Source organism: Pollachius pollachius, assembly GCF_949987615.1.
Source record: "Pollachius pollachius genome assembly, chromosome: 16".
Taxonomy (NCBI): Eukaryota; Metazoa; Chordata; class Actinopteri; order Gadiformes; family Gadidae; genus Pollachius; species Pollachius pollachius.
In genome coordinates this window covers 4,648,328-4,770,880 of record NC_136949.1, presented here as the reverse complement: position 1 = coordinate 4,770,880, position 122,553 = coordinate 4,648,328, and the positions used below count along the sequence as shown (strand labels likewise).

Sequence of the window (122,553 nt, the reverse complement as noted above, 5' to 3'; positions counted from 1 at the left end):
CTGGCGTGCACTAACCAGAGTCTGGGTGTGGGAGCACATGAGCTCACACACACACACACACACACACACACACACACACACACACACACACACACACGCACGCACACACTTCAATACACACACACAGACAAACAAACACACACACATCTAGACGTACGCACACTTCACGTACAGACATTCACAAAGACACCCACACACCTAGACATGCACACACTTCAATACACACGCACAGACACACACACGCAAACATGTACCTATATGAGTACACACACAGACACACTTACGCACAGACAAACACACAAACACAGACATCCAAGGGTCAATATATGTAGACACTACACACACATACACACACACACACACAGACACACACACACACACACACACACACACACACACACTGCCGGGCGCACTCAGCCACGTTACCTTTCGAACCTTGTGATGAAGATGACGAGTTACCCTATCGAGCCCCGGCCATGCGTCCCAGATGCCCCGCAGACTTGCCCTTTATGAGCCTTATTTATGGGGGCCGCGCAGTTGTTAGCTTTAACTGTGACCGCGGGGGCCCCGAACGTGGCTCTCACTGAACATCTCCAACAGGCCTCTTATCATCATGCTACAGTGGAGGATCATCACCAGGATCATATAGATATAGATTTATTAGAGAGGTGAGGTTGATAAGTTATCTACTCCTCCTTCTAGATCTCTCAAGGCTAAGTATTAGTTAGCGTTAGCGTTAGCGTTAGCAGAATGACCGGGCCGTCAAGCGCAAAGACTGGACTGGATTTTGGGGGGAAAAATCTGTAAGCAATAAAACTCGATAAGTATTTTATATTTATGATTGTGCAGCCAGTTGTGGTTTTACTTAGTGGAAACAGAAAGAGGTTAGAGTAAGGAATTGTTTGAGAATAGTTTGGTGCGTCTTGTGCGTGTGTGCGCCCGTGTGTGTGTGTGTGTGTGTGTGTGTGTGTGTGTGTGTGTGTGTGAGCTTGTTGAGGTCACCATGTGTGCGTCGGCTGGTTACAACACAGATGATAAGAAGGGTAAACAGCCACTCACTGTTTGCACCCCTTTGACATGGTCATGTGATCAATAAATAGATGAGAGGGTATACGTGCGCATGTGGGTCTCTGCCTGTCAGTGTGTATGTGTGTGTATGGGTGTGTGTGTGCATGTGTGTGCGTGTGTGTGTGCGTGTGTCTTCACATGTACGCATGTACACATGTTTGTGTGTGCGTCTGCGTGCATGCGTCTGTATGTACATTTCTGTCTTATTTTGTGTGTGCGTGTATGTGTGTGCGCGCCCGTGTGTGTGCGTGGGTTTCGTGTATGTATTTGTGTGTCGTTGTACGTGTGTGTGTCTGTCTGTGTGTGTGTGTCTGCATGCGGTTCGCTTCACCAGTGATTGTGGCCTTTTTTGCGGTGTGCCTTTACAATAACGGCGTATAATGCCGTACTACGTCCTGACAACTAACGTATCCTTCCTCTATACAGGACCTATACAGACCTACAGCTTCTCCATGAGGCACCTCATGTCACCCACAACAGAGCGGCCCTGGGTGACATCTCGGAGCATGAGCTCAGAGAAACTGGGGCCAGATAACCTCTGGTCCCCTACCTGGTGCTGGGGGGTCAGGGGTCATGGGCAGATTGACACCTGGACTGGTGGCAGTGGGCGGTGTCTTCTGGGTGGAGCTGTGTTTCTGTGCGGTTCCCTGGGCATGGTGCTCTGTCATGGCGTCGGGCTCTTCAGCTCCTAGGCCACGGTCCTTTCACTGTCATCATCTGTCTGTCTGTCTATCTGACCGTCTACATGCCTTTTGTCTGCCTGCTTGTCTGTTTATTCACCAGTTGTATGTTTGTGCGTTCTGTTGTCCGCATTGTCTCTTGTCTGTCTGTCTTGTGCATATCATTTGTTGAACGTTGTACAATGGTCAACGGAGCTCTGAGGTTGCTCATGAGAGTGTGTGTGTGTGTGTGTGTGTGTGTGCGTTTGTGTGTGTGAGAGTGTGTGTGTGTGTGTGTGTGTGTGTGTGTGTGTGTGTGCGTGCGTGTGTCATTGTGATCTCTTATATAGTATATAGTATCATTCTGTAGTATCATAACTACAGAAAAGAAACTCAGTCCAATCTGGATCTAAAGACCTTCTTAACACTGAGACAAAAAATCTGTTCATTGAAGTTTGTTTAAATACCCACTGCAGTCTCACAGCGCTTCAAAAGCCCACATAAGATGACAACAGCGTCTACGTTTGTTTCTTCTAAACTAATCCTACAGTATTCCTCGGCCTGTGTTCAGCAGTTATCAATGATGAACACTGTGGTTTGTTCGTCTTGTCCACATATCGCCAACGCAAACCTCTTCAACCCCACGCTGGTTTGTAAGTTGCCGTTGGCATCGTCTTCGTCCATAACACAAATCTTGTCAAAATGGGAAAAAACTGGCAATCAAAATGTCTTATCTGCTGCCTCATTAACAATCCGCCTTCCTAAAAGATTGACTATCCTAATAAATGTATTCAGCAGCGGTTTCTTACTATCCCTCGCGCTCTTGTTAATATAAACATGTAGATTAGATGTATCACTCATCCGGGCTTATGCCAGGAAAATACACAAAATGCTCCACTGATTAACCAGGAAAATTCTGGGCTGTATTAAATCACAGCCCTGAAATCTCCTATCAATTATCATATGTGTGACATATCCTTTTGCAGTGTTTAGGTTCGACCGTTCCTTATTGCCACGGTGTCCTCTCGACTATCAGTGGTGCTAGTCTAAGCTGACTGCGTGTGACGTCCGTACCCAGAGATTGGAGATCTTCTCCAAGGCCTTCCCTGGGTCATCGAAGACCAAAACATACTCTTTAAAAGCACAAGGAAACGGAACAGAAGGTTGTTTTTCGCCCCCCTTGTTTTCTCCGAAGGAAAAAGAAGGCGTCTCGGAAGGGGAAACTGGATTTGTCGGATGAACGGGATTTGGATTGTTTCTTCTCCGCTGTTGGTCCTGTGGTGAAGTGTACACCGGTTGTTGGTCTGTTAGATGGCAACCTTCTAGTGGTTTGATTGCGGCTCAATATCTCTTTAGCGTGGCTCGGCTGTTGTGCAAACAACGTCACAAACACGGTTGATACCGTTCATTGAATTTGTGGTGGATTTTACACGAGCTAGAAGATATTACATGTGACAAACCAAGTCTTGGTTTGTGTTTAATCGGTCAATCTCTCTCTCTCTCTCTCTAGTCTGTCCCTCTTTATAGTCGATCTATCTCTCCCTTTAACCTATCCCTCTCTCTCTCTCTACCCGTCTCTCTCTCTACTCCATCTCTCTCTCTCCCTACCCATCTCTCTCTCTACTCCATCTCTCTCTCTCCCTACCCATCTCTCTCTCTCTCTACTACATCTCTCTCTCTCTCTCTACCCATCTCTCTCTTTCTACTCCATCTCTCTCTCTCTTGACCCTATCTCTCTCACTCTCTCCCGCCCCTATCTCTCCCTCATCTCTCTCGCTCTCAAACTCTATTGCTCTCCCTTCTCTGCTACATACATTCTTCCTCCCTGCCTCAGTATATGGATGCCAGTAATCTCTTTGATCTTTTATTATATTCCCTCTTCCAGCAGTCCGCTGTTATGGTCCCACTCTTAGGAGGAGGCCAGGAACTGAACCACAGAATATACACAAAGTGTTTATTATTACAAGACTATTGTGACCACATATCAGCCAAGTGCCACGAATACCTAACCCTAACCCTAACTCTCAGCTGATCCTGTGAAATCTATAATCTATACTATCATCACGGTATCAACCCTCATTACCTTAATCCCATTGTTTTCCCAACGCTGATAATCCTGACGTGTTTAAACACGTTTCTGAGCCGAACTGTGGACTGTAGGGGTGGTCATGGCTGTTGGGTGGGGTGGACAGTTGGGATGTCCTGGCAATGCATTAAAGGGCGGTTAAGGTTCCCAGTGAGGTTAACTCTTGAAGGGCAAAGATGCTACCCAGAACCGGCCGGCTCCCGGCCAAACTAAACCCGGCTCTGGGGCCGACTGTTGTCCACAGACCAATCTGTTGCCTTCGGCGGGTTGAAAGTCTGAGCAGCTCGAAGGAGGGACAGGCCGGCGCCATGGCGATTCCTAAGACCGCTTATCTCCTTTTTTCGTGATAATACTGTCAAAATAACTGCCAAGACACACAGCCAGTCAGGAACCGGTTAAAGCCATCGCTGACCAATCAGGAGCCGCGGCTGTTTTGGTCTCTGTCTCCTTCCCACCTTCCAGGGAACCAGGGTACACAAATACACACTATCCCTCCAAGTTATCGAATCTGCCAGAAAGCTGTATTCTAAACACACATTTGCTGAGTGTATTGAGTTATTGAAGGTCTTGAGTTATCATTGATCCAAAGTAATAATTTGTAGGCTTTAATGTATTTTTTGAATCTTTTATAAGCTAGTTCTCTCTTTATTACTCACCCTTTATCTTGGGTATAACTTCGTATGTAATCACACAGGCAAAAATACCGTTAGACCATTGTTATATAATCAAATCAATTGTTGCCAAGTTGTACATACACACGCGCGCGCACACGCTCACACACAAACAGACACATACGCGCGCACACATACACGCACACATGGCTGTGACATGTCAGCATCAAGATGCCGAGGAGGCGCCTTCAATGGCCGGTAATTAGTTGAGAAACAGCGCTATCTGGCGCTAGACATGATATTTTTATTTTTGCGATGGCACATGATATTCCTTCTGCATGGAGGACATTATACCGCCATGTGCCATCGCACAAATAAATACCAAGTCTAGTTGAAAGACACAAATTAGAAATTTAATCACCGGCATTGGGCAATGTTTTTTTTCTGAAAAATAATATAATTATTTCCTTATTATTATTATTATTTTGCTTCTTCCGGTTGTTTCGCTCAACTGTTGCTCAAAATGTTTGCCTAGCTTTTGAGTGACGTCGTGTTCGGCATCGTTTTCACACAGATCTTTTTTTAATTCGATTCGTCCATCAAACGCTTTGATTCTGTACATAATAACAGCTACATGCGACACAGTTCATTAATCACCTCAAACGGATAGGACTTGAAGAAAAGGTGTGTTCCCTGACCGGGAATCGAACCCGGGCCGCGGCGGTGAGAGCGCCGAATCCTAACCACTAGACCACCAGGGAAACTGTATGCTCAAAGATAGATAGAAATATTTGAAAACTCAGTCCCACCAGCACATCGCTGTAAATTGAGTTATTTTATTAAAAAGTATATCACGAACTCACAAAAGCACGCAGGAAAAATCCAATTATAAAATAAAATAAATCTTACTATAACCAGTTAAACAGCGATGCGCGTACTGTGCAGGACGTTACGCGAGGGGGCGCAGTCGTGTCTATTTACGTTGGAATGATGAAAACAAGGTATGTCGCCGATATCCTCTACGTTATCACGCAGCGTCGGAGCTTTTACGTTCACTCCACCCAGGCATCAGCCCGAGAGTCACACAACACCGACACACCGGTTAAAACAGAGAGTCACCCTGTAAAACTACGCATCGACCAGTGCTAACTGCCTTGATGTCAGCTCGTTAGCAGGTTCCCATTGTCTAGTAAACAACGCCTCCTTACTGCTAGCCGATGTGGCTAGCTCCCGTTAGCATCAGCTGCGGGTCGTTTGACTGAACCTCGCTGCCGCCGCTGCGCGTGAGTTCGGCCTGTTAGAAGCGTCGCCGTGGATGTGTGCTGCGGACGTAGCGTTCAAGGCGCTTGAAAGCGTCGACGTTCTCCTGACTGACTAACGGGTATGTGTTGGTCATGTTGCTGTTTTTATTGGCCTCTTATCTGGCCGTCTGCATGCAGGTTAGTTATCCGTGATCATGACACTGACACGCCGATAACATGCCGTTTTTTTCTGGACACTTTAATAACACGAATGGTCCAATGCTCTGTGTTTTGATTTCTTGGCTGGACAAGACTCTTGGATCCCGTACAGCGGGTCGTTTGCACCACTGTTCACGTGTTTCTCTCGGGTTCTGGGTTTACAACCAGTGTGGGTTTGCCAATGCGCTTAACGTCACACATATGATGCCCACCTCACACTGTAGGTGAGTTGTGCATAAGGGGCTTTAGCAAGGCGGAGTCTCGCTTCTGTTTGCATCTGACACTGGGGCTTTTCCCTGTGGGTGTGCAGTGATCTCAGCGGGCGGTTACGGAGCCTCCATCGCCCTAAAACAATTTCCATCGATATGTATGGACTCCCATTCTTGTGACGCACCCAGTTATTCCGCTAATCCCACCGTTCTCTGCTCCCCCAACAGGAAAAGCGGAGAGGTTGACGCTAGCGCAGATTGAACAGATCTGTTCCTAAAGAAAGGTGTCTGCTGGTTTGGACACACAGCGTGTGCGTGTTTCTGTAGCTTGTTCGTTTGCATGCTTCGCTGAAGCCTCGCCTGATGGAGAAGCGAGAACGGAAGCCGGGGTACTTTGCAAGGTAAGGGTTAACGTGTGTGCATGATTGTGGGGTTTCTGCACTGCATGTCGTTTATGTTTGGTGTATTTCTGTACGGGTGCCATTCATTTGCTTTTGATTTCAGTTACTGTTTGCAGAAGAGCAAATATTGAATACAAAATTATGTAATGTAACCGGTGTGACAGATTTGTTATTGTAGTCTTTTAGAAGTGCTGTTATTTCATTAGCTAACCTATTTATCATTACTCTTCATTCTGTGCTATGAAAAGTGTCTGAGTGCAGAGATGCTGGTGGAAAGGTGGCATGCATCACTGCTCTTGCATGCACGGCTGCGGTGTACAATTACAAATTCGATCAAAAGTGCCAGACGATACTGTGTGGGAGGGAGGGTTCTCAAAAGATGCTTACTACGTCTACACATTGTATACCAACAACACTCCGAAGAGCATTGGACCTGCTGCAGAGTGACAGACAGCCAGATGGTTTGGGTGTGTCTATGGGGTTTCGGATAAATGTGAGCTACCTGTTTAGCACTGGAGGAAGTCTAGCTGTAACAAGTGGGGGTGTGCATGCGGTACAGATTGTCTAAGGTGTCTACCGTAGCAAAGCTGTCCACGCCTGTATGGACTTGAGAGTACCTGCATGTTGAAGCGGTGGTGGTGGAGGGGGAAATGCCCTTATCTCTAATATAACGCACGCCTACCCCCCAACCCGAACCACATGGCCGCGCACTTCCTATAGTACAGTGCAGCACGGAGCAAAGGTCGACATGGCATTACAAGAGTAGACATACGCAACTGCTAGTGCTCAGTGTCAGAATGTATTCCCTGCCCCCCACACACACACACACACACACACACACACACACACACACACACACACACACACACTTTCCGTTGGCCATTCCACTACGCCAGCCCTAACGCGATAACAAAAAACACACTCCTCTTTCGGCCCCCGGGCAACACCACTTACTGGTCAGTCACACGCAATGCATACGAGATGATGTAATGCGTCCAGATCTCTTTGCCGTATCAGTGTCCGTTTCATGGCACTGCTCACTCATGGCCCGGGTTTCAGTTCCTCCCTTAGACTCTCGTTGTAGTTATTATTATGATGGCTAGGGGCTTCCTTTTAGGCTCATCGATGCACTTTGCAAGATTTACCCAGTGTTTCCTGGCGTTCTCCCGTGGTAATGGAGCCTTAGCAGAGACGTCTTGAAACGCTGTGTCATCACTCCTGCTCTCATCAATGTTTAATCATTCGGAGAAGGAGGAGCGAGAGGGAGAGAGGGGATGACAAGGAAACGTCTGGGAGAAAGTTTTCCTGCTGATGCTATCTCTATTTGAGAGGCAAACTGCAGGATTGTTATGGCGGGTGAGATTATGAGTAATCAAGAACAATCCTGGTGAGTGAATTTGAGATTCGAGCCGTCGATTTACATTTACATTTAGGGCATTTAGCAGACGCTTTACCCAAAGTGACTTACCATAAGTACATTTGTCAGAAGAAAAAACCAATATATCGCTGTAAGTACAGTAAGGATTTTCATAGAACCAAGTGCCAAGCACTGACAATTGCTAGGTCAACCATTCCCGTACACAACAAAGCTAGCTAGGATAAGATGCTCCACAATGCTAAGTACTATTTCTAAGAGTCAAAACATACAATAAGTGCTTACATTAAGTGCCACGGCGTACAGCATACAATAAGTGCTTAAGCGGGATGTTTGGGGGGGGGTAATGGGAGGCTATTGCAGAGTCTAGGTGATTTGTTTTCAAATAGATCATTGTTTTCTCAGTGCTTATTTGGAAATTAACTAACCATGCTAATCAGGAAGGCCAGGGTCTACTTCCCTTCCCTTCTCCTCTTACTGAGGGAACCTAATCAACAAAAAGGTCTCCTTCTCCAGGCTGAAGAAGCGGAGACAGCTCAAGCAGAGCATATCAGAGAAGAATGCCCACGAGCAGAACCCTGCGCACCCGCTGCCCAAGTCGCCGTTGATTTCCTGTCCAGATGCACACAACGGCGCCGAGCCGACGGACAGGGCCGAGAAGGCCGGCGAACCGCAGTCGAGGAAGGCGGCGAAGCCTCCCTCGGACTCAGGTGAGGGCCCCTGTGACTCTGTGAGCCATTCCGTTGCTTTTCCCTACATTCATGTAAGTCTTTCTCACACAGGGTCAGACATGCAGACTTAAACGTAAAAAAAAGAGCGAGCTGCTACTGTTTACTTCCAGTATGACTTGTGCGACGCCCTCAACGAGGACGCGTCCTTGACTTACAACGGTTCCGCTCCAAACTGGTGGGAACGCGGGTCGGTTCGCCACCAAGATTACAAGAATCCTGAAGGGAACCGGTTCAAGAACCCAAGCTAATTTGGTGGGAAAGGGACTGATTGTGGATCAAACCCAGAACCTTTCAGGCTGGGACTCTAAACAAACCCAATCACTGAACTCTCACGCCACTAATAATCACAGCACGCGACATTTGAGTAGCACACCGGTCGATATGTTCTGTAAAGAATCCTGAACAAAGAGGTTTTATTTGTTTTTTAACTGAGCGGTTGCATTAGGTCAACAGCCAGGTGGGGAGTCGTACGCTGAGCTCGGCCCATATTGACGGTGTTGATTGATTGCCATCACCGGCCGGAGATTGGGCGAGCCGTCTGTCTACCGTTTTTTCTTTTTTGTCGCTCAGTAAGAGGACACCTCGGGACCATCTGCGGGTGCATGAAATCCGAAATCAAATCAAACACAAAGCCTAGCCTGGCCAGGGATCAGGGCAATATAACCAACACCTGGTTAAATTTTCCTCTACCCTGTGTACACAATGCCTCCCTGACGGGTGCCTTTTTGAACGGTGGTGCTTTATAAGCGGCAGAGTCCACGTCCACTCAGTCAATGATTCTCCATGTGCATGTTAAACAACACAAAGACTTCCCTGTAGAGCAAACTCCCTGGGGAGGCTGTTCGTTGTGCCCGCTGTCCACAGGAGAGGCAGTCATGATTAGTGGTGTAAGAGTGCAGTTGGGGTTGCACTGAGAACGTGTGTTGTTGGCAACAACAAGGCCAACAACAAGGAAATCACTGCCATATGTGATGTCTTTTTTTTCTCCCCCCTTCTGTTCATGCTTTGATGGTTTGCTGCAGCACGTCTGCCACACACACAGATGCTCGGACCCTTAATATAACCAAATGCTCTAGAGCATTTGGTTATATTTTTGTTGTATCAAGATGCAAATCCACGATTTTGTTGTATCAAGATGCAAATCCACGATGTAAGGTCATCGTGGATTTATGTGGGTTGGAAAAGTGGCCGCTTTCGCAATGTTTACTTATCCATTTTGAAGTCGGCAGGCGAGGGAAAGTCGAGACACTTGTTTATCTTTTTATTGGATAATGATTGTTGATGTTTAAGGTGATCACAAGATTATCTTTTTCAGTGGTGCACTCATCGGACACTCAATTAATCTCCATCCTACTCTTTCGCTGCCTCTCTCTCTTTGCCTGTCTGTCTGTCTGTCTGTCTGTCTGTCTGTGTCTCTCTCTCTCTCTCTCTCTTTGCCCCTCTCTCTCTCTCTCTCTCTTTGCCTCTCTCTCTCTCTCTCTCTCTCTCTCTCTCTCTCTCTCTCTCTCTCTCTCTCTCTCTCTCTCTCTCTCTCTCTCTCTCTCTCTCTCTCTCTCTCTCTCTCTTTGCCTCTCACTCTCTCTCTCTGCCTCTCTCTCTTTGCCTCTCTCTCTCTCTTTGCCTCTCTCTCTCTTTGCCTCTCTCTCTCTCTCTCTCTCTCTCTCTCTTTGCCTCTCACTCTCTTTGCCTCTCTCTCTCTTTGCCTCTCTCTCTCTCTTTGCCTCTCTCTCTCTCTCACTCTCTTTGCCTCTCTCTCTCTTTGCCTCTCACTCCCTCTCTCTTTGCCTCTCAATCTGTCTCTCTGTCTCTTTCCCGTGTACCAGCAGACAGTTTGAATGCCGTCCCCCAGACAAAGAGGGAGAAGAGACGACCCCCTGGGACTGTGGAGTTTACCGTGAGTGTGCCGCGATGCATCTTCCAAAACAACATTCCAGTCTGACACCCACCTCTTTAAAACTCCGGCCCCACCCGCTGGGCCCCATTATCACCTCAGCGCCTGTCCTCCTTACTACCTTTACAGGTAGGGCTTGATGACACGCTCAACAGCATCGCCCTGCGGTTCAACATCACCCCCAACAAGCTGGTGCAGCTCAACAAGCTGTTCGCCCGCAGCGTCTACACCGGCCAGGTGAGAGGTCGCCCGTGCCGTGCCACACCTTGCTTCCTTCTTGTGTGTCGTCTTTGATGGCTGACGAGTGTGTCCGTCGTGATTTGCAGAAGCTATTCGTCCCGGATTTGAGCCAATCAGAGACGGCGCCCCAGCCCGCTGAGAATGGAACGCAAGTAAGTGTTCAACGATGTTCAATCGTGTTTGACCACAAGGGAACACGGAGGAAACCGCTGTAAGCGATAAGAAACCAAGTTGTCGTTTAGAGTACCCTTGAAAGGGCCCCATTTAAGGGATCAACCTACCATCATGCCCAGTGGACTAGACCAACTGGTATACTTATCTATCCACCTTAACAGTAAGGTGGTCAGGATCAGGTTCACGTTGGACGCAATATCAGCGTTATTATTATTCTCCACAGGAGGGCGTCTCCGACAGCAGGCCAGCGAAGCCAATCCAGCGCCACGCGTCTCCCCCCTCGGAGGACGAGAGCCCCACCACGGTCAAGTTTATCAAGATGAGCTGCAAATACTTCACCGACGGAATGGTAAAGCATGGCCGCACCGCTGCCCCTGATACCAGCTGGCATTCACTGTCCAGTGGATCCTATATCCATCCCGGTTGAAGCCATGACCATAACTAGATTATGGTCATGGCTTTTCCAAACGCCCTCCGCCTCCATTTTAAAGATGAAAGGTAGAGGGGTTGTTGAATGTTTGTTGCACCACAGATTTGACTGCAGATGAACATCTCTTTACAAAATTGTTAAAAGGGTCTTCTCTATTCTAGCGGTATCCATAGGGTACTCTATTGTTGTGCTTTGTCGTATTCCGTGTTGACTCATTTAGCATTCATCAGAGAGTGTGGAGTTCACTGAAAACATAGACATGTATACGGTGGCGTATTGGAGAGGCAAAGACAGGCCGGTAAAGAAATACAAGTAGATTTGGAGCTGCATTTTACTTTCTGTGTGAAAAGTAATATATAGCGTGTACATTTCTCAACAGATTTCTGTTCATAGTATTTATTCAGGGGTTTATGTAAAATAAAAGAGCATGTATGTATTTTTTATTATGCAATGTGCATAATATGATTAAGTATTTATTATTTATTTTATTTATTTATTTAAAAAATGATCAAAATCGGTATAGACAATTGTAAACTTTTTAGTGCTTTTATCCAGAAAAGGCACAGCTATCCCGTTTCCTTGTATCTTTTTTTTACATACATTTGCATACGAGGGGAGTGAACACCCCCGGCAACTCCTTCACTGCCCTCTACTGGATTAATCCAAATGAGTCCGATCAGTAGTGCTCATGCACGTGCGCTCTTCCTGCACCTGTCGCTAACCCTGAGGCCGTGTTTACACTGCACACGCCCGTTGACGGATGAAGGAGGGCGTGTCTGACGTATAGAGGAGTAGTCTTTGTAAACCCAGCCAGCAGCCAATCAAATTGCTTCCCGCTAACAAAGCCGGCTTTTTCCCGCTTCTTCCTCCTTGTTATTGCAAAATGGATCCCGTGGTCGCAGGGAGTGTGTTCCTTCGCGTAGCAATAGTTTCTGCTCCATTTTGAAATCCCCGAAATCCCCCAAGTAGCGTCACAGTAGTGTATTTGCGTATATTTACATAACGCGATCTGATCGTGTTATGAGTTTTAACATTTCTCAACTTTTTGAGGCAAGCAACGGAGCCGACAGAATGGACGGACCCACAATGCATTTCGAGAGCGCTCCATGCAAAGTCAATGAGATCCGCCAACGGACGTGTGCAGTGTGAATGTGGCGTGACTCCTGTCATGGGCTAACCGTGTCACCGCTCTCCTCGTGTCCCCCAGGGCGTGGTGGGCGGGGTGCTGATCGTGACCCCCAACAACATCATGTTCGACCCCCACAAGTCGGACCCGCTGGTGATCGAGCACGGCTGCGAGGAGTACGGCCTCATCTGCCCCATGGAGGAGGTGGTGTCGGTAGCGCTGTACGACGACGTGTCGCGCATGAAGCTCAAGGACGCGCCACCCTCGTAAGCCATCGCTCTGGCCTTGCTCGGGCCCCTCTCTGGCCTTGCTCTGGTCCCCTGCTTCGGGCCCCTCTCTGGCCTTGCTCTGGTCCCCTGCTTCGGGCCCCACTCTGGGTCCTCTCTGGGCCCCACTCTGGCCCCTCTCTGGCCCCTCTCTGGCCCCACTCTCGCCCCACTCTGGCCCCTCTCTGGCCCCTCTCTGGCCCCACTCTGGCCCCTCTCTGGCCCCTCTCTGGCCCCACTCTGGCCCCACTCTGGCCCCTCTCTGGCCCCACTCTGGCCCCACTCTGGCCCCACTCTGGCCCCTCTCTGGCCCCTCTCTGGCCCCACTCTGGCCCCTGTCTGGCCCCTCTCTGGCCCCTCTCTGGCCCCTCTCTGGCCCCTCTCTGGCCCCTGTCTGGCCCCTCTCTGGCCCCTCTCTGGCCCCACTCTGGCCCCTCTCTGGCCCCTCTCTGGCCCCACTCTGGCCCCTCTCTAGCTAGTTAGTATTCACTATCTAGTCTGCTCCAATTCAATTGGTACTTTTGTTTAAACTACCATCCCACTCTATTTCTCTATTTTGAAGCGAAATCAATACCGTATTTCCCGCACTATAACGCGCACCGGATTATAAGGCGCACCTTCAATGAATGACCTATTTTAGAACTTTTTTCATAAATAGGGCGCACCGGATTATAAGGCGCATAGCATAGAAGATACTGCAGTCAAACGTTTGACTGGGGATGCGTTATGCATCCACTAGATGGAGCTGTGCTAATTGTATAGCTCGTCACGCGCAACGCAACTGTGAGGACGAGTTGCTGCATTTAGCAGATATAAAACTGGAACCTTTATGACAAAAAGTAAAACACAATTACGCAGTTCCAAACCTTAGATTTTTTAAATATCTTGCAAACGTGAATGATACAAAGTAGAGCATCGCACCCTCGAATCTTGTAGTGTGGCCAGTCTTCCGCCCGATTTCCTGGCTCTGTGATCGTATAGTGTGACCTTCCGTGAGTAAGCGCAGTAAAATGCTGTGTGCACTGACTACGATAGCCGTAATGCTGCAAGCGGTTTGGCTTTATCGTAGTCGTAGTGAAACATTTTATTATTATTATTAAATTGTTTTTATTGGTTTTTCATACTGAAACATTTTGACAGAGCGCCGTTTACAACCAGTATGGATCAACCAATTAACCAATTGATCCATATATAAGGCGCTCCGGATTATAAGGCGCACTGTCGCTTTTTGAGAAAATTACCGGCTTTTAAGTGCGCCTTATAGTGCGGAAAATACGGTATATTATCAGTTTCCTCCTACGCTCTTTCCCTGTTTCCTTCTAAGTTTGACTTCCATTTGGTTTTCCTTTAGTATCCCATTTCCCATGTCAATATGTTTTTATTCTGTTATTACCATTATTTAAGTTGGTTTTGTAAATTCACCTTGTTTAGTTCAGTTCAACCCTTGTTTTCAGTTCCATCTCATTTTTCTTCCCCCCCCCCGCCCCACTTCTCCATTTCACTTTTCTTTTGCCGCCTGGTATGTGTGGTGCCACATGAACGACCGCCACCCCTCCCTCCCGCAGCGAGCTACCCCAGGATCTGTGTCCTGTCTACAGGCCCGGCGAGTGGGAGCAGTTGCCCTCGGTGCAGGACCTCAACCCCTTCAGCCGCTACCAGGCGCTGGAAGCCAAGGGGCCCATATTCCTGGACGACATCAGCTCCAACTTCTCAGACTCTGGTAGGCTGTTGATCATAAGTCCCGATCCGTCTCCGTGTCCACGAGTTCTTTTCTCGATTTGGAGACGGAAACGCGTCTTTCAAAGAAAGATCTTGCTGGTGTTATTTAGAAATTCAGCACGTTGACCATTGCAGTAGGTTTGAGGGTACGTGTCATTAAATCAAGGGAAGCCTAACTTTATTTGTCGATCGCTTTTTTTTACTAGAAACAGCAATACAAAGGGCTCTGAAAGGGAAATGACACAACAGGAACAGACAAATGAACACAATTAGAACACGCGACAGAACCACATAGGAGAGCCGATTGAGGTTAGCTATAACATGTGAGGCTGCCCTCTGAATGCGAGTGAGTCCAACACCCAGACCACTACACTATCCTGCCCCCCTGGTCCACAATCTGCGTGCCAAGACCCAAAGGTGTCCACGCTCCAGTGTAACTACTAAGGTGCCCTTCCATTTGTCCCGAACCACAGCGAGGGAGCTGGTGGACAAGACCCCATCGGACGAGGGCTTCACAGAGCTGGAGCCCACCCTGAACGGGAGTGGAGACGACCCAGACCCAACGCCCCCCGGACCCCCGAACGGGGGTCAGCAGGCGCCCGCGGGACCCCTGACCCTCGACCCGGAGGAAGACCCCACGGAGTGCTCCGCTTGTCGAACGGAGGGAAAGCCGACTGCGGAGGAGGAAGAGGAGGAGGAGGAGGAGGACGAGGGCGTGGCCCCGAACAGCTCGCTGGAAGACGGCGAATCCCTGCAGTCGTCCGCCGAGACGCAGAAACGGAGGGGGGCGATCGATGCCAAAGACGGGAACGCGGCCACGTCTCCCGGGAGCCAGGCGCTTGTGAGCTGTGGCACGAAGGGACGGCACGACCCGATGCTGAGTCGGTCGAACTCGGGTTCAGGTGTGGAGGCTGATGGGGAGGGCGGCCGCGAGGGTCTGGCCCCCCAGGAGAAACCCCAAGGAGAGGCCAGTGGACTGAGCGAGGAGGAGAGGCGCAAGAAGACCTACAAGGCGGAGATGAAGTCCTGGCTGCTGGAGAGGATGCAGGCTCCCATACAGGGTAAGGGGAGGTTTTTTTTCCAGGGTTCTTGTGAAATGTTCAGGGGGAAAAACCCACAACCTCCCTCCCACCGATGCAATGATTTGTTGATTGCGTCAGAGGCGGAAACATGTTTTGCGTCTTCTTCTCCGTTTCCCAACAGACATGCTCCACTCCTCGGAGGAGAAGAGCAAGAAGCCGCCCATGTTCCTGTGCTTCAAGTTGGGAAAGCCCATGAGGAAGTCGTTCGCCGTGGCCATGAACTCTAGCCCCGCCCACTCGTACGGCGGCCGGGGGAAGCAGCCAGAGTACTGGTTTGCTGTGCCTCAGGAAAGGTGAACCCAAAACACACTGAACGTCATTCATGACCTTCAGTGTGTTTTTCACTGAACGTCAGTCATGACCTTCAGTGTGTTTTTCACTGGACTTCATTCATGACTCAAAATGTGTCACCAAAAACAAGCGCAAGCCAGCGTTCGTCTATTGTGCTCATATATATTGACAGTGTCATTTTTATGGGTGGCAAGTGACTTTTTTTTTTATCACTTTTCTACTGAAGCTATTTAAACCATTTGAAAACGTCCGACATAGAGTTCCTCAAGAATAAAACGCACACATCCACCATGTCATCCCGTCCAGGGAATATTTCCCTCTATATTGTCCTATTCTGGTAAACATTCAATAGACACGCACCAATGTCATAAAGGACTAGAAATGATAAACTATGATATTTAAACCACCTCTCATCCTCATATTGGGGCTCCTACAGCAGGTCTAAGCGGGTTTAGGTTTTTCAGGCCGGTCCATGATGCCTTGTGTCTGGGCGCCCCCAGGGTGGATCACCTGTACGGCTTCTTCGTCCAGTGGTCCCCCGACGTGTACGGGAAGGAGGCCCGGGAGCAGGGCTTCGTGCTGGTGGACGAGATGGACATGGTCGACAACTTCTTCAGCGACCCCGCCTCCTGCAGCTGGGAGGTAGACGCCGCAGCGTGAACTCCCTTTTTTGGCCGCTCCTGAATCCACTGTCGAGCTGTCACGCAAAAACGTTCTTCTTGTAGATGTAGGCAACTTAATATAGCACTAGAGCCTGTACATGTATGGCTCTAGGTCCAGGTATGGCTGCAGGTATAAATATATACCTAGAACCATTAACCCAGTCCTGTGGTGTACGTCATATCAGGATATCTCTCCTTTGAGGCAGAGCTCGACCGATGTATCGTTCGGTCGTTTTTATCGGCCGACATTGGCCATCGGTATCGGCGTATTTATTGGCTGATATGGAAACTTATAAATGGTGTTGATTTATTAACTTGATCACCTCTTTATAAAACCTACAACCATAGAATACAGGACGATATCTCTATATTTTGAATTTTTTACGCCGTCATACCGGTGTCGGCGTCGACCCCTTAAACACAACATCTGTCGGGGAACGTCGACTGTTGGGGGCGCGGCTTGTGACCCGTGCGTTGAGCGCGCCTTCAGTCCTGCGTGAATCTAACTTGGAGAGGGCTTGGTTCTTCCCCAGATCATCACCGTCGACGAGGCCAAGCGCCGGCAGAGCTTCAGCAGCTTCGAGGCGGACCTGTCGCTGGACGCGCTGCCCGTGCTGGGGGAGAGCAGCGCCCTGCTTCAGGACACCCACGTGGAGAAGGTGAGCCCACAGCCGCCCCTCCCAGGCCCTAAGGGGGACCTATCATACCACCAGGGGTGAGCGTCGTTAGCCGTTACAAGCCGGTTCTGACATCCGGTGGGCGTGTCCACCTAGATGTGCAAAAAGGCTTGTATCGGCTAACCACGCTCACACCATGATATAGGTATGATACGTCAGCTTTTAATGGCGGCCGTTTGTTTTGTTTGATTTTGGGGGCGTAATAATTTGTGTTTTCAAAAAGCATTTAAATAGTATTGTGTAGGGTCTTATCCTTATCCTTCCGTCTTTGTTGTATATGGGAAATGTGTGCACGTAACAATTGTGAGGGCTTGGCACCTGGTTCTATGAACATCTTAACTGTACCGACAGCGATATATTGTTATTTCTCTTTCTTCTGACAAATGTACTTATGGTAAGCCACTTTGGATAAAAGTGTCTGCTTAATGATGTAAAATGTTAAAGGAATTTCCCTTTTTATTATACTTGGTACCTCATTTCCGTTGTACTAACAAAGCCCATCTTTTTTGCATTGATAAAAACATAAAAACACAACCCCAAGCTCATTCGCGTTGCGCAGACCTGTAAGGTTACACCCATCGTAAGGCAGGCTGTGTTCCCTGCGTCCATCGGGTGTCACCTGACCCTGTACCCCCCCTCGGCCTTCTCAGCTGGCATGTCGCCTGCCGGCCCGGCTGCAGGGTTACCTCTGGAGGCTGGCCTACAGCTCCCAGAACCACGGCACCAGCCTCAAGACGCTCTACAGAAACCTGCTGCAGCTGGACAGCCCGGTCCTGCTGGTACTGAAAGACATGGACGACCAGGTGAGAGGGAGAGAGATACCTGTCGACTGTTTTTTGCAAGGAGAATAACGGAACATGTTCGAGTTATTGTAAGATCAGCATCGCTCTACTTCGAGCTGTTACACCATTGTTTGTTTCATGGGGTGAACCTTTGACTTCTTCTTCCCCATCAATACGTAGATAGAGAAGGCGCTTTGTGTAAGGCACGTACTTTGGCTGATCAGGAGTTTGAAATATGACCTGATATCTTGGAACTCCATCCCGTTTACACGCACGAGCGTGCGCGCGACACAGTGAAGGGACTAGCTCAGGAAACAAAGCCGGCATACTCTCTAATACAAACTGCATGCAAACTCTGCATCCCGATGACTTGTTCTCTCTGTACCAGATCTTTGGGGCCTTCTCCAGTGATCCCTTCAGAGTGAGCGAACACTACTACGGCACTGGAGAGACGTTCCTCTATAGCTTCTGCCCTGAGATCAAGGTTGGCCCCCCCCATACATCGTTTCCAGGCACACAAAAGATCTGTTTTAAATGTTTAAATCCGAAAATTTGTGTTGCAAAAAGGTTGAGATTATTGTTTTTGTATTCCTCTTTTTAGGTGTATCGCTGGACGGGGGAGAACTCTTACTTTGTGAAAGGCAATATTGACTCTCTGCAGTTTGGTGGTGGCGGGTGAGTCTGATTAGAGGATCAGGTTCTGTTGGGCCAGGTTAGCTCTGTGCATTTAGCCCTTGTCCTGTTTTGTATCAATCCCATCTCTGCAAGCAACCCTCACACGTTTTGTTGTTGCTTGAGTTACCAAGGCAATTGTTTTTATATTGTTTTGTTTTCTTCTGCCAAATGTACTTATTGTAAGTTGCTTTGGATAAAAGAGTCTGCTAAATGCCCTAAATGTAAATATAATGGTTCTCAACCATGTTCCAAACTGTACTTAGGATTTTGTCTTTTTACCTGCCTGAGTGGATAAAAAAAAATGCCGGCCAAGCAACTGTTTTTTAATAAGAAACCCTGAAACCCTGAAACCTTTGAAATGGTGAACCCCATCCACTATTGGCTGGTCGATTTCATGTTGGTTTCAACACTGTTCTCAACCTTTTTATCTTTGCCAAAGACCCCATGTTTAAAGGCCCCCCTCGCACCTGATTCCCCACACATCGTTTCACCACGCTCATCCATATCTACAAACGGCATTGAATATCCATAGCATGTAAAACCCTAATCTGGCTGGAGCCCCGTCCGTATCTCCGGTGACCTCTGGGGGTTGAGAAACACTGTGTGGGCCTATCCTTCCACAAGCTATCTATTGCCTTTCATCTGTCTCCCTTTCCCCCCCCCCCGCTCCAGCGGTCAGCTGGGGCTGTGGCTGGATGCCGAACTGTATCGGGGCACCACCAGCAGCTGCGCCACCTTCGACAACCAGGCCCTCTCCGCCCAGCGGGATTTCAACATCCACAGCGTGGAGGTCTGGACCTTCGAGTAACACCGGCCAGTTTGCGTTTCAAATCCTAGAACCGCAACCCCATCAGCTATATCTTACCACTTGCCTAGTCTATTTACACCACTAGGTGGCAGCACCCAGCTTCCCAGATTACCACTACACTTGTTTTGACACAAGAACAAGGGCAAGCAGGGTATGAGGCAGACTTTGAGCGGGTTCTCTGCTCATTGGTTAATGATGAATATATATATATTCGAGCTGGAATGATGTCATTCGAGTAGGGTCTTGTGTTGTCTTATCTCATTGGCTGTGTCGGACCAATCACAACGCCTCTAGTTATCCAAGCATGCAGACTGCCTTGACACCATATGCTCCTGAGAGAAAAGGGAATGCTTACGGATGCTCTTCAGCTTATGGCTTTCAGGGCCAGAGTTGCCATAATGCAAGAGCAAATGCACCTGTATTTAACGAAGAGTGAAAACAGCAATGGTGCAAAAAACCTATCCATGTTATACAGTTATGTGCTAATAACAAAGGGAATGTTTGGTGAGGTATATTCTGCTCGTCCCAAAGGCAAACCAAACAAGACACTCTCCCTTGAAAAGAAAAAGGCAGGAAACCGAGTGGTTGTTTACAATGAGAACAATGAGAAGGTTCTCGTATATTTCTCGTACGTGGTTGACTCAAATTAGAATGCCAGTACATCTCCACCATTACTGTATATAGTTTGCATTCCACAACCCCAAACGACTGGCTAGCCAGAAGGGTGGCCTTTGGAAAGAAAGTTTTTTGCTACGACCAATGATGTATATATTTAGTTTTATCACTATTCCTTTTTCAGTTTTTTGCGCGTTTGTCCTTTTTTATACACATTTTTTTACATTTTATTTTAAATTTACTTTTACAAAGAACGTTTAATGTTTTTAATTGGTTTTATTCTTTTATTTTATACACAGGGAAAGTGATTTTACGCTGCCTATCGGTTTCGTTGGTTTTACCAGTACAAGGCTTTCTGCAAGCACTATCCAGAGGCTAAAGTAACTGGGGTCAGTATTTATAACATGTGGACATCATCGCTGGAGGGCCTGTGACCAGTATTCATTTACAGGATGCCACTTTGCACTACAGAACGCCGCCCGACAAACCCTCCTATTCTGTTGCTGTACGACCAGTACCCCCCATCCTAAACATTGAGTTTGTTCCGTAAGTGATACTTCAACTAATTCCAACAATTCCTTTTGTTTTGTCTTCGCTTTAGATAAGGGAAGCAGTTTGTCCGAGAAGCTAGATCTATCTTGACGGTTTTCTGTGCACTTAGATTCAATTTGACTAACCAAGACCCCGATATTAACACAAGATTAACGTATGGTTGTAGCCTGTGATTTCCACCCTGACCGTAACATGGGTTTTGTAGTGTGTATGCAAACGTTGAATTGTGGGCCACTGTTCCTGTTGTACGCGCCATACTACTCACATGGGCACTGGCTTTGTGTGAATATCAAGCGCTGGTCTGTTAATCTATTGCGGTGTTTGTAACTGTGAATATGCCATAAGTATTAATTCCTGTGAATTCAAAACTGCCCTATTCTATAATAACATTGAGGATCTATCTATTTATTGTGTCATTTATTGCTACCAAAACTCACACTTAAATAAATGTTTAATGTATTCAACCTTAAAATGACTACTGTGGTGAAGTGTGTGTGTGTGTGTGTGTGTGTGTGTGTGTAATATATTTCTGTTGGATTGTTTTATTAGGCCTACTGCCTTACTTATACTTCAAGTAACTAAAATCCTATATATTCAAAGACAGGCTAGTCACTATTAATATAGTTATATAGTTAATAGTTAAACATTAACACAAATGTGGAACCCGTGCGCAACAGAGAAGGTATACTTGTATGTTGAGGTCTGGGAGGACTCACCTTCTATATCCGGTCTGATCGTTCCGTGTAAAGGAGGAATTGAATTGTGACGTCGATGGAAGTTTTGAGGTTCGGTTGACCGCGCCACGGTGTAGCTTTGGGGTTTGTGGTCTTAACTCGACCTAGTTCAGGGTTTATTCAGACTTCTCGTTGTGATGGAACAAATAATGCCTTTTAGCCGATGCTGTGGAACAACAGAAGAGGAGCAGTCTAGTAGAAGTAGAAGTAGTAGTAGTAGTAGTAGTAATAGTATGGCCGATTGTATTTTTTGTTTGATAAGTAATGGCGAAGACGAATTTACGGAACTGATTCGAGAGGTATTGTTAAGATAAATTATGAATATAGACTGTTATATCGGCTATCCTTTTTTAATGCACACGAACCTCCCAAAATGGCGCAATTTGATTGGTTCGCGATCACGGGATATATATCCCATGATTGAGATCTCAATCCTGGGATATTGCGTGCCGGTCGTCTCGTCAAGCTAATGAAAACAAATAAATCCCGGCAAAAAGTTAGATCTTGTTTATTTTTGGAGTGTTCACGTGTAGTATTTACCTCAGGCTCCGTGAATAGTGGGCAATAGCTATTCACTTCGCCTTCGGCGAATAATTGTTCATTATTATTTTACTATCAAGAAGACTTGTAGCATGCTTCAATTAGTTGAGATGACAACTGTTGACCTATGTACTGGTATTGCGTTAGAGGTTATATATTCATGAAGGCTATATACTCTTTAAACAGAATGATGACATGGTCTGCTTCAGGGATATATACCCTGCCGCCCCTCACCACTTTCTGGTCATCCCAAGACAGCACATCAAGAGCTGCTCATCACTCACCAAGAAACACGCTCTTCTGGGTGAGTTGTCGCGTGCCCTGCCTCTGTCGAGTTAATTGAACCATGGTTGTTTTTTTATTATCCAATTAACTGGATCAATTAACCCGATATTTATGGGACAGTTCAACAAATGGCGGATATGGGCAGAGCTGCACTACAAGATCAAGGCATTACTGATATGCAGGACATAAGGTGAGGGTGCTTGCAAATGCATGCGAAGACCTGTGCATGCACAAATCTTTGCTGAACCTATGATTGTAAATTGTAGTTGTTTTTCTTGTTTTCATTGGGATCATGACCCACTATCGACAGGCGGGTAACCCTGCAAGTTAATCATGTGGTATATTGTGCCTCACTTGGCGAGATATGAATGTTTTCGATGTTAAAATACAACTTTCTTTTTTGTCTACTTTCTTGTTTGACTTGGTTGAGTCATCGATTGATTCATATTCCTATGGCTTGATCTTCAGGCTTGGGTTCCACCAACCTCCTTACATCTCAGTCGATCACCTCCACCTCCACGTTCTTGCCCCTGCCAGCAGGATCAATACCAACATGCTTTATAAATTCATCCGTCGAACCAACAGATTCATTAGTGTAAGTGTTGTTCTGGCTGCCATACAAAGGGATAAAAAAAAAATTCTTGTTAAGTTTTAAGTGTCTGCTGTTTACTTTAGAATTACGTTTAAGGCCGAATGAAACCGTCTTTGTTCCCTCTGCAGGAAGAAAATCTACTGATGGTATTAAATTCGGGAACTTCAACACAAGGAAAATCAAATAAATAGATGTTGTACTTTGGACCGGCCTACTGTTTTTTCATTTCATCCCAGCTACATTGTTTTGGTACGTGATGGGCGGGTCCATTGTGCTTCGTCATTCTTCGCTCCTCCGACTCTATAGAGTCCATTCGACATTGGATTCAATACAATACCCTAGTAATAGGTGACACTGTGCCATAACCGTGTTATAACATATACAACACCATGGCCTCATCTCATATACCGGATGGGGACTGCCTGTTCTGCTGCATCGCCACCAAAGAGAAGGAAACCGAGATTATTTTGACCGTAAGAAGGCTGTGCGGTTTTGTTTCAAAACGTGTTTAAAATACTACTGTGTAAGTCGATAGGTTCAAGACTGTTCCTCTGCCGAGTTTACAGGATGATGAACTCGTGTGTTTTCGTGACTCGAAGCCCGGAGCCCGATACCACTTCCTGGTGGTTCCTAGATCTCACTTGGGGAACTGCTCGTCGCTTCAAAGGGAGCACATACCACTTGGTAAAGATTTCTCAGTGGAGTTTCAGAGGGAGTGTCTCTGTTTATTAGCATGCCAGGGCCAGACATATGAACACGTGACCAAGACGTGTTTAGGCAATAGGCTCTTTATTTTTTTATGTTAATAATAAATGCATAAATTCCACATTTTCTTTTTTTAACAGTAGAGCAGATGAAAGAGATGGGAAGAAAAGTTTTGGAAAACAACAAAATAAGTGACCTTCAGGATGTCAGGTAATTTATCTTCTGATTATTCTTCCTTTGCATGTGGTTAATTATGTTATTATACATGATTACAGAAAGGTTCACTGTGGACAATGACCAGATGGCACCAAACCGACGGAGATGAGTTAATCAGTGACAGGAAATTGTCTATGAGTGGGCTCAGATTCAATTAACAGTTAGTCGAGGTTGCTATTAGCTCCCTAGTTCCCCTGCTACTAGATATAGAAAATACAATGACTACAGCAAGAAAAACAGGCCTGCGTAATAAGAGTCCCATCTATGAGCTGTTTTTCTAAAGCATGATCTATCAATTAGTGAAAACAAGATTGCGTAAAAACCGACTTCACCTTTGGATATTGGGTCTTCGCAGGATGGGCTTCCATTTGCCTCCCTTCTCCTCTGTGCCACACCTCCACCTCCATGTTCTGGCCCCTGCCAGTGAGATGAACAGCAGGTCCCTGAGTCGCTATGGGCACCAGTCCTACTGGTTCATCACGGTAGGGGGAGTCAACTGGTTACAACCTAGAATCATGCACTGCATTGAACCGTTGAACCCGGCACACTGAGTTCATGAAATCTGTTTATTGTTTTCCGTATGCTGTTATTTGTTACAATATCTGTCTTTTGAAATCAAATGTTTCTCTCTTGCAGGTGGACAACGTACTTCATCAACTGAACACTCACGGAAAAGTCAAATGAAGATATGGAACACACTTGAGTTATTAATCACTATGTCTGTGTGTTAAAACAGGGGATATTTATTGATATGTCAAGTTGGAAATGTATGTTACTATGTATGTGTAACTTTGTTAAATTAAACTACTCTTCTAAATGGCTTACCGTCATAGTGTTATGGTCACTTCCCACCAACTTCTGAATAGGTGTTACTTCCAGCCCCAACATATTTGCAAGACTAAACAAACTGGAAAGACAAAAAGATCTGAAATATTAACTTTTATTAAATATTCATATGTTATTCGTAGCTATCTTTTAGATCAGCCTGTTTAAGTTTGTGTTTTTATTTAAATACTGTTTCTGTGTCATGGCTCTTCCGGCTAACTTCTTTGCACACGCCTTGAGATTCTTACACAGCTTCACCACTTGGTGTCGCTAACTGCCTACATTTAATTAGTTCTATAAAGAAGAATTACAAATTCTTTATATATATCTAAAAATATTTTTCAGTAAAAATTAAAACAAGGAATCAGAGGGGTGGGGGCCAGCAGCCTAGTGTAATGGATAACATGCATGCAAAATTAAAACAAAGAATGTAAATGTAATTCATAATCTTAAATTGATATCCCAGCAGCTGCCTAAAAGTTAATTAACGGTGTTCTCCAACCCACCATATCATGTATAAATATTTTAATATCATTTTATTTTTTCCATATGCTGACCATGATTTGAAACTATGTCTAAACCTGATGGATGGGTAACACAATCTCCACTTTCATTCACTCACGATGATTCACCCCACGTTATCAGTCACCTCATAGTGCTATACACGTGTACAGCACTAAAAATACCAAGAGAAAAAACATGAATTAATATTTAATTACAGACCACATTGAACATCGACATTCCAACGAGGGCGTGGCTTTCACAGCGCTCCCACTAGGCCCCGCCCACATCCCCCCGTCGTCAACAACTGGATCCGAGCTGTTTTCGACACCTAGCTTTGCTAGCGTATTAGCCTTCGATCACCTACTGCACTCCACCGATCCATCGATCCGGGAATTTAAACACCGCCTACAACCCATCTCGAATCAACCCCGTCTCCGTTTTGTCACGCATTGAGGTCCACCAAATGTCGACTTAAAGCCAAAGGCAACTTAATACTCATCTTGGATTCCGTAGCACACCTCGGCTAACGACGTAGTCGGGGTTAGCTGACTGACAGCTGGCTAGCTCCCGACTCCCTGCTCGATGTGGCCGCAGAGGAAAACCAATTCGATTACGGTTGCTAAAAAAAATGATTCTGTTTCGACCTTGGTGAGTAAAGTCTATATGTGATCCGGTGTTAACCGGTTTATCTCAACACAATTGGCCGTTCACGTTGAACGAGGGAGCTAGTAGTGGTGGGGGACTAGCCCCGCAACCAGCGGCTTGTTGATGGCCGAGGAATCCCATTTCTAGGCCAGGGTGAACTCCATAACCAGCAGCGGTGTGGGGAGTTTAACACACTCCTTTCAGACGTGGATCCACGACTTGTTAGAGCCATGGCCCTGTGTATTATTATCAGCAGCTAGGAAACGGGTGTATTATTAGGCTGGGCTATTTTACTCCACAGAGCCAAACAGAGCACGTTTGGGTGTCCTGAGACCGCGGTCTTTACTCGGCAAGGAGGCACCTGGCCGACCGTACCCCATCACATTACTGGGAGCTGCACCCTCAACGCTAATCAACCGATGTCCCCACGTCTTGACCTTACCACGCTGCCGATATGATGCCAGTAAGTAGTTTATGACATTCTGAATGAACTAGCTGATGACATGCCGATGCGAGGTGCTGAGCTGTTGGGGGGTCAAGCTCACGCTGGTGATGTGCAACCACCCCATCCCCACACTACAACGTGTTTAACCTTGGAGGTGCTGATCTACACGTGTTACTGTTCCTCCAAATTAAAACGTCAGAAGGCAAATCTGTCACCGTGTAGTCTTCCAAAAGGTTCTCGGTTGAACAGGGCGTACCATGCTCATTTAAAATCAACAGTTGTCCTGCAGTAGGGATAAAGCGTCCTCATATGGGAGATTAACAATCATGTCAGTACCAGAGTTGTAAATCCTCTTAAAATGGTAACATTGAAAGTATTAGCGTATTTATAATGCTTGTAAATTGTTTTTGTGCTGTGGGCCTAATGTGGTCAGATAACACTGATGGAATGTACTATCATTCTTCACGTTGAAAGTTTCTCGGATTTGATGTTTCACGAGGTTATGAGGCGGTCAGAATCAAAATGACATGTTTTGTCTATCTATCCATCAACCCATCACATCAAAGAGCTTGATGGGGGGTGGAAATTGGCCTTTTATCTATTATTACTGAACTGAGGTTCAATCTTTGAGCCCTTGTCCGTTTCTCTTTCTCGATCACAAATATTGAGTGATTTGTCAAGCACCATACAATTCTACCCAGTCAGTAGGGTGGAGTCTTTTTTGCTTTAATGATTACCATACGGGCCTCCATTACTCTCTCTAAAACACCATATTGAGTCATTTATGATCAACTCCATAAGGGCTTGTTCATGCTTCATTACGCTTCTAGTTAAATTTACCACAACAAACCATTTGATGGGGAAGGTTAGTTTGACGTGACAATGACATGACACTTAAATGATACGTCCAAGGAATAACATTATTAAAAAAAAAAATCAGAATAGTTTCTTAAATCATTACTTTGTTGAATCAAATACATTACAGTATTTGTTGTCAGGGATTTTAACATATGATATTTCAACAGCCATTATGTTCCGGTGGCTTTTTCATAGCTCTTGTTCCTTGGTTGTACCACTTCTGATAGTGAACTACCAACTGGATGGAATTTAAACAGATTAGGAAAACTTTCCATGGAACAACTGTCAAAACTCTGTGTATGGATATAAACAGACTTCAAAAATGCATTTAGGAATGGAACATTTTCAAGATTGCTCAGTAGTGGGGAAGCATGTCGAGTTTATCGGCGATGGATGACTGCTAAGGCGTTCGGGGGGCAGATGTTTGCTGCCCGTCAGCCTACCCACCAGGCATTGAGCGGCTGTCAGCCAGCCAGCCCCGGCTGCGAGATGCCCTGTCCTTTTGTTCTAACATGGCTGGCCAGCAGCCAGCGGGGCCCTTGGCCGTCCTGGGGCCTGTATGGCCACATCAGCTAATACTCCATTGTCAAGGAAAACTTTCTGGAGCTGAGTTGATTGTCTAAGCGGCATCAATCTCACACAGTGGAGCAGGGCAGACTGGTACACCTGTCTGCCCTGCTCCTGTCCCGCAGCCACAAGCCTCTGGGCTGGGGGTGGAGGTTCTGCTGGGGGTGTTTTTTTTTCCAAGCTTGGCTCACTGGCTTTCTCCTTGACTTGCCTTGGGTGCCTAATGGATAGGGCTGTGGTGGAAGCCCTCTCTTAAAGATACCCTTAGCAGATATCCAGAGTCAGCTGTTTATGTATTTAACGGCGTCCGACACCTGTTCACATACTCTGTTCTCATTGGTTGAGGCGTGATGCATTATGAAGCTGGCTTTCCTAATCACTGGCACGGAACCTGGACACTAAGTTGTTGTGCGTCAAGCAGCAGACAGCGTTTATTCCTCTTATTCTGATCAGATTTCATTTTATTTTAGTGTTAACAGGATAAGCTTGTCTCAAGCAATTATAGAGGTGGGGCGATATGGTAACAGCTCGCTTCATGACCAAGTAACAAACGCCAAGTGTTTGGCTGTAACCTTACTCTTTGTCTTATCAAATGAAGCATGTGTTTTTATTCAAACATTCAGATTGGAGGCTCCGCTAGGCGTGTGACACACAAGTTTCCCTCAACCCTCGTTGCCTTTGCAATACAGCAGTCAATCAGCATATTTGCTTTGTGCCTTTAGTTAAGTTATGGTTTGATGTTGGCTTTTTATGGTTTGGTACAAAGTTCAGGCGGAAACGATGATGGGTCTGATCGCTCAACTGGATTAGAAATCTGTTTGATGTGAATTCTTGGGTGATCTGCTTGTGTTTGTCTCTTCCCTGCCTGGTGGTCATGTTTTTTTATTTTTTTTTTAATTCATGGCAATATTTGTATGTAATATATGGGTAGCTCTCCTAGATATTTAAACCGTAGTACATTTTTCCGCATTTTCCTGGGTCGATCATATCGCCTGTCCTGTGCTCGTCAATGACTGGTGCAGCTGCACAGCAAACGAGGACTAGATAATATTACCGTTACTGTACGCCAACCTTTCGGGCTTACTATGTAAGACATGACATCTTGACATGCATGAATAGACCCTCTCAGCCAGCCAGGACTTCGTCCAACGCAGTGGGCATGTTATCTGAACCAGTGCTAAATGACCGGAGGATTATTCTGCCTGGGAACAGACAAGACAAGGTTTCCTTTCGTGCTCGCATGGGAAGAAATCTTCACCTAGATGACCGGAGACTTGGACGTAATACGCTGCTGCCGTTCCCATCCAGTGTCCCTACCAAGAAGCATTAGCAGAGTCATCGCGGTTACCGCCGCTGGCACACCCTAGCCGAGCGAGACCGGTGGAGGGTCTCTCTTCCCCCTCCTCTCCTCCATTCATCGTTCACATTTTCTTTCTCTCTTTCTTTCTCTGACTCTGTCTCCATGTGTGTGCGTGTGTGATTTTGTGTGTGCGTCCCCTTCGGGGAGAGCTGTTTGTATCCATCTCTTTCTCTCTGCCTCCATCTCTTGCTTTACCTCTCTCGCTCCGTCTCTCTCTCTCTCTTCCCCCCTCTCTCTAGCTTGCTCTCCCTCACTAGATTATATATCCGACGAGGCTCTGTCCCTCTCTCTCCCTCCAAAGTCTCTGCTGCAGCCACGTCTGACGCAGGCACTACTCTTTGGCATTTTAAGTGCCGGCTCGGGATGTCGTAATTATCGCTGCTCATGCCTTCCTGAGGGGCGATTGCGGTTGGAAAAATGAAGAGGTTTATGGCCCTGGTGTTGCGCGGGCTGGTCAATATTTCCAAGGAGCACCCTATCTGGGGGAAGGAGCACCAGCGGTCCCCCAAAAAGGCGAAGCGACGAAAGCGGAGGGCGGTCAGACGAGCTAAGACCACCACTACGGGCGGAGGCGGCAACTTCGTGAGGGGGGTTCGTATTGAGCGGCGATGTGTGTGGCTGGAGGGACGGTAGCATGTATGCAGGGACGTCACAGTCAGAGAGAGTTTGTGTGTTTCTGCAGGGAATGGTTAAGAAACAGTCTGTTAACTCATTGGGGTGGGGGGGGTCTCTCCATCATGGCTCTCCTTACCATGGGTTTCAGTCAGTCGTCCCACGACCTAACGTATGTTTGCAGATGTTTTTCTGCAAACCAGGCGTATGGGTGCTTCTTTCCGATGTTTTCCAGAAAGGTTTTGGGGGAGATAGTGCACGTTTTACCTTGGCTTCAAAGTAATGGTGCGCTGTACAGTCGTCCCGGTGTGATGATGGGATTGATTGGGCCATGTGTCCCCGGGTCGCCTTTTTGGCCGATGGCGGCGTTTTCAATGTGACTCTGGGATGAGGGCTGGCTGAATGTGCTGGTGATATCAAGATAATGCGTTGCGTTGCATTCATTATTGGTAGAATATTTATATAAAATGGTCCGCCAGAAAGTTCCATCATTTCCTCTATAATCCAATGAAAATAAAACATTTAAAATATAGAAAAAAATATTTATTTTATTTGTTCAGAAGAATGTCCTCATAAAATCGGTATAGTTACATGATTATCTTATAAAAAAAATGGAATAGGCCTACTTATTATTTAGTTATTTTTTTGTGTATTGATCTATTCCTCACTCAGCAGCCAAAACTGCCTTTCATTGGTTGAACGTTGAAATCTGTCGATGGATAGCCAAACACGTTATTTTTTACATAGCTTTTTCTAGGGTTTTTATGTTTCTCATGAGCAAGGCAGTCACTTTCTAGTTTGACTTAGTTGCTGTATAATTAAGATGCCCCTTGAAGTCCCCCCTTTCCTACATTCATCGTGCTTTCTATTTCATATTCTCTGAAATAGTGTTTGCACTGAATTACATACATGTTGTTTTTATCCATTGCATCCCATTAAGAGGCAAATTGCTGAAAAAAGCTTTTTTGACTCATACAAACCCCTGAACTCTCTCCCCCTCCTCCTGCCTCTCTCTGTCTCTCGCTAGGTAGGTGTGTGTGTGTGTGTGTGTGTGTGTGTGTGTGTGTGTGTGTGTGTGTGTGTGTGTGTGTGTGTCCGTCACCCCTTAGGCTCTGAGATAATCAATACAAGATTCAATAGTCCGAATCAAACACAGGCAAAGGCCATCAAATAGCTTCCTGCATTATTGACAACCCTAAGCCCCAATATATGCTGTGAATTGAATCCATGCATTCGGCCATATAGAAAACCTCGGTATTAACATATAAAAAGGTTTGGTGTACACCTCCTACGTAGAACCTCCATTGTTTCATGGAGGATTAGTGCGTGCGTTTCTAGTCATAACACATCCTGGATTAGGAACGGGAAAATCCCAAGGGAGAAAGATCAACCATGGCACATCAGGCGGCGTTCCCGCTACCTGCGTTTCACTTTTCATGTCAGGATGAAACGATAAGAAGAGCCACAGGTTGGGACTTGTAAGAAGATGGTTCCTTTGTTGTTTGTCTGTCATGTACGACCACAGCAACAGGGCTGGTCGTTGTTGTACATGAATGGTTTTCTCTTGAGTAAGGGAACACTCACATTGATGAAAAAAGTGGTGGTTGTGCATTTTAAAGCTTTAGGCTGTATGGCAAGAACACTAGGAATTAGTATTTCTTCGACTGGGCTCTCTAGGAGGAATATTAGAGCTCCTCTAATATAGGGTCTCTCTCTTCAGGTGTCCAGAGACGCTGGACCGAAACCGTTCATTAAAATGGATGATTAGAGGGAAAGGCTGTCCAAGGTGGACCTGAACCACTTATACCTGACACGCTTTGTGAACCCATGCCGTCGAGCTGGTCGTTGAATGCATTTTATTTCTCTGTGACCGGCATCTATATGTTCAGGTTGTGTGTAGTTCAGAGGCAGTGGGGAACATGTGGGGGCGTGTACATTAAGAGAGGTCTCAACTCGTCTTTGTTCGGTGCTGGAGCAGGCACTACTAATCATAATATTAAACACAGAGGAGACAGCAGCAGGACCGCACCAGCATTACACTTGGCTAGGTTCATGCATGAGATAGCAGACCGCCTTTTCCACCGCAAGGGATTCGCTGTACATCGACGGCCGGTTACTGAAGAGTCGGTTACTGAACAGCTCAGCAAGGGTTCATTCATGGGTGGATGCAAAAAAAGGCATGGGCAACAAGATCTTCCTCAGCATCTCCACTACTGCACTTCTGGTCTCAGGTTCTCACACCGTGTCTCCTCCTCCTCCTCTTCCTCCTCCTACGACACAAGAGGAGGAGAAGAAGGTGATGCAGTAAGAACCTGAGATCTTCCTCATCGTCTCCACCTGGTCTCATTTGAGGTTCTCACACCGTTCCTCCTCCTCCTTTGACTCAAAACAATGAGGGAGAGAACCTGAGAACCTTCCTCATCGTCTCCACGACCACACATCTGGTCTCATCTCAGGTTCTCACACCGTTTCTCCTCCTCCTCCTCCTCCTCCTCTGACTCAAAACAATGAGGAAGAGCGAGGGAGAGAACCTGAGAACCTTCCTCATCGTCTCCACGACCACACATCTGGTCTCATCTCAGGTTCTCACACCGTTTCTCCTCCTCCTCCTCCTCCTCCTCCTCCTCCTCCTCCAGATGATCCTGACGGTGTACCTCAGCGACGGCGAGCAGTCTGTGACTGAGGTCCCCATCACGCCCGAGACCACGTGCCGCGATGTGGTGGAGTTCTGCAAGGAGCCGGGAGAGAGCGGCTGCCACCTGGCCGAGGTCTGGAGAGGCAACGGTGAGACCTTCTGCTTCCTGTTGTTGTTGTTGTTGTTGTTGACTTTTCCTACCGCGACCCTTCGGCTGGATGGAGACGAGCCGCCGAGGTAAATCACATGCACTGGCCGTGCGGTTGCTGCTATACATGCGGGAAGTTAAAATAAGGCGGCACTTGAATGCAGATTTAAGATGCATTTTTTATGAATGTTATCCGTTGTGATTGTTTTACCACTTGGAGGCAGAAATTAATCGTTAAGAATCTTGGAAGGAAACTGAATAATTTGGTGACATAATTTGAGAAAATAATTTGAGCGAAAAAAAGAGGAGCATTTTAGAGCTTATATAAGGTAGAGCAGAATGCCATAGCCTAATGGTGGCTATGGCATCCTGCTTTTTTTTTTAACCAAAAATATTGGTAAAAAAAATATATACACGGCCATCAGATTGTCATTAACAATTGGATGCAATCTAATTGGTCATTCCTTGTAATAAAACTAACAAAAAAGAGTGGCACTTATTGAAGTAATAATGAGAGTAGGTACCTGCGAGAATACCATGGCACAAAAACACATTGTGCCCCCAATGTTGCGCCGCATACATGTGGCTCTGTCGCAGTCCATGTAAAGCACATACAAACAACCTCTACAGCAGGCCAAACGAGGCACGTGTGAGTGTGTGTGTGTACTGGCGGACGTTCAACACCACAATCCCCCCCCCCCCCCCCCCCTCCCTCCTCGAACTGTCCCAACGCTCCGGTTTGTCCAAAGCGTGACCCCGTCATCACCGGGGCTGTGGCTGACACACACCCTCGCACTCAGCGTTTTTCACTGAGAGGGACCTCCGCCCACCCCCCCCCCTGATGGAAAAACACCACCCAGCCAGGGGCTTTGCCCACTGTCGTCATGCAATTGTGTTCCAGGGGGGGCTGACAATGCTACCCTGCACCCCCTTCCCCCTGTTATACAAACCTCCATTAATCCCGGTCGCTGCTCTGTATGCATGGAACGACGTGAGATGAGCGCATGATTTTCACATTACTGCCAACTGTATATTTTGACACGCTTTAGAGGTCACGTGATTCTGACCTTGCAGCCGTCCGACTCGTGCTGGCAGTTCGTCAAATGGGTCACAATCCCAATAACGACATACAACGGCTTACAAATAAAAAAACTTTTTACTGTTTATTAATGATCGGAGCCATTGCTTGTTGCTCGCGTGTGCTCTCCGGTGAAAAGATTCATGTCCCCCGAAACTGGCCAATGACTGTTTGTGTATTCCACGCTTTGTCCCCAGAGCGCGCCATCCCCTTCGAACACATGATGTACGAGCACCTGCAAAAGTGGGGCCCCCGCAAGCAGGAGGTCAAGTTCTTCCTCCGCCACGAAGACTCGCCCGCGGAGAGCAGCGACCCAGGTGAGCGCTCGCTAAACTTTCTGATCCACTTTCGTTTACCGGGCCCCCCTCCGTGTCGCACACTCGGCGCTGGTTTGGTTTGGAGACTAAACGTTACGTTGGTCTACGATTTAATCCCGTCCGGCTCAGGTTTTCGGACCAATCGAGAACAATGTTTGCAATGCCGTCATCTGTGGAGATTTTGGCAAGTTAGAAAGTGGTGTAGTGTGAAAAGGGCCGAAAACTAAGTTTGGCAAAGTGTGCGTCTCTTCGTCTTCGCTGCAGGCACATCGTTTTGTTCCTGCGACCTTGCCCTACTTATTTCCCCCAAGAAATGCTGCCAGCTGAGGCGAATCGGAATAGATCCATTCTGTCATCCTGCCATTAATACTTAATACCGATAGTTTTGTGCGGAGTCAAAGTTTCAACTTTTCATAAGAATAGAATAAAACGTCTATTTTTTTTCTTTAATGGTCTCATCATTCATATCCCGATAAAGAGAAGCGCACACTTGCAGGTGACCTTTTCTCTTGTTGATATTATTGAGCTGTCTGCCTATCGTCACTTTAAACTCCAGTTCTGGGTAGGTCACGCAGTCAGGCTGAGTCGCCTCACTTCTGTAATTCTTTTGAGTTCTCTGTCATACCCAATCAAGTCAGTGGGCCTCCACAACCGTACCGGACAACAGTTGTAACCCTTAAAAAAGAAATATAAAAAAATATATATATATTGTGTTTGTGTATACTTGGTTGTGTGTTGTATGGTAATATGTGTGTGTGTGTGTGTTCTGCAGGGAGTCAGCAGTCTCAGGACCAGAGCGGTCGTAGGAGTGGCAGCAGCAGTGGAGAGAAGCACAACGAGAACGGGGTGAGTACCGTCGCAGTGACGGAAACGGGAAACACGTCAACACACACACGCTCGCAAAAACAAACCGTAATTGGATCTGATGGTGCACGAGGAAAAGCATTACTGGAGCGGGGCCTTGTTGTTGGGGGTACATACTTCCGTCCCGTTAACTGCGGCTCAGCGTTTGTTGAGCGATTTCAAATTCTCATTTGTCCACCAGTCGTTGGTAAATTCCCAAACCTCAAAAGACGCAGTGACTGCATGAGCTAGCTTTCACAATTGAAACATTCCCACCTCACATAATGTTTGGTGGCGGGCCAACATGTCCGCTGGAGAATAGGGCCCGATGTGCAGTGGCAGCGGAAAGAAACATCAGAAATTCCAGTCTTTTCGCAATAAATATAAATGCAGAATGACTCGTGGACACTTCAGGGACTGAGTGGTAAAGAAATTCAGCGCCGTATAAAAGATGGCATCAATTGAACCCGAACAAGGACAAATGTTAGGATTTTAATCACTTAAATCCACTTCACAAAAAACACCAGTTCCTTTCCCAGAATGCTCATTTATTATCACGCTGCCACAGGCCTCGCTGCCATACATCTTGATCCATGCTCCTGGGACATGTCCAACCTACTTCTTCTTATTCTTCAATTCTAAAGCCCATATGTACGTGTCAGACAGAGTTCAAAGGGGCCGTTTACACACGAGACCCAAGGGCCTTCCACAGTCTACTACGCCCTGGTCATGTCAGTATACCGCTCTGAAGCAAGACGTATACAAAGTCTCCCACTGGTGTTCGTCATTGCCGTCAGCTACTTGCACGGTGGACGGCTGTGAATCTTTTCCCTGCTCTGCAGCTAAGGCATGCTGGGATATGTTTTACTCAAGAGCGGCCTATAGCCTAAAATCCTCAATCATCCCTCTCACTTATCCATCCCTGTTACTCTCTCTCGCTTTCACTCTCTCTCTCGCTCTCTCTCTCTCTCTCGCTCTCAGTCTCTCTCTCTCGCTCGGTCTCTCTCTCTCGCTGGTCTTCAGGGGCGCACTCCATCTTCGTGTCTCTTGCTCTTCCCCCATCGCGTCCCTCCCCTCCATCTCTTGCTAGAACCATCTGTCCCAGATTTCATTCCACAGTGTGTCGGGGTCAAGGTATCAGAACTAATTCAACCTCGCGGCCAAGCAGGAATAATCTAGCCCGGGCCGGAGATGGGAAGGATTTCTCCTTCCTCACCTTGCCACGAGACCCCATTGCTGCCAGAAGGGCGCTTGGTTAATACCCAAATTGATTCGAACCCGGGGGACTCTCAGAGTGGGATGCTTTAGATATTGAAACAATCACTACTGACTTAACAAAATCCTACTTCTCTTCCTCCCCAACCACATCAGAAAGGCTAACAAACTCCCTTGATTTAAAACAGGCCCTCAAAACCTTTTTAAGATTGCTTTCACCTCATAACCTTCTTCCCTTCCTCCTTTATCATCTTTTAACTAATATGCATTCTTCTTCAATTATTTTATTTTGTGTTCACTCTCTAAAGCGTGTTCGAGCACTTACAAAAGCACACAATAAATCCAATGTATGATTACTTCCTGGCGGTCAGAAAACGCATTCAGCGTAGCCCTCACACATTAGACATGGGTCCTTCTCTGACACAAACCAGTAACCATGGTTCCATAAGACCAGTGCAATGTCACCCCTCGGCCAAAGCTGCTGCTAATTGTCTCCCGTCTCTCCAGTGCACCCCTAGCTACGACATCGCCCGCAGAAGGGGGCGGGGGGGGGGGAGGAAAAACAAATTCTCCCCCAGCTGAATCGCTGGCGCCCGCTTAACCTTCCACTTATCGAATTTAATGGAGGATTATATTTGCACTGCACTGTCAGATGATATAACCATAATCATAAGAGGATCACGGCTGTGACTTTACCCCGGGCTGCCTCCGAGGGGGGGGCCAAGGCGTGCACTCCCACCCACCACGTCGGGCTGATGATCAGCCCCCCTGGCACAGGACGCTACCTTGCATTATGCTCGCGTGCAAAATCTGCAGCGTTGCCCCATCTCTGCGTGTCCCAAGTATATTGCTTCCCCCCCCCCCCTGTCTCCACCCCAGGGATTAATTATAAAGGTTTTTAAGTACTGCTCTATCCATATCGTGCAAAGTCAGGTGTTGCGGAGAAATGTAAGACATTGATGTAAGACGCTTTCATTTCCAGTGATCAATAGGGGTATTAGTGAGCACGGCATCAGCCGTGTGTGTGTATGGGGGGGGGGTTCATTTTTCAGACATCCCTCATCGCTTGTCACGCCCGTTCTGCAGTTGCAGAATATCAACGCAACCCTCCCCTCCCTCTTCCTCCCGTTCCCGGCTCTGAACACGGGTGTTTCCTCAGAGGTCCTCGCTGTCACTCTGGTTGCGCTGGTAGAACGCGCGTCTCCTCCTCCTCCTCCTCCTCCTCCTCCTCCTCCTCCTCCTCCCCAGAGCGGGCCGCTGAGCGACTCGGCGAGAGCGCTGGAGCGTGGGGCCGCGTGACGCCAGAGGCTCTGCCACAGTCACCGCCTTCTCCTCCACCTCCTCTTCCTCCCCCCCCCCCCCCCCCATCTCCTTAGTCAACCTTTTTTTGTCCCTTTTCGCTCGGCTTCTTCAGATCCTTAATCTCTGCCTCTCTTGTATACATACGCCCGTTTCCTTCGTACAAACATGATTTAGATTTAAAAGGCGCGACTCCCCTTGGAATTTATTCGCGTGACTTCTCTCATTTCCAAGAAGGCACACCTCTCTGCACCGCAGACAGTCCTGCGTCCTTCCTTCGCCTCCGAACCGGCTCCCCTTCCAATACCGTCTGGGTTTTGACTGAACCGCGTCGTTGTGTACGACGGACCAGTGACCTCCTCCCTGAGCGTGTCCTCAGCCGTCCTCTAAGACCGGTTTACTCCTGATTTGTACCATGCTTCTTAATGTCTCCTCATGTCACTGGCAAAGGCCACCATGACATTTCCCCAGCTCACACACACACACACACACACACACACACACACACACACACACACACACACACACACACACACACACACACACACACACACACACACACACACACACACACACACACACACACACACACACACAGTCCCCCCCAAACCTAGCTGCTTCTTCTTCTTATTTTTTAAAAGCATCAGGGTGGCTTATAGAGGCATTTATCGGCCCTTACCTCCTATATGAAGAAGTGAGAGCCTCTTCCGTCTTCATATAGCGCCAGAGTCGTGTTCCCAGCTTATCGTATTTCAACTCGAGGGATACTGCAGTTCACTCTGGAAAATACCCAGGGCCCCTTTTTTTTTTTTTTTTTTACTCACAAAGCGACTTCAGGATGGTTGATATGCGCTGATTTTACACAGCTATGGGTTTTTAACCAAAAAGGACCACATTTGGCTCCGTACCAGAACTAGTTTTGTTTTCTGCTGCAGTCTTACCGGTGTGTTTATATTATAAATAAATCCAAAAAGAAAAAATATATATATATATATATACAGACCATTTCTATCCTGTGGACTCAAAACCGTTAAAGCAACAAGACAATGCATTCTTGCAACTGTCACACCCTTTAAGTCAATGTGTCCAACCCCATCTGTGAGGGCGGTATGTTAGGAATGGGCGTTGGCTGGCTGGCCGGCCTTGTAGCGTGGTTCTGAACAAACAATAACTGATCCGCTACACGTGTGGAGATTTAGAGGATGGCCACTGACGGAAAATATCTAATAGTCTGCCTGTCGGTTTACTTGCTGTTGTTTCCCGCTGTGTTTTGGGTACAGGAACATCTCCTGAAGTCTCTTCTCTCTATTGTTTCATCAAAACCCGTGCCGTGGCTGCAAACACAGACCCAAACACGGTGGCCGTCTCGGCCCCTCCACCCCCCATGTGCACCGAATAACTCATGGTGATTCATGGTGACGAAGACTCATAAGCTCCTCCAACTCAAAAAGCACCCAACTTCTCCCCTATCCGTTAAACCTGTTAGAGTTCTTTCGCAACAAACTTACCTGACTCTGTATATTTCCAAACCCTAAATATTTGGAGGACCAGCTGTCGGTTCAAGTTTTAGCTGACGTGTGTGTGTGTGTGTGTGTGTGTGTGCGTGTGCGTGCGTGTGTGTGCGCGCAGGTGGGGAGCCAGCGGGTGGAGCTCACCCTGTCCGAGCTGCAGGAGATGGCGTCTCGGCAACAGCAGCAGATCGAGGCCCAGCAGCAGATGCTTGTCGCCAAGGTAACGCCACAGCCATCTCATCCCTGCGGTACCCGTCACGGGTGTCTCGTCGCCGAAGCCCAGTTTGTTTGTGAAATAACGTGTTTGGTCAAAGTTTCGGGGCCGTCAAACTTAATTCACTGCAGCACATTTAAAGCTACCTTTCTCATGGTCAACAAACTTTTACAGTTTGCTTTTTAAACGACTACGACTTCTGCTTGTTGTCTCCGAATCGGACCTCAGAGATTCAGGGAATATCAACTATTTTACGAAGAGTGACAAACCAACTCTGTCATGTAGGTAACAATGAATCAAGACGAAAAGGTTACTGTTTACAAGATGACGTTTTAATGGGCTTTTAATGAAGAAACGCCACACAGTTGCGTGACATTTATTCCCGTTCCTGCCATGGTCTGCAGGGGCAGCGCGCGCACACATCAGCACGTTAATGTTCCGGCGCCTTCCGAGCAATCCACCGTGACTCCAAACGGACCGAACCCTTATATTACCCCGGGACACTGTCTCTGTCTCTGTCTCTGGTCTCTCGCTCTGGTCTCTCTCTCTCTCTCTGGTCTCTGTCTCTCTCTCTCTCTCTGGTCTCTCTCTGGTCCCTCTCTGGTCTCTCTCTCTCTGGCTCTAAGAAACTCACCCTTTATCCGTCAGTTTCCGTGTCATCAATCATGGTCCCGTAGTCGTGAGAGCAGGTTTCTAAGAGAGCTCTCCGTTCTTCCACGTGCTGAGTGTTGCCCCGGCGTCGACCCTTCCTTGGCTACGGTGGCGGGTCCGTCCCGTGGTGCGGCACGCCACCCGGTCCATTCCCCCGCACCGAGGGCCGCGGCGGGGCCCTCGGTGGGCGCGTCCAGGCCTCTTGAGAAGTGGGTCCTGGTGCCCTGCAGCCTTTTGGAAACCTGGGCTTGTCATCTCCTATTTTCAGAGCGCTAACTGGAGCAAGACACAGTCGGATGGAGAGGGGGGGAGAGACAAAGGGGGGGAGAGAGAGGGGGGGAGAGGGAGCAAGACACAGTTGGATGGAGAGAGGGGGAGAGATAAAGGGGGGGGAGAGAGAGGGGGAGAAGGAGCAAGACACAGTTGGATGGAGAGAGGGGGGGAGAGAGAGGGGGGGAGAGGGAGCAAGACACAGTTGGATGGAGAGAGGGGGAGAGATAAAGGGGGGGAGAGAGAGGGGAGAGAGGGAGCAAGACACAGTTGGATGGAGAGTGGGGGGGAGAGATAAAGGGGGGAGAGAGAGGGGGGGAGAGAGGGGGAGAGATAAAGGGGGGGAGAGAGAGGGGGAGAAGGAGCAAGACACAGTTGGATGGAGAGAGGGGGGGAGAGAGAGGGGGAGAGATAAAGGGGGGGAGAGAGAGGGGGAGAAGGAGCAAGACACAGTTGGATGGAGAGAGGGGGAGAGATAAAGGGGGGGAGAGAGAGGGGGGAGAGGGAGCAAGACACAGTTGGATGGAGAGAGGGGGAGAGTTAAAGGGGGGGAGAGAGAGGGGGGAGAGGGAGCAAGACACAGTTGGATGGAGAGAGGGGGAGAGATGGGGAGAGAGTGAGAGACAGAGAGAGATATGTGACCCTCCCTCTCTCTCCTCGACACGCAGTTGACGCAGCACGACGCTTCAGCCTTCTCGTTCGAGCGCGTTTAATTGACACGGAGGTCGTCCGGGGGACTTCTGGGAAATATGTAGCGTAGTATGCTAATTCTGTCGCGGCGGCCCACTTGTTTTGCTTCCACATTCAGATTTGGGTTTGTTTTTGTCCCCCAGTCGTGACTATGAATTAATAGTCTGAATCACCCACGCTTGGCTCACTGGGCACTGGGCTGTGAACAGGGTTTAAATACCCTAGTGTGTTCACAAACGGGCAGTGACTGATCTGAGTTGATCACCTGCTTTGGCGGTTTTTAAGTATTTTATACCTGGGCACTTTTGACATAAACACACTTGACACAACATGACCCAACGAGTTTAAGCACTTAAAATTTCCCTCCTGTGAGAAATATCCCGTATCAACGTCACTGCTGCTCATGTCGTAACTTATTATCACATTTATATGTCATCTGCAGTCATCCGAATCATCGCATTACTGTCCACAACACCAAACCCAACTCACCAAAATAAGAACTACAAACATGGCCGAACCATCGCATTACTTTCCACAACACCCAACCCAACTCGCCAAAATAAGAACTACAAACATGGCCGAACCATCGCATTACTTTCCACAACACCCAACCCAACTCGCCAAAATAAGAACTACAAACATGGCCGAACCATCACATTACTTTCCACAACATCCAACCCAACTCGCCAAAATAAGAACTACAAACATGGCCGCCCGCGGTTCCTCCTATGCAGGAGCAGCGGCTGCGCTACCTGAAGCAGCAGGAGTCGCGGCAGCAGCAGACGGCGTCAGAGGGCGAGAAGCTGCAGCGGCTCAAGGAGCGCGTGGAGAACCAGGAGGCCAAGCTGAAGAAGATCCGCGCCATGCGAGGCCAGGTGGACTACAGCAAGGTCATCAACGGAAACCTGTGTACGTACCCAACGCAGACCCCTCCTCCGGGGCGGGGCCGTGAGCTTAGAGGTGATATATTATGCCACCAGGTGTGAGTGTGATTAGCCGTTACAAGCCGTTTTGAAAATCTGCCTCTTCTGACATCACAAGTGGGCGTGTCCGCCTAGATGTGTGCTGGATAGATCAGTCTACCAGCCTACCCAGTGGACTGTAGGAAACGTTGCTCAGCTATCCAGCACACATCTAGGTGGACACGCCCACTTGTGATGTCAGAAGAGGCAGATTCTCAAAACGGCTTGTACCGGCTAATCACACTCACACCTGGTGGTATATTATGCCACCTTTAAGGTTGGCCAATGAGTTCAGACTGTGGTCCTCAGTTAGGAGTTCAGTGCTCTGTTAGATTTAGCCCTGAGGAGCCTCAGAATTTCTCTGAATGTATGGGTCTTGAGTCTGTTAAGTCAGGGCCAGACAGAGACATTGCGGAGCCCACAAAGAATGAAGAATAGAATGAAGAATATTGAATGGATGGGTTTTTAGTTCAACACGGAAACCTAATGTCCCTCAAGTCGTAGAAAGAAAGGTTAAATGTTTTTTTTTTATAGTGGAGTTGAAAAAATCCTCGCAATTTCATTTTCCCATTTGTGCGAGTAGTTTTCAGTTAAGGACGGTTATGATTCTTGTCGCGTAGGATAGCAAAATGGGCTCTGTGTAAAGTACTGTCAAACCTTCTGAGATGGGATTCAAAGGGGGACCTATTTTACACCCAGGTGTGACTTGAATAAGCAATCACAAGCCAGCCACCTTGAAAATCTACCCTATAGTGGCGTCACATGTGGGAGGGTCCAGATGTAAGATTTATGGGTCAACCTACCGATGCTACCCACTGGTAAACACATCACACCTGGTGGGAAAATGGCGCCCGTTTATGTTAAAGAGAAGGAAGCCGTGAATAGCTGTTGTCTTTTGTCAGCCTGTGGTGTTTTCGAGAAGTAAACATACTAGTTTGGAGCTGCCGATATTTTATTGACGAATCCATGGCACGGACAACAGGGTAATGCATCAACACACATCGAATAATGCGGTGTTACCGCTTAAAGTTGCTTTGTTTTGGGAGAGACAATGAATGTACGGATTTTAGTTGCATATATATTTAAAGGCGAATTTAATTAAGGAGGAATTGCAATATGAATCCTTCTAAAAGACAATATAAAATAGGTAAATTAATAAATTACAGAGTGCGCAGAGATGAATTGTTTATGCAAATCTTTGGCAAACCGAAATGATTTGAGCCCTAATTTAAAGTAGATACTGACAAACTTTCTCCCTGTTTCTCCCTCTGTCTGTCTCTCTACCTCCATCTCTGTCTGTGTCCGTCTTTCTATCTCCATCTGTCTGTCTCTGTTTCCCTCTCTCTCCCTCCCACTCTCCGCCCGTCCGTTTGTCTGTCCCTCTCGCTACCTCCAACTCTCCGTCCATCTGTCCCTCCACCTCCCCGTCTGTCTCCCTCTCTCTCCCTCCACTCTCTATCCATCCCGTCTGTCTGTCTCCCTCTCTCTCCCTCCACTCTCTATCCATCCCGTCTGTCTGTCTCCCTCTCTCTCCCTCCACTCTCTATCCATCCCGTCTGTCTGTCTCCCTCTCTCTCCCTCCACTCTCTATCCATCCCGTCTGTCTGTCTCCCTCTCTCTCCCTCCACTCTCTATCCATCCCGTCTGTCTGTCTCCCTCTCTCTCCCTCCACTCTCTATCCATCCCGTCTGTCTCTGTCTCCCTCTGTCTCCGTCTCTCTGTGTCCCCCCCCCCCCCCTCCCTCCCCCTCCACCTCCCTCCCCCCCTCCTCTCCCTCCCCCCCCCTCCAGCGGCGGAGATCGAGCAGGTGAGCAGCCTGTTCCAGGAGAAGCAGTCGGAGCTGCAGACCGCCGTGCTGCGGGTGGAGCAGCTCAGCCTGCAGCTGGAGGAGCTGCGGCGGGGCAAGCTCAACGGCCTGCAGGCCCCGCTGGGGGGCCCCGTCACGGGCACCGCCGCCCTGGAGCTCCGCAAGCTCTACCAGGAGCTCCAGGTACGTGGAGCTACCTCCAGCGCCGCGGGAGCGCTAGAGCCTCGTTCATGGTCGCGGTTCGTGCAGCCATTTTTCGCATGTTCGCACACCTCTGACAATTCAAGTGTGAGATCTCCTTGCCAAAGCGATGGTTTCAGCAAAACAGAACCACCTTTTTTAATTTACATTTTAGGCATTTAGCAGAAGCATTTGTCCAAAGCGACTTACAATAAGTAGTTGTCAGAAGAAAAATAAATAATATATCGCTGTCGGTACATTGAAGATATTCATATGACCAAGTGTCAAGCACTTACCATTGTTAGGTCCGTAACCCCTTCGGGTACATACATACCGTGTGGAGTAGGCGTCGTAGTACACATGCTTTGTGGAATATAAAGTAAGGTTTGTTTTTGTTTGGAGATTTGCCTTTGGCTCCATCAAGTGGTTCAAAGCTGATGAGAAAGACAACAGGGTGACCATGTCACTACGATACAAACGATGACGTGAACGAGAGAGTATTTACTGGAGGCGAACATCCTGGGACAAAGTTAAACATAGAACAGAGATTTAGGAACTCAGTGTTTTATGAATTAATATTTATTCATTCCTTACTTGATAATTCATTTAGATATTTATTTTTAATAACATATTAATAAATATTCATATCTTTCGGTTCTCTTTTTACGTTCAATTTTGGTATGGACTCATTTCACCACGTCACTATTAACTCGCCGTGCGTGTAAAGAAGTGAAAGAGAACCGTTGGCCTGTTGCAGATCCGCAACAAGCTGAACCAGGAGCAGAACAGCAAGCTGCAGCAGCAGAAGGAGCTGCTCAACAAGCGCAACGTCGAGGTGTCACTGATGGACAAGCGCATCAGCGAGCTGCGGCAGCGCCTCCACAAGAAAAAAGCTGAGGCACGTCAAAAAGAGATCGTCCCTGTAAGGCCAGGACACGCACACACAAAGCACACACACGCAAACACAACTCCTAGAACACTGATCTTTTAGCAGAAAAACGGTTGAAACGGTTCAGGTTTTGCGCAAAGTGTCGCCAATCAATTGGTCAAGCGTCTGTCTGTGTGTATGCGTGTGTTTGTCTGTATATGTGTGTCTATGTGCGTGTGCCTTTGTGTTTCTCTGGTGTCTATGTCTGTCTGTCTTTCCGTGTCCATGTGTGTTTGTCTGTGCGTACATGTCTGTGCGTAGTGTACGGGAAGGCGGTTCTTGGTCATTGGTTCTACACTTTTGACAATAGCATAAGGTTCTGTGCAGTTCTGTTAAACAGAAGTAGTAGTAGTGCCGTCAGGGCCTATTGCTGAAGAGCTTTTCATCTGACTACAACATGCGCTGTATTTCTCATATCGGATACAAGGAACAACATTAACGTAGGAATAATTCACCCCAAAAAGCACCACCTCTCACCCACCCGCTAAGATGTCTTCACCGTTCTGTTTATTCTTGTATCTTCCCCCCCCCCCCTTCAGCTGAACAAGGCCAACGGGCCCCCCTCCCCCCAACCGGGGACCCTCGGTCGCGTGGCCGCGGTGGGGCCCTACATACAGGTGCCCGTTCCGGGGCAACAGCAGGGGGGCTACAACATGCCTCCGGACCCCCTGAAGCCCCAGACGCTGGGCATCAACACTCAGCTCCCCAACGGCCGCAGCAAGTCGGGTAAGGTCCGACCGCGCCCGGGGCTCGTGTTCCGGGGAGGGGCTTGAAGGCCTGGGTGATTGAGGCCCCGGGGCCCTCTCTCCCGGCCTTCCCTCAAACATCCGTTGCAACATGGTTTCTCAAGTTGCCTTTGTTGTAGTGGTTCTGTCGGGGAGGGTCAAGCGAGAGAGTGATCTCAGCCTTGGCTGTGGAGAAGAGGCATGAGGCACTTTTTGTCTCTTTCGAGTCGATGAGCGTTCATACAGTGAGGGAGTCTGTGGACGATAAATAGTGGATCGCTTTCCTTTAACGGAATGACTCACAGAATGTCTCACAAAGACCAAAGTGCTGCTGCTGTGGTTTAAGTGTGTGGCAGGTGAGCTAACAAGACATTCTCTTGGATAGGATCGGCACAAAGTTTGCCAAGTCATTTTTGAACAGATGTTTTAGTTGAGCCAGGAGAGGCGGAGAAGATGGTTCAATCACCCAGACTGACATGGTCCTTTAACACTATTTTGTTCAGTTTCAGCTGAAAATGTGTTGGTGTAATTGTGAAACAATCTTTAAAGAAACAATTCATTGCGGTTTCCAAGCTGTTGTTTTTGTGTGAGCCGATAGTTGATCAATCGGCTCGCCCTGTTTTGCTGTGGCTAATTATTCAAGATAAACAGAAAACGATGCCATGCAAAGACATGCATTCATGTTCAGTGTTAACACGGTACATTGGCCGGGGAGATATCCCGGTATTAAACCATACACGTGTTCGTCCGAGACCTCCTGACCCCGGTGCCTCACGCAATGTTCGACCGCCCCGTTTTAGCCGTCAGCTGCCGTCAGCCGGCTTTCAATTCCCCTCCGATGATTGGTTCCCAGCGGCGTGCCAGCATATGTAACACACGTGGAACGAGTGGAAAGTCAAATCTTGTGCTAAGCCATGTTCGGGGAAACATTTGACAAATCCATCCGTGGCGATGGTACGCGTATTCTCCTTTTGCATGGCAACCCCCTTCGGCACGCGAACAGTCAAATCCCCTGGTAATCTGCACGCTTCCTGCCTGCCTCCCCGCCCCTCACTGAAGTCGCTCTGGTGTGTGTCTTGATCTGAAGTCTGCATTTGTTTTTCCCCCTTCTTCTTCTTCTTAATCTTCCTTCTAACACTGCTTCTTTTCCTGTGCCTTTTGTGTTTGTGTGTGTGTGTGTGTGTGTGCGCGTGTGTGTGTGTGTGCACTCTCTTTGATGTACACCTTGTGTTTTCTCTTACCATTTCCTTCCTTCCTCCCCCCTGTTCTCTCTCTCTCTGCCTCCACTGTCCTGCTACCTCCCCACTCTCCCCTCCTCCCTCCCCCCCCCCCCCCCTCTGCTGGCTCTGTGTTGGACTCCTGTGTGTGTGTGTGGGTGTGGGTTGGTTTGGGATGGGGGGGTTGTGGGGGGGGTGGTCCCAACAGGGGTCGAAGGCAGCGTGCGAAAGCCCGCCAGCACTTGGAAGGTCTCCGATTTAGACATCGTTGTGGACCCCGTGCCCGGGTCTCCACCCGCCACCCAGCCCGCCCCCGCAGGCTCCGATGGGATGCCCCGTGAGTGCACAACCCCCCCCCCCCCCCCCCCCCCCCCCCCCACATGGTTCACCGACGTCCCACACGTTCTCTTTGAGGACCGCGCAGGATCATCAGCATGCAGCAGAAACGTTTTGTCTCAGTACTGTAGTCCCGCCGAGTGGGCACAGCGCTGCGGTCTCGTCCAATAAAAACAACGCTGTTGTTTAGTGGCAGCCAATCAGAACAACAGAGAGAGTCTCCTCAGTCAAGAGAGGAGTTGGGATTGAATTTCAGAGTCACGTCAATTGGGAACTTTGCAGTGTGTGTGGATGATGGTCCAAATCAGACTGATTCTGGGGCTGCTTAATCCAGCCATCATCCACACACACTCCACAGACACTTGGTCACATGTCACGTGCGGTTTTACGGCGACCTCTCCCAAATCAATGTAGTCATCGTTTCCAAAACTGCTCAAACGGTAATGCTTAAACTGTATCCATCACTCAATGTCGAGAGTTGAGGCTGGCGAATCAGACGAGACATCCTGGCCTAAGCTTCTGCGATTGAAATCGTCCTGATATTATCACGAGCCATCGGGTGCCAGCCAAACCTGTGTTGTGTACACAATAAAGCGCGGTGGGATGAACAACAACAAGACAGAGATTAATTGTCCTCCTTTTGGAGACAAACAAGAAGGCTCTTCTTTTGAAGTCGTAACTCCCAGTCGCCTAATTTAAGAAAATGTCACGTCAAAGCACTGCTGATCCTGTGTGTGTGTGTGTGTGTGTGTGTGTGTGTGTGTGTGTGTGTGTGTGTGTGTGTGTGTGTGTGTGTGTGTGTGTGCGTGTGAGAGATATGTGTCCCAGTGTGCAGAATTGTTCCACTTCTACGAAGGCTCCATGTTTTCTGCACCTCAAGTCATTCATTACATGACATTCCGTACATTGTCATTACCTCCCCTGTCTGCCTTATCTCCTACGTTCCTCCTATGTCATCTGCAGCAAGGGAGCGGCTAGAAAGATTAGCCTTGTTCATGTAATTATGTCTATCTCGGTCTCACTCTCACGGTAAACACGATTTGGGGTTTTTGTGCTTTCTTCTAAAAACATTGACCTTGGCATTTGTTATAAAACTGTGACTCACGTTTGTGCAAGGGATTACCCTTATACATCATTGCAGAAGGTTTTTGGTCTTTTGAATATATATATATATATATATATATATATATATATATATATATAATTTATCTTATTTTATATCCCTGCTCATGGTCCACGCGGTTCTGAAAAGAGTGCAAATTCAAAATATTGTATGCAATATCATAGCGTATGTTATTATAGTAAAAGACTATCATCCTTCCACTGTTATTATATAATAACAGTGCAAGGATAGCTGTAAGGAATGAAAGCGTCCTTTCTAAGCTGAGGTGTAAGTGCATACGGTTTAAACCTTTTATTCGTACCCTTTTATCCGAAGCGACGTTTTAATCATTATTAATCGTAGGGAGGCGTGGATCCGGGATGCCTAAAGGTTGACTCGGTGACACATCTTCCTCCATATCTACCTTCAGAGCATTCAGTCCCTAATCCTTCTCCTCCTCCTCCACCACCACCACCACCACCACCACGGACGTGGTGGTGGTGGTGGTGGTGGTGGAGGAGAAGGATGATCCACACATCTTCACTCAGTATATCCAGTCCAACCTCCATCCTCCACCACGGTCACTCTCCACACTCCATTACCCCCTGGCTCACCTTCTCCTCCCCCCCCCCCCCCCCCCCCTCCCAGCGGTGGACACCGGCTGGCCCCCCAAGGGCCCCTCGACCCTGAAGCCCCCCGACCGGAGGGACTCCGGGTCAGACGTCCAGGGCAAGAGCCCCACCTCAGGCTCCCCCGGCGGAGACAAGGTTAGTGCGGATTTGCTCGTCTCCCTCCCCCTCCCGCTCTTCCTCTCCCTCTCCCTTTCTCCCCCTCTCTGTCTCCCTGCCTTCCTCCCCTCCTTCTCTGCCTCTACATCTCCCTCACCCTCTCCATGTCTCTCCCTTTCTCCCCCTCTCTGTCTCCCTGCCTTCCTCCCCTCCTTCTCTCCCTCTCCATCTCCATCTCTCTCCCTTTCTGCCCCTCTCTATCTCCCTGCCCTTCTCCCCTCCCTCTCTTACCCTCTCCTTCTCCCTCCCCCTCTCTATCTTCCTGCCTCTCCATCTCCCAGCTCTATCTCATTCTCTCGCTCCTCCTCTCTTTATCCCTCCCCCTCTCTCTCCCTCTCTATCTTCCTGCCTCTCCATCTCCCAGGCTCCATCTCCCCCTCTTCCCATCTCCCCCCTTCTCCCTCTCCCTCCCCCTCCCTGCCTAATGCCTCCCCCCATGTATCAGGTCCCCCGAGGCCTTAACCTGTCCCAGGCCGGTAGTCTATGGTCTAATAGTGAACACTAAGGGTTTACTGCATCCGTTGGGTAAACGTCCTCACCGAATACATCATATTATGGGTGCTATGCATAGCAAACACCTTTTGTAGATTACCCAGGGGTAAATCTTCCTCTCTTCTAACCACTTTTCCTTGTTTTATTATTTTATAATCTTTTAATAATCCTATCCCCAATCCTTGGATCATCTCTGGTAAGATGCTGTTGGTAAAATTAGTTATTTCTCCCTGTACACCTGTAAAGCTGTCTGTCGTGCCTTGTCCGTCCGTCCGTCCGTCCGTCCGTCCGTCCGTCCGTCCGTAGGTTCTGGACTCTAAAGTCTCCTCCCCGGCCTCCTCCAAGCCCCTGCCTCCCCCCTACGGCTCTCACCACACCACCACCTCCCCGCCCTCCGCCCCCACCCTGGAGCGCCGCAAGGACGTACCCCCGCCGCCGCGGCCCAACCCCAACCTGCCGGCCCCGGCCTGGCCCCGGGGGGCCCCCGGCAGCGGCTCCTCGTCCTCCACCGCCGCCTCCTCGTCCTCCTCCTCGCAGCAGATCCAGCAGCGCATCTCGGTGCCCCCCAGCCCCACCTTCCAGCAGCCCCTCTCCCCGCTGTTCCCCCCGGGGCTGAGCGAGCGGCTGGAGCCCCCCCTGGCCATGGCGGTGCGGCCCTTCCTGCCCGGCGACCGGGGCTCCTCGCGGCCGCAGTCGCCCCGCAAGGGCCCGGCCACCATGAACTCCAGCTCCATCTACCACATGTACCTCCAGCAGGCGGCCCCCAAGGGCCAGCCCCCCAAGCCCGCGCTCAAAGCAGGTGAGCCCCGGCCGGAAGCCCCGTCTCTCTGGCCGTCTTCTGTCTGCCCCTAAATGCAGGAGTGGTGAATACTTGGTATGGTGGAGGTCACAGGACATGCCGCCAGGTGTGAGCGTGATTAGCCGCGACAAGCCGTGTCGGAAACCGGCCCCCTTGTGACATCACGGGTGGGCGTGTCCGCCTAGATGTGTGACGGAAGGCCGAGCGACGTTTGCCACAGTCCACTGGGTGGACTGGTCTGTCCAGCACACATCCAGGTGGACACGCCCACTTGGGTTACATTATTGGGATTTATTTTGGTCGTTTTGGAGCTTTTGTTGGTCGAGCAGAAAATGAGAATTAAGTCATTGTTATTAAGTGCGTTGTTAATATCTTGTTTCTCCGTCTGTGTGTGTGTGTGTGTGTGTGTCTGTTTTTGTTTGTGTTTTGGTTTGTGTGTGTGTTTTTGTGTCCGTCTGTGTGTCTGCCTGTCTGTGTGCGTGTGTCTGCGTGTCTTTGTGTGTGTGTCCGTCTGTGTGTGTGTGTCTGCCTGTCTGTGGGTGTCTGTGTGGGTGTGGGTGTGGGTGTCTGTCTGTCTGTCTGTCTGTCTGTCTGTCTGTCTGTCTGTGTGTGTGTGTGTGTGTGTGTCTGTCTGCCTGTGTCTGTGTGTCTGTCTGTCTGTCTGTGTGTGTCTGTCTGCCTGTGTCTGTCTGTCTGTGTGTCTGTCTGTCTGTCTGTGTGTGTGTGTGTGTCTGTCTGTCTGTCTCTGTGTGTGTGTCTGTCTGTGTGTCTGTCTGTCTGTGTGTGTGTGTGTGTGTGTGTCTGTCTGCCTCTGTCTGCCTGTGTCTGCCTGCCTGTGTCTGTGTGTGTCTGTGTGTGTGTGTCTGTCTGTCTGCCTGTCTGTGTCACCGCCCCCCCCCCCCCCCAGTGTACGGTAAGCCGGTGCTGTCGTCCTCCAGCTCCACGCCGCCCTCCCCGCTGCCCTTCATGGCGGCGGGCGGGGCCTTCCCCGCTCTGCAGCTGCTCCACCACGGCGACGACGGGCTGGACCCCGGCCTGGACGAGCTGGACGGCTTCCGGCCCCTGGACGGCACCTCGGCCCCCCCGCCCAGCGTGGACCACATCCCGCGGCCCCTGAGCCCCACCAAGCTCACCCCCATGGTGCACTCGCCGCTGCGCTACCAGAGCGACGCCGACCTGGAGGGCCTCCGCAAGAAGCTGGCCAACGCCCCGCGGCCCCTCAAGAAGCGCAGCTCCATCACGGAGCCCGAGGGCCCTTCGGGGCCCAACATCCAGAAGCTGCTGTACCAGAGGTTCAACACGCTGGCCGGCGGCATCGAGGGCGGAGTGGGAGGCGGGGTCGGGGGCGGCGGTAGCCCGGGCAACGGGACGCCGTTCTACCAGCCGGCCCCGGGCCCCGGGGGGCCCGACTCGGACAACGGCAACGCCCCGTCCGACGCGGAGCTGCAGCAGCCGCCGCCGGCCGTCGGCGAGGGGGCGGGGTCGGAGTCCCCGCCCCTGGCGGCGGACGCCAACGACAACCGAGGGAGGATGCTGGAGTCGCCGGCCACGGTGAAGGAGGAGCCGGATGAGGAGGAGGAGGAGGAGGAAGAGGAGGAGGACGACAACAACAACAACACCCTGGGGGGGGGCGAGCCCTTACTGCCCAGCCCCGTGCCCGAGGTCAGCTCGCCGGAGGAGAGCGCCGCCGCCGCCGCCGCCTCACAGGCGCTGGTGAGAGACGCACAGCACACGTCACCTCAGCACATTATTCAGCCATTATTCAGCCATAATTCAGCCATAATTCAGCCATAATTTGACTATAATTCAGCCATAATTTGACTATAATTCAGACATAATTTGACTATAATTCAGCCATAATTTGACTATAATTCAGCCATAATTCAGCCATAATTCAACCATAATTCAGACATAATTTGACTATAATTCAGCCATAATTTGACTATAATTCAGCCATAATTCACCCATAATTCAGCCATAATTCACCCATAATTCAGCCATAATTCAGCCATAATTCAGCCATAATTCACCCATAATTCCCGCATAATTCAGCCAAAATTTGACTATAATTCAGCCATAATTCACCCGCCACCCCTCATCTACCCATCACCCATCAATCAAAACTATTTGAATAGTTTAGTCCCACAGTTCCCTAATGTCCCGTCCAGGACACAGAGTTTGTGTGAGGTTGACCTGCTGGCACGAGTTGTCTGGTGTCTCCCTGAAGTGTCTGATACCACCCTTCACTTGTCCCCCTCCGTCACGGTGTACGTTCCCCCCCAGCTGGAGAAGCGTACGAACCTGAAGAAGCCCAACTCGGAGCGCACGGGCCACGGCCTGCGAGTCAAGTTCAACCCCCTGGCCCTCTTATTGGACGCCTCGCTGGAGGGGGAGTTTGACCTGGTCCAGCGAATCATCTATGAGGTCAGCGTGTGGTCCCTGCATATGATTAGTCATTTAACGAGAGGCTTTAATAGATGTAGGGCAGGAGAGGGCAGTGGCTAAGGGCTAATGCTTAGCGATCGGGCCGCATGTGACTGAGGAGGTAGAGCGGGTTGATGTGTGACCGGTAGGTTGCTAGTTCGATCCCCGGCTCCTCATAACCGGATGTCTCCTAGTGTGGGTTGACGCCACCGTCAGTGTGTGTGTGTGTGTGTGTGTGTGTGTGAATGTTAGGCAATATTGTAAAGCGCTTTGAGTGGCCACTGGCCAAAATAAAAAGGCATGGGTTTGACTCCAACCAAAGAGGTACTGGGTCCGACCCCTGATGTACTCCAATTACAGCAAACCTCTTCAAACAAGATGTAAATGTAGTGCGGGTCTTCTTCTTGTTGTATCGGTTACCTTGTTCTAGGGCCGGGCGATAAATCTAATTTTGATCGCGATTTCGATTTTAGCGTCAAACGATAACAAAATATATTGATCGTTTTATATAATCAAGTTTTTCAATTTCTTTTGTGTTTTATAGAAAGGGCAGATCAGCTGGATACATATCTGTATATTATTGGATAGGAACATTTTCTTTTTGTCCATTTGGTGTATTTTTTTAAGGCACAATTTCAAAGTTCTCAGTCATAAAGTTGTTTTTGGGAGAGACATTCTGAATAAATACAACATGTTTTCAAGCTCAAAAATAACCGTTTGAACAATCGTGATTTCAATATTGACCAAAATAATCGTGACTATGATTTTTCCCATAATTGAGCAGCCCTACCTCGTTCAGCACCTTAGGGCACCGTCTTGCCGTTTTGCGCAGAAAGCGCTGTATCAATAAAGTTGTGCTGTTCCCAGGTGGAGAACCCGAGCACGGCCAACGACGAGGGCATCACCCCGCTCCACAACGCCGTCTGCGCCGGCCACCACCACATCGTCAAGTTCCTGCTGGACTTCGGCGTCAACGTCAACGCCTCGGACAGCGACGGGTGGTCAGTACCCCACTCAGAGATACTGCATGTTAGCTTCTGGATTACAGTCTTTAGGTGGTTTGCGACGGGAGTCAATGGGAATGGGAAGAAGTAGTTATTTAATTCTCGTAATACAACGGCAATCGTCTATTTCTTTGTTTGATCTTTGGATCTTGGCGGACAAATAATCTCAACATTATGTATTTTGAGAGGCCTCTATTTGGCCCCTGTTTTGTTTCATAAAAAAATGAATCCAGGCTTGCACAAAGTATTGCTTGTCTTTTGAATAGTTTAAAAGTTCCAAAACATTGGGTGATGGATGATCTGCTGACATGAGTTGTTGGGTGAATCCCTAAAGTGTCTGATAACTCCATTACCTTGTAGTCCTCATTCATCATTGTCCATATTATGTATTTTGATAGGCCCCTTTTGACAGTTCAGTTTGAGAAAAAATGAATCAAGGCTTGAATATAAGCCTTTATGGCCCTAGACTAGTGAGAATCCCACCGTCTATGGTTTAATGACAATTTCTGTTTCCGTCTCTGTGTCTCTCTCTGTGTCTGTGTCTCTCTCTGTCTGTCTCTCTCTCTGTGTCTGTCTCTCTCTCTGTGTCTGTCTCTCTCTCTGTGTCTGTCTCTCTCTCTGTGTCTGTCTCTCTCTCTGTCTCTGTCTCCCTGTCTGTTTCTGTCTCCATCTCTGTCTCTCTCTCCGTCTCCGTCTCTGTCTCTCTCTCCGTCTCTCTCTGTCTCTCTCTCCGTCTCTCTCTCTCTCTCCGTCTCTGTTTCTGTCTCCGTCTCTGTGTCTCTCTCTGTCTCCGTCTCTGTGTCTCTCTCTCTCCGTCTCTGTGTCTGTCTCTGTCTCTCTCTCCGTCTCTCTCTCTGTCTCCGTCTCTGTCTCTGTCTCTCTCCGTCTCCGTCTCTGTCTCCATCTCTGTGTGTCTCTCCGTCTCCGTCTCTGTCTCTGTCTCCGTCTCCGTCTCCGTCTCTGTCTCTGTGTCTCTCTCTGTCTCCGTCTCTGTGTCTGTCTCTCTCTCCGTCTCTGTCTCTGTCTCCGTGTCCGTCTCCGTCTCCGTGTCCGTCTCTCTGTCCGTCTCCGTGTCTGTCTCCGCTCCCTCCACCAGGACGCCCCTGCACTGCGCCGCCTCCTGTAACAGCGTTCACCTCTGCAAGCTGCTGGTGGAGTCGGGCGCCGCCATCTTCGCCAGCACCATCAGCGACGTGGAGACGGCCGCCGACAAGTGTGAGGAGATGGAGGAGGGCTACATCCAGTGCTCCCAGTTCCTCTACGGTGAGCCTCCTGCCCCTGTCCACTGAGGGCTGGGTCCTATTCCAACCTGCTAGCGCGCTAACCAGTGTAGCTCAATTGCGCTAACCAGTCTAGCTTAATTGCGCTAACCAGTCTAGCTCAATTGCGCTAACCAGTCTAGCTCAATTATTCTAACCAGTCTAGCTCAATTATGCCAATCAGTCTAGCTCAAGTGCGCTAACCAGTGTAGCTCATGTGTCTTGTAGCGACCCAGGTGCCATTATTATACAGGTGAAAAGAAAAAACAGACAATCGTGCACATCAACAGGCTTCTAGGCCTTGTTCTTTTCAAAAGCCCTTCGTACATATCTTTGTCTGTTGTGTACTGAGCTACAATGAAGCCCTCTTGAATGTGCCCTATTGTACAGAGTAGTCTCTGTGAGGTTACATGTGTCTGACCAACCCAGAACACATGCGTGGATCTATTGTTCTTTAGTTTGTATTACTACTATAGCCAACCCATATATATATATATATATATATATACCCATATATAGTAGTAATCAACCCTTACTACTATAACCAACCAACGAAAATCAAGGTCACAGGCGGATGTAACTATTTTGACCTACATGCGTTTATCTATTTTGTTATTTTACTTTCTTACTACTATAACCGACCCATATATATATACACATATATAGAAGTAACCAACATTTACTACCACAAACAACCAACCAACCAAAACCAAGGACACACACAAACGTTTGATACCCATGCGTGTATCTATTGTTATTTTACTACATAGTAGCAACCTACCCTTACTACTATAACCAATGCCTAGAACTGTCTCACCCTCAAGAGTGCCGCTAACCCGGCGATGTCCCCAATGTGGGCGGGGCCTCCTCCATTAAACCCTCCTGACCTTGACCCCTGACCCCTCTCTCGACCCCCAGGCGTGCAGGAGAAGCTGGGCGTGATGAACAAGGGCACGGTGTACGCCCTGTGGCAGTACGAGGCGCAGGGGCCCGACGAGCTCAGCATCGCCGAGGGCGACGCCATCACCGTGCTGCGTCGCCACGACGACGCCGAGACGGACTGGTGGTGGGCGCGGCTCGAAGACGGCGAGGGATACATCCCCCGCAACCTCCTGGGGGTGAGTGGGGGGCCCAACGCGCACACCCCAACCCGACACGCAGATACAGCCGAGGGAGGAGACTCGTAGCAGATGGGATTATGGGATTTGTAGTCCTCTGTGTTAAACTTGTATTTTTTTTCGAAATGCCCTTTATTTTTAGGGGTCTGCTTCTGTTTACTTCTTATGGGGTTTCACAGGAGACTTGTTTTACATGTACCTTAAAGGGGTAGTTCGGAATTTTGGACATAGGGCCCGATTCCCAAGTTAGCCCTGGTGTTCTTTATCATTGGAGACAGTTTTTTATTTCTAACATTATACTATCAACACAGACATTTACATCTTTCGTATGTCTTTTTAATTGATTTATCTCGGGTGTACTGTGGAGTGGGTAAGACTGTTTTATTAGCAGGCTAGTATTGCCCGTTGCCGTGCGCTAGCCTAGCATGAGCGAACTCTGCAACTAATGAAATGTGTTAAACTGTCTCTAATGATGAAGAACACCAAGGCTAACTTGGGAATTAGGCCCTATGTCCAAAATTCCGAACTACCCCTCTAAAAGGGGCAATAGGATGCCAATAGGTGCGAGTTGTACAAGCCATGTTTGAAAATCAGCCAGAGTTTTAGTGACATCACAAGTGGGCGTGTAGATCCTAGGTGTGCTCTAGGTAGATCAGTCTACCAGCCTACCCAGTGGACCTTGGCAAATGTTGATCATTTATCCAGCAATCAGCTAGGTGGACGCTCCCACTTATGATGTCACTAAAACACAGGAAAAGGCTAACCACACTCCCCCCTGGTGGCGTTACACCACCCCTTTAATAACCACGAAGCTCGACTTCATTCCAATGTATTTCTAATCGTTTTCCCTCCGTTCTGTCTCTCAGCTGTACCCCAGGATCAAGCCCAGACAGCGGTCGCTGGCGTAGCCCGCTCGTCCCACCTCCAGTGAGCCTACGAACAAACAAACGCCACGCGAGAGAAGCGAGCAGCAAACAACGAACAAACCCCCCAGAGCCACGAACAAGCGAGCCCGGCGCTCCATCTCCCTCTCTCTCTCTCTCTCTCTTTGGTTTTCTCTTTCTCTCTCATGCTCTCTCACCCTCTCCGTGTGGCCACGCCCTGTCCCCGACGCTTACGTTTTTTTGTCCTTTGCAAACCTCCGCTTGACAGGACAAAGGGGCGGGCGCTTGACACAAACTCTTGACACGTGTTGATTGACAGCCAGGCACATGAGCATGCCTGCGTGTTGCCCTCAGACACACACCAAGTCTCTCACACACACACAAACTCTCACGCTCGCACTTTGAACCTCAAGCGCTCCAAATGTGAACGTCCTTCCTAACCACTCCTCCTTTTAACCACTCCTCGCTGGACTGCCAACTTATGTGTGTGTGCGTGTGTGTGTGTGTCCCAGCGTTGGTTGATTATTTAATTTTTTACCCTAACTCGCCGTTAATTCTGTATGTGACGTCCCGTTGAAGAATAAAACACTAACCTGTGTCACGGTGTCTCTGGCTTAGTGCTCAGCCGTCTACGGACCCCCCCACCAACCCACCTTACCCCACCCACCCTCCGGGTCGTCCGGACGATATGAAGCCTGCTGATTGGTCACGTCAGGTTTACATCACACCACGCTCTGAGTGGGGGGGGAGGAGCAGGAGGAAGAGGAGGGCGGGTCAGAAGACATTTCACAGCATGTGAGAGATTTGGTTTGATGTTGAGGCGGCGAGTGAGATCATTTTACTGGACTTCTGAACTGGTGTGGTTGGTCTTGCTGGGAAGGAACTTCTCACGGTTTCTGCTGTGTCACTGCACACGTGTGCTGTTTTTCCAAGCCACCGGAGGCGATTTAGCTTTGAATTTTTATTTGAGATGGCAAATTCGATTTTATGGAATGATGAAGCGAGCGCGTTCTGTTAATTAAAGCTGCAGTATGAAAGGACACGGCACGTTGACTTTAATGACAAGCCCTCGTTATAGTATTGTACAAAGTAGTCCCCCCCCTCCCCCCCCCAACCGAGGAAATGAAAACCCTTTAATCTATGTACAAACCAAAATGAAAACCTGCTTGGTCCAGTCTGGCCAGAAAACAAGTAATTATAGGATTTAACATTTCATGATGAACTCACCAAATCCCGTTAATCCCATTTCATGACCGCAGTCGCAAAACTCGATGCTCGCTTCTGTTTCCATCAAGTCAACCCGCTGCCATCGCTTTAGACACAATGTCTCACAGCGGGTAAAGACTTCTTATGAATCGAACCACCAACGAATTTGAGCGGCGGTTTCACACTCTGGGACGCATGAATCACAGTGTCTGGGTTTTTTGAAAACTGTATTTTTAAATCGAGTCCATTGGCTCCGTATTGCATTGCCCCCATGCTATTGGATGACTTTCATATTTGTAACGACCAAAGGTATAAGCCAAACAGATTAAACAGTGTCTTGATTTAGCGAGGAGTGTACACAAATGCGTTCACAATGTTCGGTTTACTGATTATTTTTTTATGCAGTCTGTATATGCCCTAATCTGTTTTAATGTGGAGTTCAATGAATCGGTTGTGCATTTAAAACCACTTTCAGTATCCCGGTGTCCCGCAACTATGGGGCCCTAACAAATGCTTTTATTTTGGACGAGATGCTTTTACTCGAAGGCGAAGGCAAGCACACGAGGGTAGCAGCATTTTTATTTAATGATTTTAATGAAAGAGGCTGAAAACATCAGGATCCAAACTATGTACCTCAGACTCGGCACTGACTAATTCTAAACATTTTCTTTAATTCACATAATACACACACACACACACACAATTTCACACACAATTTCACACAGTTTTCCCAATGACTTATCAACAATTCTTTTTGTCTCCCCCTGAAGTTGTAGTATTCCCCCAAAAACTACAAATTGTCCCCTCATTAAGTTCTGTGTAAAATAGTCCCTGCCCACTGAGGTGCAGCTCAATACAGTTTATCCCCATTGTTTTTCAGTTACACCTTCCTTATGGTTTGAACTGGAGCCATGGGTCCCATGACTACCCTCCGTATGCCAAACATCAGTATCTGAACTAAGGGCTCACTCACTCCTGTACACCAACAGCGGGCCACCCATTTCTGTCTTATTAAATGGGGCAAGCTTCATGTGTCACCGAAGCTGCTTCAGACAATCCTGCAAATATCTCCCACCTCCACACTCCAAAACCGATATACCCCCCTCCCCAAACCCCCAACCCGGATGGAGAGTCACGCCTGCAGAATGAAAGTGGCCCCAGCTTTACTTTGACCTTTAACCTGTACATGGGTGTGTGGACGATAACGGTGATGAAAGAGATACGTTTTTTTTGCCGTACGGAGACATGGAACGCTGTACAACACTCGGTTCTGTAAATGTTGAATAAAATAAAATAAAATAAAAAACCTGGAGCTCTTGGCATGATGAGACACGTGGCTCGATGTGCTCAGTTTGTTTCAGCAGCGGGGGGGTTAGGGGACGGCCGAGGGGAGACGTGCTTGAGAGAGACAGAGACGTCGCCTGTCGGTCATCAAGGGATGTTTGATTGAACATTATAACATTATAGTTTTTGTCTCTGCACTACCGCTAAACTTAACTGAATACCACCAAAGGGGGAGAGTAGACAGTAGACACGGTGCTGATTTAAGTCAACGGATTCCTTCATGGCTTCATTAATTCGGGGAGTTTCAAATGATCGAATTATCGAATGGGCCAATCTTGTGTCAAACCTTCAACGCAACCGCTGAGTGATGGAAGGACATTGGATACGAGCCTCATATGGTTGATCGAGCATGTGGCTGATATTTCTGTGTCCCCACAAGCGATGTTAAACGGCACTTAAATGACAAGGAATATATTTTTTACCTGTAGTGCAGACGCAAAACAGTCTTTACAGCACTTGGCACACTTAAAATAATGCATATGACAACCACAAGGTGTCAGCGTTGGTCCAGAAAATACCAATAATTTACGTGTTGCACTCTTTGCTTTCCTATCTCTCTGCAACTGCAACGATTATAAAGCGAAGAAAATTATTCTCTTCATAATTCAATTCATATAAAATATAGATCGCCTTTGAAATTGGTGATTATTATGAAGTTATTATGAACTGAGATAATTAAGCCTCGATTTTATTTATTGCATATTCCTACCAAGTAAATTTGCAAATGGGATAATGATTATTGCATTCTGCATCGCTTGTTTCTTCCAGATTACACATATCCACATGTCCTATCTGCTAGATCCATAAAAAAACACCATGGACCAGGAACACCAATCAATCCAAATAAATGTTTAACTATATGTGGATGTGCAGGTACTTCATCAGCGAGGTCAATCCTTAACAGCAGGACGGGTTGATTTATAGTTGGGGTAAAGAAGCACCGCAGGTTCCTTACGGTTCTCGTTCTCAAAACCTGACGCATGCGCGGTGGCGGTGCCAACTCGGTCGAGGCAGATCGATGATGTCACATTCACTCCGGACCAACCAGTCGGTTGAACCGTCTCTGGAGTGCGTTTCGATTGTGTGTTTCGTCTGTTGTACCCACACAGCACCATACCTGATGAACTTCTGGAGAAAGTGACACAAGAAAATGCGCAACGTTGCAAGGTGAGAACCACTTTAATACGACGCGTTAACGCCGAGACGGTTTGTCCGCGCACCGCATTCGGTGAGAGACTCATCGTGCTACGAGGCGGCTTCTGATCGGTGTCACCCGTGTGGCCGTGCGATCAGACAGCCATTGTAGCTCGGCTCTACCCCAGTGACCGAGCCGTGGCCTTTTTATTATCTGTTTATTTGTCTTGAGATGTCCTACAACGCGTCGCTCCGATGCGTAAAACCTGTCTGCAGAAACGTGATCCTCCCGGTCGACCTTCTGGTTCAACGTAAACCGGGATCATTTGCATATTATTTTGCGTAGCGTTGTTCGTCAACTGTGGCGCAAGAACGACCGACCTTCCTACCCCGTCCCGGGGGAAGAACCGCACAGCTGACGGGTGCTGTTAACTTCAAAGGGGGGAACTTTGTTCTGAAACGCTCCACATGGTTGGTGTGACGCTGCAGGCGGCGTGTGTGTGATGTATAAGTAGTGGAGGAACACACACACACACACACACACACACACACACACACACACACACACACACACACACACACACACACACACACACACACACACAGTGTCCTTAGTTGTTAATTCGGTTCTGTTAAGTTACAGTTGTTTGTCAGGAAAAATATATGGATCCCCCCTTTGAAACACATGCCGTTTAAACTGCGGTAACACGGGCCAACATAGTTTGGCTAATAACCTTGGCCCCCCTCAACAACACCACCAAAATGCACAACCCGAATAAAATGACTAATTTTCATGCAATTGCAGCAGGTTTGCCACAGACAACAGATGGTAGTGCTAGGTCCATAGCCAGTTTGTTGATGATCAGAAATGTCTTGCATTCCCAGGAATTACAGCACTCTAAATCAACGTGGGCATGAATGTGCTTGTAATGGGCTGCGGCCTTGTGAGCAGGCTTAACATTGGGTGGTTCGGAGACATGTTTTCACTATAAACACACGCAAGGACCAACTCTGCTCTTATTTAGAATACAACCATAGCTACGGTCCCGACAAGGGGAGTTGTTTCAGGCTGTGAATCCTCGTTGACAAGCCATGGCATCTTGAGTTATGCGTGTTGTTTTTGAGTTCGCTGCATGTTGCGAGTGATCAGTCAGATTTATAGGCGCGCTTAGTTTTCTCCAGTCGGTAATTGCTTTAGGGCCGCCTTTGTCGACGTGCGTTCTCCTCCGACCTCTCCCTGCGCTGTCTGGGAGTTTGTTTCTGAGGTGGAGTGAAGCAAGAAGATCATAGTCTCTTTACATGACTCAACACATTTAGAGTCAAACCCAACCACAGGCGTCCAAAGTGTCAACATTACTCAGGCCTGCTGAAACGCAATGTACCTGCCTGCTACCGTTGACGGACCTTCCTGCATGCTACATCTAATGTACCTGCCTGATGCCGTTAATGGACCTTCCTGCTACCCTTAAATGGACCTTCCTGCTACCCTTACTAGCTCCTTCTGTTGAAGTCTCACTTTATTCTCTCTCTCTCTCTCTCTCTCTCTCTCTCTCTCTCTCTCTCTCTCTCTCTCTCTCTCTCTCTCTCTCTCTCTCACATAAATAAATAAATATACACACAAATACAAACACACACATAAATAAACATATTTACCCTATCCCAGTGGGAGAAGGGTTAATGAACTGCGTGATGCATTTCAAAACACTGGAACTGTAATCGGAGGAAGATGACGAGGATGATGATGGTGGGGGTGGAGGAGGAAGAATAGGCAGCCCCCCGTTGCTGACCTTTTTATTTTGATGGGACTACAAAGTAAAAAAATAAAAAAAAAGGCTAAGTGCTGTCGGGGGGAGGGGCGCGTTTAGCCTAATTATATCCTTAGATGGAGGATGTCATTCAGAAAGGGCCGGTCCAGCTGAGGCCTAGGGGCTGTGGGGGTCCCCAGGGGACTGTGTCGGCGCGGGGCAGGTGTTGGTTGGTTGGTTGAGCCGTCTCTCAGCGGACAAAGGGAAGCCTGCCGCTGCTGAGGCTGCACCTCCAGTCACTCGGTGGCCTAGTCCTAATGACTCTGACTTTTTGGAAACGCGTGACGATGCTTTGAAAAGACGGCCTTGTCGATGATAAATCCCCTCCCTGAGGCCTTTCTCTGGCGTGGTAGAAGTATTGGGCCTGATGGAGATGGTGGGGCAACAGGGGGTGAACCTTTCGGTGCGATTTCAATTCTGTGCGACACACACCGTGAATGGGATTTATTTGGAAGTGGGCTATAGCGAAAAACTGGGAGAATTGGGACGTAGTTGTAGGACTAGAATAGATGGTCACTATCGGATGAAACGAGGCGATCAAATAACGTTGTGTTGTGGCTCTGATGTTTAAGGTCATTCATAAATATTTGGCCTCCTAAGCCCTTTGAGACTGTACCTGTGATTTAAAGGCTATACAAATACAACTGAATTGAGTTGAAGGCCTCTGTCTCTGAATGTTAAAGCACTGCTAGCATGATCACACATACTGGCTCCCTGGTTATTTCTCTAGTGATCCTGGGATGGTTTGTCTCAACCAAGCCTCTTAACAGGGCATGGAGAGAGAATATGTGACCATGTCAGTGTGTGCTTATGTCCGTCCACTGTCAATAGATCTGAACCCATCTTTCCTATGACACTCTATGTTGTGGTAGCCTACAAGCTAATAGTAGTCGTCGGATTGACCAATGAGCATGCACGGGGCTCCGCCGGCTAACCACACAACAATAGGCCTGTATGTTTTGAATGTGGCCTTCCTTTGTGCGTTGGGCTTCACTTGGGCCAGACAATGGCCTCATTTTAGCGTCCCTTGCTCCGCTATGGTCCTGCTCTGTCCCCATGGCACCGCTGCCCTGACACACCCACCCACACCCCCGACCTTAGCCCACCCCGACCACCCACCCCCAGTCTGGTCTGGTTTTGCACTTGCCCTCAATGTTGGGACAGCTGGTCTTGGCTGGCTATTGTCTGGGGCAGACCTTTCTAGAGTTGATCTTACCCTTTGGTTTGGCCGAGGAAACAAAGGAGTTGAAATATAGTTGTTGTTTTTGTAACTTTATAGCCTTGGTTGAAGCAACTTCTTACAGAACTCCATGTTAACTGTTCATGTTTGTATAGTTTGAGGTATTTGAAAACATTTGTATACAAATTGTATATTTTCATGTCATTTTCAGTCAATTCATCAATTCATATTTGTGAGATACCGAAGAGTTTGATCGATTACGTAGAGAAGTCAATCAATCAATACTTCGGATATCAATCCAAGGTTCTGGTGAAGGTCTAGATGGCCACGCCACGATTGAGGACTTATTTTTCTTTCTCCAGCCAGGCCTTTGGCTCTTGACCTCGCTCATTCTCCAGAGTTGAAAGGTCACAGGCACTCCATTCTCCCTTAGACCGTCTTTTGAGGGGGTGCCTTTTAATTAATGGGCTCAAGGCCTCCCCGAACTCCATCTTTTGGGAGGGTTGATAGGCCAAATGCCCGTCGGATAATAAATCATTGCATTCCGTGATGGCTCTGATTTCATTTGCGGTAAAAAGGAAGACAAGATGACGGAAACCCTGCCTCCTGAAATTAGTTTCGGTAAGAAGAACCATCGCCTTAAGTGTTTACTTTCCAGCCGCTGCAAAGCCATTATTATTGGTTCTGCAAACCCAACAGCAGGGGGGCTTTTATTTTGAAGCCGCCTCTGTCAGTCTGCGGAAAACAAAAATTAAATCATCCAAGTTCCCTGTTGTTAGCATCACAGCTGTGTAACACAAGCCCGAAACTTCTCCAGTGTCCTCTGGTCGAATTGAGGTGTGGCAGGTCACAGATTCAGAGGGGAGCCAATGACGTCGCAGCGATGCATCAGTGCTCTAGAGAGTATAGAGAAGGCCTTCGTCTTCCTTCCTGCGCCTCCGTGGGAGAACTGGAACTGGGTGACCCCTCTGAAGTTTTATTCTGGGCCGATCTGAACACGTACCTGTTTGAGATTAACACCACAGCACAACCTGTGCTACTTTTGGCTGCTTGCTGATAGGCCGGTACTTTTCCTTTTTGTTCCTTTAGTTGAGAGGAGAAGACAACCAAAATACACACTCACAGGCTGTGCTTTCAACCTTTAATCTTAGCAAATATTATTTTCTCTTATTCTCTTACGTTTTGCGGGATCATTCAGGGCTCTGTTGGTTTTGTCAGCACGTTGCGTTAGCCTTCGGTGGGAATACTGGAGTATATGTTTTTTGTTATCTTTTATATTTCATATCTAGTATTAGCTTTATTCAGGGTAAATATGTGCTTTTAACCAATTCCCTTCACCCCAGAAGGTCTAAGGCGTGGACTTTTATAAGCACTGCTTTTACGACAAAGTCAGTTCTCCCTGACTGCTCGGTTCTCCTCCCATAAAGAGGAAGAGATGGTTGTGTATGGGGGTAAGAGTGGGGTTGAGATTGGGTGATGGTGGTGGGGGTGATGGTGGGGGTGATGGTGGGGTTGAGGGGCGTTGCGTTGCACCAGATAGATATTGGGGCAAACAGACGATTACCATGATAATGAGAATCAAAAATAATCAATGCTAGTGGGGGCCCCCGGCAGCATGATGTTAAGGGAGAGCAGTTCCCCTTCTGTTCAGACAAAGGGCCGCATGTGGGCTCTGTTTTTCTGGGTGTGGGTGGGTGGGTGGAGGGGATGGAGGGGGGGTGGATGCCATAACCGAGATGCTGGGTGTGGGCGTGGGAGGGAGTGTTATTGGCCAACTGGGATTCTTGTTTCAATATGTAGTGAAACATGAGTCCCCACTCGCCTTTTGTTTTGTAGGTCAGGGTATTAGTGTTAATATGTAGGCAGTGGAAGTAAATCGTATTCATGTGTGTCATGCTTTGAGGTCGTCGTTGTTTCAGTCGTGCATCTTATCCTGGAACAAAGTGGGCGCATTGTGTTTTGAGAGATGTTTGGTCTTGGGTTGGTTATTAAAACACAATGCCCTTTAGCCTAGAATCCTGTCAACGTCAATATCGTTCTCGGCTATGCTTTTCGTTCAGGGAAAAGACTGAATAGCCTGCTTTTAGTTATCTAACATGTACCACACCGATTAATCTCTAACCACATCCAGTATGCCTCATGTACATTGTGTATTATCAACGTAATTGGGGCCATCCCGTGCAATAAATGTGTGCGTCTGTGTTGAAGACCTCAGTGTTAACCTGCGAGCCAGCAGAGCCGTGTGGGGACCTAACCCTCCCCATGTGTGAAAGGCTAGAGAGTATCTTCCGAGGACGCAGACAGACGACACGTTTCGTATTCAGATCAACACCCGATGGCCAGGCCATCGCGTGCTTTGTGCTGCCTGATTCCAGAGTATTTTTTTTTTTTCAGAACTCACGTGCGAGTTTGGACAAGATCACAGGGCCATTGAGGGAAATGATGGCAATCAATTCATTCAGGAGTTTCCCACGCAGTTAATTACGTGCAGTGATAAAATACACACCAATAAAATACAAGTACATGTAGTGGGGGGGGGTTGTGTTGACTTGTCTCAGTCCATCTTTTATACCTTCTGCCGTCATTCCAAGAATAGTGGAGGAGATGGGGTTGGTTACAAAGCTGAAAGGCAGGAGACCTGAGTGTCAATCACAGTTTTTAATGGCTGAAAAAGAAAAAAAAAAAGATATTGTATCTGTGTGTCACCACTGCCATGAGTGTTCCATGTGTCAGTGACGGCACGTCTGTGAATTTGTGTTTGTCACAACTTCCATGACATTTTGTGTGTGTGTGTGTGTGTGTGTGTGTGTGTGTGTGTGTGTGTGTGTGTGTGTGTGTGTGTGTGTGTGTGTGTGTGTGTGTGTGTGTGTGTGTGGTCCAATGCTATCGCTCCACCAGCTAGGCGGCCAAAGTAGTGGACGCTCGCGGTCCAACAACGGTAGAGGAGCCGGTCTCTCCACGGCTGTCAGGCTGCTGTCGCGGTCCGGTTCCCACAGTATAGTCTATCGGTGCGATAACACCGCTAAAGACTCGGTGAGACCGTCAAAACACGACCCCGCACTCGCTCAAAACCAGCTGCATCAACACCTGAAAGCTCCTCCACAAACGAGAGTGTTTCAGTGGCTTGGTGTCAAACCTTTTTGCTCGCCAGCATGTATGCTTTGTTGTCGCTTTCATGTGACTCTGTGCGTACCCTACAGTAGTAATAGCAGTCGCGAGGCGCTGTGTCGAAAAACACGGAAACCACCGAACTCGTGGCGTTGTGGTTCTCAGCGTGACAGGATATCAGGTGACAGGGTATCAAGACGCCGGCTGGAACAGGCCTCCGAACCGACACGACATAAACCACGGCTGTACAACCGAATACATTTTTACCGTTTTGAACCGCGTTGTTTAGCGGATGGTCGCTCCGTTCGGGATGCCAAGTCCTCCCACTCGGTGTTTCATTTAGAAACACTCCTCTTCCACCCCGTCCAGCGGCACCCACTCGCCCGCTTGCTGCTGTCTGCAAGTGGAGCACGAAGCAGCGAACACGCACTGCGGTGCGTTTCACCGACACGGGCCTGATGTATTTCTGTGTTGGCGTGCTGGTTGCCTAATGTGCCAGAGGAGTTGGGCTGTCAGGTCGCTCCTGTTAAGCAGCAGGTGGTCTTATTAGCGTCACGTTAATACACCCGAAACATCCTCAGTGTTTCCTTCCTCCTTCTCGTAGCCCCACCGGTTGGTGTCCAGCAAATCAAAATCACTGTCTGCCATTTAAAAAAATAATAATAATAATATGAATTTTATGGTCGAGGTATAAAAAGTGTGTGCATGTGTGTGAGCGTGTCCATGCGTGTGTGCATGCGTGTGCGTGCGTGCAAACATGTGTGTGCGTGTGTGTATTCTCTGCCCGGGATTATCACAGTACTTTGACATAAGCGGCTTGCAGTTGCTACGCGCCCACTCTGCCCAGAGTGTTGGCCGTGTTGCTCCGGGTTTTATCCCAGACTCTGCCACTGTGGCGGCCCTCTGTGTGCCTGCCAACCTCGTATCCTGGTTGGCAGGCACACATGAGAGCGCCCCCACATCCCGCCTCCTCCCCTTTGACTCAAGACCTTTTCACACGGACCGGGTCTGGTCTGCTGAACTCGTTGCCAGCACGGCAGTGGGGTTGTGTAACGCAAAGCCCGTACGGATAGATTGTCCGCTTATGTCTGTTTTACAACGTGTGTTGACACCCTTTGAACGCAGGCCGCCGCCGCCGCCACGGTGCCGTGATTGGGTTAGGTAGGATTAGCGTGTTCACCCGTTCACCCGCGCGGGTTTGTTTACATCCTAGACGCTTGTTGGCGGTCACGCCGAGACTAGGAGATGTCTGCGTTTGTTATTCCCCCATTCCTTTCACCTGAATCAACACTTTATAACTGCAAAATGTTCAGAGCATTCATGTGCAAGGCCTACATCTGGGTGGGGGGGGATCAACGGTTCTAAGCCAAGGCTTTTAGCCTTTAAATTCCGCCAAACCGTTACGAGCACGTTCCTTGCAGCTGTGGTAATGTGCGGAGACGCGCGGCCCCTCAGAAGCTACCCATCACTCCCCCGTTTCAGGGGAAGGGTTTCATCACCACGGCGATATTGATCGTTAGTCGGTTTTAGCAAATGGAAAGTGATGGAACCGGCGAGAGGACGAAACGCTTGTTTTGTGGCTGCCTGTCTGGAGGCGTTGTGAAGTCGCAGGAAGCGGGGTTTCCGGAGATGAGAGAGTGCCGAGCTCGAAGCTTTATGAACTGGTAGACGTGGTCGTTCTTTTATTATCGGACTAAGTTTGGATACAGAGTTTTAATAGGCTTATTTGCTCCTTCATCTTAGTTCATATTTTGGTGTTGAATCGAATGTAGATAGTATATATTGCTTCTGCCTGTAAAGAAAACGACTCAAATCAACCTGTAGCCTCAATGTAACTTAAAGAAACGACACTGTCAATGTCGGGTAATGTTTGATTTGGTTAATGATGAACAACGAAAGGTGTCTTTCCCGTGAACTATTTCTCTAGGACAAGCTAAACCTTGTGGTTAGAAATCAGCCAAGCCTGGTTTCTACTGCGGTCTTTCTCCTATAACCATCTCAGTTTGCTTCCATATTTCCAGTCGGGTGTTGTTGCCTGCTTCATCTGGGCTGGACTCTGCTATTCTAGGTGCTAAATTACAAGCCTTGTTCCAGGGGGTGGGGGGGAGGACCCTGTTCCATTCCTGGGGTTTAGTTCGCGATTGCAGGGGTCCTGCACCCACCAGGATAAGGGCGGGCATCCGTCAGATTTACGGCCTTCGGTTTAAGGAACCACTCCCTGAATCACGCATTGCTTTCGTTTAATCCTGGGTCGTCATGCCTATATTTAGACCCCTCGGTTTTGCCAGACCCCAAACACATGTGGTACCCCCCCCCCCCAAGGCACTTGGCCTCCCAAAGTACACATCCTTGCCGAAGTGGTCCAGATCCGACCTCACCTTTCAGGCTAACGTTTTCTTCACGCAGGGCTCGACTATCAAAGCAGCGTCTGTCTCTGGGACAGTATTTATAGACTGTGGTGGAAGTCAAACAGAGTTCATGTGACACCAGTGTCGTCCTCAAAGCGGTCAGTCAGTGGTCTGTCACAGATCAATGTATCGGCCCCGCTTGCTCACAGTACACTGTTTTGTTTGTGTTTTCCCACGTATGACGATGTACACCGCACAGGGCCTGACCTTTGTGTAATGATAATGACCTGTTTCCGAAGGTACGATTTTAAAACAAGAGAGTCCGAGGAACCCGCCGTGGGGTGAAACGGGTTGTTTTCATTTGAGGTTTGTTGAACTCTGAGGGATAACGCAGAGTGCAGCCTTGGATGCGTAATGATTAACATGTCCTCCAAACGGGTAGAAATAACATGTGCACGTGAACTCTCGAACCCTCCGTCATCCCTGGCCCGTAGCTCGACACCAGCCCCCCACAATTTGTCGGAAAAATTGCATGTTGGCTTCATTGTCCCATAGAGAAATGTCATCTCATCGATTCATTTTAGACGCAAAAGTGTCCCCTCCAAAGATCATTGGAAAGGTTGACTTGAATTGAACATTTATCATTGTTTTTCAGCTCACAGCGACCGTTTAGAGAAGTTATCCACAGGGCAGTTACCTTGTTGTTCGGAAGAGGTCAGTCAATATGAATAAGCAGCAATGTAACTGGTACCATAATCAAACATGGGCTCAAACTCATTCTCTTTAGTTACGCTCGCCTCGTCTTTCCGCCTACGTTTGTCTTTTAGTTATCAGTTGGCCAACTTAGAGCAGAACACAAGTTGGTTCCCACTGATGCTAGCCATTGTTTTCAGTTGAACAGAAGCCCTGCGTGTGTGTGTGTGTGTGTGTGTGTGTGTGTGTGTGTGTGTGTGTGTGTGTGTGTGTGTGTGTGTGTGTGTGTGTGTGTGTGTGTGTGTGAGATGGGGAGAGGGAGAGAGAGGGAGGGAAATGGGAGTTTTGTGTGGGAACGAGACCTGTCTGTTATCCCAGCTGCAGGCCATTCTTTTCAGAGGCAGCAGCCCAGTGCTGGATGACTTGCACGGTTATCCACTCATGACTGCATCGGCTAGTGCCGGCCGGCCCCGAGCCAGCCCCTCTAAGGTTATGTAAAGAAGAGGTCTGATCCAGGCTGCAGGACGGGGTCAGTCTCACCGCTGCAGGGCACTGGGTCTGCACTGTAGGAGACAGATGTCCTAACCTGCTCCCTGATGGACGTACAAATGCGTCTGTACATTCTGTTCCGCATTTGATTTTGTTCATATAAAACTGTCAAATATCCCGCTTCCAGAAAACCCTTTCGGTACAACTTTTCATATTATATGATATTCTCTCGCTCCATCCTTTCACGATTAAAAAAAAGAAATGGTGCCATCGTGAAATCAATACCACATTCTGTTTTCCACAAACGCTGGCAGTGGGCCCTTGAAAGCACAGTATCGGCCTGGCTCTCACTATGTCAATAATCAACACTTGTCTCTTGACTCATTGCTGTGGAATTGAATCAACGAACACTGGAACACAGCGACACACTGAGAACTGCCAATTGGTCGGTGGGCGCCTGAGAAAACATTAGACCGACCAGCGGCACCTGATAAGGGGACGAGTGCATGAGCGGGACTATCTTATTGTCCATGTCTAGCTGTTAACCCAACCGACATCCTGTTCAACCTGACATGGAGTGTGATTTTCAAAGCGAGCTTCGGTGGGTTTTATCACTTAAAAATCGTTTTCAAGAATGTAAAGGTCCCGGGTAAAAGAAAGCTGTTTAGTTTCTTTAGTTTTTTTCATTTTAAGGTAGTGCAAATATTTTGTTGACATTCTGTCTGTCGACAAGATAGGTAGGAAGATGATAAAATGGTACAGTTAAGTCACCAGGGAAGAATGCTCCCTCACACAATTTACATCTGCGTATGAATCGTGATGTCAAGGAGCAAACCGGTTTGATACGTTACAATAAACGGTTTGACATTTGTTCAAACCCTCAGAAGGGCTTCAATTAAATGTTCAGCAGCCCTTGCAATAACATCTTAATCAGCATAGTCAAACACTGTAAAACGAAACACAATAAGGGAAAGGCAGCATACATTTTTTTGTCGGTAGTGCAATTATTTGACCCTGAACAACCTATTGCAGCACTGCATTCAAACTCAATACAGAGCCAGAGCTGTTGTACAATTGCTCCCCCAATTGGAAAGTGTCTTAACGTGACTTCACTTAAAGTTAATCACTTCCAACTCTGGGGAGACTCACATGAGATGGCCCTTTTATGTGGCCCGTGCTAAATGCTAGCAGAGTGTGCACTAGCCTCTCACACAGTGCAATGTGCAGCTTGTTTACAGTGTGTACAACTCAAACCCAGATGACGTAAGCCACTTTGTGGCTGCAACTTGTGGTGAAAAAGTTCAGATTCAATTCTCATGTTTTTTGGTTTCTGTCAGTGGTTGACGACATCAAATAAATACTTTGTATTCTATATTTTAATTTTTATTTGGCTTTTTGAATTGGGCTTTTATAACATGCTTAACACAGATAAAATATAATGTAAATGCAGGTTAAAGATTGCTTGAAAGAGAAACCTAATAAAAAGGCAGGTAGAAAACAAGATTTAAATATTGGTGGTTAATGGCGTCCATTGTGTGTTTTTGTTGTTTCGAGGAGCTTTCCGTTGGCCCGTTGGGCCGCCGGGTCAAACCACGCAGAGTGGATTTGCATATACACCAGCAGTTTAAACTAGTCGCTCTGCAGATGTACTATCTCCAGAATCGGGCTGGCAGGCGGGTTTCTGTGACTTCAGACGTCATCGGCATCGTTCAGGGACACGTCAACCATCCGCCTCTAGTCTACCGGAACAATTCAGCAATAATCTCAACGGCAGCAGACCAAAGAGAATGGCATGCGCTCGCTTGCCAAGCCTGAAAATCCGCGATGATGGCTAGCAACAACCCCCTGTGCGATCGTCAACAGGGCGCCGCTTCTCCGACATCATCGACTCAAGACGGGCGGCTCAAGATGAGTGTGTTGAACGCACACCTTCGAGCGTTGTGTGTAGCTCTGTTGTAATGGAGATGCAAATCCCGTCTGCCCTGTGCTGACACACTGACTTAAACCGAGTCAAGACAGAACATTGAAAAAGGCCGTAAGCTGCGTTGCTGACACCAGCACATTTTTTAATATCACCTGTGCTTGGGTGTATCCTTGAGTGTATACTCTCTCTCTCCCTTAAGTGCCTCTTTCGCTCTTTATCGCCCCCTCCCCATGATTTCTCTCTATCCGTCTGTCTTTAGATGTCTCTCTACCTTCTCTCTCTCCAACTCCTCACTGTCTGTCTTTCTCTCGTATTCACATTTCTCTCTCACAGTCTGCATCTCTTGCAGTCTCTTTCCCTCCCTCTTTCTCTCTTTCTGTGTGTGTGTGTGTGTGTGTGTGTGTGTGTGTGTGTGTGTACACACCTCACACCTTTTCCGTTGTAGCGCTTTGTGTCATTTTTTTCTACCACAGCTCTTCACTCAACGAGCTCCTCTGCAAACAAACCACTAAACACACACCAGTATGACATGTAGAGCTGCAGCCTAGAGGAGAGGGAGGGGGGGAGGATAAAGCTAGGCGGTGGCCAAGCCTTTTGCGTCATCCTATGAGGACGCAGAGTGTTTAAAAGGGGCGTGGCCGCCGGACGGTAACATCTGTGTGCCTCTCCTCTCTAGCCCCACAGAGAGAGAGCGAGAGAAAAAGAGAGAGAGAGTGAGTGAGAGAGAGAAGCAGAGAGAGAGGTGAGGTCGAGAGTGAACACCAGAGAGCGGTTGGTGCTTCGCTCGGGACAGACGAATGTTGAATGTGGTCGAGCTGTTACCACCCGCGAGACATCACAGGAAGTACTCTCCCGTCAGCCGCGGCGCTACGGCCCCTCAGAGGTGTGGCGGGACAGGACTGACTGGCTGCGTCCGGGACTGTCGTTTATCCCGTTTTTCCGTTTGACGTTCTGCCGACGAGGAGGTGTGCTTTACCGGTTCCATCCCCCCAGGGGGGTTGTGAGAGGAACGGGGAGATGCTGTGGCTGTGAGCGGCGCTTGTTGCGTTATTCATGATTTTGCATTGCTGCAAAAGAAAAAGACCCATACATGTGGATACTGCAATGAGCGACAGGCGACCAAGCAGCACTTACAGCAAACGAGCAGCAGGACGCTGTCCGTAGCCGGGGTAAGCTAGGAAATGCTGAATGAAAGCAGGCTGTCGTCCAGCTGCCGGTAATCAAATGAGACCCAGGGAGGTGTGTGTGTGTGTGTGTGTGTGTGTGTGTCACAGACACAGGTTTTAAGATAGGTCTCCATCTGTTTAAGGCTATCTGTGTGGGTCTATCTCTCCTCCGTGTGTGTGTGTCTCAGACAGAGAGTGACTGGTTTTAAGATAGGTCTCTGTTTGAAGCTTTATCTGTGTCTGTATCGCACTCTCTCTCTCTGTCTCTCTCTGTCTCTCGCTCTCTCTCTCTCTCTCTCTCTCTCGCTGTGTCTCTCTCTCTCGCTGTCTCTCTCTCTCTCTCTCTCTCTCTCGCTGTGTCTCTCGCTCTCTCTCTGTGTATGGCTGTGCTGCATGTGAAGGAGGAGCGCCCTCTCCCTCTCTTTGGGTTTTTCGTGTGTGTGTGTGTGTGTGGTCGGGCGTGCACGTGGAGGAGGAGCGCTCCGTCCATCACTCCTCGCTACGGAGAAAATTCCGCTGGCTGTGAAGGGGGGTGGGCGAGGTGTGTGTCACGTCTGTCTAATTAGGAGGTGTCTGTGGTGCGGCAGGGGCCGGCGTTGCCGTAGGGATGGTGGGGGGGGGGGGGGGGTTACTGGGGGCCCCTGGGGTGAGAGAGTTGTCCCGTGAATGCGGGGAATGCCCCGTGTAATGACAAGGTTGCTGCGCCGAAGAGGTGGTGTTGGGTGGGGGAGGGAGAATGCGTGTCCGTGTGTGTGTGTGTGCACGCACACACACGCCCCAAACGCACACCTCCCCTCTTTCGTCACCGCCTGGCCTCTTCCCCTCCCCTAACCCCCCTCACTCAATTATGTGAGTGTGTGTGAAAGATAGGACGAGCGAGGAAGAGAGGGAGGAAGAGCGAGAGGAGAGAGGGCCAGGCGATGACATACTTATCTTCCGGCGGGAGGAAGGGGGCCGCCAGCCAGGTCGATAATGGGGTCAATGATCCGGAATGTCACCTTGGAACATGGAGGAGGAGGAGGAGCAGGAGCAGGAGGAGACGATGCTGCTCTCCTCCTCCTCCTCCTCCTCCCAGCTCCTCCTCTGTTTGCGCTTCACCTCCTGGTGTCACCTCCTGCCCTCACATGTCTACCCCTGCTCCGACCCACGTCTGGTTGTTATGTTGATGTATATTTGTTTTACTGTGTTGTTTGGTCCGTCTGTGTGTGTCTTTCTTCTGCCTGTGTGTGTGTGTGTGTGTGCGTGTGTGTGTGTGTGTGTGTGTATGCAAGTATGCATGTGTGTGTCTCTCTCGCTCTCTCTCTCTCACAACGGATTGTGTTACAAAACGGGTCCATACCCACTTAGCCCAGACCGATGGTTTTAAAGATGGAAGTCAGTTCCTATATTTGTCTTTTTAATCCGGTCTGATTGCGGAGAGCCGGACTCAGCCGGAAGATCTACCAGCTGAGCGATGGCAAGCTGGACCCTCTCTCCCTCCCTCCCCCCACTTCTCCCTCTTTTAATCCTTAATGGCTTTCCCCCTTTCGCCTGTTTTTGTTTTTAACCCCCGAATTAGAGAGACAATCCTATTTTCCGCCGGCCCCTCCGATGGAGAAGCCGGGACAGATTGTAGGTAACGCGCAGCAGACGAGCAGAGCTTAGGCTGTTTCATCCTCCCCGATTCCACCACCCGTCATCCTTACTGCTGCCGTCGCCATGGCAACTGAGTGGGAGACGGGAAGGGAGGGAAGGGCAGGCAGTGGGGGGGGGTTGCAGTTTGGATGCAGGGCTGGCAGTCCTTCAGATGTGCTCTCTGGCTGTGTCAGGACAGAGCACCTATAGATGTGCATTGTTATAAATAGTCCCAGACGAAGGAGTTGATGTACGTTGCACTTTCTTTTGCATTTGCACTGTCAGACACACACTGATAAATGGATGGTTCATCTAAAAGGTTCGGATGGTTTCCTGGGTTTAATCCACAGTCACAGCTACATCATGGTTTCAAGTCCCAGATGGTCTGTCCTCTCTCTGTTGATGTCTATAGTCAGTCTGATCTGATTCACGTTTGGGTGCTGCTGCATACTCCAGGCTGCTGTGGGTCTGTCCTTGTAGGAGGCCGTGAATTAACCCGGAGCCAAAAAAGTGCTTAGTGTGGAAAAAGTCAAGGTGTGGCCCGGAGGATGCTGCTGTGAGGAATGCGAGTCCCTCCCTTACGTTGTGCGTGTGTACGTGAACGCCTCTCTTGACTAATGGAAAGAATGGTGCCTGGGAGACCGTAGGGCCTATGGAAGGATTTTGTTGTGCAACAATATGGTGACCCGTAAAGGATTTGTGGTGTAAATGTCTCGTCTGACGTTGTTCCGCTTGTAACATTGTAGTTTCAATGTGTATTAACAGACTGAAGAGTTCTGAATGACGGAATACCAGGAGAATATACAGTAGATAAATCAACGTGTTTAGGGGTGTTGCTTTGCATATTTTAATTTACGTATTCAAATACAGAGCAAAGTGTCATACTGTTAATAATCTCTTTTGCATTTCACTTATGAAACGTTTACTGCCAGAGACGTACATCCAATTATTGAATCGAGCTCTTAAACCAGACCTTTCTTTGGATGCTGGCCAACGAGACCCAACTGAAACGGCCGGGCCCCCAACACTGTGGACGAGCTGATTATCCCGCGCTAAGCAGGCCTATGTCTCTCCTTCTGCCCCGGGTCTACCCTTCCTGCAGTGGGCCTGACCCAGGCAAGAATGTCAACACAGTAAAGGGCTGGGGGGGACTGGAGAAGAAGGGAGAGCCTCAGAGACTGTAGGCAGAACAAGTTGGACAGCCTCATCGCGAGGCAAGAACAACAGCCTTTTAACCCCCGAGCTTCCCTCTCCGTCCTCCCCTGTGTCTCACCGCCCTGACGCTACACTTAGACGCGCTGAACGGCCTGCCTTGGATCTCAAAGGGGAGGTCACCTGACCCGTTGACTCCCACGGAGAGAGGCCATTGGAGGGGTTCCAGTACGGGTTGGTTTCGTGAATAACCTTTTTAGTAGCTGGAGGAAACACAGCTAAAGTTGTATGCTATGTACTGGACTTCCCGATGCACTTTGCGTGGGTCAACTGTGTGGTTCAGGGAATGTCCAAAGGTTGAACGATGAGTGACTGCAGCTAAATCCTGAGTACATTAACCCACAAAGCCTCCTGCTTTATCAACAAAGAACCTGCTTTATCAACAAAGAAGCGGCCCAACCCTTACAGGCCCTACCATGAACAGAGCAGCCGTCTCTCCCCCGGCTACCAAATCGACTGACAGTAAGCCGCTGAGGCCATGATTTTAATCATCGCGGCATCGTCTGAGCTTGGTGCTGGAAAGGGTCAACAAACACTGCTTATCCGTTTTGCATCAGTGCAGTTTTTGCTTTTGTACGTGAGGAAAGGCAAAACCTAAAAGACCCGTCATGACAATTCATCAGGTTGGGGGGTTGAAAGTGTACCGCTGTGGCAATACTCCTCATTTTATGTCCGGCAGGATCCGCCCAGTTGCACTCGGTCTGTGTTGAAAAATGTGGTCGCTGGGTGTGGATGATGTTTGTCATTTGTCAGAATGACTTATCACGTATAGTTCATCGAGTAACTCCTAAAACATGTTGGGTTCCCTCGGCTTCCTCTGCTAACACAAAGGGTATGGCCGATGTAATGTTTACCCTAATGAGGCCCCAACAAGTCTTCTGCTTTGAGCAGCAACTCGTGGCGCTTGTACAACACACCTATGAAAACTGTAATAGCATCACATAATTCCCCGCTTCAAAGAGACAATGCTGGCGTCATTCTGTGTTCCTAATACCAATGAAACAATACGTCTGTGTAGTGCGTGGCTGGCATGGGACCATCCTCATTTCCTTCCTCCTAAAACCATCGCTGCTAAGTTACAGCTCGACAGAAGAAGTAAACAAACGCATGTGCGGCGGTATCATCCTTACATGTTAATGCACCTCCCTCTTGCTTCTCCTTTTATGATGTTCTAATGAAAAGAGATGGATTCCGCTGAGACCGGAGACACGCGATGGCTCTTCTTCGGTGGTTGCCCTTGCACGTTCTTGACAACAACACCGATGTAATCGTGCCTTATCTGTCGTTCTATCTGCTAGTAGACACGCTGAGTGGGAGAATAGCACACCGGCGTCCCCTTTGGTTGCTTCATTTGTGTCAGCCATATGATTAGTTTAGAATTACACATGTAATATCTTCTGGCCTTCATCGTCCATATTTACACTGAACACACCAACTTCCTGAAACAGAAACCCAGTCTGGGACTGTCATTGGCACACGGGCCGAGCTGTCAAAAGCCAGCTGTGCCATTTCCCTTTTGAAATCCTTAATTTCTATAGTAGCAAACTCTACCCCCCCGGCCCCGCCCACCCCGGGCCATGGGCAAACCGCGCCACACATTTGCTTGGCACCTCATGCTTACGTGTTAAACAGACGCAGAAGACCACAGTCTATCGTTCGGTCGGTCTGGTATCTGGCCCTCATCGCCCCTCATCTCTCTCGGTCGCTCTGCTGTCTCCGAGTCCGTCGGTTAATCCGGTAATCCGAGCTGGGATCTCACGCACCGCTCCCTTGAGCACTCGGGGCCCTCCCCCATGTAACCCACACTCTCCAAGGGGCTTCCCCCCCCTTTGTCACCAAGCGATACGTAGGCACCGGCCTGCACGGTCCTGTGCGGGCCGTGATCAGGGCTCGGAAAAAGCACAACGTCTTCTCTGCTTTGATTTCGATCGTCTGCGGCCTGGTCTGACGTCATTGCCAGCTTCAGACCGTGCAATGCCTGAGATAAAATGTACTGTTTTAGTTAAGCGATTTTTGTAGACACTTATGCAAATAAACTAACGGTTAATTCAGATAGCAGGTCAATAAAAACGATGGTAGGCAATTTGGAAAAAATAAGCTAGTGTGAAATAGATCATCCCTTCCTTCAGACCTCCTTTCAAAGCCGCTCCCCCAAAAAACATGAATGGCTAGCTAGCTTTAGGAGAAAGTCTGCCTGGCAGATGGATAATGATAAAGAATAACTTGAAGTATTTGATTTAATTCAGAGCTTGATCATGCGGAGATACAGGCAGCGTTTTATTAAGCATCCTCCATGACACAATGGGTGTGTCACGATCCTCATAGGGAAACTTTCACCTCGTGGGCAGTCACAACAAAGGAATCAGAGATGAGGGGGAGTGATCCTCCTGGAGAGTGAAGGATTGGCCGTGGTTGAAAGCAGCAATGGAGGGAGAGAGGCCAAGTTAATTTACAATGCACTAGGGGAGGAAGTGGACACGTCTGCAAGGATGCAGGACCGCTAAAGGATCTACACATGAAAGAAGTCAGGAGATTGGCAAGTCCTCAGTATCAGAGTTCGGGCTACTGGGCAATGCAAATGCAAACTAGCTTTACACCTTTCAATCAGAGAGAGGAAGGGAGATATAACTAGGTGCTAGGAGATGTATACAAATGTCTTTTCAATTGACTAGTAATTAATTATATAAACAAGGTTTATATAATTTATATTATCATTACGATTAATACTTAGACCACAGGTAGGCAATCCGATCATTTCACTGGACCAAATCAAATTATTGGACCAGCTTTTTTTATACGCCTGCAACGGCCACAGATGTTTTTTTGATTTGATTCATTGATTACAAACTCCAGGAGCCAGGAGCCAAACTCTGCATGTTTGGCTCCTGGCTCTATGTAAGCATGTTTGGCTGACATGTTTCTATTGCACAGGGCCTAGCACCTACTGGTACCATTAGGTTGTAAGTAGAGCCCTCACTTTGCACAACATCTGGCTTCGTAATACAGCAGCAGTTTAGCGTCACTCCCATCTCTCTGGTTCAGGTTAAAGGTGCAGTAGGTAAAATTTAAGAGCTATTATTGGAGTGCTATTTGTAGGAAATAGCATAGCCATAAGTCAGCTATTAGTGAGTGAAATATGCTGGGGTAATTTCTGTTTTGAGTTGACTGGGCCTGCCTCTGTGGGAACCGTTTAGATTTTAGACCGCTCCCAGTTTATTTCTGACCAATCAAGGCAACTCTTCTGTAATTGGTTGAGGGATTGCATCTTGCCTGTCCATCACAACTGTGTGAAATGAACTTTTCTTACTGCCAGAGAGATGCAGGTAGGGAGGGAGCATTGGTGGCAAAGAGAGAATTGGTTTGTTTTGGTTGTCAGCTTTCAAAATCAGGGTTGGGACCAGTAATGATCGGTTATCATGATTAATGATATGAATTACGTTTTCAGTCAACGGTAATACGACTATTATCGATTCAAATCAAATTTCATACTATCACTTAAAAAAATATATAAAATGGTTTGTTGAGGCAACAACGTTTTCAATGAGGACTTTGGGAGTTCCTCCAGGGTTCAGACGGTGTAATGTAAGGATATTGCTTCCTGGGGTCCAACGTCAACTCCGCCCACCCACACACCACTTAACCGCTCCCTGGGAACATCCATTATTCCTCCCAATAACTATTTTTCCCTAGTTACTATTATTGTGTTCCATTTGGCCCGGCACGGCTCGTAAAAGCGTTGCCTGCAAGGTGTTGACAACGACCCCTTAGCCTGCGAGGCATAAACATCATTACCTCCACCAAAACCCAAAACAGTACACATCCACACAAAACCACCGCAACTGCGTCAGAGCGATGCAACACGCTGGCGAACACCAACGGTATAATTAGATGAGCATGACAGTTGAGCTAATAACCCGACCGTCTGAGATAGCCGGAGAGTGACAGAGAGCTCCACAATGTGTTAGCGGTAGCTCTTATATGCCGCGATGTGTTAGCAGTAGCTCTTGTATGCCGCGATGTGTAAGCGCTTGCTCTTGTATGCCGCGATGTGTTAGCGGTTGCTCTTGTATGCCGTGATGTGTTAGCGGTTGCTCTTGTATGCCGTGATGTGTTAGCGGTAGCTCTTGTATGCCGCGATGTGTTAGCGGTTGCTCTTGTATGCCGCGATGTGTTGGCGTTAGCACTTGTATGCCGCGATATGTTAGCGGTAGCTCTTGGTAGCTATTGTATGCCACGATGTGTTAGCGGTAGCTCTTGTATGCCGCGATGTGTTAGCTGTAGCTCTTGTATGCTAGCTTGTATGCTAGCTACACAGTTCACTCCAGGAGCAGCGACGTGAACGGTTAGAATGTTATTATTTGTTTCTGGGATCATTAAAGTTTTATCCAGTGTAAATCCAATCACTAAATCAGAAAAGAAGATTAAATGTCCTGAGCAATGAAAGGCTCCCCTTGGAGAGCTTTAACACAGCTGGCGTTTTACTGTCTTTGTGAGGACATTGGCTACCAAGGAAAGGGCAACCGTTCTGGCATTCCGGTGGAGGGAACCTCATTAAAGATAAAAACCTTAGATATAAATGGATAGATAAAGCGATTTATAGATTTATTATAATAAAATGGCAAACGTAGATAAAGTGTCTGTATAGATTGGGGAATCAATAGTACAGTATGCAATGTTAAATTGAATCCCATTAATAATTGAAACCGTCATTGCATTTACCCTCCTCCCCTAATCAATTGATGACTTGGAAGGACTTTCTGGCCATGTCACAGGCCTTTTAAAGTCCCATTGAATATTCCAATGGTTAAACAACACAACGCAACACAAAGCTTTGGAACCCAGATTATGCTGAGAGAAGCCATCTGGTCGGGGAGAAGGTATTTCACACATCTGTTCCTAATACATGACTGTCCACTGTTGCTCTCTCCAAGGCCCTGTACCCTCTCCTTACAGTTTCTCGCAAACGTTGTTTTTTTATTAACATCGGGTTTACGTTGACCTTTTCCGATGCGTCGCTTGCAGAAAGGCTGAACCGAAATGTATTCACGATGTCGGCCAACAGACACGTCACTTTAATTCAGTTAAACAGTTAAACACTCAGTAGGTTGGATTCTTTTTGTTTTAGTTCACTGTCAAAATGTGATTGTTTTTTTATTCATAGCATGGGACATACTTGACTTAATCTACGGCACTCGCTCTAATTGACTGCCTTATTAATCCTCGGGGCCAGGAAGGTTTATACGCCTGCAACAATCCTCCATTACCATGACGCAAATAGCTGCCACTAGTAACCTCCGGGACAATGTCTCCAGACAAACTAACCCAACCATCCCCAAAAGTTGCTGCGCGTATCTTTATCGAGAGTAGGAATTCCTTGCTTGCTTTGTGCGATGGACATCGGAACTCCCTACGGGAGTCGGTACGGTCTTGATAGTGGGGCTATTAATCATAACTGGAGCCCATACCGAAAGACCTTGTTAAAGCGGAGTGCAAAGGCAGGGAGGGTACAGAAGAGGCTGAGAAGTGTATTAAAAGACAGGGCGATGAGGAGTGTGTGAGGGCGGTCAGCAGTTGCTCAGAGTTCACTCCACCCCCTCACCACATCCCATCTCTCTCGCGCACATGTTCCACGAAGCCGAGCGTGTGTCTTGTCCAGGACAGAGCGCTCTTCGCCAGCCTTCTGCCTCTTCTCCAGCCCGAGCTGTCAGAGTCGGCCTCCCCTTGCACCATGCACTGCCTCCCACACTCCCCACCGCTCTCCCACTGAACACCAGAGGCTTCTGGGTCGTACGCTCTCCCCGGAGCCCCAGGCCGGGACCCCGGCCAGACCACAAGGGGCAGCAGAGAGCCAGGCCGTCCAGGGATGGAACAACAAGTGGTCCGCAGAAAAAAACTAAAGTGTGGCTGCCGCATGTGTGTGGGCGGCGGTTATTATCGTTATTGTGTGTGTGTGTGTGTGTGTGTGTGTGTGTGTGTGTGTGTGTGGGGGCGGGCGGCAGTTATAATCGTTTAACGTGTGTCTATCTGTTTGAAGCTCCATCTGTTTTGTGTCAGATAAATGAAAAGGCATGAAAATGATTGTGGAACTAAACAAAGAAGGAAAGCAGTTTTCAGTGCATCAGAATAACAATTGGTCGACTACACCGTGAAGCAGGACATTAAGTGGTTGTATTCATTTGTTAAGTTATACAAGCTAGTGACCCCTCCGTAGATATTCCTGTGCATCAGACGTGGTGCACCCGATCACGGCTGTTGTCCAAACAAACATTATCTAGAGTCTTCCGCCTACAACCTCCCGTATCCCGGTGGTTCCTCGGAAACTCCTAGGAAAAGGAGAATTGAACCGCGAGGCTCTGTAACGTACGCACCGACCCAAGAAGGAGAGCGCGACGGCATTCTCTGTTCACCCAGCGTTCCCAGAACTGCGGTCTCAGGAGTGGCGTGGCGCTCGAAGGTGTTGTGGTTTGCAGGCCGTTCGGGGTCACAAGGCCTGCCCCCGGCTATGACTGGAATGTCCTCCTGTTCCGACAGGCCTCTGCCGCGGCGGTGCACTTGGAAACTTGACCCCACCCTGCCTCCCCACCGCCACCGCCGCCCTGATAGACGTGTGTGTGTGTGTGTCTCTTGGCCCGACGTCTCGAGTCCTCCACTCTCCTCGACACGCTCTGTGTTAATGAAGTTACGACGGCAGTGGCTGTGCCCGCCACTTCATGGCCCGTTGTCAGCGCTAATGTGCTAACCAGCGCTTGGCTCCGCTCCTCTTGTCTGGGTCCGCTTTTGTTTGGTTTATTTACGGCGCTCTTGTCTTTTGTGTCAACGTTTTACGCACATCGGCGACTCGTGAGTGTTTCGTTGGCTGTTAGACCGCTGGGGAGTGTAAAGAGTTTACACTAAAGAGTTTACGTTTGGTCGGGAGCTAATGGACGAGGTGGGCACGCGTTTGTGGACTAATATGGTCAAAGAAGACAATGAAACGCTCCCCTGGGAGGGTAAGGGATGAGGTCCACCATCTGGCCTGGCCCCTGCTAGTGGTTGTGTCCGTGCTGCAGTAGTCTATTTGGGGGATAGTCGAGGATATGTCCAAATAAACGCACACGTCGATGTGTCAGGGAGACGTTTACCTTTTGGGCTTACTTTGTCCCGTGTGTTGTTAAGGGTATGTCCAAATAAACGCACGAGTCGCTGTGTAAGGGGAGAAGGGTTTCGGTGACTCTATCCCGTGTGTGCGTAAAGGACAGCCTTTGTGGTCGTCTGCAGATAGAGCCAGACCTCTTTGTTATGCACTGCGCCATTGGTCCAATTCTTTAATGCTATGAAATGGTTCTGGTTAACAGTGTGATCTAAGACGTGCCACATCATCAAACATAATCTACGAATAAGGATGTATTCTAAGTAACATAAGTCACCTTCTCACCTCATGTAGGCATTTGTTGTCAAAGTTTATGGGGAAAAAGGCTAAATGCTAACCAGACACTTCTCGACCCAGTGGGGAATTGTATGTATACCATGGCTTAGAATTAGGCTGTTGGTACCATTTTAAACATATCCAACCTCTGTCTTAAGATTGCTTTGTTTGGAGAAGAGTTTCTCACGCAAAGCCTGCCAGCAAACAAAAGACTGAAGGGAGTTGATTAGCTTATGATATCATGAGTGTTTCTTTCTTTGGCTGTGGAATCAAACCGTAAATTCACAGCAGTGAGGTCAGAAGCCCTTCCATTTTCGCCAAAAATGTGAAATGGATTCCTCTGCAAGGAATTCGGAATCCGCCAATGTGATTTCACAGTGCCAGTATCTGATACACCCCATGACAGCTGAGATTTCTCCCGAGCTTCCATGTCGATTGGATGGTGGGCGCAGGCTGCAGTTACTCGCTGCGATCCCGCGCGTTATCTACCCGACAGCTGGTAAAGCAGCAGCTGGGGGAGTCAAACATTTGTTTAATGATGCGCAGTGAGCAAGCGGGCAAAGTCTAACCCGGCCGTACACAATATTGCCTGTTACTCATAATCTGTAAGAGTAAGGCCCTGTTTTACTTTTTTTTACCACCATCTGTGAGGCTTGTAAAGCTATTACTAGTCGTTTACTACCCTATCGTGACATCACTCGTACAATGATCTATGACGGATCTGTCTATTGTATGTCTGTGTGTAAACTCACGCTTGTGATGTCACTATAATAGAGTAATGGCTAATAAAGTCACACCTGGTGTTTATAATAGAGGCCCTTTTAAATCAAAGGTGTGTGTCCTTGGGTGTCATAGCTGAGTCATTACAGCTCTCACACACCTGTAGCACAATGAAAAATGTAAGAAAAAAAACATAGCTCCAAGACTGATTCATAACCTTAACAGCATGTTATAAGTGAAGACTGTCCCTGTTTCTATCGGCTGCTGTTGAAGGAGGACTCTTTGAGTCCACTGATCCACACCGATAGAGTCCTTAACTCAAACACCAGTCCCCAGCCACTCTATCTCCTTCCGTCAATTAAAGCCATCTGTGCTTCGTTCTGCTGAACTGGCACAATACGTCTTTCCCCCAATTAAGAAATGTCGCAACAGCATCATCAACCCCGAACAGAGTTAGGAAATATCTGGGGAGAAAAGTGGCAAAGTCGTAGCGTCAGCGCGTATTTCCTGCTAACACGCAGCGCATGTTTTGGGAATCAAATAGTTGGGCTTTGTTCAAGACTTGTCGAGTTTGGTTTCCTCCCGAGTTGGTTTGCAACATGGGAGGCTATCGAGAACAACAGCAACAGTTCTAGTTGTTGCTCCCCAACAGCCTCCCATTGAAACGCATTATCCGTTTAGCTCCGTCGACGGGAACAGCATTTCCCTTGTCCGACCGGAAAACCGGCGGCTTCCGAGATGCGGGAACCATCTCATCTACTACGCTGTCAGCAGGTCTGCAGACAGCGTACGGTCTGAACTGGTCTGAAGCTCATCCACTCGGTCTCCGAGTGGATGAGCTTCAGACCAGTTCAGACCGTACGCTGTCTGCAGACCTGCGCGATGGTGTGTGTGTGTGCGATAGTGTGTGCGACGATGCGGACGGCAAGTGGTTTGTCAGCTCCCCCCGGGGGTGGGGGCGCCTGTGCTATCAGCCGGAGGCTAATTCCGCGACTCTGAGAGGTCTAGCCACTTACTCGCCTCTTTCGGAGGACTCTCCAGATCTCAGCATATCCATGAACCCGTTCTCCCCTCTCTCTCCCCCCCCCCCTCCCCCTCCCTCCTGCAGTTCACTCTGACGGAGGACCGACTGTGAGGCGGAGGCGATCCCCTTCCCCCCTCCTCCCTCCCTCCCTGCCCCCCCCCAGACCCGCCGGCAGCAGCCAAAGGGACCATGGCCCCGCGGAAGCGTGCGGGGGGCCGCAGCGGCCTTTCCTTCATCTTCTGCTGCTTCAACGGCAACGACCCCCCGGAGATCACGTACCGGCTGCGGGAGGACTTCACCCTGCCCGTCATGGAGCCCTCGCTGCCCATGCCCGGCCTGGACGAGCTGGACAACATGTTCGCCGAGCTGGTGGTGAGTGACAGACGCACACACACACACACGCACACACACACACACACACACACACACACACACACACACACACACACACACACACACACACACACACACACACACACACACACACACACACACACACACAGGTGTTAGGTGGTGTTGAGTCTAGGGGGCTATCCTCCCCACTGAGGGGTACTGGGTTACCTCCCCAATGTCCAAATCCTTAATCGAAGCCTCCTCGAATAAGTGCCCTACCCCCTACCTGCTCCTTATCAAAGCTCCATCAAAGTAAAAGCATGAGTTAATGACTCTCATATCCCCTAAATGTATGCCGTTTCATTCTGTGATTTTGATAACTAGAGGAGAAGTTTGTGTCATACGTTGGTCTATCTACTCAACTGATATTATTAAGACACAGCAGTGTGATTACCTCCCATTCAGTGTGTCATTATTAAAACCACACCGTTAACTGATATAGTCATCACATCCTTGGCACATCTGAATGAAGACACTGTCTCCAAAGATACATTCATCACAGTCAGGTCAGACAGTGTTGATTCACTGTGGAGACAGCTGAGTAACTGTCACTTCTCCTCGTACCGGGGGGGGCTGAGTCAGAGGAATGGGGACCATGCAGTCTGTGTTTGTCTCTCTTAATTGTCACCCTTCGTTTGTCTTGCCCCCCCCGTCCCCTCCTACGGCCCTGTGCTCCTCTCCAGCGGTGGACACACTCATTAAGGGGCGTGCCGTCTATCACACATCAATAGAGCCCATTCAGGAAAACAAGTGTCTGGGCTTCCTCATTCTGCTAATTGCTGGTCTTTTGTCCGTCCGTTCCACCCTTGATCAGCGCACCAGAGGCTGGGTTCAGTGTGACAGAAGGGAGGCTTCCACTTGCTCTATTAAGCAAAGAAGAGAAAAGAGGCGAAAATTGCCGTGCACTGCCCTCTTGTCCTCCACAATAAGAGCCCCCCTTGTTATTTGCATAATTAGGGGAAACACGTGCTCCCAGATCAGAGATGATGTCATCAACACATCCCTCCTAACCCTGAAGCCAGTGCTTAAGCTGGTCCTTCTCGAAGCATTTAGCGAATTTCGGAATACCACCTTATTTTAGGTAAAAGTATTATTTAATATATAAATGTCAGCATCTATCTTACACATGGGGTAAATTGACATCCTCCGGTAGCGTGGAATAGACACCGTAAGAGGAACACACAACAGGAAGTATCGAAAGTAATCAATCGGCCATGGCCCCCTTTTAAGTAATTTGACCAGGATACACATATTGATTCACTGGACTGAGGGGACGTTTAAAAACGGCCCAACGGAAACCGCTTTGAGACCAGATTTAGTACCGAGGCCTAATTCAGCCAATATCATCCAATCAATGGTTACGATATGTAAATGATGCATAGGTATTGATATCTGCAATGTACCGTTTAGGAGTTTTTAGGAAGACCCTTGAATGTAGTATAAATCTAGCCTTATCTGAGCCAGAGGGAATCTATTACAGGTCGTTAGGGGGTTTTGGGGCAATACCCCAACATGAATCAAGGAACCCCGACAGGTTAGGGGTGTGTGTGTGTGTGTGTGTGTGTGTGTGTGTGTGTGTGTGTGTGTGTGTGTGTGAGAGATCCGTCCCCTGTTAGTGGGTCCTGACAGCAGCACCCTTTACTGAGCCCCAGCAAACGATCTGTTGTGGATTGTGACGCACGGCCGTGCTGCCACATGTGTGTTGCCACATGTCCCAAAGAGAAGCCACGCCTCGCCTTCCCTCTCTCTTTTTATTCTCTCGCTCTCTCGCCCGATGACTCGCCCGTCAAACAACCAGTAAATATCTGATCGGTCGTCATGGTAGCCCCCCTCGATGTCGACACACGCAGAGACAGAGACACAAACACGCTCGCACAGATACACACGCACACAGACAGAGACACACGCACACACAACGCACACGGATACACACACCACACGCGTATACATGTATATAAAAAGCTTGTGTAACTGAAAACAGAGGTCTGTAACTGTCAGTCACTTCAGGACCATGGCCTGCGCACCAAAAACAATACCTCAAAGACGAGAGTATTGCCGTACAATGCACCCCATCTGCTTTATGTCACTGTCAGCTGTGGCTGGATGATTGACATCTTGTGCATGATACTCGTTTTAGCATTTTTCATACTAGCCTAGTTTTGGGTATCACACTGAATGCCATCCTGTGTGAACAGTAAACTGGTTTGAAGGTGGTGGAAGTATTCTGAAAGTTGTTTCTCCCCCTATATCTCTCCTTGTCGCTTTCATTTCCTCCTTTTCTGTTTGGCATTGTCATGTCCTCATATGCGTTTTTTTGTTTATTGAGTGTTCTTATTTTGTTTATTTAGCTTATTTCTTAGGTTTTTCTATTTTGGTTGAGTTTGTTTTAGCGTTTTGTACAGATTGCTCAATATCAATAGAGTTAAATGATTGACATTCCCTGTTTGTTCTCTGTGCGTTGCTAGGATGAACTCGACCTCAGCGAGAAACACAGGGAGGCAATGTTTGCCCTCCCAGCCGAGAAGAAATGGCAGATCTACTGCAGCAAGAAAAAGGTAAGGCGCTGTTTGTTACCATCTCCTAACCCTAAAATTCCCCCAGTCCCCCAAATCAGACTTTAAATAAATCCTCATGAATCTGCAGAAGAAGAGCTCAAACCTGTGTGAAGAGGAGGGGGGTTGTTTTTATTTTGCATCATATTTGTTTCGACCAATCATGTCGAGGGAGGCGGGATATGTGTGCGTGATTGGCGTGTAAACAATTCACCTCTTCAAGCTTCATCCAATCCCGCATAGTAGTTCGATATTCTGTAAACGAAACAGGAAACGAGACCTAACTCCGCCCCTTTTCGGTTGTTGGTTCCAGCCCAGGCGTTGTGCTTCCCCCCCCCCCCCAGCTCTGCTATAACAGTCGGATGGCTGGATCTCCGTTAACCTCTCGTTAACGTCACTCACACAACGCCTCTCCACCCCTGACATTAACCAAACCCACAGAGACAGATGCCCCGCCCAATAAGGGCGCTCTGTTGCAGTAATTAGGCCATGTGTTTACAGGTACACAACGTTCGCATGTAAAACGGCCACAGATGTTGCCGTTGGCGTCCGTGAATGGCAGCGCCGGTCCGGCGTTTCTGGCAGTTGGTCAGGGGGAGAATTAACTCTCATTATGGAGATTTGCACAGACGAAAATCGTCAGCCGGCTTCTGAGCAAACAAGCAAACAAAGACGGGGTTACCCCCGGAAACGTTGTTACCGCCATGTGGCCGGGGGTCTCTCTCGACTGGGGGTAGCCCGGTGGGGGCCAGCGACAGACTGACGGCAGCATAAGGGGGCCCCCCGATAGTTTCTGTGATAACAGATGGACCTTGGAATTGAGAACTTATAAAAGTAATGCATTTTTTGCTACTCCCCTTGAAGAATACCCTGTGCAACATGCAGCTTCAAACCGGCCCATTACTTGACCACTGCGCCATCATCTACTATAGGGAAACCTCTGGCAAGCAGTTTTACAATTTCAATACAGTTATCTTCCTTCCTCAAGAGCTTGTGGGCCCATTTATGTCGAACACGCCTCGAACGTTCATCTCCGGGAATCGGATGAGAAATTATGAGAATATATGCACTGTATTTGATTGCTGCAGCTACAACCATTTCTCAATGGTAAAACGCTGTCTGAGAACAATGCACACGCCACAGAAGGCAACAAAAGCCTGTGGAGTAGCTGAGGTCAGACCTCTGTAATTCAGTTGGACAGGAAGTTCAGTCAGTTAGTGCTAACCGTATCCATTAGTACTCGTCGTCATAATCTACAGCAGGTCCCAAATGAAGTGTGGTAACCAGTTCCTTGTTTTTACCATTTTTATACGACGGAGGAAAAACAAGTCGTTACTCGGTTTAGAGTCCCGGCTTACAAAGAGCACCCAGAGAATCTCTTCATTTCCTCCCGGGTTGAAAACCACCCAAACCTAAAAAAACATCTTTTTAACTGTTTTTTTAAATGTTGCGTGAGTCACTCACCACTTCGAGATCAGAGCCGTTTGCCACCCAGTTGACGTTTAAAACCCCCCCATCCTCCGTTTGTCTTTTGTGTATTTGGGTTTTACTGTGTTTAATTGGCAGCCGTGGCTCCCCAGGCCTTGGAGCTGATAGCCATGCATCCAGCCTGCAGGATATCCTGCTCTGGGCTCGTCCTGCGCCAGCTCACGTATCGTGTGTGGACGTGTCCGTCCGTCCGGTCGTAAAGACGAGGTGGTCAGGGCAGGGGCGGTGGGGACGGAGTCGTCGAGGACGGAGGAATGAGCGTGATTCACGGTGATCCCTTCACCTCGGAGGCACCGGAGAAAGCAGCTGTCGGACAATGTGTTAGCGTTTATTTCGTCGTTTTGTGTGTTTGTTGCCTTCCGGGCGGTTCACAAACATGTGTATTAATTTAGCGATACGATCTGTGATAATTCACCTAAATGGTAGCGCGGTCCAAATTTGAAAGGCTATAAAAATTAGGCGCAATCTGGTGAGTTCTGTTGGCGCACGAAACACATCTCTGCGGCCCCGTTTACCCCCAGGACGTTGACATCCAGCAACTTAACGATGCCATTAAACCTGCTTACCTGTCTCTCATACCCAGCCCCCCTTTAAATACCCTCTCCTTCCTCTATGTACACGTTCATGTTAACATCCAAACCTTCCTGATCCTTTGAACCCCACCCCACACCGTTTAAAATACCATCATGCTCAACATACTGTACCCGGTAAGACCAGACTAGCACCCTGCAGGCTACAGCCAGCTGTGTGTCAGCAGAGCAGAGATGGATGAGTGTTTGAGGGGAATGTGTGTGTGATTGTTTGTATGTGTGTGTGTGTGCGTGTGCGTGTTCGTCCGGACGTGGAATGCAACCAAGAGCAGAGAAGTGTCCCAATTAACGGCCTGGTTCTTTGCAGTCAGGGGAAGGGCAAAACAAAGTTTCCATAGAAAATAGTTCAATACTTTAATCCTGTATTGCTAGCCCCTGGGCTCTGGCACTCGCTGGGTTCATCTCGGGTTTTGGCTCGCCTGTGTTTTGGCTCGTATCGGAGGAGAGACGCAGTCAGCGTGCGGCGTTTGTACTAGTAGGTTTGGGGTTGGGTGCTCGCATGCTTGTTCCTTGCTCCTGGTTCTGGGACAGGGATGATGACTGTATTACTGCCTTACGTGCGGTGTGGAAGGCTGGGGGGAGGGCTGGGTAGGGATGTGGATGTGGGTCGGGGGTGGGGGGGAGGGGGGGGGGGAAGTAGATTAATAATGCTGAGTCGGCAGCCAGCCCAGCCGGAGAGAGGCGATTGGCACGGCTCCCGTTGGGCCTGTGTGTGTGTGTGTGTGTGTGTGTGTGTGTGTGTGTGTGTGTGTGTGTGTGTGTGTGTGTGTGTGTGTGTGTGTGTGTGTGTGTGTGTGTGTGTTGATGGAGGAGGAGCAGGGAAGCTTTGGGCTGTCCTAAACAAACAGGACGGGACAGGACCGCTCTCCGTCCACAGGTGCAGCCTTTGTAGGCGAGGACAGAGGGCCCATAAGGGGGAGGATGGGGGGAGGAAGGAGGGAGTCAGGTCGGCTGTCCGAGCCCCAGAGTGATGAAGCTGGCTGCCTTCGCCCGGTAGATCTCTTATCGACACCTTCCCCTCCTGCCAAGAGGCGGACAGGTCGGTGCAGACAGGGGGAGGCGGGCTCTGTCCTTAAGGACCACTGCAACGTCAGAGCTGTGTGGACAGGGCAGCCGACCGCGCTGGTGATCTGTCTGTCTCTCCTCTCGGGCTCTATACTCCCTCTCTTTCCGTCTCTCTGCTCTCTGCTCTCTCTCTCTCTTTCTCTGTCTGTCTCTGTCTCTCTCCCTGTCTCTCTCTCTGTCTCTCTCTGTGTTTGTCTCTCTCTCTGTCTGTCTTTCTCCCTCTCTCGCTCTCCCTTGCTCTGCATTCTCTCTCTCTCTCTCTGTCTCTGTCTCTGTCTCTGTCTCTCTGTCTCTCTGTCTCTGTCTCGGTCTCGGTCTCTCTTTCTGCGATGCCCGTCGCTGGTGTTTGAACGAGGCCTCTCTCAAAGCCTGCGGTCGACCGGCCTTTCTCTTCTTTAACTTAACGTTTCCCTTCCTGGCTGTCTGGGGATGGCTTCCTGCGCTCCATATAAGGTAACGCCAGCAGTATCTCATCTTTACGTCTGAGAGATCTAAGGGAAAAGGGACCGCCACGCATATCGGTTACTTTTTTCTTTTCCTTAAGCCCCCGTTTAGCGGTCGGCCGATCGGCCAGGTTCAAGGCCCCCTGACTTCCCCGAGTGTGACCAAGTGATTCACTCGTTTTTCACAATAAAAGCCCCTTCACCATCCCTTTGATCCATCCTGCCTCCCCCTTCACGCAATTTCGAAACTTGAACCCGCTCCAAAGTTCAACACTCTGTGTCTGTGTGTGTGTGTGTGTGAGAGTGTGAGTGTGAGTGTGAGTGTGAGTGTGAGTGTGAGTGTGTGTGTGTGTGTGTGTGTGTGTGTGTGTGGGCGATCCCGTCCTCCCTGTCAGTGTGAGATCCAGGAGGGAGAGCGGCCAGCCAAGCCTTTGAGTTCCCAACCCCCTCCCCTCTCTGCCAAGCCTCCACAGGCTTGCTACTATAACTGCTGCCCAATTAGTTTTTGATGGTCACGGCTTGTTGGGCTTAATGGGACCAGGGTTCTGTAGTGGAGGCCGGGAGCCGTCTGTAGGCCTTCAACGTGCCAATGGTCAAAGTGGATGCAAAAAGAAGTTGGTACATTAGCAATACAATGCTTCAGGGATATGTTTTGTTGCTATTTTAGGGATTGGCTTAGCTCAGGAGGAAGAGTGTCTTGACTTGTAAGCGGAGGGTTGCTAGTTCGACCCCCAGCTCCTCCTAGGTGTTGGGGGTCCTCCTAGTGTCAAGGTCTCCATGAGGAAGACACCAAACCCTGCCTGCTCCAGACGAGCTGGCTGGCGCCTTGGGTGGTTGCAGCCGCCGTGAATGTGTGTATGAATGGTTGTCGGTCGCTTTGGATACAAGCGTCTGCTAAATGCCCTAGAATTTGTTCAATCGAAAAAAATAAACATTTGGCAAACAATTAAAAGTTCTGGTGGATGTCCGGCCAGGTGGCAGTGCCCGAGCCCTAGCTAACCCCGATTTGAACCGCGTTCAGACACATTGACGTCCAAAGCCTCTCTCTCTCTCTGCCCGCTGTAGTGGGTTCAAAACATGAGGAACGACCACGAAACACCAGATTTCTCTCCGTCTGTCCTCGATGAGTCGAGGGAAGCTGGAGCCTGAACAGGCCGGTTCTGTCTGTGCCGGCCTACTTTACCTTCGCTGCTCCAATTCATCTGACATCAGACTATTTATACAGCAGGGGCCCCTCGGGCCCTCCTTGTCGCTCTTGTCTTGTGTGGGGGGCCCACATGTCTCTATGCAGATGATGCTGTGAGTTTGCTACTCTATGATTGGTCAAAGTGATTTATTGGGGCCCAGAAGTGATGTTTCAAGAGTGGTCAGATTAAACTTTAAGCCCAGAAGTGGCGATGGATCTCTGTTTCCTGCATGACAAGTGCTTGTCTTTCCCGGTGATCTCCTTCCCCAGATTAGATCGTTCAGATCATGTGACCCGTGCATTAGGTCGTATTGATGATGTAATGCATTATCCCAAAAGTGTTTGCCCCTCCCCCCCTTTTTTTCATTGACTAAATTCTATTATTTTTGGCATGTTTATCTAAAGATGTTTCCCGCTGTAACATCTTCCTTGATTCATCATTTCATTTCTGTGAGATAAATCAGATCAAATCATTTTCTTAGGACCTAGTACGAAGTCATCAATGGGATGGATGATCGAGTCAAGTCCATTACAGTTTATTTGCAGAGCCCTTGGTCACGTGCCGTAATGGAAAGCCATAGCGGTAGCACAACAACCTAACCGTGTGTCCATCTCTTGTGTTTCAGGAACAAGAGGAGAATAACAGCGCGACCAGTTGGCCAGAGTACTACATCGATCAGCTCAATTCCATGGCAGCCGTGAGTCCTGAGGAAACAAGCCTACACTACACTATACACTACAACACACTATTGGGGCCACTGTCTTCTTTTGGGGCCAAAAGAAGACAGTGGAATATACTAAAATACAGTATAACACACTGAGGCCTTTTGGGGCCAAAAGAAGACACTTTGGACGAATAAATCCTTTTGAAACCAAAGCATACACCAGAACCCACTTGTGATGAGTGAATCCTGTTGAAACCAAAATAATACACTAGGAGACACTTTGGATGAATGATCCTTTTGAAACCAAAATAGCACACAAGCATAGACTAGAACACACTTGTGATGAATGAATCCTTTGGAACTCAAACTATTCAACCCTGGCTGAACGAATCCTTTTAAAACCAAGATAATGCACTGGGATACTCTTCGGAGGAGTGAAAAAATGATATCGCAATTATCCCCTTCTGGCACTATTACAAACGGTGCGCGGCAGAACTCTCATTTTCCAATTCCACTAATTGGGAAAGATTCATGTAATTATGACACGGGCAGCAGGAGCCAACGAAAGAGGATTCTTCGTGGGCTAAACCCCTGAAAGAACAGCCTTTTGATTTACACATGGGGACCTTGATCCCGGCGGCCATAGAGATCCACCACAGGCCCTCGCTGTTATCACAGAGCCGCTCTTGTGTGTCCAAACCACGCCGGGGAGAGGACTGAACTAATACATGACGTGATGCGGCCTGCACAGCGTTTATAGCCGTCTCAGTCGATCAAATGACCCGTTCGCCTCGCATGTTTCAAACAAACGGGCTTTGTTTCGGGTTTTTGTGTAATTTTATCTTCGCTCGGTGTCGCAGCAACATGCGAGACGTTAACAAGTTATTTTTATCGCACTGAGCGTGGTTGTTCTCCCCCGTGGAACCCGTGACGTTCCGCACGGGAACTTGTTGATGTGCGTTCCTGAAGCGAGGCCAAGCTCGAGTCCGCCATTGTTTTCCTTCTCCCCTTCCCATATTCGTTTTTTCCTTTTTTTGTGTGCTGACCTATGTGAATAAAGTTTTGGTTGTCTGCTGACCCGTCAGTCTATGATTAGCAGGGCTGCGAGAGGAAGGCCGGCCCTCTGGTTTTTTTCTTGGTTATGAAACACGGACATTCATACTGTACTCTGGAGACTGATGGAAGTGGGTCACACTCCCTGCAACGTTACATAAACACAAATAAACTTTATGGATCCCATATGGCCTGTCCCAGCAGCGGCGTTTCAGGACACTAGACAGATACAGAAAATGTACACATTTTTACAAAGAATATGCAATGAAAAATGATTTATGTAATACATTTATATTGAGGGGATTTAGCAGACGCTTTTATCCAAAATAACTCACAATAAGTACATTTATCAGAAGAAGGAGAAACGGTAAGGATGTTCATAGAACCAAGTGCTATAATATTACAGGACTTCGGTCTATCTCAAGGTATTCAAACGTGTAGCAATTATGCAGAATAAATGCTTGATCAAGCCATTACCGGCTGGGTTCTGGGTCTTGTCAGAGGATTGATGAAGTTTTTCGGGCCCAAACAGAGGAAGACTCTCCTGGCGCTGGAGAAGGAGGATGAGGAGGAGAGGAACAAGACCATAGAGAGCCTGAAGACAGCGCTGCGGACGCAACCCATGAGGTGGGTGTACAGTCCTGCTCGCTCCCTCGCTCGCTCGCTCATTCTGTCTGAGCCAACGGATTGCTGAAGTCCTAAGCATTTTTAAGCCTCAATTCTAATGTTTTAATTCAATTTTAATTGAATTCATACACTTTGAAAAGGAAACTGAAAGGTCAAATGAGGAAAGAAAAATATCGCTATCATATTTCACTCTCTTGTGACGGTCCACCTTTAAAAGACTTTTAATCACAGGACTCTCAAGAAAGACCATGTCCACACTACTCACACCAGGTGTGAGCGTGATTAGCCGCTACAAGCCATTTTGAAAATCTGCCTCTAGTGACAACACAAGTGGGCGTTTCCACCTAGATGTGTGCTGGTAGATCAGTCTCCCAGCCTTCCCAGTGGACTGTAGCAAACGTTGCTCATCTATCCGTCATACATTCAGGTGGACACGCCCACTTATGATGTCACCAAAACACAGTCAGAGGCCGATTTTCAAAATGGCTTCACACTCACACCTGCTGGTACAATATGGGACCTTTTAAAACACTGTTTCCATCTCAACAGTTGTCCCTCCATTCCAACATGTTCAGGGAGAGTTCCCATATTTCGTCCATCGTTTTTCAACACTTTCAACGAAAGCCCCTTCCCCCTCTCTTCCTCCCCCTCTCGCTCCCCTTACCACCAGGTTCGTGACGCGCTTCATCGACGTGGACGGCCTCACCTGCATCCTCAACTTCCTGAAGAGCATGGACCACGAGACCACCGAGTCGCAGATCCACACCTCGCTCATCGGCTGCGTCAAGGCGCTGATGAACAACTCTCAGGGCCGCGCCCACGTGCTCTCGCACTCGGAGAGCATCAACATCATCGCCCAGAGCCTGGCCACGGAGAACGTCAAGACCAAGGTGGCGGTGTTGGAGATCATGGGCGCTGTGTGTCTGGTGCCCGGGGGGCACAAGAAGATCCTGGAGGCCATGCAGCACTACCAGCGCTTCGCCTGCGAGCGGACGCGCTTCCAGGTAAGGAGGCAGTCTTTTAATCGGATTAACTCATTTCTCCGCGTATTTTGAACACCGATTGATCAAGCTTTCCAAAGCGAGGCAATCGCGGCTGCAATATGCTAGAAAACAAAGCATATGCAGCATATTGAACGGAAACAACTCCCAACGCCAAAGACGGCACGCAAACAAACAAAGCCACCTGAGTCTCTACCTGCTGTTTATCGGTATTTCTTATCAGTCCCTCCATAAAAACGCGATTATGCGATCGCATCATTCAACGCATAATCAGCCAAAGTCTGCATATTCATGCAGGGGTCGCATTTTTTCAAATATGCTGCACTTTCACCGCATAAATTGCAGATTTCCGCGCAAAATATGCGGGGCTTGCATGATTTCATATTCCCTGCATTTCCGTTGCAAAAAAGTCACATATATCTCAGCAGAAAGTTGAAAAATGTTGCGTTTACTTCACACAAGAGCAGCCATTTACCCCTGTTGCCATGGGAACGTTATGAAGTGACGTAATTATGCGACTTGAACTTCATCGAAAAGCTGCGTTTTTCGCAAGTTCCCGCATTTTTCCGCAAGTTCCCGCAATTTTTGCAAGTTTCCGCAATTTTATCGCATAAAAATGCTGCATATCTCATCGCATTTTTTTGAGAAAACGTGCCGCATAATCAAGGATTTTTGGCCGCAACAATCACAAAAAAACCCCACATTTTTCTGGAGGGACTGTCTTATGTATATATTTGGATCCTCAACACCCAGAGCCTTAACAAAATCCTTAAGAAACTCCATGGGAGTAGCGAGACATAGCGGTGCCTTATCAGTTGGAGCCTTTGACCCTTGACCTCCCCAAATGGGATCAGGGAAAAGGCATAATCAACAAATGGCAGTAAGACAAATGTGAATGTGTGAAAACAGAATTTTCAGATTACAGAGGTTGTGACTCCTCAGACATTACTAAACGATCCGGGATTCAACCAATCAAGCAGTTAATTCCATTCTGATCCACTGCTTAACGATTGCCAACCAACTCACCATGTGAACGTTTGACCCCTGCAGACATTACTGAACGACCTGGACCGGAGTACGGGCCGCTACCGGGAGGAGGTGAACATGAAGACGGCGGTCATGTCCTTCATCAACGCCGTGCTGAGTCAGGGTGCTGGAGAGGTAAGGACCATTCTTCCTCACCAGTGTCCGCACACTACTGGTCCAATCATATCCGTCTGCGTACAATAATATTGTTTATGTGCTCTTTCCCCTGTACATGTGACATTAAGTATTTCTTCTGTATTAAAGGACCTTTTAGCCTCATCTGTTTTGTAACCCTTAGGCGTGGACATAATATAACTTTCTTTCTTTTATTATTGCACCTTTTTATATTCTATGGGCTGCTGTAATAAGTGAATTTCTCATGTATGGGATGAAATGAAGTTTCTATCTATCTATCTTATGTACTCATCGGTTTGTTGTCGTTTTGTTTTCAGACGAGCTTGGAGTTCCGCATCCACCTGCGCTATGAGTTCCTGATGCTAGGAATCCAGCCTATCATCGATAAGCTACGCCTGCACGAGAACGCTACGCTAGACCGGTGAGGTTGAACGCCTGTCTGCTCTGTAGGCTTGTAACAAAGGCACCTTTTAGTCTGTATCGGATCTATGAAAAAATCCCCAAAATGTAATAAAAAAATCAGAATCATAGAAAAAAAAGATGGCCTTTTTGGCGGGAAAGAGTTATTGAGAGTTACTTCACTCTGAATAACAGTTACATGTCTTTTTTTGCATCAACTTTAATTTAACTCAAATTGAATAAAATTGTTAGATAGGTTATTTTTCACATAGTGAACTTGGATCACGTAGATCCAAGTTTCAAAAATACCTAATACCCCAAATAATTGAATGATAAAAACAGGATACAGTTATTATTGTACCTTGTCGTTGAGTCACCCTGCCATACTCCGAACAACCGAATCTTGCAGCCTCCAGATATTTGTCACTGCGGCCATTTTATTTTTCCTCTCCTCGTTTCCCTTATGCCCTTTCATGTGGATGCCAGTGCAACACAATACCAGATGCGGGGCCCCCGAGGGCCCTTTGTGTTATCAGAGGAGAGGGTTTGTGTTGTTGTGTTGTTGTCGCAAAACTGAGTGGGGACTGGGCAGGGCCTCTGGCCCGGGATGGGGGTGTAATGGGCGCAGGCTCCGTGGGCGAGGGTTTCATGGCCTTGATGTGGTCGGGTTTGAGGTCTGACCTACCTGAGGGGGAAGTGGGCCTTCTGCTGACGATTCTCTCGCTCACCCCCTCTGTAGGGAGGCGGTGTTTTCCGTGTCACCGAGCGGGCAAATCGTCAACATCCTGGATATCAATGGCTGTTGTTGGCTTTTGGTTTCCTTTGTTGATTTGCACAATCGGTGTGTCACGGCATCGTAGTTGTGCGCCACTTCTACTATTCACTATCTGACTCTGTAGTCGTTTGGCTTCTGGAGGTTTTATCCATGGAGACGAACAGTGGTTTCAGAGGGGTATTATTAAGAAGCAGGTTTTAGGGTCTGCGGTGTCTCACTCAAGGATGCCTTTAGGTAGACTGGATGCCAGGGCCCTTTGGGCTGCATTCCAACACCCTAACGACTACAGTACAGACTACACTTTCCTGTCCCTTTTTGTGACTTTGGCATTTGGGCGTTTAGAAGACACTTTCTTTCAAAAGTAAAAAAGTAGATTTGTCAGAAGAAAGAGAAACAACGATATATCGCTGTCGGTAGAGTAAAGATGTTCATAGAACCATGTGCCAAGCACTTTCAATCGCTAGGTTAACCCATTCCCTGTGCACAACAAAGATAGCCAGAAGATGCTACACAATGCTATTACTATTTTTAAGTGCCAGGACGTACAACATACAATAAGTGCGCACATTAAGTGCCACAGTACCCAGTGGTCCGGTTAAATTGAGACTGTGATTCAGATCTATAGAAAGGGACCTGACCTGTAATGCTAACGTCTGGATATGATGCTAGCCGGTTAGCATGTCGCTTGCCAACCCATCGCTAACGTCGCGCTGGTGTGTCACACAACATACAATAAATGTGGCTCACCGATTGCATGTTATTTTGTCAGGCATTTGGACTACTTCGAGATGCTGCGGAACGACGATGAGCTGGCCCTCGCCAAGCGGTTTGAATCGGTATGCTTACGTTCCCTCGCTTCCTCGTCCCCACATACCCCCCCACTCCCGTTTCACCTAATTGTTCCAACAAACTGACCGGTGCTTCCTTCCCCCCCCCCCCCCCCCCTCTCCTCTCCAGGTTCACATAGACACCAAGAGTGCCACCCAGGTGTTCGACCTCATCCGCAAGAGGATGAACCACACGGAGGCCCACCCGCACTTCATGTCGGTGCTGCACCACTGCCTCCTGATGCCCCGTGAGTGGCTGAGAGGCCCGTGGGCTCGCGCCTGATTGGCTGGCAATTACACGTCACATGACTACTCAGGAAAATAGTTATGGCAAATAATGGCCGCAATTTCACTTTCAAGTAAATAAAATAATAATTATGCTTGAAATTTTGTTTGAAGTAAAACGTAATAATTTGAGGCCTGTTCTTTTTTCTCTACCCTTTTGTTTTTTCATTTGCTTTCTTTGTCTGTCTGTCTGTCTGTCTGTCTGTCTGTCTGTCTGTCTGTCTGTCTGTCTGTCTGTCTGTCTGTCTGTCTGTCTCTCTCTCTCTCTCTGTCTCTGTCTCTGTCTCTGTCTCTGTCTCTGTCTCTGTCTCTGTCTCTGTCTCTGTCTCTGTCTCTCTCTCTCTCTCTCTCTCTCTCTCTCTGTCTCTGTCTCTGTCTGTCTCTCTCTCTCTCTCTCTCTCTGTCTGTCTGTCTGTCTGTCTGTCTGTCTGTGTCTCTCTCTCTCTCTCTCTCTCTCTCTCTCCCCCCCCCCCCCCTCAGATAAGAGGAGTGGGAACACGGTGCAGTACTGGCTGCTGCTTGACCGGATCGTCCAGCAGATGGTCTTGCAGAACGACAAAGGTCACGACCCCGACAGCACGCCCCTGGAGAACTTTAACGTGAAGAACGTGGTCCGGATGTGAGTGACTCCCACCGTGACCCCTCCCCTCAACATATACCTGACTGATATATTACACTGACCAGTAAGACCAGCATACCTCACTGGGAACCAGTACGTGGCCAGAGATGATTGCATGAGGGTTACGGACAGTTTGCCACCATGTTGTTGAGTTGTTGTTGTTGTTCTTCTTCTTCTTCTTTACAAATATATGTCATTGGGAATAGCGTGCTCTTTACCTCCACGGAGAAAGCAAACAAATATAAATTGTACAGCTGTATCGATCGGACTGATTACCCAGAAAGGGTTATGGATTTTAAGACACCCGAAGTAAGCAAATGAAAAAGACACGGAGAGCAAACGAGGAAACATGAGGTTTGCAAAACGACTCCCATCCGCTTTCAGGGATGTTTCTCCGGACATCAATCCCGAGATCTATGATTTATTAATCTACACAATTATTTTTTGACGCGTATTTCTCGTCCGCTTTCCAGGCTGGTGAACGAGAACGAGGTGAAGCAGTGGAAGGAGCAGGCGGAGACCATGAGGAAAGGTGCGTTTGATCCACCACTCGGCCCCCCAAGAGCTCTCTGATCCATCGCGACACGCCCCTGTTTAACCGATGCCCCCCCCCCCCCCCCAGAGCACCACGAGCTGCAGCAGAAGTTCGACAAGAAGGAGCGCGAGTGCGACGCCAAGACGCAGGAGAAGGAGGACATGATGCAGACGCTGAACAAGATGAAGGAGAAGCTGGAGAAGGAGAGCAGCGAGCACAAGAACGTCAAGCAGCAGGTGGCCGAGCTGACCAATCGGCTGCACCAACTCAGCACCGTACGTCCCGCCCACCGCCGCCACCTCTCAGCCAATCACAGCTCCCCTGTGTCGACGCAGTGGCGCTTTCGGCCAATCGCTGTTAAGCGACCTGTTGAGGTGACATAGAAGGATAAAAGGGGATGGAAGGAGGAGGGTGGGGGTCGGTGAGAGGATAGGGGGGCACTTGTGGGTGTAAGTGATGAAAGGGGACGCAGAGTTGTGGGTTTGAACCCCAATGGGCCCCATTCTACCGGGAGGCACCCTTGAGCAAAGACATCGTAGCCCCCTTTCTTAGCTCCAGAGCTGAACAGAAAAGGTTCTGCTGAAAATTTCTGCTAAATGAATAAATAGTAGTAGCAATTAGAACGTAAACTATTTGCAAATATGCAACCAAAGACATGATACAAACACATTACATACTGTGATCTCATTACTGGTATCCTATTTCAGTTTATCTACAGATTTGAAGCCTGTGACAGTGAGTTGGTAAGAGCATTATCTCCTGGGAGTCATGGTCATGACCGCAGGGCGTTTTTTGATGTGTTTAGCGTGGGAGCTGTTATAACACACAGACGCCCGGTCATAAACGCCTGTTTGTTTGTTTGTTTGTTATTTGCTTGGTAAGATAAGATGATCCTTCTTGATCTTAGACAGGAAACGTAGTCACGGCAGGAAGTGCGGGACAGTAGTAGAATTCTAAATGCAAATAAATAAAAGAGATAACCCAAACTGCAAAAAGCACTTAGATCGACACGAGAAGAGCAGTATAATTATTTGGTGCTGTGCATTAGGTTGTATCAATCGGTGTGTTGTGTTTGTTTCCCTCAGAGGCAGGCCACCATGGTCCCGGGCGGGCCCCCACTTCCCCCAGGGCCCCCAGGGGGTCCCCTGTCTCCACTCCCTGCGACCAGCTTCGGGATCCCTCCTCCTCCTCCTCCTCCCCCGCCGGCCCCGGGGGGCATGATGCCCCCTCCCCCTCCCCCACCCCCTCCCCCCGGCGGACCCCCGCCTCCCCCGGGCCTGCCTGGATTCGGGATCCCCCCTCCCCCCGGGGCCCCCCTGGGACCCTCCATGAAGAAGAAGAACGTCCCCCAGCCCTCCAACGCCCTCAAGTCGTTCAACTGGAACAAGCTGGCCGAGGTGAGGAGGAGTGGAGCAGGATACGTGTTTTTAAGTTCCTCCGAAGGCTCCTTGACCCTAGAGGAAGTTCCGGCAGTGAAAACACACATAGTTCCTCCAAAAGTTCCTTGTTCCTCGGGAAGGTTTCTAGAGTGGAAACGCACAGAGCTCCTCCAAAGTTTCCTTGTTCCTGGAGAAAGTCCCTGCAGTGGAAACACAGAGTTCCTTCAAGGGTTCCTTGACCCTTCCTGCGTTGGAAACACAGAGTTTCTTCAAAAGTTCTTTGACCCTAGAGAAAATTCCTGCAATGGATACGCTCAGAGTTCCTCCAGGATTTTTCCTTGACCCGAGAGGAAGTTCCTGTAGTGGAAACCCAGAGTTCCTCCGGGGTTCTTCCTTGAACCTGGATAAAGTTCCTGCAATGGAAGCGCTCAGAGCTCCTCTAGGATTCTTCCTTGACCATGGGGAAAGGTCCTGTGGTGGGAACACAGCTGAAGGGCCAGGGCAGGGGCCAATTTTAAAATGGCATGTAATCACTAATCCCTCTCACACCTGGTGGTAAAATGGCTTAGTCGCACTCATTCTATTTGTTAAGAACAATCCAATATTAAAATCCAATACTAAACGGCCCGCTGAGCAGAAAAGAACATTCTCCCGACAGTAGCCTAGTCAGAGTACAAAGCCATTATTCCTTCATTAAAGAATAGATATACTGTATCCAAAGCAAAAACGATTTCACAAAGTACTTTTGTGCAGTTCCTCGTCAGTAAAGAGTAGTTGTGTCTCTGTCTCCCCCTGCCCTTTACCGTTTCTTACTTTATCCATCCGTCTATCTTATTGCATGTGGCTCAGGAGGTAGAGCGGGTTGGCTGGTAACTGGAAGGTTGCTAGTTCAATCCCGGGCTCCTCCTAGCCGGGGATAGAGAGTGTCGAGTGTCACACCACAGTCGGTGTGTGAATCTGCGCATGAATGAATGAATGTTGGGCAATATTGTAGAGTGTTTGAGTGGCCAATGGTTAGAAAAGCACGATAAAAAATGCAGTCCGTTTATCTTAGCTATCGTCCCAACGTCCCAACACCCAAAGCCCCCATCATCACCACGGTTACTCTGATCATGTTCCCCCTCCTCCTGTCCCCAACAGAATAAGCTGGAAGGTACGGTGTGGATGGACGTGGACGACGCCAAGGTCTTCAAGGTGCTGGACCTGATGGACATCGAGAAGACCTTCTCCGCCTACCAGAGACAGCAGGTAGCTCACGGGAGAGCCCCACGAAGCCTCCAGCTGCTCCCGGTGGTGTAATGGTGTACTTCTCCACCTCCTGGGTCCTTCTGACAAATTGAGGCTCGCCACACTTTGCTTCGGGCCTGTGTAGCCGCTTTCAAAGTGTCTGAGATACAGATCAACGCTGCCTCACCAATGCTTTTTTAAATTGACACGCACAAAAAAATGAAAATCTGAATAATTGCATGTTTTTTGCATTTTGGACACCTTGAAATCCCTTTGGTTTTTCTGCCTCACAGCATGCCAGTGACATACTATTATATTGGTATTACAGAGAGGAAAAGAGGCCGATATTATACAGAACGGTTCATGCACTAATGTCCATCATCACTAATTCCATTTTTACCTTCAAACCAAACCACCCGTCGCTTTCATCGGTTTGACCATCCATCCGATGTGTTTGACACGACTAAAGTACTGGCATGACCCACTAGACGAGAATGCCCTGTATGCGTCTAGTGTCTGCTTACTATGCGTTTCAGTCTGGTCATGAATTTGATAGTGTGTGTGTGCGAGCGAGCAGCTATCAGACCAACACAGGCTCCATTTAAAAATATCCCAATCGAGCGTCCTCTGGCCTTTATGGAGCCTTAAATCCAATGGCCCATGCACAGCCAATCAGGTCGCGCCAGGAAGCGCTTTTAATGGAATTACACCAAACGATTAATATCCAGGCTATAACTGTAAGCTATTAAAAAGCAGCGGATGTGCCCGATGAGTCAGGCTCCAAAGCAGGTTTCTGTACAGCTCCACCTTCACTAAGACGGTGCTCTCTGTGTTGGTCTCACGGCTAAGAGTAGCGAGCACACCGGCTGAAACCGGATTCTCCGGACCGACCGCATTTCTGTTTGTGTTGAGTCGTGCGCCAAGCATGTCGAAAACCGCCCGCTGGCTCGAGAGAAACGCCCGCAGGCACGCGCCGAGGTCACGGCCAGCCCCCCCCCCCCCCCCCCCCCCCCCCCCAACAACAGACCCAGAGTCTGTCCTTCTGCCCCGGCGCTTTGTCTCCATGACGACACCCCCTACTCCCTGGCCGTAGCTGTTTATTGTCACTTGAATGCTGAGCGTGCCCTGTTTTGATTTGCTCTGCTTTGACCTGTTCTAACGAGTGCCCACGTCTTCCTTGCTTCTTGCTTGCGTTTTAGGACTTCTTTATGGTCAATAACAACAAGCAGGTGAGTGCCTGTTGATTCTTCTACCTCACCATCATGCCCCCACACAAGCCGAGACAATCAGGGGTGTAAGAAAACACGTTACCTCACAGTTCATCCAGTTAAAGGTATACTACTTGGCAGTTGATTTTACTGTCCCCCTTTTTTATTTTACTCTGTTTTCATTCAGCCCGAATTTGATTACATGGGCTTACTTATATCGTCTTCATTCATTTGATTACCAAATTGGGCTCTGTGTAATAATCTTGTCGCAGCCACACAGCCAGCAAACTCACCTGGGAGCGCATGTTTTGGGTCAGTGGCGTCCCAGCAGGGTGGAGTCTGACCCCTTCTCACCTCCTCTGACAAAACAAAGTATACCTTTAACCCTAACTCTGAAGCATGTAGCACGATAACTTAACCTCAATCCACACACGTCAATTTTAGATTTCAAACAAAGAAAAACTGTTTTTTGAGGTGTAAAGCACATTTATTATGAGGAACATTTTCCATGTCCACTGTTGTGTCCGTGTTGATGAATGTGTATTCGATGTGACTGTTTTGGTTCGCCTCTGTCTGGGAGAGTATGTTGTAAAATGTTGGGTTTGGGGTTATTTTCATTTGATTTGAAAATCAAATCCAGAATAACAAAATACCATCCAATAGTCTGTGCGAGTGTGTGCTTGTATGCGTGTACAAGGATGGTGGGGCAGAATAGAACAGTGTAGTGACTAGGGTTTCAGTTTCTGTCAGGGATCTTGATCTATTCGTTTTCCCCTTATACACACTAATGTAGCGCCCACTGAAAACTGTAGCGTGTCCGGTACAGGACAGATTATCGTAGCTCTGCTGAGAACCGCTGATCCGAACGGCTTCACACACCGGACACTGCACTTCCTCGAATCCTCAGCAACACCCTTGCCAAGTGTGAAGTCGACCGGATGAAAGGTTGTCGAGCAAATCCAAGAGCACCCAGACATGCAGAGACTCCTCTAATTACAGTTGGATACGTATAGCTGTCTGTGTATAACGTTGACCATTGGACATGATCAGACGTTAGCCCCATCAGAGGGAGTTTTCATTGACGTAGAGATATCGACCGGCGCTTTTGTCCGGTCATGCGTAGCTCCACAGTGGGCTTGTGGGCACAACAGTAGACAAACAGTGGAGGGAAACAATGCAATCAAGGGCTTTTGTTCAATCGAAGTTAAATCATGAGTCACCAGAGGCCATGACTGGGCCAGCGCTCTGGTGTTCTGTAGCGGGAGAGTGTACTGGCAAGTAGGGTGCTGGAGTTGCAGGCGAAAGCTGCCGGGTTCAATCCCCAAAGTCCGCAGCCTGACTAACCCTGTAGGCATCCTAAGAACAGGAGGCCCTCAGCCCTCCAGGTTATGTTCAGATGTAGATTGATGCTAAAGACCGGTTTGCAGACGATGATAAACGATGATAAGCAGGGCCTTATTGAAGACTAGTTTAATTTAGTTTACAAAATTGTACTTTAAACAAAGTTTTCCACTGAGAAAATTCTAAAAGTGAGCGTGTGTGTGTGCGTGCATGCGTGCGTGCGTATGGGAGTGTTTCTTCAGATTGAGACGGATCGTTCCATGCTTCCATCCTGTATTAATTCCTCCTATCTGTAACTCGCAGAAAGACGTGGAGGACGACATTGGGACCGCCAAGAAGGTCAAGGAGCTGTCGATTATCGACGGCCGCCGGGCACAGAACTGCAACATCCTGCTCTCGAGGTACGGGCTCGACAGAACAACAACAATAATCATGATAAATTGTATTTTAAAAGCGCCTTTCAAGGTACCAAGGGACACTGTACAAATAAAGTGCATTGAGTCAATAAAAGTACAAACATCGTCAATAGCAGTAACACACATGATCAGATAACACTGACGACTATGGACATAGTTGTGTGTTTAATGTAGTAATTCTCATCAGACAAGCAGGGAGCAATGTTTTGTGGTTGTGTGATTGTGGTTTTCTAACAACCTTTTCATTGCTTGTATTGCTCTGTGTCGCTGTCGGTTGGGTATTTGGTACATCAGAAGGGACACCAGAGGAGTCATGGGGATCTCCCCACCATTGTCCGTGCTTTTTGCATCGTTCATTAAAATCCACTTCCCGGCTTATGCTCCTGATTACTGGGATGTTGGTAACCAGTTTTATTGCAGCATATCGAAGCTGTTGCAACATCACTCGGGTGTTATTTATGCTAGCATTATTTGTCTGCCCATTAAGGCACTATGATTATCGCACTTCTAACAGTTCCTGGAAGCGACCGTGTTGAATCTCAATGTTTCCCTCGAGCCTGTTACTCGCCCTTTAAAAAATGCTTAGTGTGGTGTCGTGTAAGGTTGCCCGTGAAGCCCTTTGAAAACCCGGCGGTTTCAGGCGGTCAACAAACAACAGACTTGAAGTGACATGTAATCCAAGGAGATGGTTCCTTCGGGTGGGTTTGTTGTTTTTTTTTTGATGGGGAAATGTGTTTGCGCACCGCAGGCTGAAGCTGTCCAACGAGGAGATGAAGCGAGCCATCCTCACCATGGACGAGCAGGAGGACCTCCCTAAAGACATGCTGGAGCAGGTGAGGGCTGAGCCCACACGCACCACCGCACAGGCCTTTGTTCGGAGACACTGGGCAGACGGGGCAACGGAGCAGGGAGAGAATGGCGCTCAGAGTTAATGCGCCCTCGAGCAAATAGATTTAAAAAAAAAAAATCTGTTTGGCTTTCAGTGGTTTGAAAAGACACGAAGGAGATGGAAATGGATTTCGTGGGGACAAATGTAGAATCACGGTGCGCTTTGTTTACGTGCTGTGAATGCAGTACAGGGACACGTGATAACAAAAAAAGAAAGGGATTGTAATCAAAGATAAATTCACGACAAATTTGCTTTAGGTTTAAGTTTTATTTTCTTAATCTCGTTTAATAACCCATTGTTGACCTTTCTGTGTGTGTGTGTGTGCCTGCGTGCCTGCTGTGTGTGTCTTCCTGTGTGTGTGCGCTCGTTTGCGCCTGTGTGTGTGTGTGTGTGTGTGTGTGTGTGGTAACGCCTGTGAATCATTAACCCCTCTGCTCCCCTCTTACCCCCCCCTCTCAGATGCTGAAGTTCGTCCCGGAGAAGAGCGACGTGGATCTGCTGGAGGAGCACAAGCACGAGCTGGACCGCATGGCCAAGCCGGACCGCTTCTTCTACGAGATGAGCCGGTGGGTGGGGCCCCGCACACAGAACCCATCCCACACCCACAGACCCCCCCCCCCCCCCCCAGACCCAGCTCCCTCTAAGACCCCCGCGAGAGCGCTTTCACACAGGAAAAACCAGACCTTTAACATTTTAACACGCGCCTCCGGATCTGTTAAAACGGTATTGGCCCCTGCTGCAAGATCACTTAGGTTTGTTAGCTAGCCTTAAGCGAGTGGTCCCACAATGCACTGCTTCCAAAGCACTTAAACAACGGGTAGGAGGGAGAGGTCTCATTCCGATACGAGGCGGAGGCAGGTAATTACATGACACTCTATGTGGTGGAAAAGATCGGTCTTAACTTGATCCATTTGTGTTGCGCAACTCCTACGTACGTTCCGGCGTTCGTCGCTGTAATAACAGTTTTCCTTTGCCCAACAGTCGCCGACAGCTGAGCGTTTTGTAAACAATATCTGAGCCGGTTCATAGTAACGTGCCTTAAAGGGACTGCGGCATATCCCTTTAACTAAATCATCTAGAATGAATGAAGGGATTGTGTGAAGGTTTAGGAAGTCGTAACACCAAACGTTGGTTCCCTTGGCGACGAGGATCATGTGCTGCCCAGACCCGAGGGCCTTTCGGGCCCCACTGCCCCTCAGTTATTACAGAGCGCGCACACACACACACGCACGCACGCACGCACGCACGCACGCACGCACGCACGCACGCACGCACGCACGCACGCACGCACGCACGCACGCACGCACGCACGCACGCACGCACGCACGCACACACACACACACACACACACACACACACACACACACACACACCGTGTCCTCATGGTTTCCATACGCTCCAAGGTTGAAGCTGGCCGCGTTCATTAAAGGAACACTAAAGCCCAGTTAGAAGAAGAAGAAGAAAAAAACAATATATAGAGATTTCATTTTTTTCACACATGTTAAATTACCTGACTGGTTGATTCATGACGGGGGTTTTTTTCTTCCTCTCCCCAGTCTAAGGGTTGACCTTTATCGACTTACAAAGAAAATCGGTATAGTCAGTTTTATAGTTTATAAGACTTCTCTAACCCACATTTTTGTTTAAATGGTAAGCTTATATAAAATATATATTTGCGTCTCTTTCCTCAGGATAAACCACTACCAGCAGAGGCTACAGTCGCTGTACTTCAAGAAGAAGTTTGCCGAGCGAGTGGCTGAAATGAAACCCAAAGTTGAAGGTGAGACCAACGCTAACTCTGTTTCTATTAGATGTTTGGTGGGCTGTCTCCCTGTCTGGCTGAGGCCTGGACATTCACATCAGAGATAATCCGGTCAGTGGCTCAGATCGCTAGTGCGACCCCCCGTGGAGGTTCACATGACACTCTCTCTCTCAGTAAACCCACCTTTCTCTCTGCTTCCATCGTTTCATCCAAAGCGACTTAGAGAAACAACAATATATCGCGTTCCGAACAGTAAGAATGTTTATAGAAACAGCTGCCATGCACTTAGTATTGTTAGGTTAACCCATTACCCTGTAAACAACAAAGATATCTAGGATAAGACGGTACTCAATGCTAAGCACTATTTTTAATTGCCAGGACGTACAGTCCTGTCCTTAAAAGCACAGAAAGTCCATAAAAAATAAATTTCATTTAACACCATTCGAAACCAGAAACAGTGGAAAGAGTTGCCTCTGGTCAAAATACATGCAGAGCACCTCCGCTGTCCGACCCACTGACGGTGTTCTCCGCCCCCCCAGCCCTGACCAAGGCCTCCAAGGAGGTGCTGCACAGCCGGAACCTGAAGCAGTTGTTGGAGGTGGTGCTGGCCTTCGGGAACTACATGAACAAGGGCCAGCGGGGCAACGCCTACGGCTTCAAGGTGTCCTCGCTCAACAAGATCGCCGACACCAAGTCCAGCATCGACAAGTGAGAACACCACGCCCTCCTCCTCCGTCACCTGCACGCTCCCGAATATAGATATAGATATATATATATATATATATATATATATATATATATATACCTGAAATGCACCCCAAATTATATTTACCTGAAAAGCAGCCCGAAATATATATAGCCGAAACACACCCCGAAAAATATATATACCCGAAATGCACCCTGACATATATATGCCCAAAATGAACCCAGAATATTTATACCCAAAAGGCACCCCGAAATATATTTACCTGAAATATATGTACCTGAAATGCACCCCGAAAAAAATGTATATCCAAATTGCAACCAAATTTATATATGCCTGAAGTGCAGCCCGAAATATATATCCCCAATATGCACCCCGAAACATATATAACCCAAATGAAAACACCTCGACCCCTATATAGAGCTCTGCTTGATTCCAGCTTCGCCACAGACGGTTTGTACGTTAGGGGGTCGGAGCACCTCTTCATCACAAAACAGGAGATGATGTGTTTTCAGGATTGCCATCTCGTACTTTCACGTTCGTTTACATTGTTGGGGAAATTGAAAACATGGTGCCGGGTTTGAAGTCGTAAACCCCCCCCCCCCGAGCGGTGTCCGAGTTTCACCCGCCGCTTGGAGCGATTTACATCTCGCAATAAAACAAACGTATAAAAAATAAAAAGTGCAAAAATTGGCAGGCAGGGGGGGGGGGTCTGACTGACCATGCCTTTGATCATCGTGGATACGAAACGTCGGTCTTCAACGTCCAGTCTCGCCGACCAGGTTTCCCAGCGGCAGCTCGCGGCCGTTAAAGTCCTCCAGTACGTCCACCCCCCCCCCCCCCCCCCCCAGGGCCAGTGTAACCCCCAGGGGGGCCCTCTTTATGGGGGCCAAAGTCACCAGATGGTGTTCTGATGCATAGCGTATGTGATGGCCCAGCGGTCCGGTCCGGGCCAACAGAAAGATGTCTTCAGTGTAAGAATGTCTCATGTGGAAGGGCTAGGGGAATGGGAAAACGAAGCCCCCTGACCTGTGTGTGTGTGTGTGTGTGTGCGTGTGCGTGCAGGAACATCACGCTGCTCCACTACCTGATCACCATCCTGGAGACTAAGTACCCCAAGGTGCTGCTCTTCCAGGAAGAGCTGCAGTGTGTCCCCAATGCAGCCAAAGTCAAGTACGTTACTGCGGCAACCCGACACTAACCCCAACCCCATCTTTCACTTTTTTTTTAAATTGGGGCCCTTTTTAAAATGTATCTCATAGAAAACACCTTCTCATTTATTTATTTATTTATTCTTTCATATACATATATCTATTTTACATGTTTAAAATGTTTTATGTTGAGTTAATTAGAGGACACTTTTATCCCCAATTACTTTTTAACAGGCCGAACGGCATGTGTCAGGGCATCTTGCTCAAAGATACCTACATGCAGGACGGGGACATCGAACCCCCTAACCCCTTGTCCTGTGCTTTCTGTTCCCCCTGCAGCATGAGCGAGCTGGAGAAGGACATCAGCAACCTGCGCAGCGGGCTGAAGAGCGTGGAGAGTGTGAGTCCATAGCTGCTGACTGCTAACACAACGCAGCCCCTGACTTCAATACTATCACCCTGCAGTACCTACTGTTCACTATTCATTAGTCCCCTTTAAGGTTGTAGCCCGCAGGTTATGGCAAGGTTACATTGGGGATCAAACCCGCAACCTTTCAGATGGGAGTCTAGTAACAGCCACTAGATTGTGTGGGACGGTTAGGATAGCGACACACTGTGCTTCTCTCCTTGAATCCCACCAACGTTCCTCATCTTCAACATCTGTGTGTGTGTGTGTGCGTCTTTCCGTGTGTGTGTGTGCGTGTGTGTGCATGTGCGATGTCTCGCCCTCAGGAGCTGGAGTTCCAGAAGAAGCGACCGCAGGAGGCCGGCGACAAGTTTGTGTCTGTGGTGAGCCAGTTCATCGCCGTGGCCAGCTTCAGCTTCTCCGACGTGGAGGACTCCCTGGCGGAGGCAAAGGAGCTGGTGAGTCCGCCCTGGGTGTGTGTGGTGCGGTACGGGGGGGGGCGTGGTTCTGGGGTTAGAGTCGGTTATCACCGTGGGGGTCGACAGGTCACTTCCAGCTGGGGCTTTTTTACAGGGCTTTTTAATGATCCCTGCAGCCCCAGGAACTTCCAGGAACCCCGGACGTTAATGCGGCCCCTGGAGAACCTCTGCCTTCCGCTCGGCTAGAGTCGGCTCCAGAGCGGCCTTCAGTGTGGGGCCAGAGCTATCCCCCAGCAGGTTATTAGCGGCGGTTATATCTGTGCACAGCAGCTAGTATATACATCAGCCCGATGCTACTAGCTTTGGGAATTCAAATAAACATTCTGATGTGATTCTCGGTTCGGTTTGTGAGCGGTCCTCACAAGCAGAATGTACTGAAGTGGTCTCTCTTGGTTCAATAAAGTTTCATGCAGGCAGGGCATTGGAAACCTTGAAAAACGATGTACTGACAGCGGTCGCTGTTTATGCTAGCATCGGCGACCCTTTCGTGGGAGACGCGCAGCTTGCCTCATTTCCGAGGTGTGAAAAACCTTCACGATGCTTTCCGCTCCCCGGGTAAACATCCTCGCACCCCACCTGGAAACAATTCATTTGACTTGACGCCCCCAGCGTCGCCTGTCACAGTCTCAAAAGGCAGTGGAGCGCAAAGTCAGCGCATGTTTCAGTGTGCAACCGAGTCACCAACACGCACACACACACACACACACACACACACACACACACACACACACACACACACACACACACACACACACACACACACACACACACACACACACACCTGTGCTCGGGTGTTGTTGCGGGCTTGTGTGTGTGTGTTCAATTTTCATCAAAGCCTAACGAGACACAAAGCGAGTTTTGACCATTGTTCCTTGAATTCCACATGACACATAACCATAGGGTGTTGGGTTTCACCCCTCACCTCCCGTATCCCCGACGCCAGCCAGCACACACACACAGTCCATCGGCCTCGTGTCACCGTGTTCGTGGCTCGACGTAAACATGTGTTTATCTATGTACTAACAAGCGTCGACGCGGCCACGCCCAGCCGCCCTTGACATAAACATCGTCTGAACCCCTATGATCTCAGCCTGGTTCCACATCTGGTCTCTCTCTGCCTCTCCAACTTCCACCCCGTAACCAACAAACAAGCGGCCCCCGCCTGAACCCGCGGGGCCCCGGCTGCAGTCATTAGCCGCGCGGCGCCGGCTTCAAAGCCGCGCAATACCGCTAACGAGGGTCCGGCGTAGAGCAGGCTTTACAGCCGTACGTTAATCTGGTCCCAGGATGTTACCGGGCCTCCACCCCGGGACTCCATCCTACACCACCCCGACCTCCACCCCAACCCTGACCTCCACCCTACCCCATCCTGACCTCCGCCCTACCCCATCCTGACCTCCACCCTACCCCACCCTCCTCCCTACCCCACCTAGACCTCCACCCTACCCCATCCTGACCTCCACCCTACCCCACCTAGACCTCCACCCTACCCCACCCTCCTCCCTACCCCACCTAGACCTCCACCCTACCCCACCTAGACCTCCTCCCTACCCCACCCTCCACCCTACCCCACCCTCCACCCTACCCCACCCTCCTCCCTACCCCATCCTGACCTCCACCCTACCCCACCCTCCTCCCTACCCCACCTAGACCTCCACCCTACCCCATCCTGACCTCCACCCTACCCCACCTAGACCTCCACCCTACCCCACCCTCCTCCCTACCCCACCTCCACCCTACCCCACCCTCCTCCCTACCCCACCTAGACCTCCTCCCTACCCCACCCTCCACCCTACCCCACCCTCCTCCCTACCCCATCCTGACCTCCACCCTACCCCACCCTCCTCCCTACCCCATCCTGACCTCCACCCTACCCCACCTAGACCTCCACCCTACCCCACCCTCCTCCCTACCCCACCTAGACCTCCACCCTACCCCATCCTGACCTCCACCCTACCCCACCTAGACCTCCACCCTACCCCATCCTGACCTCCGCCCTACCCCATCCTGACCTCCACCCTACCCCACCCTCCACCCTACCCCACCCTCCACCCTACCCCACCCTCCTCCCTACCCCACCTAGACCTCCTCCCTACCCCACCCTCCACCCTACCCCACCCTCCTCCCTACCCCATCCTGACCTCCACCCTACCCCACCCTCCTCCTTACCCCACCTAGACCTCCACCCTACCCCACCCTCCTCCCTACCCCACCTAGACCTCCACCCTACCCCATCCTGACCTCCACCCTACCCCACCTAGACCTCCACCCTACCCCACCCTCCTCCCTACCCCACCTAGACCTCCACCCTACCCCATCCTGACCTCCTCCCTACCCCACCTAGACCTCCACCCTACCCCACCCTCCCCCCTACCCCACCTCCACCCGGCCTCCCCCCCTACCCCACCCCTCTGACGTAGTCTCCCGGGTCTCCCCTCAGTTCGTGCGGGCGGTGAAGCACTTCGGGGAGGACCCGGCCAAGATGCAGCCCGACGAGTTCTTCGGGATCTTCGACCAGTTCCTGCAGTCGTTCTCCGAGGCGCAGCAGGAGAACGAGAACATCCGCAAGCGCAAGGAGGAGGAAGAGCGGCGGGCCAAGATGGAGGCGCAGGTCTGTGTGTGCGTGTGCGTGTGTGTGTGTGTGTGTGTGTGTGTGTGGGTCAGGAAGTCAAAAGAAGCCACTTCCTGCTGCATATTTAACGCTGAACTAGTTTCATGTTGTCTCATCAAGCGGCTTCATGATGTCTCAGGAAGGTCGCGAAGCCACTTGATGTAGTCCTATTGGACTAAGAAGCAGCTTAACATCATCGTATTAAACTCGGAAGCAGCTTCGTGTTGTCCTATTGAACCAAGAAGAGGCTTAACACCAGCCTCTTCAACTCAGAAGCAGCTTAATGTTGTCCTAATCAACTCAGAGGCTGCTTCACGTTGCCATGTTAAACTAAGTTAAGTCAGGAGCAGCCTCCCGCTGTCTGCGCGCTAAGGCAGCTGGCAGTCCGCTCCCCAAAGTAAATGTGGTGTCCTCTCTCTCTGTCTCTCTCTCTCTCTCTCTCTCTCTGTCTCTGTCTCTGTCTCTGTCTCTCTCTCTCTCTCTCTCTCTCTGTCTCTCTGTCGCTCTCTCTCTGTCTCTCTCTCTCCCCCCCCTCTCTGTCTCTGTCTCTGTCTCTCTCCCCCCTCTCTCTCTCTCTGTCACTCTGTCTGTCTCTCTCTCTCTCCCCCCTCTCTCTCTCTCCTCTCCTCTCTCTCTCTCTCTCTCTCTCTCTCTCTCTCTCTCTCTCTCTCTCTCTCTCTCTCTCTCTCTCTCTCTCTCTCTCTCTCTCTCTCTCTCTCTCTCTCTCTCACTCTGTCTGTCTCTCTGTCTCTCCCCCCCCCCCCCCTCTCTCTCTCTCTCTCTCTCTCTCTCTCTCTCTCTCTCTCTCTCTCTCTCTCTCTCTCTCTCTCTCTCTCCCTCCCCCCCCTCCCTCAGCTGAAGGAGCAGCGGGAGAAGGAGCGCAAGGCGCGTAAGGCCAAGGCCAACGGCGAGGACGACGGCGGCGAGTTCGACGACCTCGTGTCGGCGCTCCGCTCCGGCGAGGTGTTCGACAAGGACCTGTCCAAGATGAAACGCAACCGCAAGCGCATCAACAGCACCACCACCGACGGCGGCCGCGAGCGACCCGTCACCAAGCTCAACTTCTGAGTGGATGGAGGCCTGTCTCCACCCCCACCCTCCGACCACGTGACCAACCCCCCACACACACACACACACACCACGTGAACCCCCCCCCTCCCGCTCCTCGGAGGAGGCTAGGCCGACCTCCGAACACATAGGAGGGGGAGGGGGGGGGGGGGGGCGCATTCCACCGACGCCTTCTTCGTGGCCGCCTTGTCGTCATCATCGTCATGACAACCATGAAACACGTCCTTGACCCCCACCCCGACCCCCCCACCACCCTTTTCCACGTGCTCACTTTTCAGTTGATTTTGTTTTGTGGTACGTACTTTGAACGGAGCTCAAGCCAAATGATGTCATGACCAAACTGGACCACGGGGGGGCGACGGTGAGACACTCTGAACATTCCCACAATGCAACGTTCCTGTGCGGAGTACTGCGAGGGATACTAGCAGTGCTGAACAGAGGAGCGATGGAAGAGGTGGAGAATGTGGTCCGTGTATACGGGGCGAGCCCTGGCTGTGTACCCCCTAAACAGAGAGATTGCTGGGGAAAAAACCTTCCAGATATTGTTCATCCTCCGATAATGGGAATCTTAACATGTGTGTGGTTTTTATATCTATGGTGGATCGCGTGCAGATAATGGACTGCTTCCCAATAAATATATATATATATATATATATGGGGACCATTTTGTATGTGAAGATTTGATAGATTGAAAGAAAAAAGGAGAAGGGGGACGCTATTACGCAACGGAATGGTGCGAGAGGAGTTTTTTCGGAGGACTGATTCCGAAGTATCCCGGGACAACGTCTGTTGGCTTGGCGATCGGGCGAACCGACGCTCGCATGCTTCGCAACGGGAATTCCCAGAGGTTCAATTTTGAGAGCGACGAGACTCAACGAAAGTTTTTCTATCAAACATTGTCGACATGCAGCATTTATGGATTTGATCACTGTATGTTTGAACTTTTAGTGTTAAGAGCTGGCCTTAACTCTATTGATATTAATTGTTTAAATGGGTACGTTTAAGGCCTGGGCCTGACCTGCAATTCCTCTATCAAGTGTGGACACTCATGTGTGTCGCTTAGATGACGATGCATATATCTTTATATAAGGTTGCGTGCTTGTTTCTCATGCATAGATCCATACATTCATACTTACTATGCTAAACTCTACCCAGTCAATGCAATACACAAGCTCTTCCCCCTCACTGGATTTCCTCCCCCCTTTTAAGTTGTTATTGGATAGTAAAAGTATGTTATCAATATATTGGCAGGGTTTACAGTGTGGGAAAACAGAAAAGCCATGTTCTTTAAAACATATGTCAAGTGCAGCTGATGTTTTTTCGTTGTTGGAGGAACGAAGCAAAATCATCAGTTGAAGGCTAAATGTCGGATGTGAGAAACCTCCATTGGATTTTTATAATTTAACAGCCTTCCATTGTACTATGACCCAACCTTAATAAATGGGAGTTAACAGTATGGATTATTTTTTCGCAAACCTATCTGAAACTAGAAACGGACTATTTTGAAAACTTGCCATCTGGCGCCCTCTGGTGGTCAAACGGCTGCCAGTTAATTTCGGCCACACGCAAGCAGAGATTTATACAAAACTCAGCAGACCTGCTTGAACTTATATAACTGCTCGTCCAAAAGGATGTTTTTACGGTGATGTTTATTTAAAAAAAGGCAAAATTATTCACAGAGTATAGCCTGAATTACATTGGCGATCATTTGAGGAGGAAACCGTTGGTGAGCTCGTCGTCGTTCTCCCGGACGAAGCGCGACACGCCGGTGTAGAACGCCCGTCCAGCGACCTCCACTACCACCGCCTTGAAGTCTCCACACGTCGTCTCCTGAATGGAAATTATACAATGATATCTTAAATTATGTCAGCTGTTGAACCCTGGACCATTTAATGGAGCCAGAAAGGTATATACACCATTTGCCGATTTTATCTGCCGATTTTTGCCGACCAGATATAACGGTATCGCCGAATATGTTTGCAGATATAAAAAACTTTAGAAATGGTGTTCTGTGAATCCTCTTCTGTGCTGGTTGAACCTTTAAAATGCTTTAACTGACTACATTCACTTAAACAATCCCAACACTGAACTGTTCTACATCATGTTCTGTGGGAAGATAAGTTTTACGACAAAGCAACATGGGAGCTGCTCCAGCCCCAGGATACCATATAGAATAACGGCCGATATATCTTTATTTTGAATAATGATCGATATCTGTAATTTTTTACATCATAATGTTGGCATCGGCCCCTTAAATCGGTTATTGGTCGGGCTCTACCATTTAAGTCCTGATCAAATGCTTTTATCTTCAGCGACTTAAACACGTTTTTCCCCGACGTCATTCAGGCGCAGGTGTCGGGTCTAAAACCTTTAGGTATCTTGCTCAGGGACGCCTGCAGATATCAGGGCTTTGAACCGAGAAACGGTGGACCCTGACCACCCTGTGTCGCAATCGAAATGCTAACGCTCATCTCCATGGCTACAAAGAACGGTCACATGACCGCAGCAGCCCGGATTACCTGGACGGCCTTCCCGGTGAACTCTGACCCCGTGGCTCCGCTCCTGAAGGCCCGGGTCTGGTTCAGGCCGATCAGACCCCTGTGGTGCTGCAGGGCGATGCGGGCCGTGACCCCAGAACCAGTCGGGCTCCGGTCCACCTACATGTGTGTGTGAGTGTGTTTTACATTTAAAGCACACCAAAACTAAATTAGTTGTCTTAAAAAGGTAGCCTAGACTTAGATTTATTTTCAACAAATCAAAACACACAATTTTCATGGTGCTCTCTCTTTGTCTCTTTTAAAGCCATCCTCTGGTGTTTTATTTAGTGTGTGGGCACCTTGCTGAAATGTATCCTGCATAATGTTTTACAATTTAGTTACAGAGTAAACACTTCTACAGCACTAAGGTGATGGGTCAACTGCGATGTTGGAGGGGGGATCAAACCCATAACGTTTCTGCTGGGAGTTAAACACCCTAACCTCTGCATACCTGAGCTTCGGCGAACACACACATGTTGGCCGTGGGGTCGGAGGAGTACGCATCATTGCCGTCGGTGATGATGGTGCCATATAGGAACGCTAGGTCATCACTGGTCGGATGGTGAAGTTTCACCTGACAGAAAAGGCACAATAGTATCCTAGGCTACCACTCATGAACAGTGAGAGCCATGCAGGAACGTAGGCAGAGTATTCCTGGAAATACGGTGTTTAAAACGTCTTGGCTTTCACCCCTGGATTGATTGAGCCATGGATGGATGGTCAATTTTAAACCAAGTGGAACAAAGCAGAATTGACTACAGTATTGCAAGGTTTTGATTCAAAACCACTAGAGTTGAACAAAAAAAATGAATAGGTCAACCTAATTTGCTAACAATTTATACCTTCATGGAAATAATACATAATACACATTTCATTACCAAAATATTGGCTGCTAAATTAGATTGAGAATATCTCTTTTTTCTGGTTTCATGTCCGGGTAGTGTAAAACAGCAAACACCCCCATTCAGACAGCTGAATTACCTGGGACTTGACAGCCTTTGTAACTGCGGTCGCTGCATCTACCAGATCCCGGGTCCTGGATCGACTCACGTCCAGGCCGAACCTCTGGGCACTCACAAAGGCGTAGAAAGCCCCTCCATAGCTGATGTCCACCACAACATCCCCGAACCCCTCCACTGTCACGGAGACATCTAGAAAACAAACGGCATCAACAACCACCACCACCACAACAAGCTGAACTCGGTAAGTCTGTGTCTTGCAATTGAGTGCATTCATAGAAGTAAACAATGGGCCCCTATTCATATGCTTTTCTTTTTCAATAACTACACTATGTGAACCACAACCTGTTGCAAAGGCAAACGCGGGCACACTGTGGAACCTCACGCCCCCGGTCTTCCCGTTCGAGTACTCGACGAAGGCCTTGACGAGCCCGCAGGGACAGTGGATGTTGACCTGGGTCTCCGGGGAACGTGGCTCTTTCACCAGCTTGTAGTCCAGGGCGAAACGTCCCAGCGCGATGACGGCGTGTCCACACATGGTGCTGTATCCCTCGTTGTGCATGAACAGCACCCCCAGGTCCGCCTCCGGGAGCTCGCTTGGCACCAGCAGCGCCCCGTACATGTCGTAGTGGCCCCGGGGCTCGAACATCAGCGCCCGCCGGAGGTGGTCGAGGTTCTCCCTGACGTGACGCCGCTTGGACAGCAGGGTGTCGCCGGGGATCTCGGCGGGGTACCCGCTCAGGATGACCCGCAGCGGCTCGCCGCCCGTGTGCATGTCCACCACGGACAGCTCGTAGCCCCCGTCATTCGGTGGAACCTGCAACTCCATCTCTAGACAAATAAAACAACCGATAAATCGAAATACTATACTATAATTCCACCGAATGGGTTGGCCTCTCCAGTGTAGCGGAGCGTGGGAGTGAAGTTGAGAAGTGGGCGGGTGTTGACCCTGGGCTGCCATTGGCTCTTGGTCGCATCAGCTGAGGAGCGCTTAACTCGCCCTGTGTCTGCACGGGAATGTCAGACTCGTAAGTTTATTCACTATTTTCATTGTTAAAATGTATTCAATTAACGATGATCGATACATTTGAGGCTGCCCCATTTCATCCAATGAACCGAATGGTAGAACACTTAAGGTATGCCGACATAAACGAACTCAGCCCTACCATGTACCTAACCACAAATGCTGTGTGTATAACTTTGTTTATACATATAATGTATGCTTCATTTTTTCATAACAATATTGGAAATTATTGCTTTGTAATACTTCTGAGTTTTCCATTTGGCTACACGTGGTAGCCTAGCCTGTTTTGAAAGATGGAAGAGTTTCTCATTTAAATGTTTCAAATTTGCCAGCGTTATCCCGAATGATATCCGAATGATATCCCGCTTATCCCTTGAGATGTTAGCTATTGAATCTTGGGAGGGCATTTTAAAAGATAAGGTTAATGAACTTGACCAAACTCGACTGTATATGTAGCATAGCTAGGCCTAGCGCTCACGAATCACACCACGAGGCCTATTCTATTTTAACACGTTTGGCACTTTTCAGAGGCAAGAGTAAGGACCTCTGAGGACTTCACACTCTCACCATGGCAACTGTTCCCCTAAAAAAGCATGTCTTCGGGGGTAATTATAATGACTTCACAGCCTGTGAAGTGAACAACCTGTGCTTTTTCACTTGCAGTAGGACGACGTGTCAACCATATGACTAAAATAGGAACAACTGATACCCAGGAAATCATGGGGTACGCTGGCACCATCCATCAGCGGTAAGCTTTCTAGGGACTCCCCGAGAAGTCTCTATAATGATTGTACAACACAATAACCTCACTGTGGTTCTGCTGCCCGTGGTGACAGCCATTGCTGTATTCACCTAGGGGTATTCACCTAGGTGAATACAGCAATGGCTGTATAATGGCTGTAAAGCGCTTCTGAGCTCTAAATGACCCGTTAGTGTTAAGAACCAACATGGCCGCTCGTGGAATAAGGCCCATTCTGGGGACGTGTTTGGTAGAAGTGTCACTCACTACACGGGGCTAGAGCAGAATTCATAGCTGCCGTTGATTAATCGTTTGTGAACGATATGTACCATGCAGTGTTTTCACTTGGAGCTGTTTGTGGTTAGCAATTAAGGGGAAGGGATTGAGGAAGGATGATGTAGCACTCGTCTATAATGAACAGACTGTGCCTTTTCACTCCCCATGGAACTCGCCGGAAATTAGACAATAAACTAGGAGCAACAAAGAGCACGGTAGTATCTTAGCAGGTGGCACAAAAGCTCAGGCTGTGCGGACAATCAGGCAAGAGGTAAAGTGTTCCCTGGGAGGTTCTGTAATGACAGTGGTCCTTAGGAAACGGTCCGGTAGATTAGCTTCACCGCGGTTGTAGCCGGCTGCACAGGGCTTAAAGAGAGTGGGTGGCAGATAGGGTGTCATTAAAGGATAAATTGGTTGAATGCAGTATTTAAGCTTAAGTTACTGTGGTGTCGTCCAGAATGGATGCTTTTTGTGAAACAGAATCAATCGGTGTTTGTCAAATACTCTCCCTTTTAATGCCTGAACTGAACCGGTTAGTCCTCCGGTAACGGTGCAGATGTCCAGGGACTAAGCAAGCAAGTCCCTTGTGTGGTGTATATAACATTGTGGTGGTATTGGGAATGACACATTAGCCCTGTTCAACTACAAAGAGAGCAGACACATTTTCGGCCCACGTCACAGAACTTTATGTTTGAGATCGGCCAATGCCACGGCACGATTAATTCGAGCATGAAAAGACAAAGGAAATACAATGATAGAGGGTCTTGAGAAAGGTTGAGGCTTTGTGCTGAGAGACAGCACAAGGATGTCCACTCGCTATAGCGTTTATCTATGTTACTTTTGATTTAAATTGTGGGTTAGTATGGCATTCAGTAGAGGAGATCAAACAAAGTGTTGAGAAGTAGGCATTATTCCTTATTTCTTTTCATTTCCATAACCGATTGTCTGGATGCATGCAGCATAAACCTAATAATACTGAAGGAGATAATTATATTTTTTACGAATACTGGTACAGGCCCGCAGGAAATTCGGCATCATCATGAACAAAAGATCCTCACAAAATAAGAGCAACTTCTTTGACATTTTCAGCCTGTTTCAGTGAATGCAGCAGTACCCTACATCTGTTCAGATTTGCATATGGTGTACAGTAATCTATTAAAACATTGCATGTGATTACCCCAAAATCTGATCTTAAATTATTACGTATATCCTACATATGATTCATATTAAATTGAAAAAAGTTGTTCATGTAAGTGCAAGTTCAAGTTTATCATGTGGGAAAACTACTTCTATTGGAGCTATTTAAGCTGTAATACTATCTATTTTAGCTATAAGGTAGCAGATTAAAATTGTTGACCAAGCAAATCTAAAATGAGAATAAGTTACAATTAAATAACGCATAAACAAAAATAAATAGATTATAGTCATAATAATAATTTCTAAAACGTTTTCATGCAGAAGGTTCAACCAAATAATTCTCGTAACAACTTGTGCAGACAGCAGTCATCAAGAGCACATTGTACATAGCCTCTTCCTGTCTAGTCAGGCCACGTTCATCAATGACAATGGTAATGCTATAGGGAAGGGGATGGCTCATGGGATCATCAGTACTTCAATTAAACGAGGAAACATTTTCTTCCAGGCCGACACCTCTGACAGCAGACAATGACTATCAAGACCCCGTTCACTCCCTTGAAAGTATAAGGCACACGTTTGATGGATCAGATTGTTGACAGTACAGTTATTGTTGTCATTTTGGGAGATGAGAGCACCAAGGTTGATGACGACAATAACTATCCTACCTACAGAATGGTCTGACTTGGTGGACCCAACCCTGTTGGGTGTTTGGCCTGCTATGCCATTTTCTGGTCAGAAAATGATTGTGACCAAGACTTGCATCCGCACCTTGTTTTCACCGTATCACCACCAAACCACGTTAGTCAGTGGCTAGTGCTAGATCACTTGTGT

The 122,553-nt window shown here is 48.6% G+C and overlaps 6 protein-coding genes across 11 annotated transcripts; 5 read left to right on the top strand and 1 right to left on the bottom strand.

The window, feature by feature from the left end:
• The first annotated feature begins 5,455 nt into the window (after window positions 1–5,455).
• Window positions 5,456–21,034, top strand: ncoa7b (nuclear receptor coactivator 7b). 4 transcript variants are annotated; one of them, XM_079753269.1, is made up of 18 exons: window positions 5,456–5,805; window positions 6,322–6,494; window positions 8,386–8,579; window positions 10,424–10,494; window positions 10,621–10,728; window positions 10,818–10,883; window positions 11,129–11,254; window positions 12,543–12,727; window positions 14,293–14,447; window positions 14,920–15,507; window positions 15,650–15,821; window positions 16,320–16,461; window positions 17,015–17,140; window positions 17,809–17,961; window positions 18,329–18,424; window positions 18,542–18,615; window positions 19,288–19,405; window positions 20,338–21,034. In XM_079753269.1, the coding sequence occupies exons 2-18, from the start codon at window positions 6,457–6,459 to the stop codon at window positions 20,344–20,346; spliced, it is 2,421 nt and encodes an 806-aa protein (XP_079609395.1). In that variant the 5' UTR covers window positions 5,456–5,805; window positions 6,322–6,456; the 3' UTR covers window positions 20,347–21,034. The 4 variants fall into 4 exon arrangements, with proteins under 4 accessions (XP_079609395.1, XP_079609394.1, XP_079609396.1 ...); XM_079753268.1 differs by having other exon boundaries at window positions 10,427–10,494; window positions 19,288–21,034; XM_079753270.1 differs by having other exon boundaries at window positions 14,326–14,447; window positions 19,288–21,034.
• Window positions 21,035–21,368: 334 nt separating this feature from the next.
• Window positions 21,369–22,977, top strand: LOC307087759 (adenosine 5'-monophosphoramidase HINT3-like). The gene is made up of 5 exons (XM_079753403.1): window positions 21,369–21,623; window positions 22,051–22,168; window positions 22,270–22,339; window positions 22,618–22,744; window positions 22,870–22,977. The coding sequence occupies exons 1-5, from the start codon at window positions 21,462–21,464 to the stop codon at window positions 22,930–22,932; spliced, it is 540 nt and encodes a 179-aa protein (XP_079609529.1). The 5' UTR covers window positions 21,369–21,461; the 3' UTR covers window positions 22,933–22,977.
• Window positions 22,978–22,998: 21 nt separating this feature from the next.
• LOC307087760 (adenosine 5'-monophosphoramidase HINT3-like) lies at window positions 22,999–24,424 on the top strand. The gene is made up of 5 exons (XM_079753404.1): window positions 22,999–23,214; window positions 23,308–23,425; window positions 23,587–23,656; window positions 24,018–24,144; window positions 24,299–24,424. Exons 1-5 carry the CDS (start codon window positions 23,131–23,133, stop codon window positions 24,344–24,346), a joined length of 447 nt encoding a protein of 148 aa, XP_079609530.1. The 5' UTR covers window positions 22,999–23,130; the 3' UTR covers window positions 24,347–24,424.
• A 913-nt stretch (window positions 24,425–25,337) lies between these two features.
• On the top strand, window positions 25,338–58,842 carry ppp1r13bb (protein phosphatase 1, regulatory subunit 13Bb). Its single transcript, XM_079753163.1, has 18 exons — window positions 25,338–25,639; window positions 25,938–26,099; window positions 32,115–32,262; window positions 33,537–33,656; window positions 34,429–34,502; window positions 38,643–38,744; window positions 41,084–41,258; window positions 43,102–43,301; window positions 44,056–44,220; window positions 44,766–44,952; window positions 48,255–48,373; window positions 49,193–49,685; window positions 50,593–51,398; window positions 51,969–52,109; window positions 52,977–53,110; window positions 54,210–54,376; window positions 55,291–55,490; window positions 56,357–58,842. The coding sequence occupies exons 2-18, from the start codon at window positions 26,091–26,093 to the stop codon at window positions 56,396–56,398; spliced, it is 3,282 nt and encodes a 1,093-aa protein (XP_079609289.1). The 5' UTR covers window positions 25,338–25,639; window positions 25,938–26,090; the 3' UTR covers window positions 56,399–58,842.
• A 1,116-nt stretch (window positions 58,843–59,958) lies between these two features.
• daam1b (dishevelled associated activator of morphogenesis 1b) lies at window positions 59,959–116,506 on the top strand. 3 transcript variants are annotated; one of them, XM_079753712.1, is made up of 26 exons: window positions 59,959–60,091; window positions 84,831–85,118; window positions 87,605–87,694; window positions 93,090–93,161; window positions 94,714–94,808; window positions 95,479–95,812; window positions 96,860–96,970; window positions 97,288–97,391; window positions 98,914–98,980; window positions 99,102–99,219; window positions 99,737–99,875; window positions 100,349–100,407; window positions 100,498–100,685; window positions 101,496–101,807; window positions 102,930–103,037; window positions 104,216–104,245; window positions 105,869–105,966; window positions 106,730–106,814; window positions 107,330–107,436; window positions 108,562–108,650; window positions 109,172–109,340; window positions 110,401–110,508; window positions 110,826–110,886; window positions 111,219–111,350; window positions 113,812–113,982; window positions 114,838–116,506. In XM_079753712.1, exons 2-26 carry the CDS (start codon window positions 84,936–84,938, stop codon window positions 115,048–115,050), a joined length of 3,243 nt encoding a protein of 1,080 aa, XP_079609838.1. In that variant the 5' UTR covers window positions 59,959–60,091; window positions 84,831–84,935; the 3' UTR covers window positions 115,051–116,506. The 3 variants fall into 3 exon arrangements, with proteins under 3 accessions (XP_079609838.1, XP_079609837.1, XP_079609839.1); XM_079753711.1 differs by lacking the exon at window positions 59,959–60,091 and adding an exon at window positions 72,309–72,774; XM_079753713.1 differs by lacking the exons at window positions 59,959–60,091; window positions 104,216–104,245 and adding an exon at window positions 72,309–72,774.
• A 63-nt stretch (window positions 116,507–116,569) lies between these two features.
• Window positions 116,570–119,410, bottom strand: l3hypdh (trans-L-3-hydroxyproline dehydratase). The gene is made up of 5 exons (XM_079753714.1): window positions 118,892–119,410; window positions 118,569–118,738; window positions 118,039–118,161; window positions 117,570–117,707; window positions 116,570–116,880 (listed from the first exon to the last, which is right to left on the bottom strand). Exons 1-5 carry the CDS (start codon window positions 119,373–119,375, stop codon window positions 116,755–116,757), a joined length of 1,041 nt encoding a protein of 346 aa, XP_079609840.1. The 5' UTR covers window positions 119,376–119,410; the 3' UTR covers window positions 116,570–116,754.
• Window positions 119,411–122,553: the final 3,143 nt, after the last annotated feature.

What these genes read in the sequence shown, in the direction of transcription:
- daam1b (XM_079753712.1), top strand. Translation starts at nt 84,936, where the DNA reads ATGGCCCCGCGGAAGCGTGCGGGGGGCCGCAGCGGCCTTTCCTTCATC. An exon ending in CTAAAGACATGCTGGAGCAG is followed by an intron (nt 106,815 to 107,329) that starts GTGAGGGCTGAG and finishes CCCCCCTCTCAG; the next exon opens with ATGCTGAAGTTCGTCCCGGA. An exon ending in GGCTGAAGAGCGTGGAGAGT is followed by an intron (nt 110,887 to 111,218) that starts GTGAGTCCATAG and finishes TCTCGCCCTCAG; the next exon opens with GAGCTGGAGTTCCAGAAGAA.
- l3hypdh (XM_079753714.1), bottom strand. Translation starts at nt 119,375, where the DNA reads ATGGAGTTGCAGGTTCCACCGAATGACGGGGGCTACGAGCTGTCCGTG. An exon ending in CGCGTTTGCCTTTGCAACAG is followed by an intron (nt 118,739 to 118,891) that starts GTTGTGGTTCAC and finishes TTTGTTTTCTAG; the next exon opens with ATGTCTCCGTGACAGTGGAG. An exon ending in GTGTGTTCGCCGAAGCTCAG is followed by an intron (nt 117,708 to 118,038) that starts GTATGCAGAGGT and finishes ACACACATGTAG; the next exon opens with GTGGACCGGAGCCCGACTGG.
- ppp1r13bb (XM_079753163.1), top strand. An exon ending in CGCGGAGAGCAGCGACCCAG is followed by an intron (nt 33,657 to 34,428) that starts GTGAGCGCTCGC and finishes TGTGTTCTGCAG; the next exon opens with GGAGTCAGCAGTCTCAGGAC. An exon ending in CAAGCCCGCGCTCAAAGCAG is followed by an intron (nt 49,686 to 50,592) that starts GTGAGCCCCGGC and finishes CCCCCCCCCCAG; the next exon opens with TGTACGGTAAGCCGGTGCTG.
- ncoa7b (XM_079753267.1), top strand. Translation starts at nt 6,457, where the DNA reads ATGGAGAAGCGAGAACGGAAGCCGGGGTACTTTGCAAG. An exon ending in CCGCCTCCTGCAGCTGGGAG is followed by an intron (nt 16,462 to 17,014) that starts GTAGACGCCGCA and finishes GTTCTTCCCCAG; the next exon opens with ATCATCACCGTCGACGAGGC. An exon ending in TGAAAGACATGGACGACCAG is followed by an intron (nt 17,962 to 18,328) that starts GTGAGAGGGAGA and finishes TCTCTGTACCAG; the next exon opens with ATCTTTGGGGCCTTCTCCAG.
- LOC307087760 (XM_079753404.1), top strand. Translation starts at nt 23,131, where the DNA reads ATGGCCTCATCTCATATACCGGATGGGGACTGCCTGTTCTGCTGCATC. An exon ending in AAACCGAGATTATTTTGACC is followed by an intron (nt 23,215 to 23,307) that starts GTAAGAAGGCTG and finishes CCGAGTTTACAG; the next exon opens with GATGATGAACTCGTGTGTTT. An exon ending in AGTCCTACTGGTTCATCACG is followed by an intron (nt 24,145 to 24,298) that starts GTAGGGGGAGTC and finishes TCTCTCTTGCAG; the next exon opens with GTGGACAACGTACTTCATCA.
- LOC307087759 (XM_079753403.1), top strand. Translation starts at nt 21,462, where the DNA reads ATGGAACAAATAATGCCTTTTAGCCGATGCTGTGGAACAACAGAAGAG. An exon ending in CAAGAAACACGCTCTTCTGG is followed by an intron (nt 22,169 to 22,269) that starts GTGAGTTGTCGC and finishes TTTATGGGACAG; the next exon opens with TTCAACAAATGGCGGATATG. An exon ending in GAACCAACAGATTCATTAGT is followed by an intron (nt 22,745 to 22,869) that starts GTAAGTGTTGTT and finishes TTCCCTCTGCAG; the next exon opens with GAAGAAAATCTACTGATGGT.